The sequence below is a fragment of the Podarcis muralis genome, chromosome 4 (assembly GCF_964188315.1).
Source record: "Podarcis muralis chromosome 4, rPodMur119.hap1.1, whole genome shotgun sequence".
In the NCBI taxonomy this organism is placed as follows: Eukaryota; Metazoa; Chordata; class Lepidosauria; order Squamata; family Lacertidae; genus Podarcis; species Podarcis muralis.
The window spans coordinates 78,437,080-78,559,983 of record NC_135658.1 but is presented as its reverse complement, the minus strand read 5'-3'; the positions used below and the strand labels follow the sequence as shown (position 1 = coordinate 78,559,983).

Genomic DNA, 122,904 nt, shown 5'->3' with positions numbered 1-122,904 from the left:
TGGCTGGGTTTCCCCAGCCACTCTGGGCGACTCCCAACAGAGTATTAAAAACATGATCAAACATCAAACATTTAAAACTTCCCTACACGCAATGATTCTATAGACCTGGTGTAGCATAGTAGTTACTTTCTTGGGCTCCATGATCACTGCAGATGGTGACAGCAGTCACGAAATTAAAAGACGCCTGCTTCTTGGGAGAAAAGCAATGACAAACCTAGACAGCATCTTAAAAAGTAGAGACATCACCTTGCCAACAAAGGTCCGTATAGTAAAAGCTATGGTTTTCCCAGTAGTGATGTATGGAAGTGAGAGCTGGACCATAAAGAAGGCTGATCGCTGAAGAATTTATGCTTTTGAATTATGGTGCTGGAGGAGACTTGAGAGTCCCATGGACTGCAAGAAGATTAAATGTATCCATTCTGAAGGAAATCAGCCCTGAGTACTCACTGGAAGGACAGATCCTGAAGCTGAGACTCCAATACTTTGGCCACCTCATGAGAAGGGAAGACTCCCTGGAAAAGACCCTGATGTTGGGAAAGATGGAGGGCACAAGGAGAAGGGGATGACGGAGGACGATATGGTTGGACAGTGTTCTCGAAGCTACCAGGATGAGTTTGACCAAACTGTGGCAGGCAGTGGAAGACAGGAGTGCCTGGCGTGCTCTGGTCCATGGGGTCACGAAGAGTAGGACACGAATAAACGACTAAACAACAACAGCAGCAGCATAGTAGTTCATAGAATTGTAGAGTTGGAAGGATCATCTAGTCCAATCCTCTGCAATGCAGGATTTGTTTGCCCAACATGGCCCTGACATTAAGAGTTTCATGATCTACTGAATGAGCTATCTCAGCTTAATAGCCTGATGAGTGCAATTCTGTACATGTCTACTCAGAAATAAACTCAGTTGTGGTCGGTGGGACCTGGTCCTGAGTGGGTTTATAAAATCACAGAGATTAACACCGCAATCCTACGCAGTACCTTGGAAGTAAGTCTCATACTAGGGCTTACTTTGGAGGAGGCATGGACATGCTGCAGTTCCATACACAGAGGAACTTATTTCTGAGTAAATAGGCATTGGACAATTCCAGGCTGTGCAAGGGCCAATCCATTATTGTTTAATGAGCAGAGGCCTATTCATGCAAAATTGTATTGGGCTCTGGCACCTTCAATAGTTGTATGGAAGGGGAGATTTTGGTAGCCTCTTCCTGCTAATTTCCCCGTTATACACAACTGTTAAAGGTGCCAGAGTCCTGCAATCTTTTGGATCTGGCTATTAGTTGAACAAATATTGCTGCTCTGTAAAGACTCAGACATTATACTTTCCCTCCTAGTTGCTATTATTATTATTATTATTATTATTATTATTATTATTATTATTATTAGTTTTCCTAGGTGCTGAATAGAGATGAATAGTCTTCCTTTTTTTAAACTTTGATTTTTGTTTACTATTTCGATGTATACTTCTTTATAAGCCACTAAGAGCTTTTATTTACGTTCAGCAGCATACAGTTTTTAAAATTAATTAAACTAACAAACAATTTCCCCAAGCTTTGGGAGGGTCTTCTTTGAAAAATTAAATCTCTCCCATTTGCATTCACAAAAGTAAAAATGCACCATGTGGATTTTGGCGAAAATATGTCAAACAAAAAAATGGGTAGGGAAGAGGAGGCAAACTTTTAGCCCATCTTCAAGAATTTTTAAACAATGGTTTTTAGATTTATCCCAACCACAGCTTCTCGATGTGCAAAGATTAAATGCACCGTCATCTGTAACTAAGCTGCTTTGGAATGATCTGTATCCTCAAATACAAGGTACAAATAATCATAATAAATAATGTTAAATAAAGCAAGGCTGTATCAGATCTGGCATTAAACTGTAGTGTGAACCCAGGCAAAAGAATTCTGCGAGGGAGGGAGCCTATGTCCTATTCCAGTAACTTTTCCTATCCTGTGTTAGGCCCCTAGGTGGTGCAGGTGAGTTTCCACAGAAGGGAAACCCATTATTTTCGCAGTTTTCAGATCTATCAAACTCCAAGGAAAGCCACTCAGGGGAAAGTTGCGGGGAAGTCCTCTGAGACTGCAAAGTAAGTGTAGGACAAGCGAAGCACAGGGTACATGGTGGCCCTTTATGGACAGCAGTAGGTCTTGGAACACCGATGAGATATGGTCCACCTACCTGCCTTGCAGCATCTGATGGTGTGATGCCCATAGGCAACTGCAAAAAGCGCTGCAGTAGCTCGAAACTGGATATTGTCAGCGTTTTAGTGACAGACTGCTTGCTTGGCTGGATTTCGGCTTTGTTCTTTAATTCTGCGCAAGGTAAGATTTCTTTTCCATAAGAAATTTATGTTCGGGGAAGCTAGATACTCTTTGTGGCGGCGATTGGGATGCAGCAGTCAAAATACTGTTTTCAAAATACTTGTCATTTTTAATATTTCGTGAGAAACGCCTCCGCTCATGGGATGTGCTGAAAGCCCTGGATTCCACATTTTTATCCTCCACCCCCATATGTCTTCCAAACAACTGTGGGCACATTCTCCATTGAGGATTCAATCAAAGTGTGATGTTTCGTTGTGTTTCTTTGTAGTGCCCATGTAATACAGCATGGAGCATATATCCAAGAAGTTGGGTTTTTGCTATATGGCTGTTTGTAACAATGGGCAGCAATAAGCTTTGATAGGTGGTTGTTTTTTTGTTTTTGTTTTTTGCATTTTAGAGTTTGTGCTTGGAGATTGTTGCAGCTTCGGTATTTGAGTTGTACAGAATACCAGCAATATGTTTATAACTTATACGCTGACGGGAACAAAGAATATTACTGCAAGGCACCTCAGCACCCGCTGGGATGAGGTTGATTGAATGTGGGGAATTACATACCTGTAAATACAAGTTTAGGAGCATGTACAGTTTTGTTTCCAGGAGAAAGTTTTCTCAATATTGTAGAGCAACAGGGAACCCAAGCGCTATAAAGAAAATGATTGCATTCTGCTAGATCTTTAAGCATGTTGTTTAGCATTTCTGACCAGCAGTGGAAAGGTACACGGAGACATCCGTGAGTTCCAGGGAATGCAGTTTTTACAGCCATACAGACTGAAACATTTAGTGGATCTGTTCCTTGCATAACTATACTGGATCTGCTCCTCAGCTGTCTTAAAATCTGCAATAATCTCTTGAGACCAAAGCTGATTTGCACTGTGCAAGAACGTAAGAGATCTGCAGACCAACAGCCCATCTAATCATCCTTTGGCCAGCAGTGGTCACTACATTCCTGCAAATGGATAGGACAAGAACAGACAGCTGTTTGCTCTCCATTTCCATCGTTTGCTATATGGCATAGGGGCATCTTTAACATGAGGACCAAGGCCTGAAGGCACAGGACATACCTCCCTCCATTGGGTGGAACACAGTCTTTGCTCACCTAAGTTTTGTAAGCACGCCCTGACCGCTTTGTCAGTTACTGATATTCATGTGTTTCATTCCTGCTCAGCTATATAAAATTAGCTTTCCTTGTTTTTCGTGGCAGTGTGATTCCGCAAGGATCAACTCTTCAAACTCCCTTCTCAAAGGCATCAACTAATGTGATTTCCTGCTAAAAAGCAGGGTGGTCCCTGCCTCTGCTCCAACCTGCTGCCCCCATCAATCTATGCAGAGAGAAGAACACACCACATGAAGAGTCAGGTCAAGTGAATAGCTGCTGATACAAGCTAGCCAGCCATGTCCTGAATGCACTAATCCAGGGGTCAGCAAACTTTTTCAGCATGGGGTCGGACTGTATTTTTGGGGGGGAAATGAATGAATTCCTATGCCCCACAAATAACTCAGAGATGCATTTTAAATAAAAGGACACATTCTACTCATGTAAAAACATGCTGATTCTAGGACCATTCATGGGCCGGATTTAGAAGGCCATTGGACCAGATCCGGCCCCTGGGCCTTAGTATGCTTACCCATTCACTAATCCCTCTGGTCACTAACCAGTCTAATAGAGCAGGCAGTTCCTTCCCCATCCCAGTGAGGTTAGACCCTGACCATTAAGAAAACCCTCTGGTCCTTACTAAGTCATCCAGTCAACATCTTGCCTTTGGGCCAATTAATTTTTCTTACTTTTCAATTTTTTTATTTATTTTTTACAAATTAACGTCAAATTTGTTGGTGTGACAGTATCTTACATACTCCCAAGGGTGATGGGGAGCAGCCATTTCATCCATGGGGAAGGAGCCCTGTCTAAATTTTATGGGCTAGATTTTTTCTTCTGTGTTCTCCCGTGCTAATAATTTGATATTTCAGTTCCTGCAGTATACGATACATATTGCAGGGACTAAAATATGAATTATATATGCCCTTAAATTCCCTTCTCAGCCGTTGGATGCTGTGTGAACCCACTGCTGCTGCTGCTGCTAAAACTATCCCAATATTTTATTACCATGCTATGTTTTATTGCTGCTATTATGCATGGCAATAAAACAATATATGTATCTCTGTCAACATCTATGCAATTTATTCTTCCCTCCTTACTTTCATAAGCTGGAGGAGTCTAACTTTCTAGTCTCTCAGTGCAGGCGTGCCAATTCTATGGGGCTGAGGCGTCTACAGCCCCCCGCCCATGTCTGTTTGGACGGGGCTCAGCCCCCTCCTATCTTGAGGGGGCAGAGAAGGCCTGGCGGGATGTTGCCCTGGGTTGCACAGTGTCAGGAGAGATGCGCAGAGCAGTGCGGCCTGGCACACAAATGTTACATCGGGAAGATGCCTGGTCGGCACTCTCCTGATGCAAGACGTCATGCATGTGACATGCGTGACATCATATGCACGAGATGTGCATCGCACGCGTTATGTCAGTCCCCCCTCCCCCCCCAAAAAAAGTTGGCTGCAACTCGGCACCTATGCCTCAGTGTGTGCCACTCTAGTTATTATTAGCTATTGTACTGTGCCAATGAACACGTGGAAGTAAAGACTTGGATTCTATAAATTGTGCAGTGCTAATTTATACAGGGGCATTATGTACCGTATTTTTCAGTGTATAAGATGACCCCATGTACAAGACGCCCCCTATTATGGGGGACTCTGATTTAAGAAAATGGGGGGGGGGAGAGATGTATCTGTGTATAAGATGAGCCCCAATTTTGAACACTATTTTAGAGTAAAAAAACCATAGTTTTATACAAGGAAATGTACATTACTTCTGAGTTTCTGATGCTTTGATTCTGGGATCTGCTCTGGGCAATATGTTATGAGGCTCACTGCTGAAAATTTATTGAGCAAGGGCCACAGGACTGGGCATAACAGGAGCCCCGTGGGGTGTTTCCTGCTGATAGGTGCAGAACTGAGCATTGCCATCATCAGATAAATTCTGAATATGAAGCTGCTGCAGAGTCAGTGAAACTGTACAAGAGCCAAATGAATGCAAGATAATGAAAAAGAGAAAGAAAAGTAGCAATTGGCTCAGGTGGGCAAAAGGAAGTCAGCTAAATGACTCAGATCAGAAGTATTTAATTTAATCTTCCTTGGCTGAGGAATTCTGAAATATTTCATTTAAGAAAGCCACCAAGGAGAAAATAATTATTAAATGTTAATGTTTGTAATTATTCCCCCAAGACATCTTTTTTTTCCATTCTTGAATACACAGGCAAGAAAGGGGAAAAAAACCTAAGCAAAGGAAATAAATTGCCCCTGGCAGCAGCTTTCCTGGCTTCAAACAACATTCCCTGTGCCAAAGTTTGACCTTGCTTAAATTGACACAAATCTGGAGTTATATACTGCTCTTTGATTTCTAGTGAAATCATTTGGAATAGTGATCTATGTAGGAAGCCACAATGCCCCAGAGTTTATGTATCTCACATGGGACCACAGCAAAATGAATGCATGCGCAACCATCACACATGCCATTTGCGCATGCGATGCAGAAGTGCAAATAATATGCAGCCCAAACCTATGCATATCTTTCTCAGAAGTAATTAATGCAGTGCTCAAAGGGACTTGCCCCCTAGTAAGTGGGCACAGAATTGCAGCTTTAGCCCACTGGTTAATTAAACACTGCTACTTATAACTGTAAAATAAATGTGAAGGCAAATATACTGAGGGAGGGCAGAGGTGATGTTAATAGCACTGCTGAAACAGTTTAGAATTATGTCCACTTTGACAAAAAGACATTAAAAATTATTGGAAAGCGTTCAAGAGAAGAGTTATGAGAATTTTTAAGGATTGGAAAACAAGCCTAGCAGCTAGCAACTTAACACGATCAAGCTATTTATCATATCAAAAAGAAGTTGAGGAGGTGAGTTGTCCACAGGGTATAAATACTTTAATGAGGAGAAAGTATTTCATAATAAAATGCTCTCTAACCTAGAAGAGGAAGATAAAATATTAAGAAATGCGCAAAGTTCAAATTAATTCAAAATTGATAGGAAAGAAATTTCTAATGCTGAGAAATAAACCACTAAGAAATATTGCTAGGGAAGTGCAGTTTTGCATCAGCCATCCTGCAAAACAAGCCAAATTGTATTTTAGAATATGGTTTGACCCAATGCAATATGCATGTCATTAAATACTGCATTTTAAAAGAAATTAAGGTCCTATCCTACACTCCCTTTCCTGGGCTTTATTCAGTTGGGCTTACTTTTGAGTAGACATGCAGGATTGCCCTGTAAATTATGGTTTCAGCCAGGATCCCATAAGTAAAAATCATAAAAATGGACTCTGATCTGCTTCAGTCACGCTCTATCTGTGCCAATTCCAAGTATAACCTAATGGTCTGGTTGGGATGTTTATGCAGAGATTAAGACTATGGAGGAGGCCTTTGCACCAATATAAGCTCTTTGTCTGCATTGGAGGGACTGCAAATGCATGGTACCACTAATGTCAAGAATAAAGACTTGAAATGTGCTTCCAAGTGAGTCTTCTACAATGCAGTGAAATGTCAACTTAGACTCCTGCCGACCTGCTTCCTGAGCTTGGAGGCCTACAGTCTCCTTGACCGGTTGTGGGGCAGATAGTCCCACAGCAAATATGCTATTACTGTCAGGCTCAGAGCATGTATAAGTCACTAGGCGTCACAGCAGGAAGGTGTCTAAACAGACCCTGAGGTGTTCACACCAGCCCTGAAGCTTTCCCCTCCCACTTTAAGGCAATCCTCCTACCTATTTCATGTGTTGCAGGACATATATGTACTCACAAGCATTCTCTGCAGGGATGGTTTTGGGACAGGAGAGAGAAGCAGGTCAAGTCAAGCTATAGGTGTGGCCAATGGACCACCAGTTGGCCATGCCCTATTTCGACAAAAAGAAAAATACGAAAAATGAGCCACTGGTGTGTGTTTTTGGATATTTGCCCCCAGGGGTAGCTGCTGCCCATCAGGACTGATGGGGTGGAAGGCCAGGAAGCCAAGAATAGGTGGAGTCAGAGCCAAAGACAGGCAGAGCCAAATAATTCTAGTTTTGCTTCCATCCTCCTCGCTATACAACATGAAATCCTGAGACTAAGGAGGAGAAAGCTGACAGGCAGTGCCATCACTTGGACAGGTGAGGACTGGCAGAGAGCAGACTGGGGTTAGTCTCACATTCACCCAAATGAACCAGCTTTGTACCCCATTTAGCTCTCCTCCTTGTCTAAAGCTTTTAGGCCCGATATAACTGGCCAGCTTGTAAGCAGGGGCCACAGGGTACCTATTTGAAATGATACAGGGAGCCACAAGTCTGAATCATCATGAACAGAAAGATAAAGGATAAAAGCTACTTCAGATGTGGTGGGTGTTGTTGTTGTTGTTAACATCAGTAAAGTGGGCATGGACCTTTTCGGTTTCCCTCATTTTTGTTAGAACTGAATCTACACTGGGTTTGTTGTTGTTTTTTATTGGTCGTAGCTCTTTATCATCAATCTTTCATGCCTGCTCTTTCACATCTGCTGCTACTTAGGAGTAGGAAACTTGCCTCATCTATCATTCTGTAAAGCTGATTGTATAACACCAAAACCAACTGCAGAGCAATGGCCTACTTTCAGCCTGAATGCCAGAGCTCCAGGGGTATGCAGCATAGAGTAGGTTTCGCTCGCCTGCAGTTTGCAGAAGCCCTTCCTTTTACAAAACACACAGGATAAGAGTCCAACACACCATCTACTTCTGCTGTGGGGCATCTCCTTTATCTTCTGCCCCAAGCACTGGGGGGTTGGAGGAGCCTCTAAAGACAATGTCAGTGATTCACAAAGAGAGCAAAGAAACCAAGCATCCCGTTATGCAAAGTAGATATCTGGGTTCATTTTTTTAAGATGTATGTACACATGTGTATCTTCTTTCCAAAACAGGAACCGTTCACACATGTAGATTGGGTATAGCTAAGTGATAAATTGCAGGTGCGAAGGAAAGATTTGCGCACCACACTCATAATTTTCATTTGGCATCAGCTTACCTCAAAAACAACAACATGCCTTTCAATGAGACAGCCCACACATTTGACTAAAAGTCATCAAGAGATGAGTAATCAAGGAACAAGCAATCAAGTTCACATGCAGCATGCTCACAGATACATTAGAAAGGCTTTGACCCATAAGTATTCAATAGCTTAAAGACTTGAGTGTTTTCTTTTTAACCTGGGATGTCATTTTAAAATAAAGTTAAAATGAAGGCAACGGGGGAAAGGAAGAGCACACTTCAAAACACCACAGGATCACTAATTAAGGGGGAAAGGAAACTCATGGATTACAAGCCTTAGTCAGTGTATCGCAGATAGGCCTGTGGGCCAATTAGAGTCAAACTGCCTACAGAGATGCTTCTGAGTCATGAGATAACACTGCCATAGTGTGATTTTCAAAACATACAGATGTGAAGCAAACTGTGTTTACCACAACCTTTTCGCTAAAGGGCCTGAGGCAGATAGAGTGATGGTTAATATCTTCACAGGCGCCTTCTGGCTGCAATTCTCCAAACACGTTTTCTGAAATAGTGCCATTGATCCTGGAGAAAATCCCACCAGCCACGAACAACAGCTTGCTAGGGTTTCAAGAGAGCTTCTGCTTTTGACGCCTGCCTGGGACTGCAAACGGCACAAGCTGATGGTGGTGTCCTGCCAGGTGCTTTTGAAGCGATTTGCAAGATAACACACAAGAGTAATTAGTATTTGACAGTTGACATCTTACGAGGTTTCACATTTGAAGAATGCCAGTGAACGGTGCCAACAAGTCTAAAACATTCAAATCTGAAGGTTCAAAATGCAAATGTGAGTTATGTTTTTGAAATCTCGTGCAAAAATCTGGTGGGCAAAGTTGCGTGAAACCTCAGGTATTTGTTTCAGTTTTATTGTAGACCAAGCTTGCCATGGAATTCTACGGACTTTATTCTTAACTAATTTACAGCAGACAGATGTTGTGCTATCTTATCTCTGGATGGAAAATAAGATGGCAGATGGAACAATTTTCAGGCTCAATTTAAAGTGTTGCTATCATAAAAGGTAAAGGGTAAAGGGACCCCTGACCATTAGGTCCAGTCGTGACCTCTGGTGTTGCGGCGCTCATCTCGCTTTATTGGCTGAGGGAGCCGGCATACAGCTTCCGGGTCATGTGGCTAGCATGACTAAGCTGCTTCTGGCGAACCAGAGCAGCGCACGGGAACGCTGGAGCGGTACCTATTTATCTACTTGCACTTTGACGTGCTTTCAAACTGCTACGTTGGCAGGAGCTGAGATTGAGCAACGGGAGCTCACCCCGTCACAGGGATTCGAACCGTTGACCTTCTGATTGGCAAGTCCTAGGCTCTGTGGTTGCGGGTGGCGCTGTGGGTTAAAGCCTCAGCGCCTAGGACTTGCCGATCGAAAGGTCGGCGGTTCGAATCCCCGCGGCGGGGTGCGCTCCCGTTGCTCGGTCCCAGCGCCTGCCAACCTAGCAGTTCAAAAGCACCCCCGGGTGCAAATAGATAAATAGGGACCGCTTACTAGCGGGAAGGTAAACGGCGTTCCGTGTGCTGCACTGGCTCGCCAGATGCAGCTTGTCACGCTGGCCACGTGACCCGGAAGTGTCTGCGGACAGCGCTGGCTCCCGGCCTATAGAGTGAGATGAGCGCGCAACCCTTGAGTCTGTCAAGACTGGCCCGTACGGGCAGGGGTACCTTTACCTTTACCTTAGGCTCTGTGGTTTAACCCACAGCGCCACCTGTGTCCCGCGTTGCTATGATAGCCCTTGACTATTTGGGAAATTTATTGGAAGGGTTCTTTACACATGCATGGACATTTCTTGGTGTCCAGAAGCTAGAAAAGAACTTTATTATCTCTCTTAAACAAGAGTAGAATGGGAACAACAGAACTTAAATTGGTCTAGGTCACAGCCACACCATATATCTGAAGCACATATAACTTCTTCCCAAGAATCCTGGGAACTATAGTTTATCTCTTGCAGATTTACAGTTCCCAGCACCCTTAACAACATACAGTTCTGGTGCTTCTTTGTGGGAAGCAATGTGCTTTTAATGAATGGTGTGGGTGTGACCCTATTCTCTGATCTGCCACTAAGAAATATCAGGGTATCAAGGACGTGGTCTTCTCTACGGTGGTCCCACATCAGTGGAACTCCCTCCAAAAACATTGCTTGGCCACCCTCTCATGGTGTTTAAATTGATCCTGAAATTACTATTTTTTTCCAGCTTTCACTGCATTATTTACAAAATAAGAAATTGGGATTGCCATATTAAGCTAAATACAGTGGTACCTCGGGTTACATACACTTCAGGTTACAGACTTCACTAACCCAGAAATAGTACCTCAGGTGAAGAACTTTGCTTCAGGAGGAGAACAGAAATCGTGCTCCGGCGGCACGGAGGCAGCTGGAGGCCCCATTAGCTAAAGTGGTGATTCAGATTAAGAACAGTTTCAGGTTAAGAACGGACCTCCAGAACAAATTAAGTTCTTAACCCGAGGTACCACTGTATATATCAAAACTAGCCATTAAGCAACATCAAATTAAAACATGGTGACAACATTTTAATCTGATGTTATATGCTTATATTGCTTTTGGATTAAAACATTAATACAATACATATCAAAACAATTCATACGACGACATCTGAAAAGTAGTGACTATGGATTGTTTTATAAATTGTTTTGACATGTATTGTATTAACGTTTTAATCCTGATTTCTTATATTGTAAACTGTCTTGTGAGGGTTTGGCTCCCAAACGGCAGGATGAAAATGACTTAATGAAAACACTAAATAAACAGGATGGCTGCTCACATCTGTTGCCTGTGAAAACACATCTGATAGGCTTTCTCTACTACTCATGGTATGTAATTCTATACATAACAGAAGTGTTGTTCCATGCAAATACTGCTACTAATTGCCCATGGTATATTATCCTTAAACACTCTAGAAAGAGTTAATAATACAGTGGGATTTCAAGAATGTTACAGCTACTGTGAAAAATAATATACATGAATATCTAATCCTAGATTAGGGCTGCCATACGTCCAGAATTTCCTGGACATAGCTGGGATTCGCCTGTCAAAACTGGCATTCGGGCAGAATTTCCGCTAAGCTATAAAAAAAAAAATAGCTAACAACAACTTTGCCAAAACAAAGAACAAAAAACCCAACAACACTCAACAACTTTTATGTCCGGATTTTCACATTTTCAAATATGGCAATCCTATCCTAGATACTGTAGTAATGATCCTTTCCTTTGAAATAAATTGTTGGCATCCATCTGTCTCAGAAGGCAATGGAATTCACCTCCAATGGTGAAATCAAACTGCTGCAATAGCAGCACCAAAGTGAGCTCCTGGGGTGCAAGCCAAAGCAGTGTGGATCCTAAGCTGCCTAGATGACAAGACACCCCACCCCCTGGCCTTGCTGAAGTGGTCCAAAGGAAAGCAGAGCAAGACATTTGGCACCAGCTTGGTTGCAAGGACTTGCTAGAAGGATACGTACAAGGCACTACCCAACCATCTTAGGGACTCCACTCTGCATTTGTGTAGGATTTACTCCTTAGCCTGTTCTTCTCCAGAATCTATCCCACAAGGCAACAGAGAGTTGGATCAGAGTTTTCCGTCTAGATGGGCTACCTTCCAGGGTGACGAGCCCAATCAGCCCTTCTCTTCCCTCTACAGCACTTGCAGAAACTGCCTTCTTGAACATTGGACCCTCTAGTGGTCCCATCTGCTCAATCAGCTGGAGCCTGTCTTTGCATGCAGGGGATGTCCCTAAGTAACCAAGGGTTTGAGCCCCATTGGCTACTGTCACTTGGTTTAGCCGCTCATTCATTTCCTGGGGTGTGGCTGCTGTCACATGCTGACAGCTTCTAGGAGCCACAGGTGAGAGCTGAGTGCGGGTTGGGGGGAACCAAAGGTGGACAAACTACCCTAGAAGGAGAACGACGTGTTCCCCCAGAGGTAGTACCCTCCCCTAACACCCCACACACCAAAAAAAGGAAGGAGTTAATCATACAGTGGGATTTCAAGAGTGTTATAACTACTGTGAAATTTTGTAATATGCATGAATATCTAATCCTATATTGTAATAATCTTTGCCCTTGAAATAAATAGGATCTGTGTTTTCATAGAATTGCACAAGATTGTATTTTGTTGTGTCTTGTGGCTTTGCACCACCACTTGGCTGCAACATTTGGCATTTAGATGCAAACTACAATCTTTGGGTTACACTGTGGAGAAAAAACATAAGCATCAAGCGAGCTAATAATCATGGCTGTCCTCTGTTGAGTCTATTGGAGGAGACAGTGCTTTTTAAAACCATCCCAGATCCCTGTCCCATTTTGGCATAGATTCCAGACATCTAATCTTTTATACATGTCCAGTGTCCTGGCAGCTCTCAGGAGATTCCCCTCCCCCCATGCTTGCTGGTTTTGATTTATGACGCTTTCCTAGAATAATCCTGTCAATCACCACCATTTGAGTTCCCCTCTCTCCTGCGAGATGATAAACAGATTTATACTTTCCCCCAGCTGCCTTGAAATTGTTAGATCATGTTATATATGCAGAAAGGGACGCAGGTGGCGCTGTGGGTTAAAGCCTCAGCACCTAGGACTTGCTGATCAAAAGGTCAGCGGTTCGAATCCCTGCGGCGGGGTGCGCTCCTGTCGTTCGGTCCCAGCGCCTGCCAACCTAGCAGTTCGAAAGCACCCCAGGTGCAAGTAGATAAATAGGGACCGCTTACTAGCGGGAAGGTAAACGGTGTTTCCGTGTGCGGCTCTGGCTCGCCAGAGCAGCGATGTCAGGCTGGCCACGTGACCCGGAAGTGTCTGCGGACAGCACCGGCTCCCGGCCTATAGAGTGAGATGAGCGCACAACCCTAGAGTCTGGCAAGACTGGCCCGTACAGGCAGGGGTACCTTTTATATATGCAGAAACCTTTTATAAGACTGCCAGTTAGTGGATAATGCCCCTTTTGGATGACCTGGACTGCCATCCTATGGTCCCTGGAATGATAATGATGATAGTGCTGATTAGACTACAGACTGAAAATTACCATTCTGGGGCCTCGTTCTGGAGGGTAATACAAAAAGGGTTGCATCTAATGAAGCTGCCCTGTTAGCATAAGGACTTCGACTCGTACAGCAGAACTTCCTCTTCCTTTCTGCTCCCCAAACCTCTGTGGAGAAACCTCAGAACAGGCATAGGAGGCAGCAGGGGAGAGCAGAACCTGTGTGACTCAAATTGTTTCCTTGTACACATCTAGAGTGGTACCTCGGGTTATAGACGCTTCAGGTTACAGACTCGGCTAACCCAGAAATAGTACCTCAGGTTAAGAGCTTTGCTTCAGGATGAGAACAGAAATCGTACGGCGGCAGTGGAAGGCCCCGTTAGCTAAAGTGGTACCTCAGGTTAAGAACGGACCTCCAGAACGAATTAAGTTCTTAACCCGAGGTACCACTGTACCCATTTATGAGAATTTAGCTTATCCTTAGCATTCTAAGGATTGACTCATATTTCTGTGACTGGGGTAAGTGCCTTAAAAGTTCTTCCAAGTACAAACTGTAAATGAGCAAGTAGTATATATATATATATATATATATATATATGCAGGTTTTGGTGTCCTCGGGTGTCTTCCCGTGTAAAAGTTGGGGTGTCTAGGCGACGTTTCGACGAGGTCTCACTCGTCATCTTCAGGCTGGTGCTTTCGGCTTCTTGTTACTGGAACAGAGCAGGATCTCAGTGTTTGAGTTCCTATAAATACTGTTGAGGGGTGTGGTGTATAGCCTCCAATGTTCTGGGCCGAGAGGAAGTTCCCAGGCTAGTGTGCCTTTTCTTCTTTTGTTCCTTAGTTGCTTGAGGGATATCTTGAGTGATTTCTTGAGTGATATCCTGAGTACCACTTAGGTGGGTCATTAGGTGTGGATTAGTTGCTAAAGCCTTTGTGTCTTGACCTCTTGAACTTTGTGAAGAGTTTTTCTGAGAAGATGGCTGTAGTTCACAAAGTTCAAGAGGTCAAGACACAAAGGCTTTAGCAACTAATCCACACCTAATGACCCACCTAAGTGGTACTCAGGATATCACTCAAGAAATCACTCAAGATATCCCTCAAGCAACTAAGGAACAAAAGAAGAAAAGGCACACTAGCCTGGGAACTTCCTCTCGGCCCAGAACATTGGAGGCTATACACCACACCCCTCAACAGTATTTATAGGAACTCAAACACTGAGATCCTGCTCTGTTCCAGTAACAAGAAGCCGAAAGCACCAGCCTGAAGATGACGAGTGAGACCTCGTCGAAACGTCGCCTAGACACCCCAACTTTTACACGGGAAGACACCCGAGGACACCAAAACCTGCATACCTATACCCGTGAAAATCTACGAAAGCAAATATATATATATATATATATATGCACACCAAAATATTGCGATGTGGAATGCATTTGCTCAGTGTTCCATTCGATTCCCCTGCCCATCAGTTTTTCCATTCTCTCCCACCTCAGCCGTCAGTCAGCATTCCGTGCCTACTGAGCATGCTCAGGACACATCGGCCTGGTTTTATTGGTCCCCTTAGGTTATTGCCTTTCTGCAAACCTCAGGGATTTCCCAAGCATGCTGGTCCCTCCCTCTTGTGAGTGGGTGGCACAGTTTTGGCTACATAAGAACTGGCACTCAAGAGAACCGTGGCCGCTATCATCGATGATGATGGTGGTTATTGTGTCCTTCCAAAACAAGCACTGCCGTACTTTCGTATGTATTCGTGTTGCTATTTTTATCCTGTTTTCACAACATATAATGCAATGCGGGTGTTTCTCTCTCGAACAAATATTTTTCTTGGCTTATCTAGTGAGGGTTAAAAAGACAGCTGTTAAGATGAAAAGCAATATATTTGAGTTGACTGGCTCTTAGATGTGTTGATCATCATGCGCTGTTTGATTCTTATCTTATTCATTCTGGAACACGATTTAAATATTGGAAACCTCAAGGCTCAGAAACAAACCAGCTGCAAGCTAGGCAACTGCTGAAGAACATCATAACCTAGTATTCAGTGCTGGTTGGAGGATTAGAGTTGTACATCTGGAAATGCTGGGGCCTAGAGAAGAGATGGGGAGACTTTGCACTTCCATAAATAGTTGGACTACAACTCCCATCATCCCAGACCATGCTGAGTGGAGCTAACGGGAGCTAACATCATCACCAGGGTCTCAGAATCCCCATACATGATCTCAAGGGCCTCTGAATGAATGAGAATATCCATTAATTCATTGTGCCCTGGTAACAATGCTGTTGCTATCTATCCTAATGTAGCTAGAAGACAACAGGAGATCCAATACACGTCTCTCATGTGCCCGAAGAAACAAGTGGCCAAAGCACTTTATGAGATTATAAGCATTTTGTAGAGGCAAATGGAATTCACATGATGGTGGGAGGGATGGAGATAATTATATTGAAATTACCTGAGTCTGTTACAGTGAGATTAGTAGGATGGACAATAGATCGTGGTTGCAGCTCTCACCTCACAAAAGTCCCCACACCAACCCCCTTTTTAAAAAGAGCTCTAGTTATACAAATATTATGTAGGGTTTAACTTTTTCTTATAAAAAGTGTATTGCAGTGTAGGAGGGTGGTGAGCAGGAACACATGGATCCATGACCTGCAGAAGTGTTCATGTGACTCAGCTGTCAGCTAATTTCCACAGCCCTAAAACAAAGCATGTGTGAACACACTGACAATTAATGGTGCCCGACATGGAGGCTTGTTTTTGCATTTTAAAGACACAAATAGTGTTTTTGTGTGCAATCTTATACGTGCCTATTCAATGGGACCTACTCTCCAGGAAAGAGTATGTATGATTATAGTCTTGCTGTAACATTCAGGTGCAAACCAGATGTGAGGTGCAGAACCTTGATGGGTCTCCTGGTGTGTTGTTGTTGTTGTTGTTGTTAAAAGCAGCTGTGTGAAGGATCCAGTTTGGATCAAGACCACAACACTGGATTCAAAGACAAAGAGTCAAACTAGGTGTGAAGCCATATCTGCCTTTCCCCCATTGAGCTACAGTAATAAGAGCTTCAGGGGGAAAGCTACTGTGAGAATCTCTTCTCTGCAGTTCTTGTTGTTGTGTAAATATTCATTAACAGAGGGTTCATTATGCATATGCTATGCATATTTCCTCAGAAGTACGTCCCACTATGTTTGATAGGGTTTGTTCCCAGGTAAGTGTTGATAGGCTGCCTAAACCCATTAACCTGGGAGTGGACCCCATTGAGGTAAAGTTGGGCTCAAAGGGATTTACTTTTGAGCAGATATGATTAGGGTCCTTATACTCCCCGATGGACTCTAAGGATAATTTACCAACACAATGCACTACAGTAGGGGTGAAGAACCTGGACTTCAACTCCCATCATTCCTGACCATTAGCCATGCTGGCTGGGGTTGATGGAAGCTGAAGTCTCTCAACAGGTGGAGGAGCACAGGTCTCCCATCTCTGGACTGAAGGTTTCACATAATGTAAAGCTGCATCCCATAGCTTTTATCTTTGCTACTCGGGATTTCGTTCCCTATCACCGTGGAGGGGAGCCAAAGGAACGACACTTCTCAAATGAAGAGAGTGTCATTTTGGTTGTAACTGAAATGGAACTAGCTCATTATTCTTTTGTTGTTGATGCTGCCGCTGTTGTTGAAGGATACCTGACTGAAACGCCTAACGATATTTTTGCCCTTCAGGTCATGTTAGCGGAAACTTTGGAGATTAGGTTTTCGGGGTAAAAAACAAAAAAACTTCGTTTTATGAAACAAGATTAAAGCAAAGCAATTAAAGGATAAGGCTCAGATTTAATTTTCTCCCCAAAATGTAATTTTTCATGCAGTGACAACCTCAAACCCTTTTCAAGTTTTATAGCTATTTCACATTTGGCACAAAGAACAGGAAACCATCTGTAGCAGACCAAGATCATCGCAAGGCTATTCACAGATATGGGGAGGGGAAGACCGAGATGAAAAGCAATGAAATGTTAACTTTAAATAAAAGCTTTGAAGGTGTGCAGAGGATGCTGGTTTCTGCCTTGGGCCTTGATCTCTGCAAACAAACAAAACCCTGAAACAATGAATAATTACTCTTATTCTTAGAATAAAAAGTTGAGTATTGTAGGACAAGAAACAAGCCAAAGTACAAGGACTGGGGTACATTCATAGTTTTGCAGCTCAAATCCATGTGTTTACTAGTTAGAAAGTCCCACTGAATTCTATGGTGCTCCCGAGTAATTAGGTTTCTCTGTTCTCCTGAGGTCTCCCCTCTCCCACTTGACCCTGTTCTGGGGGCCTATAGTGTCAACGCTAATTGTGCCACGGGTTTAAACTATGTGTTTTATTATCTTCAAACACGACAAGTTACATGCTGATTAACAATTTAAATAAACGTTTCAAATAAGTAAAACCTATTGAACAGGAGATCCATTGTAAAACTACCTTTTGTTTTTCTCTCACCTTTTCAAGTTCTACTTTTCCTGAGGCTCCCTAACAATGGCCTGGTTTGGATGTAACACTAAGCCATAGCTTAGCATTGATGGAACAAGCCCTTTTAAGATTTGGTGCTTGACCATTCCCCTGCCTGCTATAATAATAATAATAATAATAATAATAATAATAATAATAATAATAATAATTTATTTATTTATTTATTTAATTTTTATACCTCCCTATGCCCGCCAAAGGAGGATACAGGAAGAAGCTACTTCTAGATTTAAACTAACCATGGTTTGTTATTATGCTTGATAAAGAGAAAGAAACTGTGCTTAAACTATGTTTTATTGAAACAAGCCAGGATCAAACTACGGTTTCTGATCCTGGTTTATTAAAAAAAAAAAAAAAACCCCTCAAAAAACCCATATTTTAACCTAACCTCAATTCCTGGTGGAAGCAGTGGAGCTTCTCCTCAAGAAAGTTTACATCAGCATTGGGCTTTTAGCAATTTATGTTTTTTTAAAAAATAAGGGGACAATTATGGGAGCTCTCAGATGGCCTGTTTGCTGAACATTCATCCTGATTTGTTTGCAAAGAGTTTAGGGGATGTTGGGTATTTAATGGACACTTGCTCAGATTTATTTGGTGGGAGATTAGACAAAGTTGGGACGTGGGTGGCGCTGTGGCTTAAAGCCTCAGTGCCTAGGACTTGCCAATCGAAAGGTCGGCGGTTCGAATCCCCGCGGCAGGGTGCGCTCCCATCGTTCGGTCCCAGCGCCTGCCAACCTAGCAGTTCGAAAGCACCCCCGGGTGCAAGTAGATAAATAGGGACCGCTTACTAGCGGGAAGGTAAACGGTGTTTCCGTGTGCGGCTCTGGCTCGCCAGATGCAGCTTGTCACGCTGGCCACGTGACCCGGAAGTATCTGCGGACAGCGCTGGCTCCCGGCCTATAGAGTGAGATGAGCGCACAACCCTAGAGTCTGGCAAGACTGGCCCGTATGGGCAGGGGTACCTTTACCTTTTACCTTTTAGACAAAGTTGCATCAAAGCAAATGTTATCCCACTCTTCCCAGTGCATTTCCCTGCCTCTTTTCTTATTGGAAAAGTCCACTCTTTCGTTGTATGAGATCTCCCAGTTATCTATATTTGCTGGTACATGATTGAATCCCACATGAGAATAGTGACAGTCTGGAAGCACCCTAAGAGACACAAGTTAGAAATTCGGATTCAGAGTGGTGTGGAAGGATTGAACACAGTAACCCAATTCAGAGTATGACCACAACAAGCAATTTACCGTATTTTTCGCCCTATAGGACGCACTTTTTCCCCTCCAAAAATGAAGGGGAAATGTGTGTGTGTCCTATGGGGCGAATGCAGGCTTTTGCTGAAGCCTGGAGAGCGAGAGGGGTCGGTGCGCACCGACCCCTCTCGCTCTCCAGGCTTCAGGAGAGCCCTAGCCCCACAAGGTCGGGGGACAGAGGGAGGCGGAACGCCGCCATCCTGCTGTCTCCTGAAGTGGTTTGGAGGCTGACGGCAGGGAGACCCCGCCGCCAGCCCCGCAAGCTCCGGGGACAGTGGGGAGGCGCAGCGCGTCTCCCCGCTGTCCCCGGACCTGATCTCAAGGCGGGCGGCGGGGAGAAGAGCGCTTCTCCCCCCTGCCTGCCCCGCAAGCTCCGGGGACAGCTGGGAGGCGCAGCGTGTCTCCCCGCTGTCCCCGGACCTGATCTCAAGGCGGGCGGCGGGGAGAAGAGTGCTTCTCCCCGCTGCCGGCTCCACAAGTGCCTGGGGGGGAAAAATAAAAATCTTTTCCTTTATTCCCCCCCCCAAAAAACTTGATGCGTCCTATGGGCCGGTGCGTCCTATGGGGCGAAAAATATGGTAGATCTTAAGAAATACATTGTCATTTGATCTTATGACAACCACCAGCATAGACATTCTTCAAAGAAAGCTAATACTTTTTAATAGGGCCATACCTATCAAAGGCTATATTTGGGGATGAGATTTCCATATTAATAGATAGCAACAACAGCAGGATATCTTGCTTAAAAGCTTCCCTCAGGGCGCCCGGTGACTGATGTATGAGACAGAAGGCTGGACGAGGGCTTTTGCTCGTCTTGAGCAATGCCGTTCTCCATTCTTTTGTTCTCATTATTCACCCCAGGATTATAAACTAAGCTATTATTTGGTTCAGCAAGTTTTAGGACTGGGCCATACATTTTATGATTGTAGCACCTCGGTGCAGAAAATTACCTTCCAGAGAATTACTTTCCACATCTAGATAAGAAGTGCAATTAGTTTTAATTGCTTGCAAATGGCAACCAAACAATATTTTAGATGTGTGCCTTTCTCCTACTTTGAGGGAATCAAGGGTTTTTCCAGGCAGTTCAGAACAAGCATGCCCTAAACAGCATTTGTAGGTAGCAAGCAATACTTTGCAAGTCCCACACCAGCAGGACATCTAGTCCTCCTGTAAAGGGAATGGTTGCCATACTTTGTGCAACAACATAATCAACAGCAAAAGAAAAGTAATAGTAATGCAATAAGAGGTTGTTGAAATGACATTGTGAGGTTGTCAGACAGGAATGGAATTTGTTATCTCTCAGAGTTTTAAATAAAACGTGTCAAGATTACAAAACTGGGGAGCTCACATCCTTCAAGAACTTTTATTTTTATTCTCAAACCCACAACATGGCATGATTTGGGATGGATCTACACCAATTGCAAAAACGCTTTTAAAAAATGTAATAGCAGCTCTCAATGCAGTTTCCCATTGATGATGGATTGCTGTTCTACAGAGGCCTCTGCTGTCACATTTTTATAATGCATTTTAACGTTATAACTGACCAGTGTAGATTTGCCCCTAGTGAAGAGATATGGTGTGTCTTGTATTTGATAAAAATGTTGCATACAGTACTCATACAGTAACTTCTAGGTATTTCTGAAACACATACAGCCAGACTACAAAGATGAAAATACCATGATTTCCTCAGATATAAAATATTGAGTGTTGTTTGGGAATTCTAAGAAAGAAAGAAAATTCAAGGCAGTTTTGAAATAAGTGATTAAAATCAGTGCAGTTTTTAAAGGTTCTGGCTTCTTGATTCAAAATGGCATTCAACTGAATCCAAAAAGATGAAAACCTACTCCTTGATATGAGGAACCACCTTGCAAAATTTTGTTAAAATCAGGGCAGTTTTGAGAGGTTCAACCCACCATCTTGGTTCAAAATGGTGGTGAATCGTAGTCAACATAGACAAAAACCTACTCCTTGAGCTCCCTAACCATCATGCAAAGTTTGGTTACGATGTCTTAAGTGGTGTCCAAATGGATAACCAACAAATGAACAATTTTCCAAAATATATAGTAGAAAGAAAATATATCACATACAGCATTTGGAAAAGGTACTAAGCCTACAATTTGATCCTGACCTGTTTTTAGGAGGTGATTTAATTATTGTTTGATTTTATACCAATGTCATATATTTGATGTTAGACGATATTTAGATGTTAGATATTTGAAGCCGGTTAGACAATAGGACCAGTGCCTAAGCCAATACCACTCAATTCGTGTAATCAATAAAGTTGTGGCCTATTTTCACCCATTAACCTAAAATACTGGTGTCCTGTGTCTTTATTTCCGAGGGGGAGGCAGGAACTCGCCATGCAATTATTATTATTACAATGGAAGAACAAGTGGAGAAGTGCCAGGATAGAACACAACGTTTAGTGCATTAAAAACTAAGGCTGTGCACTGGATTTCTCTGGGGCTGAAATCCTGAGCCAAACTGGGTGTATTCAGAAGGATTTGGACCTCAGGCAGGAAGGAGAGGAAGGTGTGAGTGAGAAGGACAATCTGCAAAATAGGAGGGACCTCCACACAGCTGTGTCTTCACTGGAGAAGGAGGGCAATAGTCTTTCCTTCCACGCCTCTCCTTCTTCCTGCCCCTGAAGCAGCACTCAGCAGGACTTGATGCTCCTTCTTAACAACTGTTGAACAGGAGGATCCAATCCTGTGTGGTCCTGTGTGGTGCTGCTCCTTTGCAATCTGTTCCTGTGTGGTGCAGGCACATCCCCCTCCCAACTATATTTTTAATACGTTCAAATAGGATTTTTAAAAAACCCTTTAAAACTCCTTTGCTACACCCCTGAATTGATTTAGGGATGGATTTGGTGACCCCCCCTCGGCAGAACAGGATGAATTGGTCTGATCTGGTGGCCACAGATCGAGACCACAGGGTGGATTGGGGGGTCCACACCCCCCCCAGTAAAATCTCATTTTGTGGAATGGGCCTGTGCCAGTCTTTCAAACGGGGGGCGGGGGGGGGGGCGTGAGGAAAACAACTATTCAGGGCATCCTGCAGCCAAGATTCAAAGCTGTCATTTGCTAAAATGTTACTTCCCAGCCACTGTGATTGCAGGGAGAGAAGAATCAAAATGTGCCACAGGCTCAGAAGCTCTTAAGACCGATTAAGATAAGCCTAACATTAAGTGTTGTGCAATTTATAATTCCCAAGTACATTTCATGACGGCTGAGGCCCTTGATTTGTGACTTTTCCCATTCGGAGTTAATAATTCTGAAATAAAAATGTCACAGAGGAAGGCCTACATGTCTATTAACTGCGTCTTGGCACCCATTGTGTTAATGAAAAAAGTATGCAGATTTGATGATTAGCTGTAACTAAAATGTACAGCCCTCCAGCCACGATGTGCTTTTCGATGTGCTCTAAAGTTACACCAAATGAGTTGTCTAACCCTGGGTTAGACTCTAAGGCTTTTGAGCTTGGATGGTTTCCTTTTCAAACTGTTTGGCATAGATCAAAAAGTTGATTTATTTCTTTCCGTCTTGCACTCCCTCCCAAGCTGGGAAGCTGCTCCGCCTTCCCAGGATCAGGCGCGAAACCTAGGTAAGGTTTTAGACACGGCAAAAGCTTCAGAGCAGTTTTCCTCTTGTGATGGAAGAGCGAAATGAAGGAAGCAGAACAATGGTAAGAGACGATATTAGAATTATTGCTTTACAGCTCTCTACCAAAATGGATATTTGGCCAGAGTTACCATAGATTTAATCTTTTGTGTGTGTGTTTTGCAATCAAAGATAACTAACCCGAAAATAGTGAGCAAGTCATCGTACTAAAATACAAGTGATAATTAGTACAGTATATATTTCTGGTGGAAATGGATTGTTTTAATGGTGAAAAAACCCTGTTGTGTAATAAGCACCAATGGACAGGTCATTTCAACAGTTTCTTCAAGCGCAATAAGAAATGAAAGGTGCATTTAGAAATAGATTCACACATGCTAAAATGATATTGTTTTTCTGCCTTAAATAAAGTTTCTGGGGCTGCAAGACTGTATTAGATGACCTGGCTATCGTCCTCATTGAAATCCGTGGGATATATTTTTGAATCGACACATATAGAATCATTCTTCTCCCCACCATTTGGGACACATTAAAACACTAAAGAAGAACCTGCATAAAAACCCTAGATTGGTACTGATTTCAGTGACATTTGTACCCTGCCCTTAGTACAGCACTCTGGCTAGTAAGTACAAACTGTGTCAACTCTTACATCTGTGCAATCTCAATTTATTTTAGGAGCATTTTTAAGGGTTTAGAAGGGCTGTTAGGGATGCTGGGGTCTGGTGCCTAGCTATGCTTTTCAATTTAATGAAACAATAAAGAAGAGGTGGATGAGATAGCATGTACAAATAACGCTCGTATAGCTCATTTCTTTACACTCAAATAAAGAGGTGTATTAAGCTTAGTAAGAGCAGGAGAGTCTGTGCTAGTTCAGTGTTTCTCATACTTTTTGAACATGAGTCCCCCTTCTAAATGAACTCGTCTGTTTTTCTCCACCACCCCCTCCAATGACCCAGTAGCAATAATCTGTTTTGTAGGTGAGATGCAGGCAGAGAGAAGGAGACCCTTGCTCACGTGTCACACATAACACAGTCATGTGTGAACAGTTGGTTCTGCATGCAAAGAGCTATGAGTTGGGGTTCCACTCCTATCACCAGCGCTAGCAGAGAAACGGAGCAGAATTTATTTGACACCCCTCTAAAACAATGTACCGGGAAGCATCATAAAAAGAAAACAGCAGGTCTTTCTGAGCAACCTTCTTCACAAGGTTGACACACGGATGATAAGGCAATGAAGGGGCATCTGCTTGGGGACATTCAATCCACCCAGGTTTGGACTTGGGGGATGAGGAGACTTGCCACCTACTTCATGATTCCATCCCTCCCTGAAACCCCATGCTTTCCCTGTAAATCGGGAATGGAGAACTCTGGCTCTCCATATCTTCTTGGCTTCCATTATCCATGGCCATTGCCCATGCAAGTTGGGCCTGATGTGAGCCAGTGTGGTGTAGTGGTTAAGAGCGGTAGACTCCTAATCTGGGGAACCGGGTTCGCGTCTCCGCTCCTCCACATGCAGCTGCTGGGTGACCTTGGGCCAGTCACACTTCTTTGAAGTCTCTCAGCCCCACTCACCTCACAGAGTGCTTGTTGTGGGGGAGGAAGGGAAAGGAGAATGTTAGCCGCTTTGAGACTCCTGAAGGGGAGTGAAAGGCGGGATATCAAATCCAAACTCTCCTCTCTCTCTCTGATGGGGCTTGGGAATCCAATAATATCCAGGAGGCCACAGGTTCCTCACTCCTTCTAAACCACCCCTCATTTGGGCAACCACAGCATAAGAACAGGATTTGTTACATATTCTAATCCTTAAAAAAAATGTTACTGAATTGTTAACGATCCCATCACCTACCTCAATTCTCAGGGTATATAAAACTTGAGGTCATCTAACAAGAATTAGTTATCTTTTAATACAGGTGGATTTGTGATTACAGTACTAGAGCGTTTAAAGGATTTGTTATTTTTCCAGCTTTTCAATGAATCTATATTAATAAATAAGTAATGCTTTGCCTGCACTGGTTGCAAAAATATGGAACCAATGTGGATTCTCAGTATCTCGTGAGTCTGGCCATCCTGGTACAGTTGTAACACTTGTCTTATTTTTGTGTAAACTCATACACTTGGACATAGGAACAGCACAGGATTAAACTCTGTGGAGGCCCCTAGGCAGTTGAAATCTCGGGGGACCCCTTGTGTGCTTGCTCTAGTGGAATAACATTGAACTAAGAAAGCTTGATTGTAATTTTCTTTCAAGATCAAATCAATATTATTTTGATCCGTTATTGCGGGGCCGCTAAAAGGCGTGGGGCCCCTAGGCCTGTGCCTACTCTGTCTATTTGGTAATCCAGCACTGCATAGGAAGAGAAAAGTTGAAAGACTGTGATAATGCATGGTTGCGATTCACTTACTGATTTCAACGTAGCCTTTAAAGGCTTTGGTTTTCATAAAAATGAATGACAAATGTAACATTTTCTTACTTCTGCCGACAGCTTCAGCACGCTTAGAAGCAAAACCTGTTACCTACTAGCAAGTAAATGCAATTAGAAGGAAGGCGGAAAATTGTCAATGTATCATACAGTACATTTAACATGCCACATATGAACGATTTTTAAGATGCAAGTATTTGCTGGCAAATCTAGAGAAAGAAAGGAAACTTCTATGCTTATGCGTGCAGAAGTGTAAGTTTCTCTGGAGGGCATGCTTCCTTATATCAAAATGTCCAGATTCACTGAAGTCGCTGCCAAATGCTCGCTGACTTCCGTGGATTCAGGTTACCCCCTTAAGCCCTACATCTCTGTGCTTTTCAATAAGATATGTATTCCTCCAGCGCCTAAGGGTCAAATTACTCAAGCATTACATCATTGTAGCGGAAGACATGCGCCCTGAAGGGGGAAGCCTCATTGATTATAGAGCAGGAGCACTACCTCAAACAATTCTCTCTGAAGGACCCCGAAGGGCAGATATGCCACCAAATATAATCTCTGGGAAGAGGATCCATGTAGGCGGTGACATGATTATGTATGAAAAGTATATATAATAATTATGAAAGCCATTGAATTTGTATGTCAACTAAACTCCATCGGGAATGTATTCTAAATGCTGTACAGAAACAGGCAGTGGGTCGATCAGGTAGCCCTCAGGGTGATTGCTAAATATCTGAGTCTCCTTTTTATATATATAAAAATGATGGAATCAGGTTTCTAGGGGTTCTTGGGGGGAAAGGTAGACGGCAGATGGCCATCCTACCTGAAGGAGCATCTCCACCTCCATCGTTCTGCTCGGACACTGAGGTCCAGCGCTGAGGGCCTTTTGGCGGTTCTCTCGCTGCGAGAAGCCAAGTTACAGGGAACCAGGCAGAGGACCTTCTCGGTAGTGGCGCCCGCCCTGTGGAACTCCCTCCCACCAGATGTCAAAGAGAAAAACAACTACCAGACTTTTAGAAGACATCTGAAGGCAGCCCGGTTTAGGGAAGCTTTTAATGTTTAATAGGTTATTGTATTTTAGTGTTTTGTTGGAAGCTGCCCAGAGTGGCTGGGGAAACCCAGCCAGATGGGTGGGGTATAAATAATAAATTATTATTATTATTATTATTATTATTATTATTATTATTATTACATCTGTTAAAAACCTCCAATGAAATGGAGTAGATTTCTACTTCTGAGGTTGTCTATTCCACTGTCAAATAGTTCTGGCCATCAGCAAGTTCTTCCTAAAGTTCAATCTCCTTCCTTGTAATTTTAATTCAAGCCAGGGACCCCATCAGGAAGCAGGTTCCTCTGGGAATGTATGTTTGTATAGTTAGTCCCACTGGGGTATGACAAGCCACAGGGATTGAAGAGGCGGTGTGGCCAAACTCGGGAGATCCATGGCATGCTGTGGTGTGGGGCTCCATTCCATTGGGGGCACCAAAGTGCTTCAGGCGCATACTGTATTGGCTTGCCCAGTTGGCCCTGGGACAGCGTGAGAGAGAGACTTTGGATGTAAATTATATACCTGAGCACAGAATCATAGAATTGTAGAGTTGGAAGAGGCCACAAGGGCCATCTAGCTCAATTCCCTGCAATGCAGGAATATTTTGTCCACCGTGGGGCTCAAACCCATAGAAGAAGAAGAAGAGTTTGGATTTGACATCCCTCTTTATCACTACCCTAAGAAGTCTCAAAGCGGCTAACAATCTCCTTTCCCTTCCTCCCCCACAACAATCACTCTGTGAGGTGAATGGGGATGAGAGACTTCAGAGAAGTGTGACTGGCCCAAGGTCACCCAGCAGCTGCAGGTGGAGGAGCGGAGACGCGAACCTGGTTCACCAGATTACGAGTCCACCGCTCTTAACCACTACATCATGTTGGCTCCCACACTCATGCTCTACCAACTGAGCTGTCCCAGGCACGGAAGCACAAATGAGCCCCACATTTGCAATAATAATGATTTAATAATGGAAAAACATTCATTTTCAGTACCACACACAGCAAAGTTGAGTGTCAAAAAGAAAAAAGGGGGGAAGGAAGAAGCAAAAAACTTCTCCCACTACATTTCCTGGCACAAAGTGCAAACAACATACCATACAAGATGTTAACATCAGTTAGAACACCCTTTCCTTAGGACACCAGCATCTCTAACGGAGGTGATTACCTGAGGAGAACAATAGCCTGATTGTCAAAATGCTCAATGCAGATGACAGGAAGAACGTTAGTATTTATGGATGTAATTAAATGTCACTTGCAGTGTGAGTGAGCTGATACCATGTAATGTTATATTTACTTGGCATCAAGGAATAGATTTCTGGGAATGTTTTAAAAAACAGAAGGAAGTCAGCTGAGCACTAAGCTGTAATGTAGCTGCTGTACACAAATGCAGGAAACCTATTCAAGTTTATGGGGTCATGGGACTTATTTTACAGTGTTTGTCAGCATATAAAAGATGTACAGGCAGAAATCCAAGCAGGTGGCAGGGCTTCCAGTTGTTGTTGTTGTTGTTGTTGTTGTTGTGTGTGCTGAGGGTCATATGCACAGCATATTGAGCACAGGATGTGTGTGCAAAAGGTGCTCGACTCTCAGAGGGCTTCCAAATGTTGGATTTCACACCACCACCTCCACAAACACACCTGATCCTTAAGTGATGCTATGGCAGGTAGACACTCACAAACCAGGTGTCAATTTCTTTTCTAGTCCTAATGTATCAGCAAGATTAGAATGAGATGAAGAGCAAGCATTCCTGGGTGGCAGTGATCCCATCCCCCCTACCCCAAGAACCACTTATGAAGGTTACTTCTCTGTTAAATGTTTCTTCTGTGGGATATTTCCTGTTTCATATTCTGGTTCCACACAACAGTCATCAGAGTAATTGAAGTCTGGAAGCACCTCTGGAGAACAAATGCATTCCATGAAGACATTTGACGTATGTCATCTGATATATATATCTGAGAGATCTTCAGGAACATTGTAGAAAAGTCCCACCCCATGCCAGCAGCACCCGTAGTGTTGCATCATGAAAGCACTGGGGATGGAGAGTATCAAAAAGCAATGCAATGCCTTAAAAAAGAATAATCTTTTAGTGATGCTATGATACCTTCCAACATTTCTGGGGATGGGTGGGTCTTGTGGGAAATTGGATACAAGTTCCTTGTGTTATTTGTGGATCCAGGTGCAATGGGGAGTGTGCACAGACAACAATAATGACAGGTGTTGGATTATAATTAGGCCGCAAAATTATTGATTACAGGTTTGGCATAGGCATTGGGCCTATATTTACTGATCCAACTTGCTTGCTGGTTGATATGCTATCAGTCAACAGATGGGGTTGACCGATGTTGGGGTCCCCCACATAGTGAATAGCTTCAGGTAGACTCCGAAATTCCTTTGGCTTCTGTGTGTCACTGACTACATTCTTCAACTGACCCAAATGCTTTGTTGGTTCAGTTTGTTACTTCTACCTGGAATATATGATGTCTCGTATGTAGCTCAGCACCTGAAGGATTCTAGGAAACAGATGGTATCTTTCAGGCTATTGCCATCACGGGATGGTACCTGTAGGCTTGCCAGAAGGGAAAGTTGCATTTTAGACTTTATCTTTCATATGTTGCTCCTATTCATCTTGCTTTTCCAGTGGTTATTCAGGGGAGCCTTTTAGTCACAAGTGACACCCTGGATGGCATGTGCTGAGATGAGTGGAAGCCACAAGAACACTAGATAGGCATGACCACTGTGTGCAGGGTGCAGCTTGATAAGCTGCTCAGGCATACTGTCTCTTCTCTTGCCTTGAGGAAAGAGAGGTGTGGCATTATGCATGGAGAGACTGTTCTCCAAAACGTTATCCTCTAGTAAACTCCATTGTGTACGGTGATACTATTATCGGCTCTAATTTGTGCTTAACCAACTTCAGCGGAGCAGTAAAACATTGCTTGAGGGTAAGGTGTGGTGTACAGAGAAGAGCACCGGTCGGGTCCCTGTGATGAGGTGTTCTGCTAGGAGCGGGAGAGGCATCCCATAGAGACTTCCATCTTCTGCCTTGCTTGGATCAGTGACTCATATCTAACCATCAGGATTCCCATGGCGTTTTGGCAAAAGAGTTTCTGAGTCACTGTGCCACCATCCCCCTTTAGGATGGTTTGCTAAAAACCGAAGTACTGTTTACCTCTCTGCATCCCCGTGGAAGCGGAAAGGTGACCTCTGGGTTTTCGTGCTTCAACAGGAATTCCATTGTTTTCTGCGATTGTTTACTGCAACTGAGGGATCCAGGTCATAAAGTATAAAGGATGATTTCCTTAAGATCTGCTGAGGTCCAACACATTTATTATTATTTTTTCAAGAAGGGAAGAAAACTGCTGTCTTTAGTCTTTAGCATTTCTATGCTGAATGTTGCTAATTGTTTTAAATGTCACCGTTTGTTTCCTTTGATTTATAAACCAGTTTTAAGCGATTAATGTGAACATACCCTGAATGAGAAGGCTGGCAAAATATCTATGTTCTAACTAAGCGTCTTGTTGAGAACATAAGAAGAGTGGAGCAAGTATCTGTTCCATAGTCTGTCTTAGACCTGTGTCATTCATTAGGTTAACCAGAGATGAGGAATCAGTATCGCTTCAGATCTTGTTGGACTCCAACTCCCATCAACCCCATTTAGGATGGTTAAGGGGTGATAAGAGTTGTAGTCCAACAATATCTGGAGAGTCACAGATTCCTTATCCATGATGCAAACCAATTTATCACTCCACCCTCATTCATTACGGTGTGAAATTATTCAAGTACCACTGCAATTCTTAAAGGATCATTTTCAGTAGCTGTTAACTTCACAGCCTTCCACCAAAGGGCCTGTTCAAAATGTAAGCACTAGTTTAAATCCTTGTCGTTTTTCCTGATCAGTGATGAAAGTTCATGTTTGCAACATGGAATGCTCATAGCTTGAGGAACGATCTGTCATCAGAATAAAGTATAGCTGCTCTAGCTGATTGGTTTTTGTCCATAACTATTGGTTGGTTTTCTAATTATTTATTGTTGGCAGTCATTTCAAATCATATCATCAAGGTCATGTCACTCTGAGGTACCTTTTCAAATGTTACTGAGGGGTGTTTCCTGAACCCTAAAGCACAAACATAATTTCACTTTATTTGTTCAAGGAAGGCCTTCAAACTGGTACCTTTGAGTAGTTATCCTCTAACCTCTTCCTTGGGAAAATGCACCACTGAATTCAGTTGGACTTCTGAGTTTACATTTATAGGATTATACTGTTAGTAGAATAATATAGAACTGACAAATGTCAGTGAACAAATATGTATATTTTCAAGTTCCACACCAAATCCAAAAAAAGAGAGAGGGAATGATATAGTTATATACTTGACAACATTGAACTTTTCCTCACAGGTAAAAACGTGGCTGACAGAAATTTGGTAGGTCAACCGGCAGCCGCTTGTGGAGTCCATCTTGTAGAGTGCCAGGCACCATTTCTCAATTAAATAATAAAATATCTAGCTGGCTCTCACTTCATGACAAACAGTTGATCAGGGTGGTCAACGTGGAGAAGAGAACAAGGCAATGTTAGATGAGCAGGAAGTCAGGTTAGATTATGAACTAATGCGCACTCTTTTATCCATTGATACGGGCAAACAACACTACTTGACAATCTAAGCGCAAAAGGTTTTTCTGTTTACTTACATTGCTGATGTATCATCTGATACATAAGAAGTCCTACATTGCCACACTTTTTGTATGTGTTTAACAACCAAGCAAAAAAACTTAATATTAACTCGCCTACTTTATCCTGACATGTAATGGCCTGCCCAGTTTCTGTCAGATATGGTGCTGTTTCCTAATGATTCAAACTGTAGAAAATGTTCTCAGGGAGATGGCTGAAAATCATTGCTCTGGCTTCTAAATATTTCTGGACCATAACATTAGATGTCAATATGCCCAGAGAATTTGGATTGGCATTCAAATCCTTTCAAGTACATTTTTAAAAATGAGCAGAAAGGTTAGTGAGCTCAAAGCTTGCGTGACTAAAAACATTTTCTGAACTTGAAAAAACAGAAATTCGGGTTTGGAGCATTTTGCAGCACTGGATCCAGAGCATAATCATATCAATGGAGAGATTTCAACTTATTCCTGTAATCGATCATTGCATTAAGTTAGGAGTGCTGTGCCTGTCATTGTACAGATGTTGGACTCGATTCCCATCAGCCCCAGCCAGCATGAGCAATGGTCAAGGATGCTGGGAGCTGTTGGCTGGGTCAAAGGGTGGTTGATCAGTGTAATAGACGAGGGTCAAGTATAAGGGACTCATACTGTGCAGCACCAAGTCAAGGCATCAGATCAGCGCAGCATTGCTGTACAGCAATATCTACAACTGCCTGGTGCAGTGTCCTACAACGCTATTGCATTGGGTTGTGTGAAAGGGTATGAAGGAAGCAGAGTTTATTTGGTCAACAATCTAAAAGCATTCTGATGTAATTCCACACAACCAGAATACAGTAGTTGTGCGATGTTACAGTGGACATACCAAATAGAACTGTCTCATTAGCCAAATGTCAGAAGGTCATCCACAAAGTAAGTCACTCTAAAATCCCATTTAAATCAATGGGTTTTAGCACTGGGTTTTTCCTGTACTGTCTTGTGTCCCTTATACATAGATTCAAGAGCTTAGCATCATAGATATTTTACGTCCTTCATTTGCTTACTGTTGCCAGTTTTAAATGTCAACATCTTTCCTAAACCTGTCCAGTCTATTTATTTTGTTTCCTGGAATTGCCATTCCGTATTGCTGAAATGAAAAATCATGTAAGAGACTGTTTTAAAAAACAATTGGGTTTAAATGAAAATGTATGTTCGCTGGGTTGAATCCAGACTGACACTGTTATGTTTTGTTAAATGGGTCTCTTCCAAGCATGACTAAATCTGGGTCAAACCCCTTGAGAAGTCACTCAAATGACTTCAGAACATGTTGTAGCATCCAGAGGTTCCCCTCTAACAGAAGGAGTCCTTCTATCGGAAAAAGCCCCCTTCTGTCAGATTAACCTCTTTCCACCAGAGGAAGGAAATCATTGGAAACCATCAAATCCAGAAAAGATGTCTGTTCATTTGTGCTGTTTGTTTTCTGGATACAAAATTAAGAAGTTGGGTTGAGAAGGGAGTTGATGTGTGAAATTTCTTAGAGCTATCAAATCCCTGCTTTGTGTTCCATGCTTTGTGTTGTCTGCCTGAATTAAGCAGTGTCTGGCCGTTCCATCCTTACATATGGCTGCCAAAATCTGTCATTGTGTTCATGAGAAATCACTGGAAAGTGGCTTTTATATCCGGAGTGCAGTGATGCAGTCCCCTAAACTGGTCCTGGTATGTGATTTCATAAGCAAATCTTCCCTCGGCGTGTTCCTAGGGCTGCTATGTGGGGTATTGCAGAAAAGCAAATGTATACATTCCCGTATATAAAATGAAATAAAATGAGATAGCATGATGGTTTAGACGGTTAAACATCGCTCTCGGTCCTACAGCATCCGTAATTGTAGTCAGGCTTTCTAACAGAGTTGGCTGAATGGGTAATTTCTGCAGCCAAACCCGCTAGATTTCCTTGTAGAACATCTCTCTCTTCTTCCCTCTTTGCTTTTCTGTGACATTTATTTTCCTCTATCTATCCATCTTTACCCCCCAAACCCCTTTTGGGCTCATGACGAGCTGCATTAAGGACTTGCTTTATCTTTTCCTTCCTCCGCTTCTCCCACCCCCCATGTTCCCCCCACACCTTTTCCTAACCTGAAAGCATTATCCATTCCTTGTGCATTTATCTTAGCTTATGTGGTCGTCGTGAGATGAAGAACCTCAAGCAGTCAGTCTGCGGTTGATTTGAAAACAGGCGAGTCTCAACAATGAGCTTAAAGAAAGGTGTCAGGTATAAATCAATTCTTCAAACAACCAGGGTGCATTCCAAACTTCAGAGACACTTCTTTGTGCAAAGTGATTTCTCTCTCCCCCCCCCCACCCGCTCTCCTTTTCTTTTCCCTCTGCCTGGAAGAGGATGAAAGTGGAGGAGTGGGGGCATTCATTTAGTCTAATAACGAGGGTGAAGCTCACAGGCATAATAATTTGGCAGCTGCTTTGCTTCCTGTAACAGTTAAACTTCTATCTAGGTTTCTTTTTTCTCCTTTTTTAAGCTGGGGGCTTCTCAAAAGCAAGTGTGTGTGTGTGCTTTTTGTTGTTGTTGTTGTTAAACTGCTGGTGGTTCACCTTATGCAGGAGCCTTGCAATTAATCTTGTTTGTATTTAAAAAGACAGGTTCCCTCTATAAGCTTTCCTGACCTATAATTAATGAAGATCAAAACTGTTACTAAGATGTTTAAGGAGGTATGGACAGTTCTGTAACAAGCACAGGAAGACTCTGTTCTTCACTCATATTTTTTTCACTCTGGTTTTTTTTTTTAAGCGTTTCATATTCTTCTTTATATTGTTATCTTTGATTAAAGGGATGTGCAAATGATTATGATGGATAAACATTTGGAAGCGCCTAAAGCGCTAGTTCACACACTGCTTCTTTGTTGCAAGCTCTGATCTCTTATGTGGGGTCTTGGTGCCAGTTTGGTGCTATTATCATCCCTGCTCAATTACTCACTGCTGTCAATTTACAATGGAGACAGATCCATGTTTATTTGAAAATGCCTCAACACGCATTGGTACTACGGGTGCATATTACCGAGTACATATTAAACTCACAGGCAACTCCTGTTTTATATGCGACCTATATGTGCCCACAGGGCCAAATCTGGAAGTGACCCGAAAACGTCATAAAAGTTGTCACTAAAAGGGTGGAACAGGGGCAGAGTGGGGTGTTTCAATTCCACATGGTTTCACGTAAGCGTGCAATGACCCAGAACATAATCCCCACGCAAACCGGGGGTTGCCTGTACTGAATTAGTGTTATCCTGCAATCTGAATATAGATTTTACATTCGAAAGATCACAACATATGGATATTTACCACCCATTAGCAGACTGCAAGAAGATCCCATTCTTCAGGAAATCAGCCCTGAGTGCTCACTGGAAGGACAGATCCTGAAGCCGAGGCTCCAATACTTTGGCCACCTCATGAGAAGAGAAGACTCCCTGAAAAAGACCCTGATGTTGGGAAAGATGGAGGGCACAAGGAGAAGGGGACGACAGAGGACGAGATGGTTGGACAGTGTTCTTGAAGCTACCAGCATGAGTTTGACTAAACTGCGGGAGGCAGTGGAAGACAGGAGTGCCTGGTGTGCTCTGGTCCATGGGGTCACGAAGAGTCGGACACAACTAAACGACTAAACAACAACAAAGCAGACAGTGGGGTATACTTCTTCCACTGCCCCCAGCACCATGTTGCCATACCAGCTCTGCCCCTTGATTGTCCAGCACTGAGTGTGATTGTGTCTGCAAGGCAAGCTCGACCCACAAACAGCTGCTTGCTCAGAGAGACCCCATGCAGCCAGGAACCCTGCCCTATTTTGTGTTCTGATCACCTACAGTCCCTAAATATGAGCAGATACTAATGCATGGGGCTTCTTTTGCAGACAACTGCACTCAACTTGTGATAATCAGAGTACAGTGGTACCTCGGGTTAAGTACTTAATTCGTTCCGGAGGTTCGTTCTTAACATGAAACTGTTCTTAACCTGAAGCAAAGTTCTTAACCCGAGGTACTATTTCTGGGATAGCAGAGTCTGTAACCTGAAGCGTATGTAACCTGACGCGTATGTAACCTGAAGCGTATGTAACCCGAGGTACCACTGTATGGCACTGATCTTCCACTCTGGCTTGAAATTGCGAGTGTCCTACACATGGGCAACACTTATATAGGACTCATCTTGCGATAGGAACCATCAAACTATTGCCAACGCAAGGCCATTCATCTGAGTGGTGTCTTCACTGGTGTAATTATTCCTTAACAAACCCTCTCAAAGGGCAACCAACCTATAGCCATTGCAAGATTAATGACCAAGCCCAAGGACAGGTGGGTCAGGAAGTCAGTGTCTGTATTCCCAGAGCTACTAGCCAGGCCCCTTTGATATGCCCTGCGGCGTGAACCAAAGGGAGGTTTCCACTCAGGTTCAATCCCTGGCTCCACCCCCCATCTCTCCCCCAGGAATCAACCAGCACGGCCAATTGGCTCCTTCAGCACTACTGGTTACCCACACAGACTGGTCCTCCCCAGAGGCCTTCTAACATTCCCAGGTACGCACCCATGGCAGGCTCCTAACCCTGCATCCTGCACCCAGTGACACAGATCAGGTCCTGGGTAAACTAGGACCTCTGGCCTCTGCTTGGATTTGAGAAATTGAAGGAAGTGGGCAGCTGCTATTCGTCTTTCCACAGAAGTGCATCAGTCTCATAGTTCCGGCTTTCATCTATTGTGGCTCCTCAGAGAGTCCTGACCCCCAGTCCGAAACCCAAGGCTTTGAATCAGGGATGGGGAACTTGCGGCCCTCCTGATGTTCTTGGACTTCCAACTCCCAACAGGAATGATGTGAATTGTTGTCCAACTCCATTTGTCTGCCTAAGATGCAGCGGCAAATGGTGTTCCTCAAGTCAAAAGCTCACAGTCTGAAAGGTTGGTCAAGTTATTTTGGCACCAGAGGCAGAAAATCCCACAGTACCAACAATAATAATTTGCTACCCTTCACACCACCCTAAATCAGCCGCCTGAGGCTGCCTCTTCACTCTGCCTAACGGCAGGGCCGGCACTGGTCTTGAGGGCTACAGGTTCTCCATCCTTCTTTTTTAAAAAAACAAACCCAAGAGGCCTTCTCTAAAGAGAAGCAGGCCTCTGCCTGCTTCATTGCTATGGAAATGAAACACCTATTTTACAACAGCAGTTTAAAAGGTTAGCATCTGTAAGGTGGTGCCGTAACAGATTGGCTTAAGTGGGAACTGAGATCACCCAGCATCTTATAAGGCTGAAGCCATAAACGGGTTTATTTCAGGCAAATGTATGCATGGGCCAAAACTTCAAAAGGAAATGCAGAGCAGTTTCGTGATTTTACATGTAAATAAATAAATAAGTCCCAAATTGCCTTTGCCACTGGGAATTTGGTAGAGCGGGTTACCTTTCCCCTGCACTGCTTCAAGGAGTTATTGAATTGGCATCATCATAGGGATATTTGATTATAAAGTAACAATTCAGGAACCTACAAACCCCAAACTGCCTCCCAGCTGCACAATCTTCTGCCGGTTGTGTCAGTCCGTGCCTCCATTTTTTATTTTGCGTCACCACAAGAGCATTGGTAACTTTAAAAGAAATCCAAAAGTGGATGTGAAATGAATGAATGAATGAATGATCCATGGCGACTTTGATTGATGATGTGTGTCAGTTCAAAGAACGGCAGGAAGAGATTGATTTTTCTGTGAATCAGCGGAGCAAGATATAGGGCCAGCTGCTTCTCAAGCTCAGAACACATAAAAGGTTTTTATAATGGGTTGGGTTCAGAGTGTGTTATTCTTTTTCTGCTTCATAGGGGAGGGAGAAGGGGGGAAATGGTTCCCTTGATCCTTTAGACTTTGAACCTGCAATATAATTCACAAAAAATAGCTTGCTCCAAAGGCATCCACAGACATCAGTGAGACTACTCTGGTGTAACTGATTTATGGGTTAGAACCATATGGCCTGATCCTATGAAGTTGCTTCCGTTTTATCATTTCAGAGATTGGCTTCTTTTGCCATGGGTAAAGAACCATCCTATATAACTGCAAATGGGGCACAGGTCACATGCTGCGCTCCAATTGCTAAGCAACCCTCCCCTCCAACTGCCCCGTGGTAAATAATAATTTTATATTTGAAAAAAGGGAGGGGAGAGGAAATCTACAGTTTTGCTTTCACTCAGGCTATAGGACACCCAGTGTTGTTCCTGTCTTTTAAAAAATACATTTATATTCTCTCTCCTTCCCTGGAGCTTAGACACCACCACCCAGCACTCTCAGTGACAAGAAACAACAACAACAACAACAACAACAACAACAACAACAACAACAACATTTATACCCTGCACCTTGGAGGAATATCATTCACTAAATGAACAATTTACCCTTACAGCCCATTGTCCTTGTCAATATATTATTATTTTTTTGTTACAATCAAGCATTTTAGTTTCATAAGGGAAAATAACTTTAATTCCACAAAGCTTTCCACAGACCCTCCAAGTGTCCCTGTTTTCCAAGGACAGTCCTGGATTTACAGAAGCCGTCAGGGACTCAGATATACAGCTGCAAATAAAATGTTTTAAGTGCAATATAGAATGCAACACTAGCCTTATGGAAAACTCCGTGTATTTTTAAAAAATGCTTTTTTTTAAAAAAAAAAGCATTTTCAGAACGGTTTTTATATGTGTGTAGATTCCACCCTGGTTTCTAATTTGATCCCAGAATGTCCCGCTTTTCCTTAGGATGTCCCTGTTTTCATTGGAGAAATGTATGCTATTGACACTTACTGGAGGTGAACACATAATACCTGCAAAACAAGGTATTTATTCTTAAAAGAAAAAGAAAGAAGGAACCCATCCATCTTTTCCCCATTCCACTCAACTGTATGAGTTTCTGTCGCCATGAAGTTATTTTAGAATGATTACATACTAAAAAAATAGAAACCCAGCAGGCAAGGAACATCTCTTTACCAACCCACTTCTCAAATGTTATGAGTTACTTTGCCTTATTTTTCTTCTAGAAAATATTCACAGCAGGGATGCCTGGGAACCGATTGCCTCATTTTTGGCACCAGGAAAAGAAAGGAAAACAGACACACAGTGTGATTGATGCCGGCTTACAAGACAATGCTAATTTAAAATGTTAATGCCATGTGGCATTAAGGCTGTTTGCAAGTTCGGTTTCTAAGGCAGTGCCAGAAATCCATCCAAAGGCAAAGCACCAGTTGCTAGGGAAAGCTATATTCCAGGTGAATTCAGGTCAGCCAATTAACACAGTCTGCATACAATGATTTTGAAAGCAGAGATTTGGACATTACCTAGTTGAAAGGGTGGCGCTGTGGGTTAAACCACAGGGTCTAGGACTTGCCGATCAGAAGGTCGGCGGTTCGAATCCCCGCGACGGGGTGAGCTCCTGTTGCTCATTCCCTGCTCCTGCCAACCTAGCAGTTTGAAAGCACGTCAAAGTGCAAGTAGATAAATAGGTACCGCTCTGGCGGGAAGGTAAACGGTGTTTCCGTGCGCTGCTCTGGTTCGCCAGAAGCGGCTTAGTCATGCTGGCCACATGACCCGGAAGCTGTACGCCGGCTCCCTCGGCCAATAAAGCGAGATGAGCGCTGCAACCCCAGAGTCGGTCACGACTGGACCTAATGGTCAGGGGTCCCTTACTTGCATGAGCACCAGTTCCTAGGGGCTGAGGCAGTTTCGGGGGCTCTAAAGTGCTTTATTTGAGGGGGTGGGCCCCCTCGGTGTTCAGTGGGCATTTGGCTCCGCCTCTGTCTCCTCACAATGTTGCACGTGCAATGTCAGGACGTCACATGTTTTGCGTTGGGCCTTCTCAGTCATCTTGAGAAGATGGCGCCTCTATCTATTTGTAATGGCCTTGCACAATAAAAGTGTGCCAGCTCATCTGAATCTGATTAGAACCCTGCTTGTTCAGGGCAAAGGTCCCTCTTGTCCATCATCCTTCTCTTGCAGTGGCCAACCAGATGCCTGTGGGAAGCCCACAAGGATGACCTAAGTGCAACACTGCTCTTTCCACTTGGGTCTCCCAGCATCTGACATCCAGAGACATGCTGTCTTGGATAAAGCAGTGGTAGCTAGTAGACTGTGATTTCCTTGCCCTCCATGAATTTGCCTAATCCTCTCTTAAAGTCATATAAGTTGGCACCCAATTTGTTGAAGTGAATTCTATAGTTTAACTATGTTTTGTGCGAAGAAATACTTTCTTTTTATCTGTCCCGAATCTTCCAACATTCAGCTTATGGATGTCCTTGATGTGTAACATTACAAGAGGGAGAAAGACTTTTCTCTATCCACTTTTTACATGCCATGTCTAATTTTATACATCTCCATAATGTGTCCTCCGACTCACCTTTTCTCTAAACTAAAAAGCTTCTATCTAGAATTGGCAAAGCAATACGAATTTATGTTGGGTGAGGTTGTGGACTAACTGGAACATTGCTCCATATGTGGTGGGACTGTTGCATAGTTAGAGATTCTGGATCCAAACTTTTGATACTATTTCCATCATCACCTTTATTGAGAACTGAATTGACCCATCTTTTTCTTCTCATATGCAACAATTGAATGTGGAACTGTATTTTCAGTCAATTTTTATTCTATTTTTATTTGACATATCCATCATTTTTATTGTATTCTTTATGTGTTTCTGCCAATAAACTTTTAATTTTACACACACACAAACACACACACACACACACACACACTAAAAAGCTACAAATGTTGTAACCATTCCCCGTACAGGAGTTGCTCCACCCCCTTGGTCATTTTAGCTGCCCTTGTCTGATCCTTTCCCAGTTCTACAATATGGTTTTAGGTGAAGTGATCAGAACTGTACACGGTATTCCAAGTGTGGTCTCACCATAAATCTGTATAATAGCATTATGATATTGGCAGTTCTATTTTCAATCGCTTTCTTAATGATCCCTAGCATGGAAGGTGCCTTTTTCACAGCTGCTGCACACTGGGTTGACATCTTCATTGAGCTATGAACTATGACCTAAAAGTCTCTCTGATCACTCGCCACCAATCCCTTTCTAAATCCTCTTTTCCATATTAAATGAACCTTGCAAAACCAGGAAATGCAATTCATTCTTCCTGTTGCTCCCATGAACAGTGCCATAGTGTGGGAGGCTATAGGGGTGGTTGCACCAGGTGCAAAATTGTTAGGGGCGTAAAAATTCTACACCTGGTGCTGCCTCAACAACTTTACATTGCTGGGCTTTGTGGAAAACAGCTTCTCCATGAGAAAGAGGAAGGGACTCTCCACATAATAGAACGACTATTATTTTCTTATCTCTGTGGCTGTGATCTCCCAGGTGACACAGATGCCATTAGGTACTTGAATGCAAATGCGTACTTTGTCCATTTCCCTCCCTCCCACCTACCCCTCTGTGCAGCCCCGGGCACTGGCAACTACGCTACGCCACTGCCCATGAACATACAATGTTTTTACTGAGTCAGGCCATTGGTCAACCTAGTTCAGTTTTACAGTCTCTGTTTTCATTTGCATCGGCTCTTCAGGGCCTCAGGTAGAGAATGTTTCCTTTCTTTGAAAACTTGAACCCATAAGCAATAAATATTTTATGGTAATCTGGAAGTTCAGTCAGGTGCTTCAAACTTCATGATGGTTGATGCACCATAGCTCAAATAACTACACCGTATTGAGTTTATAATTTTCATAAGAAAGGGAATGATAAACTCACTCTTAGTGGCTTAAAGCAGTGCGGAAAAAGTGCTATTTCAAGCCAGAATGATCTATCAGGAATGAGCAACCAGTGATCAGTAAACTTGAGTTCACATTTTATGGACAAATTACTGTGTGTATACAGAGGCCCTTCTTTCTGAGTAATCAAGACACTGAATTATTTTTCAGTTCTGAAAGGTGAAATCTTTGCAGGTTTGTCTGGAACTATAGTATTTTTTTTTTTTTTTTTTTTTGCAAACCAAAGAATTACCTCACTTGGAGAATCAACTTTAGTTAATATTTGCTTCCTCATAGATTAGAATTTGTGTACTTCTGCTTTGTTACATATCAAATCTGGTGAAGGCAACTTGCGGCGTGCCCACAATTGGGACATGCCAGAGGCTCTGTGTTTTGCCATTCTGTCAGGCTTTCGGGATCTATATACAAATTATCACCAGAGAATGGATGTTGGCACATCTGTTATCCTGGCCAAAACTGACACCTTTTTGCTGTTAAGGGGAGGGACAGATGTGATAGTCTGTGCCAGAACCCAAGTGATAAAAGCTCCTGTTCTATGTTTCCTGAGCTATTCATAAATCATCTGATTTCAATGAGGACATATAAATGGGAAACATGTGGTTAGTAGATCCTACAAGGGCCAGACATTTTAAATCTTTCAGAATAGGAGAGGGAAAAGGCCTCCGCCCCCACAAGACAAAGAATAGTACAGTGGTACCTCAAGTTAAGTACTTACAGTGGTGCCTCGCAAGACGAAATTAATTCGTTCCGCAAGTTTTTTCTTGTTGCGAGTTTTTCTTCTTGCGATGCACGGTTTCCCATAGGAATGCATTGAAAATCAATTAATGCGTTCCTAGGGAAACCGACTTCAGACCAGGTCCGGGGACAATCTGTCCCCCGACCTCTTCTGAAGGCTGGGGGGGGGGCGAAAGTCTTTGCTCCCCCCTCCCACGGCAGCATTTTAAAATCGCCCCGGACAGCGGAGGACTTCTCCGCTGTCCGGGGCGATTTAAAAGCCCTCCCGGGAAGGCAGCCAGGGGGGACAAAGATTTTCGCCCCCCGCCAGCCTTCAGAAGAGGTCCAGGACCTCTTCTGAAGGCTGGCGGGGGGCGAAAATCTTTGTCCCCCCTGGCTGCCTGCCTTTAAAAGCCCTCCCGGGAGAGCGGAGAAACGCGCTGCGTTTCTCCGCTCTCCCGGGAGGGCTTTTAAAGGCAGGCAGGCAGGCAGGCAGGCAGGCAGGGGGGACAAAGATTTTCGCCCCCCGCCAGCCTTCAGAAGGCTGGGGGGGCGAAAGTCTTTGCCCCCCCCCACGGCAGCATTTTAAAATCGCCCCGGACGATTTAAAAGCCCTCCCGGGAAGGCAGCCAGGGGGGACAAAGATGTTCGCCCCCCGCCAGCCTTCCCCTCTTTTGAAGCAAGGGGCGGAGGGGAGAAGCAATCTTCTCCCCGTTGCCGCCCCTTGCTTCAAAAGAGGGGACAGAGGGGAAGGCGCGCACCTTTGCCTGCCCCGCAATCTCCGGGGACAGAGGGGAAGGCGCGCGCCTTTCCCTCTGTCCCCTCTTTTGAAGCAAGGGGCGGAGGGGAGAAGATCGCTTCTCCGCGTTGCCGCCCCTTGCTTCAAAAGGGGTCCGGGGAGAGAGAGGAAGGTGCGCGCCTTTCCCTCTGTCCCCTCTTTTGAAGCAAGGGGCGGCAGGAGAAGATCGCTTCTCCCCTTTGCCGCCCCTTGCTTCAAAAGGGGTCCGGGGGGAGAGAGAGGAAGGCGCGCGCCTTTCCCTCTGTCCCCTCTTTTGAAGCAAGGGGCGGCAACGGGCAGAAGATCGCTTCTCCCCTTTGCCGCCCCTTGCTTCAAAAGGGGTCCGGGGGGAGAGAGAGGAAGGCGCGCGCCTTTCCCTCTGTCCCCTCTTTTGAAGCAAGGGGCGGCAACGGGGAGAAGATCGCTTCTCCGTGTTGCCGCCCCTTGCTTCAAAAGAGGTCCGGGGAGAAAGGGGAAGACGCCAGCATTTTAAAAAACCTCGGGACAAAGGAGAAGTCCCCCGCTGTCCCGGGGTTTTTTTTAAATGCTGCTGGGCGGCAGCGCTGCCGCCCAGCAGCATTTTAAAATCGCCCCGGACAGCGGAGAAGTCCTCCGCTGTCCCGGGGTTTTTAAAAACCTCTCCGCCCCCCGCCAGGCTTCGGAGCAGCCTTCCGAAGCCTGGCGGCGGGAGGAGGTCCGAGGACAGTGGGCAAGACGCCCTGTCCCGGAGATTTCCCTATGGGCTTTCGTCTTGCGAAGGAAGCCCATAGGGAAATTCGTTTTGCGAAGCGTCTCCAAAACGGAAAACCCTTTCGTCTAGCGGGTTTTCCGTCTTGCGAGGCGTTCGTCTTGCGGGGTACTACTGTAATTCGTTCCAGAGGTCCGTTCTTAACCTGAAACTGTTCTTAACCTGAAGCACCACTTTAGCTCATGGCAGTGGCGTAGCGTGGGTTGTCAGCACCCGGGGCAAGGCAAGTAATTTGCGCCCCCTAACCCGTGGATTTGCGCCCCCTAACCCGTGGATTTGCGCCCCCTAACCTGTGGATTTGCCCTAACCCCAGATGTTGCGCCCGGTGCGGCTGGCCCCCCCCTGCACCCCCCACGCTACGCCACTGGCTCATGGGGCCTCCTGCTGCTGCCACACCGCTGGAGAACGATTTCTGTTCTCATCCTGAAGCAAAGTTCTTAACCCGAGGTACTATTTCTGGGTTAGCGGAGTCTGTAACCTAAAGCGTATGTAACCTGAGGTACCACTGTAGAAGCAATATCTAGGAACCAGGCAATATCAAAGCTCCGCTCAGCTGTTCCCCTTGTTTTTCCCCGTGGGTGGAGGCATATGATAGACACGATAAGAGTGCAGAGAACTGCATATCACACACTCACTCTCATTCATTTGCTCCAAGCCACACATATGAATGGGCTTCAGATTGTCCAGATGATACTGAATTGTAAATAGGAGCTTTGATAGAGGTGGTGTGTCGCTTGAGCTGCTCATTTCTCTGTAACCTGCATAACTAGTCTCATTCAGCTGAATGGAACCTACTCTCAGAGGGAAGCCTTGTTCTTACCCTCTGCTGTACATTGTAAAGGCTATGCACAAGGATTTTTTTTTTAATGGAATCTACTCCTGAGTAAATGCTTGTAGAACTGCAGCCCATAAAGACAAAACCATACCTGCAGCATATTTTCATTGCGCTGAGTTAGGGTATGTGCTCTGGGGGAGAAACGAGCAATTGTTTCAGGATTTTTCCAAGATACTGTTACGTTAAGCTAATTATAGGTCTCGCAGACTCAAAGAGTACCCTATGCTAACATATATCATGACTGTATAGTGTGTGTGTGTGTGTGTGTGTGTGTGTGTGTGTGTGTGTGTTTCTTTGGGATATTGTTCCCAAAGGCTATAACCCTCAATAAACTAAGTTGGCAAAAATTCTATACCAGAATAAATTTCTCATCCAGAGTCTTTGCTCAGGCCTCATCATCAATTGTATTGCCTGCAGCATGTACTGTATAATTCCTCTGTTGGCAAGGTGCAGGATAAATAATGGAAATAATATACATATATACAGAACGAGTCTTGAACTGGAGGAAGGATTGCGTAAGAAATAAGCCGCGACCGTTGTAAATGTGTGCCCTATGGCAGAGAACCTCAGGTCCTAGGCCCTTCAGTCCTTGCTGTGTGGCCCTCAGAATTCTCCCCAGGCCACATCCCTTACTGGCCCGCTTCACACCCCAAACGGTTTTTAGAAATTGTCCTTGAACTCCGATAATGACTTTTGCTTGCCTGGATAAAAGATAGAGAGAGGTGTGTGAGCGTATGTGGAAACTGCCCTACTGTACAAAGGTAAACTTAACATGTCTTCTCATTCTCTGGGTGCCACACCCTGATGGACCCCATCAATTTCAGCCAGCTCCCTGGCATCTCCAAGCTCCTGCTGCTGCCTCCTACACTCAAATACGTTTCTGAGAGAACTAGAGATGCCCATAACTTTGTGTGTCCTCGCCACACAGTTTGAGTAATTTTTGTGTTTTTGTGTTAACAAGTACTCAGAAGTGGATGCTTCCAATAAAGCATCTGTCTGTCACGTCTGTATTTATTCAAGAGCATTTCTAAGCTGCTTAGTGTTTTAGAAATGGCTACGTGGTGTGCTCTCTGAAAGGTGGGGTGTGAGGAGGGAGGGTTCGCATCTTGCAAGAGCCACTTGGAGACTTTGGGTACACCTCTGCATGCAAAGAGCCATTTCACTCTCCTGTGGGGTTCCTGCCATTGTCAGGGGTCGGCGTGGTGGTAGTGTTGGTGGGGGTGAGCCTTTGCCCTCACTGGAATGTTCTTCCCAAAGTGAACAGCAACCATTCCATTTCTTGGGAGAAAGGGAAGTTTTCAGCTAAGTTTTACTCAGAGAAGACCTATTGAAATAATGAGCATGTCTAAGGCTGTGTACACACTAAGCACTTCAGGCAGCAATGGGGAATCTGTAGCCCTCCAGAAGTTGTTAGACTCTAATTCCTCTCAGTCCCTGAGGCGAGGCATATCTGACCTGTGGGCCCATTTGAGGCAGGCACACCTCCTTCATCGAGCCACATTCCCTTACTTGAACTGGGACCAGTGATGGACGTACATTTCGGGGGCCCAAACTGTCATGAGGGGTCCTTCACAACCAGCAACAAGGTCTGCGTAACCACTGTTATCTTTGTCAATGGGGTTGTTCCATGACAGATCACCAGACCTTTGCAACACCTGTGCTACATTCTTAAAATATACACAACAAAAAATGAATCAATTAAAGTTGTGTGACACAAACTGGATCTACAAGACCCGATTTTTTAAAGCAGTGTGGACCAAAATTGCTTCTGGGGGCCCTCTGGGTTTAGGGGCCTTGAAGCTAAAGCTTCATGTGTTTCATAATAGTTCTGTCCCTGACTGGGACTTGCGTCCTGTTTTGGCTGCCCTGTTCCAGTCCCCTCCCTAAGGAAAGGTGCACGCCTCCCTTGATCTCTTGTAATGGCAATGGCACCCACTTGAGAGGTGCCAGAACTGAGTTCCGGCGCATTTTGGCTGGGGAAAAAAGTATTGGTTTTATTTCTTGTTCTTTGTGTGGGCTCCTTTGGAAGGACAACATATAATAAATTCAATACAGCAAGGAAAGAAGGGCCTCACCTTGTGGAAGGGGGAGGGTGGCAGGTGGTTCCCATTAACGCAGGACAGGCCCCCTCATTGGCAGCAAATGGCACATAAAGAGTCTCTCCCCATTGGGGATCGTGGGGCCTGTCCATGTGCACAACGACCCCTGGCAAGCGTTGACATCATTCGCAGCCAATGAGAGGCCTTTCGGGGCATGTTCCAGGTTGATGGGAATACTCCGCCAAGTGCTATTGCATGGGAATACTCCGCCAAGTGCTATTGCATCTCCAGCTAAGCATCAGGAAAGGGACAACCACATTGGAAGGCCAGGCTCAAACTGAACTCTAAAAAAACCTGTTTAATCTCAGCTGAGGGCAATCAGCGGGCGTCAGCAGCATCCCCAGTCCCTGAAGGCATGGCTCCACTCCATACCCATGGTGTGATTCCTGAAGGATGTGGAAACGGGATAGTGTCATGCACCTATTGCTTTCCAGCCTTCACATCCTTCAGGATTTATGGATACTGACCTCTACTTCAAACCGTGGACTGGGCATGGAAAGTGCTAGCAATTTGTTTTTAATGGCTCATGAGGCACAGATTAAATGCATTTTTCTCAACGTGGCTATATACGTTGCTGTTGTTGGAATCATTCTCGCCGAGGGGCGTATAATGCACTTATCTTGCAAATTGTTATAATGGGGCCATTTTATAGTTGTTAACTCAAGGCACACAATGTTTTTGATTAAACGAATCGTGTCTATTGAAAGCCGTCTCCCTGCTCCAGATGTGAGCATCTGCATGAAGCCACTGTCAGTAAGCAGCTGCCTCGGCTCTTTGAAAGCAACTTAATATTTTCGATTTGCATTTTGCCGGTTACAACTAGGCAACAAGTTCTGTTTGGTTGCTAGAAATGTGCAAAAAAAATATATCGCCTAATGGTTTTGCGAACGTTTTGCACGTTTAAACACAGAAATGCAAACCGCTTCCTATATTTTGGAGGCTGAGGACCACTGCTTACGTAGCTAGAACGCTACCATCGACACACTTCTGTAGGTCTCACTTCTGTTTTTTTAAAGCTCAAGAGCCTCCGGGCCTATTTGTGCCACAGTAGTGTTTCTAAATCATATATTAGACACACTGAAGCATGCTGGAAAGAAGTGTGCAGTCTGCATGCATCAAGTACTCTGTGCTCCTTCATGTGGAGAGGTCCCACTCAGCCCTAATTCCTCCAAGACAGGGAGCAAGGACTTCTTCAAAGGTAGCCTGCTTGGAAGCATCACAATGATCTAAGCTCCACTGTCCCTTGACTCCTAAGTGACTAAGAAAAGGGGAGGGGAGGATATCAGCAATTCCTATATGAACTGATCTATCTGGCAGCTGCCTATCCTTTGTTCTGGGGGTTGTTGGAGAGACTATATATGTATCTTTCTGCATGTTACCTCTCCAATTTTCTTCTGGTGGGTGGATGGGTGGGGGGAACTTTGCCCCAGGTATCAAAACTCTGGGAAGCGTTGCTGTACAGGTAGACACATGAGTCATGGGCAGATGGCCGTTGGCACTACCTGGAGTTTTTTGACTGGGTAATTTGAGGCTGGTTTTCTTATGCATGCCCATCGTGATTTCTTAAGCTTACGTTTGCTCGGCACTTGACGGCTCCTGGCTGAATGCTTGAACTGGATCCAGTGGAAAACATTGCAGCTGAGCTGATGCAAAAGTCCTGCCCGTGGCTGTGTTGTGGCAGATTTTTCTCTCATTTAAAACACCACTAAGATGCATATGCATGAGGGAACCAACCAACCAACCTAGTAAAGGTACCCCTGCCCGTACGGGCCAGTCTTGACAGACTCTAGGGTTGTGCGCTCATCTCACTCAAGAGGCCGGGGGCCAGCGCTGTCCGGAGACACTTCCGGGTCACGTGGCCAGCGTGACGAAGCTGCTCTGGCGAGCCAGAGCTGCACACGGAAACGCCGTTTACCTTCCCGCTAGTAAGCGGTCCCTATTTATCTACTTGCACCCGGGGGTGCTTTCAAACTGCTAGGTTGGTAGGCGCAGGGACCGAGCAATGGGAGCGCACCCCGCCGCGGGGATTCAAACTGCCAACCATGTGATCGGCAAGTCCTAGGGGCTGAGGTTTCACCCACAGCGCCACCCGCGTCCCTCCAACCAACCTAGGTCTATCATTATTTCTTCAAACTCAAGAAGACTGAAAATAAATGAATGCCAAAACTCCCTCACTGTTTACACAGCAAGAAAGTGACCTAAATTAACACAAATAATATTTAGTGATAGAGCTTCAGTAGTCCTAAGCAGTTTTGAGGGGGCCTCCATTGGCATCAACCTGTTTGTACCTTAAGCTGTAGCTTGAAGGCTCTGCCGGAGTGCTCACCTGCAATGGCTATTCGGCCAACAGGCACCCAAAGCAGGGTCATTTTGACACTTAACTTCACGGTAGTGGAATTTTAATTCTGCATGAGCTCAGGCAGGCTCCAGCTTCAATATTTTTAAGAGAGTCTAAATGACCCATCATTTTACATGGCCTCTAGCAGGTAATTATGACCTGAGCTGGAAAAATTGTGCATGTTCTGGTTTTTAAATGCTTATTGACCGCTGGGTTGTTGTTATATTTGTTCTGGCTTTTTAACAGAACTGAAATGTATGTTTTAACTCAGGGGTGCCTAACATTTTGCAGACCAAGGAGTTCACTTTTGACCTGCCCTCTGTGGGGCACATGCCTGCAGAGGGTGTGAACGTAACAAAAGTGAGTGTTGCCAAAATTGGCATGGTCCACCTGCACCCCACTTCTCTCTTCACGTGCTTGCACGAAAACACACAAAAGGAAATATAGCCAGAATTTTCTTTGTACTTTTTACTACAACAGACAAGCTCTCCTACCTCTCTGGAAATTGCTGGTATAGGCCCTCTTAAATGTTACTTAGATTTACAAGTTTACTTCATACACTAGGTGTCTTGGCAACATCCTCCAAAAATTCCTGAAATATTATTCTGAAAGAACTTTGAATCAATTAATACCCTTCTGTCTCTTCATAGAAATTAGACAGCCGGATGGCTTTAAAGAAGTTTTTGACAACACATTTATATCTTGAGTTTCAATAGCAGTAATCCTTACTTTTGAAATTAAGACATTAATAAAAGGATTAACTTTGAATCCCAATAATTCCTGCAGGTTTCTTAGTGTCTATTCTTCTGTAAACAGTATCTGAAATGTTTGCCAACTCATAGCCATGGCAAAATGATGTCACTTGGCTTCACACAGACGTCCTAAAAATCCACAGATAGTTTTGTATTTTCTGGGATTCTTGAGTGAAGAAAGCACTGATAACACTTTTCCTCATGAACCAGTAGAACAGGATATCAGGTCTGACAGAAAAGACTCAAATTTATTCCTTGTTTGATTCATGCTTGAACTCGAATTTTCAGGATGGTTTCTTCATGAGAGGACATCACATGGTTATTTATAACTTCTGAGCATCTCAGTCACTTCTATGATCAATCAAATACCATCTGCTGCTGTGACTTAGTTCAGTGTCCAAGCACGCAGAAATAGAAGCTTCCTTAACCCAAGGGTGGGAAAAGACAGCTTCAAAATTAATGTATAAATTTATTTTACAGACCCCTACTACTTTAAAAATACTTCAGATCCCCAAGCTTTTGCCTAAATATAAAGAAGATACATTAAATATATTGACTGCTGCTACTGAAATACATCACTACTTTATTTTCCAAAATTTCAGGTTGTCAGGGCTAACTTTGTCTATAATGGATTGTCATGGCATGTATTTTCACAGCTTCCCCCCTCCATTATTTGAATGTTCAAGTCATTTGGATAAATTGGTTTGTGCCGCAATGCAAGTTTACCTGGTGTTTGCCAGTGGGATATGCTATTTAAAAATGATTAGCGACAGAAATGAAATAAACACTTTTCTTCCCTGGTTTCCAAGGCCTTCTGGACTTTCACTACCAGACACTCTGTTTGTCAGTGGCACCTGCTATTTAAAAACGATTTGCATTCGGAATGAAATAAACATTACATATGTCGTAAGCCACCCAGACCGACACCACACCAAAAAGCTCTTCCAGCTCAAACACTGCAGTTTGGGCTTCAAGTCAACAATGTAGTGGAAAGAAAGGAAAAGGGGAATACAAAGTCTATCGCCGTCTCTAGGCTTTGGAGAGCCCGTGGACACCACACGCCCTCAGTGGGTCAACCTATTCACTGTCATTGTCACCAGCTACTGCTCCTCTTCCCATTGCTAGTACTTGCTTGCCAAGCAGAGAGCCAATGAGCAAGCAGGAAATTGCACCTACTGCTCCTCCTGTTGTTTGGGCCAAAACCAGAGGTGGGTGTGCAAGCGAGCAGGTTGCAATGCTATAGAGGAGGAGCAGGGTTAGGAGATTCTTGTCAGTGGGGCCCCTGCTGGGGTAGGCTCTTAGTAGATGCCAGACCCTCAAAGTGTCCCTATTTTCCAGGAACAGTCCTGGGTTTACAGAAGCCGTCCCGGTTTCTGTCCTGCTTTTCCTTAGGACAACTCTGTTTTCAACAGAGCCGCAAAAAGATCCCATTGAGCACATGGATTGACAATATGGTCAGACTAGTTACATACGAACGAACTGCGTATCGACACAAATTAAGAATGGATAAATATGAAGAAATCTGGAAGGAATACTTAAGCGACAAGGCGGACAGGGGTGGGAAGTAGGGGGAGGAGAGATGGGGAAATATTGTTTAAAAGGTGTAGGTATAGGTATATCAGTACTCAAATCTGAATTGTCAAATTGTGTTAATAGTGTTATTGTGGTTTTTGTTGTATGTGTTTTTTGCGGTTGTTGTTTGTGTTGAAAAAATGATTAAATAAATTAAAAAACCTCTGCTTTCAACAGAGAAAATTTTAAGGGTGCGGTAGGACGTCCCTATTTTCATAGGAGAAAAGTTGGAGGGTATGGAGTTATCCAACCCCCAAGCCATCTGATGGCAGCCCTTTATATGGAAATGGTTTTTTTTTTTAAAAAAAGAAGTTTGATTTTTTTATTATGTTTTTATGTATGTTGGAAGCTGCACAGAGTGGCTGGGGCAAACCAGTCCACTTTGGAATTCGGGTTTGATGGATTCCTCCCACATCTGCAGTTTTTAGTGTGTGTTTCTGGATGTTGCCCCAGTATATCTCGTTTCAAACCCCGATGGCCAAACTGGCTGTAATGGCCACAGGTCTGTGTGCAGAATGTCGGCTGCCAAATCTGAATGAAGCGTCAGCGTTGTGGCAGATTTAAAGTACAGCATAAGCCAGTCTTCCACTTATCTAGTCAAGGCTGGTAATCAACGGTGTTGATGCACTTGCCTCATGTAGCAAGTGCTAGTATTTGAGGAGAGGAAGCAAAATTCTGGGCTAGGTTGTCCTGCCCTCCTGCCCAAGCTAGCCCATCAGTGTCCTGTTGTCAGTGTTGAACTAACTGTACATGAAATGGGGGGGGGGAGTGGGGAGGCTGGTTCTTGCCCCTTGCTTTAGATAGCAAAATGTCTTTAGTAAGCACTGCTCACATTTTAGTGAGGAAGGGCTGCAACTCAATGATAGCGCATCTGCTTTGCATGCCAAACGTCCTTAGTTCAGTCACTGCTGTCTCCAGGTAGGGTTGGGAAGGGCCACTGTTTGAAACCCAATGCTATTTACTTTCCCCACAATACAAACCTTCACTGGGAGAAAGAAAGAAAACTTCTATAGAAAGACAGGATGTTTTGAACGGATCATGGTGGATGCGAGTGGTTTCGGCTCCCTACCCCATATATTATAGGAGAATGGCAGGATCCAACTGGGCTCGGTAGCTACTGTGCTTCTTTGTACACTAAAGGCATGGCAGATCCAGGAAAACCAGAAGAAGAGGCTGCTACCTCTTTTGCAGCAGTGGTCTTACTCCTCCTCACTAATGTTCAGGTTTAAGAGACACACCCATCTCGCTAATGAGCCAGATTCTTACCATTTACGTTACGGTAAATACATCCCACCAGTTGCAACACGTAAAGCGTTTTAATATTTAGCAAAAAGAGCTATGTTGGGTTTTAAAAACTTATACATGTGTTGTACTGACATTATGTTTCCCACTTTTTATTTAATTATTCTACACAAAATTTGATTGACATACATCTTTAGTTTGCAGACCAAAAAAATAATAATAATATGAAAATCACCGCACTGGAATGCCTTCAAGCAACAACCACCCATGTTGGCAGCCTATTAAATTGCTATTGCAATCTTGACAACCCTCCAGATGAACATCAAACCTTCCTACAGTTCCTCCGGGGCTTGGGAGGGGGGTACCCCCCCCAAGAACGTAATATTAAGAAGAATAAACCTTGAATGCTCCATTACTCCCTCCAGCTTTGTAGCTAATTTAGAATCTATTGATCCTGGTGCCAATACATCAACTCTACTTAGGGATGTTTTTTTTTTGCTATCAAATTATCCTCTATTTCTTGACTAGCAGATGTGGTTATCACAACTCAGCCTGCAAACATTGTTTAGTGTGGTTGTGTTTCTTCAGTGCTGGAGACTGTATTATGTGACACTGAGGTATCGCTTAAAGGCAATGAGTGGGGGCCGAGAGAGACAGGATTCAGAGGACATGGGAGATTTCAGTTTATATTAGCCGGCAAGACAGCATCCACAGCAAACCTTTAAAGCTAGGGTTGCCATATTTCAAGAGCTTTTTTGGATCGATCGTCCAAAGTTGTTGAACTTTTCTTTGGCGGACAGCAGCATGGCGAAGGGGCTTCTGGGATTTCTGGGGGGTTTGTTAAGGGTTGCTGGGAATAATAATTCTGAGGGGGGGAAATGTGTTTAAAAGTTATAGTATGTATGCAGCTCTGTATAGCTTCAAATGCAGAATCTGATTTGGTGGACGTTGTTCCATCTGTGACCCAACTCGCCGTATCTGGGAAGAATTAGGTTCTGGGGATCTGGAAGGAATTAACGAAGCAGACCTTGGACTAGATCTTAAGGGTTATATCCATAATGATGGCATTCAAGAGCCCAGTGTTATGACTATTACTGCTATTAATGGCACATGAGCACCCAGGTGTGTGTCTGCTCTCCACGTTTTTTGTTTACCACGTGTATGGTTGATTTTCTCCTCCTGGTCTGTTCTTCCAATGTTTGCCAGCGCTGATTTACAACCTGTTCAACAGGCAGCTTGCATTCGTGGAGAGGGTATTGCCTGACTTGTGCAATTGGGAGGAGCACGTGACCGTTCTCAGCACAGCCAAGCGCTTGCAAAGCTCACGGCTTGTATGAATTCTGCCTGCAGCCTGTGTGGCTTCAGATTCCTAGCGATCCTGCTCAGGCCTGTGAGTTGGCACAGGAATGGGAGCAAATGCTACAGTCCTTCCTAAGACTCCTTCTTCCTGCTTCTGCTTCTGCTGCAAACCCTGCTGCTCCCACAACCATAACAGGGAGAAAATAGCTTCTGTGCACTTACTGTGGTCAGGGCATGAAGGAGCAAGTCGCACTTGTCCTCAGCATCTTCTTCTGACTGCAGATTTTCAGAGGTCCAGGCACCTGTCATTAGAGATGGTCAAATGCGTCAGTTTCAGTTACTCATTTTCCATATTTCTGTATCCATTTGAGAAACTTGGGTGAGCATTCTGGTGCACATTTCTCCTGATGTACACATTCTTCTATGCAGTTTTGCCTAGCATACACATTTTTGCAAGCAAAACTGTTAATTAAATTTCTATACCGTCTTTCATCCAAAGGTCATAGGGCAGTTAACAATATAAAAGCACGAAAATGCATACCATAATAACAAACAAAACAATAACCTCCACACCAGATTTAAAGACCATAGATTGTTTAATCAGCATATTTTTGCCTGGTGCCGAAAGATATGTAATGAAAGTACCAGGCAAGTCTTGCGAGGGAGAGCATTCCACAAGTGGGGAGCCACGGCAGAAAAGGCTCCGTTCTCATGTTGCCACCCATATGCGGATGACACAGCTTGGCCCTATCCTGTTCCTACAAACAATGATTAGCGAATGGGGACTTCCCCTACCTTGAGCCAAAACCAACCTACAGAAAACTGCCTGTCAGCCCTCCTAAGAACATAAGGAGAGTTCTTCTGGACTGGACCAATGGTCCATCTAGTCCGCCATTTTGTTCGATTCCTATGGAAAGCCAGCAAGCAGGACCTGAGCTCAACAGCACTCTGCCCACTTGTGGTTCCTAGCAATGAGTGCTCAGAGGCACGCAGCACAATTGGTGGAGGGAGAGCCTTGTCCTCCATTCGTTTTTCTAATCCTCTTTTAAAGCAAATTCCGTAACCATGCATGGTGTGAAGAAGTACTTTGTCTGTCTAAAGCTTTCCAATGTTGGTTAGGTAGCCACAGTTCTTATATTATGAAAGAGGGTGAAAAAACCTCTCCTTATCAGCTTTCTCCATGACATGCAAAATCTGATGTTTACTCTAAACTAAAAAGCCCGAAAGGCTGCAACCTTTCTTCATAGGAAAGTTGCTCCAGTCCCTTGATCACTTTGGTTGCCCTTATCTGATCCTCTCCAGCTCTTCCAATGTTTTCCCGGTGGCTTCAAGGAACACTTTAGCCTCAGCCAACCCCCTATCAAGCTTTGAGAGGGAAGGGGAATTTCCAGACAGATACAAGCTCTGTTATACACACATTCTTTTCTTTCCCACTCCCATTCTGTATTGTTGAATGTTTCAAATGTTGTGTCCTTTGTAGTACTTTGCATAGCCTTCTAGGTCTGTATGGCATTACCACCCACCCTTCATCAAGGTCTCTGGGTACGGCTTCAATACGAAACGCATCCCAGAAGCAGCGTGGGGGGGAAAAGTTCCTTTCATGAGACGCGTCAGCAATTGGCATTACAACAAGATAAACCACCCTGTGTGAAATTTAAACGAGGAATCGTAATGCGATGCAGGACCACCCAGGACCGGTGCTGCTTCCTGACAATTTAAATGCATATGCCATAATTGCACCAATTTCCAGTGCAGCAGGCTTAGGCTGATTCGCTTGATTCCACCTTTCCTCATGCACTTCAAGATTGCTAAGAGCAGAAATAATAAAATACAACAAAGGCCAACGGAACAAAAAAATAGAGATCAGCAAATAACCCCCAATCCTAGCCGCAATAAAAAAATACTCTAGGTACAGTAGGATTATATGCCAGTTAGAAGCCAAAAGCTGTGGTCTAACACTGGGTTAAACCACAGAGCCTAGGACTTGCCAATCAGAAGGTCGGTGGTTCGAATCCCCGCGACGGGGTGAGCTCCTGTTGCTCGGTCCCTGCTCCTGCCAACCTAGCAGTTCGAAAGCACGTCAAAGTGCAAGTAGATAAATAGGTACCGCTTCGGCGGGAAGGTAAGCGGCGTTTCCGTGCGCTGCTCTGGTTCACCAAAAGCGTCCTAGTCATGCTGGCCACATGACCCAGAAGCTGTCTGCAGACAAACGCCAGCTCCCTCGGCCTATAGAGCGAGATGAGTGCGCAACCCCCGAGTTTGTCATGACTGGACCTAATGGTAAAGGTCCCTTTACCTTTACCTTAACACTGGGGTAGAAGGCAGGCATCCGATGTGTGGTATGCAGAGAGTTCAGGTCGAGTGGCCCCTCCTCAGTGCGCCCCTGATGTGCAACTAGCTCATGTTTTCCAAAAATCTGTCAGTGCAGCCTCAGAACAGCTGAATGAACCCTTTTGTTCATATTGCACTTTTGATCTGAATGGAAAATAAGGCACCAGAACATACTGGAAACAAAGCAAAATATTGTTACGTGGGTAGGGAGCCATGAGTGCAATCACCAGGTATGGATACGTATCTGGTGATAATTTTGCAGAAAGGGCACAATTAAAATGAATTTCCTGGTGGACGATGAAAAGCGAATGAGAAGGGCAAGGAATAAGGGAGGGCGCTATAGGAAAATGAGGACGAGAGAAAGAAAGAACTAAATTTTATAATATTGTTTTTAAACTTTAAATATTGAGCGATTTAGAGATGGTTTTAAATAAGCAACTGTCTCAAAATGACAGCCTTGACTAGCGAAGAATGTATTAAAAAGGTAAAGGTACCCCTGCCCATATGGGCCAGTCTTGACAGACTCTAGGGTTGTGCGCTCATCTCACTCTAGAGGCCGGGAGCCAGCGCTGTCCGCAGACACTTCCGGGTCACGTGGCCAGCATGACTAAGCCGCTTCTGGCGAACCAGAGCAGCACACGGAAACGCCGTTTACCTTCCCGCTATAAAGCGGTACCTATTTATCTACTTGCATTTGGGGGTGCTTTCAAACTGCTAGGTGGGCAGGAGCTGGGACTGAAAGACGGGAGCTCACCCCGCTGTGGGGATTCGAACCGCCGACCATGCGATTGGCAAATCCTAGGTGCTGAGGTTTTACCCACAGCGCCACCCGCGTCCCTGAAGAATGTATTATTATCGGATAATGCTTTCTTCACTAGGAGGAAGAGTTGTAGCTCAGTGATAAGGTTCCCGCTTGCATGCGTAAGGTCCCAGGCGCGATCCCTAGTTGTTGTTGACATCCGTCTGTCTCGAGCGACAATGGAGTGTGCCTCCATGGGTGAAGTCTGCTGTAGCGGCACCGAAGTGACCTCGTTGGGGCAAAAGCCTGGGCAGTGTGTATGGAGGTCCTGGGCTTCCCAGATGACAAGACCCCCCCCCCTTTGACTTTGTGGATGTGGTCCAAAAGAAAGCAGAGCAAGACGTTTGGCACCAGCTTGGCTGCAGGACTTGCTGGAAAGAGGCGTACAAGGCGCCACCCAACCATCTTAGGGACTCTGCTCTGGATTTGTGTAGCGTTCACTCCTTAGCCTTTCCTTCTCCCAAAGATATCCCACAAGGCAGCAGAGATTTATGTTCCGAGTTTTCCTTCTCCTAGATGGGCCACCTTCCCAGGCTGACAAGCCCCACCTGCCCCTCACTTCCTTCTACAGCATGGGCAGCAACGGCCTTCTTGACTGTTGGACCCACTATTGGTCTCGTCCACTCAATCTGCCAGAGCCTGTCTTCACATGCAGGGAAGTCTCTAACTCACTGAGGGCTTGAGACCCGTCAACTACCCTCACCTGGTTTAGCCAAATCTGTTTAGGGAAGTTTTTAATGTCTGATGTTGTTGTTGTTGTCATTGATTCTGTTGGGATCCACCCAGAGTGGCTCAGGAAACCTGGCCAGATGGGCGGGGTATAAATAATAAATTATTATTATTCTAAACTACAGTTTTCAGGATTCTTTGGAAGGAGCTATTTGCTGTAAATGTTCTTTAAACATATGTTGTGGGTGTGACCTTCAACTCTAAATTAGAACAGAGAAGAGATTGAGGACTTTTACCTTCATCACTTAATTCCTTTGGGTGTCCTAAATTCCATGTTGACGTAGGAGAAACAATCCCATCATCACCACACATGAAAAATACAGACATTTGTTTGGGGGGGGGGGGAGAGGAAAAGGTTAATTTTGAAAAGCCTCTTCTGCACTGATAAACACTTCTTCTCATTTTATGGTTACTTTACCACATCTGCTTCTGATGAAGGTCTTCTTCAGAATCACCTGACTTGCATTGAAAACAGGATACTGGATTAGACTGACAGCTCATTTGAGGCAGGAAAGATGCCGAATGTTTCAACACAAAGAATGGAATAAGGAAAATTGGCCCCCTGTGTAAATTTTTTTACATTACACATGTACATTACAATCCCTTTTTGATGCTTACCTTGTGATAAAACAACACAGAATTGTGAGAATCTTGGCAAGCGTCTTAAGGCTGTTTTAATTCAAAATATTTTTGCCAAAACTGGGGGGCGGGGGGGGGGGGAGAGAAAGAGAGAGCGAAATGTGATGTCTATATTAAAAAAAACAAACAAAAGCAAACAAACAACAACTATGTTTCTGTTATAGACACCAGAATCATGATCCACACATATGATGAGTATACCTTGTGTGTCTGGAATCTGATAATCACTCAGCTTAGAAATTTTTGGCAGTCATCTGCTCCCTAGTGGATAATTTACCTCATGATACTGTTTTTCCTCCTTCTTTCCGTGACACGTTTTGGCACATCAAGCTTTGTCCATAAACACCTTTGGTCAGTTTACCTGATAGCATAATAAACTAGCTTTTACCTTAGAACAAACTTACCAAGGGAGGAATAGAAGAAATCTGGGGGCGGCGGAACAATTAACCTGTTCCTGTAACGAGGCAAGATACTCTGTACAGGGCTTCCCAGTGCATAGCACTCCTAGGAAGAAGTGTTGTTGTCAAAGGTGGGACCAATCACGTAGGGATGAAGAAACCTTGTGTCCCTCCCTGTGTTGTTAGACTACATCATCATCACTATTTGCCATGCTGGCTAGGGCTAATAGAAGTTAAAGTCCAACAACGTCTGGGGAGTCATGTTTTCCCCATTCCTGGATTAAGGGGAAATCTAAAGCTGGTTGAGTTTCCTAAAGCAGTCAGGAGGAGTGAGATGGATGGAATGGAAAGATGGAAAGCAGGGAATGACTTTGGTAAGGGGGCAGAAATTGTTGTGTAACGGGGTTCTGGGTGATCCTCCTTTAATATGCAGGCCGTTTAATAGAGAGCATTTGTTGTTGTTTTAATTAATCTCCATATCACTTCCCTAACCAGAAGTCTGTGCCAAACACAAGCCGTTCTCATGTGGACCTCATGTACCTTAACGTACCTACTTAACAGCCAAGGTGCCTACAAATGAAAAATGGAAATAACAGAGGTTCTGTGAGAGTAAATAAAGAGTAAAACTGTAACACCTTAGGCCAAGAAAAACACTCTGTAAATGATACATTAATGAAAACCAGAGGGAATGGTTTGCCTCTTGCTGACAGCACATGAGACGTGTGGCGAATTTATGGGCCTCCAACCCGCACCAACCCAAGCCTGCATGGCCATAATTTGGGACGGTAGGTCAGCAACACCTCACAGGAGGATCAGAAAAGTGATGAGAATCATAGAATTGTTGAGTTGGAAGGGACCCCAAGGATTTAGTCTGACCCCCGGAATGCAAAAATCTCAGCTAGATCATACATGACAGACGGCCATCCAACTTCTGCTTAAAAACCGCCAAGGAAGGAGAGTCCACCTCCTTCTGAGGGAGTCCGCTCCATTGTCTAACAACTCTTACCATCAGAAAGTTCTTCCTGATGTTTAGTTGGAATATCCTTTCTTGTAACTTGAAGCCATTGGTTTGAGTCCTAGTATCCAGAGCTGGAGAAAACAACCTTGCTCCATCTTCCATGTGACAGCCCTTTAGATCTTTGAAGATGGCTATCTCCTCTCCTCTCTGTCTCTTATCCAGACTAAACATACCCAACTCCCTCAACCAATCCCCATAAGGCTTTGCTGCCAAATCCTTGATCATCCTGGTTGCCCTCCTCCACACATGCTCCAGCTTGCCAATATCTAAATTATGGCACCCAGAACTGGACATTAACGCAGAATGGAGCAGGACTATGGCTTTCCTTCATCGGGACAAATACTTCTATTGATGCAGCCTAGAAGAGCATCAGCGTTTTTGCTGCTGCATCAAACTGTTGACCCGTGTTAGATTTGTCATCAGGCAATGGGACACAATCGCCCACCATATCTGATGGGCACCAAGCTAGCCTAGTGAGCAGGCCTCATGTCCTCCAGCTCCTTGCCACTCCACCTTGTGCCTGCTTGCTCAAGCAGATGGTGCAGTTTGTAGCTAATGAGCAGAACAACACATGCAAGAAATGCCTGCAGGAAAGCAGGATCTGAGCTAGCTGCCTCTCAGCCTGCTGACTACGCCTTTCCCAACCTTCCTGCGGTACACATTGGAAGACGATGACAAGCAAGATAGGCAGCCAAGCAAATGTTGCCACCTCAGCTCATGAGAATGGGAATAGCCAGAGGCACATGGGGGTGGGTGCTCAGTTGCTGCCGTTCCACGGATTCTGTCACCTGAGGCAGCTGCTTCATTCTGCCCAATGGTAGAGGTGACCCTGATCTCCTGTGACTCCAGAGCAGTGTTAGAAACTGAGGTATGAAAGCTAGGAGCTAAATGGCACCTTAAACTTAGGTTATGGGCGCCACAACAGAATGCCTAGGCACGCTTTTTAATAACAAAAATGCAAAGCTGAAAATGAATGAACTGCAGCTAAAGTCTTATATTAATTTTTCACATGCTCTAGTCCTCATCTGCAGACTGCAAAAAACAGAGCCATACTTCCCCTGCCCACCTCCCTAATATTCTTATGAGGGTCCCTTCTCCCATCCTCAGAGAGTGGCTGGAAGTGGGGAGGCAGAAAAAGGTCCTCCTTTCGCTCCACCAATGGCAATTTTAATCTGAAATCTTAGGCACTGCTCCCAGAGCTCAGAAACATTAATGAAATTCCCTGTCGCAAAACATGCCTAGAACAATGGGAGTTTCGAACGCTGCTCCAGAGGGAAGGCTATTTCAGGCTCAAAAAACTGTTTATTAAAGCCGAGACACAGTGAACACAGCAGCTTCCCACCCAGAGCACAGTGGACGTGCTGATGTCCCCGTAGAATTTAGGTTACCCATCACTAACTTGCTCGCTTTTCAGTCAGACAAGCGCGGCTACTTTTTGCTGGAACAGGGCCAACAGGTCTACAGTGACAGTTGCAGAAGCAACCATAACATTATTTATGTGCCAGCTCTCCACACCTGTGCCAGAGTTAGAGAACAGATAAATACAGCACAGGGAGGAGTGTGCTCTTGGATTGCAGCCAGTGCAATGATGCACAGGTAGCTGGAATGTTTGGCCAATCTAAACACACTAACTGTTCACCTAAGGCAGGGGGCCTTTTCCCTTCCACAATGATAGGTATACGGTTCTCTCCTCGAAATGTTTTGTATGGGGAAGAAAGAGAAGAAAATAGTAATTATATTGTTTTCTCTAATGGCTGCATCTAGGTAGGCTTGTTGGGGTTTTTTGCTGCGCAACCCAAAGTTGCACAGTTCAAACCACATCGATTTAATGAGAAACTTCAGCACATGGTTCACTCTCTCCTGTGGAAATCAATAGGACTTTTAAAAAGTGCCTCACGTTGTTTGGATTGTGTTCTAAAGCAATTAGAGAGAGAGAGAGAGAGAGAGAGAGAGAGAGAGAGAGAGAGAGAGAGAATGATCCCTTCCCAGTCCCCATCCCCATACAGTAACTTGTCTCAGCTAGTCTACTTGCTGGAAGGAATATTCAAAGCGAGTTCACTGCTTTTTGGTTAAGAGTTATAATCACTGCTTCAACTATGTCGAATTTAAATGTAAGATACGGGTATGTGATTAAAAAAAAAAAGATATTTTTTTTTGAGATTTAGGGAAAGCTCTTAATTTGACACGGGCTTTTGAAACGAATTTCTAGAAAGGTAGTTAATGTTTTCTGTGAAGACCACACCGCCGTAGCCACACCTCAAAACTTCAGAGATATTTAATTTGTTCAATCCCTGCAGCATATACCATGTTGTAGCAGCAGCAGCAGCAGCATTAATACTGCCCCCCCCACCTCCCCGCTCTCCTACTTCAGAGCAGGATTTTTAACTCTTTCCTCTCCCGATACATTCTAGAGAGAGAGAGAGAGAGAGAGAGAGAGAAGATTAATGAACCTTATCAATTTTCTGTTGTGCCTTAGGTGAGATTCTTAGATGCCAACTTTTTAAATTTTAATATGGGAGACTTAAGGATTTCCCAGAATGTTTTACATATGTTACAACAAAGCCCCCTCCAAAAAAAACACAACAGGCTTGAAAAGGACAAAAAGGAACACATAAGAATAAGGCCACCAACTAGACATGGAAACCTAATATTAAGATGCTAAGGCTGCACTCATTTTCCTGGAAGTAAGCACTTTGAACCCAGTGGAACACGCTCTTCGGGGCAGACTTGGGGCAGACAGCGCTGTATAAGCCAAGCACGATTACAAAAACTGGCTTTTCGAGATGAACATTTTGTCTTTCTGGAAATCAAAATTTTATACACTGGGAACAGGGAATCTTGGGCAAGACCTCCAAAAGCAAGATACATAGAAAGTCATCTTTATTTCTAGTAGAAAAGGGGCAGGGGGGTAGGGCGGGAGGCAGAATGAAATATCAGCCTGTGCGTTGTTCTTCTTCTTCTTCTTCTTCTTCTTCTTCTTCTTCTTCTTCTTCTTCTTCTAATAGTGAGCAATTAACAATATTTTCACATAATTTTATGCTCACTTTTTAATGGAGAACCCAGACTACATTGTTGCCAGCGTGTTGTTTTCTGTCACCTGTCATTTTTCAGATCTGATCTCCCCCTTTAAAAACAATTAAAATGCCATGGACAGGCAGCAACCAAGTAACTACCCAGACTGTTCAGGGCTACTGTGCCTTTAATTAGAAGCTTCCTTCTCTAGAAAGAGCAGCTTCCTCTGCCTCTTATTGCTTCCTGTTCAGCATAGCCTTGGGTTCAATGAACCCTGTAATGAGTTAGATCCTGTTTCCCGTAGGAATGTAGGATGGCTTTAATTACTGGTCTCATCTAATTTTTAGTTTATGCTGACATAGCACTAATTTGTAATAAAAAAGGGGGGAAGGGAAGGGAAAAATGATAACAGTAGTGAAATCATTTCCAGGGAACAGGAATGCACTACTTACAGGATCATTTCATCAGTAATGCTGGGCTTGCTTGCCTATTCAACAGTGTTGTTCAGCTTCACACAGCCTTAGAAACCATTTAATTAATATGTATTTGCTGGTAGAGAGCCACAGAAAATTAGGCAACCATCCTCTGTACTGATAATGATTCATATGCACAGACAGAATTAATTTGCAGCAGTATCACTTCATCCATTTCCTTCTCCTTGCAAACAACATTTTTACAAATTGATATAGGCTTGATTAATTCATGCCTCCAGAAACCATTATTTTAAACCAAATTTAATGCACTAAATTCTTCCACACACATACTCCCACCCACAAAATGAGAGACTTTCAAAGTAAGTTTTATGAAAAGCATTTCTCCATCTGATCTGATGCATGTCTAGCTGGTATAAACACCAACATTTTGTTGATTCCCCTTCACTTTTTCTTCTTGCTCATCAGGTAATCAGTGATTGGTTAAGAAGTCTACTGAACTAAACCAGTTGAACAACCCACTTTTAGAACAAAGGAGGAACAGAGTTTATCAGGGCCTAAGAAGGACCTACTCAGAAGTAAGTCCTATTGAGTTCAGTGGGACTTATTCCTAGGTAATTGTGTTTAGGACTGCAGCATTAGGTCAACATACTTGGGACTAAGTTATATTGAAATCAGCAGAACTTACTTCTAAAGTTGAAGCTACAATCCTAACTACAGCTACTGGAAGGTGGAACTTACTTCAGACTAAACATGAATAGGGATTGTACCGTTAAACGTTTTTCTTGCAATTAACAACTGATGTTTCTTTTTCAGGTAATTTATCAGGATAATATGCTGCACATGGGAGAATGTAAATGGAGTCAAATGTTTCCTTTTATCATGGTAGGTATTTCAAGGACATATGTTTCAGAAAAGTCGCTACAGTTATAAACCCTAGAAAATTAGCAATAAGCATAATTTTAATTTTGTTAACCTGAGCAAACATTATTTAATATCTGCACAGTTGCTTCAGATGAAGTCCTTGTAGACATCATCAGGATTTCTGCCCAAGAAAATATTTTGAAATATAATATGAAATCCAACCACTTTCTTAAAACTGTTGCATCTCAAGGATATCAGCAACAAGAGTACCTTGTATTAGGAAAAACTGCAAACATGCAACCATTAGTCAAAATTGCACACAGAGATGAAGATCATTAAGCGGAAAGCACACAAAAAGGCACAATTTTATGCAGTGTGCTGTTTTTTTTAAAAAAAATTGTGATGTGGAAATTGGAGAAATGAAGACTGGAAAAACGAGAAACCAAAACGGACAGAGTTGTCCATCGCTAGAGAGTGCCAAGGCATGGCAATAGCAGAGAGATTAAAAGTCAGAGTGGTTCACCCTCTGATAGTATTGCTTTTAGGCAAGTGTGATGCATTGACAACTAGGAAACTGGGCAATGGAATTAACCAGTATTTATCCTTTGGTGACAGGCGTCACTTGTTTATTCTGCTAATGCCGAATATTCCAACTGTGGCGAAAATGAGTACTACAACCAGACTACCGGAATGTGCCACGATTGCCCGCAATGTGAGCCAGGAGAAGAACCTTATATGGTGAGTTCTTCACATACTTGCAGTCTTATCCTAGAGGTGGCCATAGGAACATCTGCACTGCACTGTGTTATCCATAGTGGTCCTTACACACTTCTGGAAGTCCAGTGTTGTTGTTTTTAATAACTGCTCAGCCTTCCTCCCTTTTCAATACTACCGAAAGGAGATCGGTACTGCTGAATATAGTCGCAGTCCAACACACCACACGCTCCTGCAAGTGCTGTTATTTCTCATGCTCCATGCTCATTATTCTAAATTCCCCCCGCTGTCAGGAAAATGGTCACCACATGGCAGTTGCGAAGGAAACAGCCACCATGCTTCCAGGAGGAATGTTAAAGCAGTCTGGCACAGGCCAGCAGGGCAGAAACAATCTCTCTCCAAGGCACTTTCAGATAATTACACTGAATCAATAAATTTTATTTGGCCTGTGTTCTGTTGTCCTTGTCGACGTTTGCTTTTTAATGGGGACCATATTTCGAACGGAGAAGGGCTACACAGCACTGGCTCTGCCCTCTCCTGCCCCAGCTGAGGGGCTCTTTAAGGCCCTCCCTGTAGAAGAAGAAGAGTTTGGATTTAATATCCCGCTTTATCACTACCCTAAGGAGTCTTGAAGCGGCTAACAATCTCCTTTTCCCTTCCTCCCCCACAACAAACACTCTGTGAGGTGAGTGGGGCTGAGAGACTTCAGAGAAGTGTGACTGGCCCAAGGTCACCCAGCAGCTGCATGTAGAGGAGCGGGGAAGCGAACCCGGTTCCCCATATTATGAATCTACCGCTCTTAACCACAACACCACACTGGCTCTCACCAGCCACAGAGGTCCTGCCAGAGTCCCGTGCTTTATGTATCTCATCCTCCCCACCTCCTTTGATCAGGGTCTTGGCTCGTGAATGAGAGGAAGCAGTAGAGAGAGCCATAGCCCTTAAGGACTTTGACAGAGACTCTCTGTGGCTAGTGCAACACAGAGAAAGAGAAGGCTTAAGGCACCCTTGAGTGAAAGTCGCTGGGGTGTTGTGCCATGTACATTTCTATGACACCTATGGGGAAAAGGAAAGGAAAAGGAAAAGACCCGCCCCCAAAAGGCAGCTCACAACAGCTAAACTACAAATTTCAAACAAGAAAATAAAATGGCTTTGTTTTAGAGAGGCAGTAAACGTATTTTTAAATTTAATTGTTGTTCCTTTTGCAAATCTACAAAAAAACAAAACCCTGCATGCAAATGTTGCAAAACTGAACATTATTTAGAAATTAAAAGAGAACCAATGAGATCTATAACATCAAAGTTAAAAGCAATCAGCTCTGCTGTCGTTAAGTCATGGGTGGCATTGGGGAGAAGCAAGAATAGAGACGCTTCCCCAGGGAGGGGGGTTCCACTGCCTGGTACTATGTCAGAGAAAGACCTAGATCCCCACCAGACAGCCTGGCTTCAGACTGTGATGGGACACCTATAAAGACTCCATGGAAGGGACTGGGGGGGGGGGTCATCGCAAGAGAATCAGGTGCTATGCTTGGGCATGGCTGGGAAAACATTGAGACTGGTCTTTCAGTTGCTTGCCCATGCTCTGCCCCATCACCCTCAGTCTACTCAGTCAGCCCCACCTGCCTGCCTTCTTTCTTCCAAGCAGCCCAGGAGATGGCCCTGGTTGTCAGCCTCCTCCTCTTTACTCTCAACATTGCCTTTGTCGAACTTGTCGAGAAAGAGGGGCTAAACTAGAATGAGTTGGCGATGTTTGTTGTTGGTCCTGCCCGCCCTTGGCTCTGGCTCCACTCATCTTTGGCCTATCTGCCTTCTGACCTACCAAACGGGCACCAAGCACCACTGCTGTGTCAAAGCTTACTCAAAGCAGCTTCACACGCTGCTGCAAAGAACATCTCGATGTGGCTGCAAAAATCCTTTTATTCACAACTGAGTTTGGAGAACAGCAGACCAGAAAGGTCTCTGGGCTTTCCTCCTCCGTTAATATACAGTGCTATTAGGGGGTCAAGAGGACCACCAACTTTGGCCTCAGACACTGTAGGAAACAGTGTTACTGGGCTGTTAATGTTCTCTTTTATTTTCTTGAAAGTTGGTTTGAAAAGTGGCTCTTTCAATTCAGAGACTCTGTTAACTCCCCCCACAGACGTGTGGCTACGGCACCAGAGACGATGGTTACGGCTGTGTTCCTTGTCCGTTGGAGAAGTTTTCTAAAGGCGGGTACCAGATATGTAGGAGGCACAAGGACTGCGAGGGATTCTTTCGGGCAACAGTTATGACACCTGGAGATCAAGAGAATGATGCAGAATGTGGGCCTTGCCTCCCTGGGTAAGGATTTAATTACGAGCCTTTGGTCTCTTAACAAAAACTCCAGTTATGCTGAGCGACATAAGCATATTTGTTGCATTCCTGCTGCTGGCCACACTACTTTCTGCATCCATTTAAGCGCACAATAATTAACTCTATGTAAATAATACAAGCACTCTAAAAAGCATGTTTTAAATCAAGGAAAGTCACAGATGCTATTAGAGCAAATGAAATATGAAACAAGTGCCTTGTAATAAGAACTAGGAGGAAGAATATTTTTTTTTTTTTGATGTTAAAAGGGGAGGAAGCTTGCCCATATAAGGATGTCAATGTAACTGTGAACTTTAGACCACCAAATTATTGGAATTTTAAGAACAAACAAAATGAAACCAGTGTGTCTTGGTTACTCTAAAGGGGACTGAAGTATCGCTCTGATAAAATGAAAAATCAACATGGTCAGAATATGATCCTTCATCATTTTATATGGAAAAGTTGATTGCATCACTAGATCTTTATAGTGACATTAAATAACACACCAGATCAGTTAAATTTATTTTTCTTTCCCCAGTAAAAGCAAATCACTACTTTTTATTAATAAAGTATTAGGTTCAACGAATCCATATTGATTTTAAGGTCACTTTTTATTATTTTTATGCTTAAAGCACTTTAACATTTATGGCTCCCCCATATATATATATATTGTGGGGACTATAGTTTAAGGGTGCTGGGAGTTGTTAGCCAGTATAACCAATGGTCAAGGGTGTTGAGTCTTGAAATCCAACAACATCTGGAGGGCCACAGGTTTCCCACTCTTAACATGATGCATTGGGTTCCTGACCACATGTCTGGCTGAATGTGCTCAGAGTCCATTCTCACCTTCAGCTGAAGGCATGGAGGCTGAGAGCTGGTATCACATGTTCAGATGGGTTGTCTTTTCAAAGGGAAAGCAGGGTCACATGGAACATAGGGAGATGCCTTCTACAAAGCCAGACCATTGGTTCATCTATCCCAGCACTGTCTCTATAGACTTTCAGTGGCTCTCCAGGGTTTCAGGGAAGAGTCTTTTTTAATCCTTGCTGGAGCTGCCAGCAGCGATTGAACCCAGGCGCCTTCTGCATGTGGCTACATGACCAAACATCCCGAAATGCAAATTAAAAACATGTGATCCTGCTTTTTTTAAGTCAAAGAATTACTAATTACAGTTTGGATGTGTTGCCATTTGCAAATGTACAAGAGGTTCGGGTCTAGTGCTTCCTCACATCTAAAGCAGGGTTCCCCAAACGAGGGTCTCCAGCTGTTTTTGGACTACAATTCCCATCATCCCCGTCCACTGATCCTGCTAGCTAGGGATGGTGGGAGTTGTAGTCCAAAAGAACAGCTGGAGACCTGAGTTTGGGAAACTTCTGATCAAGGTGGAATCTACACATGTTCTGAAAATAAGCATCGAATTTTCTATAAGGCTCACCGCCGCCATCTAGTGCCACACTGTATATTGCACTTACAACACACTTAAAACGTTTTATTTGCAGCTGTATAGCTGAGTCTTTAGAGCCTTGTAGAAGTTTCTGCTCATGATTTACGCAAGCGCATTCCTATATGTCAGAAAGCACACAGGCCACGACAAAGAGCTTCACGTTCTCGCCCTGCTTGACTTCTAAACCTGATGTTGATTAGTAGGTTTTGCATAAGTTGCTTTCTCTCTCAGTCCCCATCTCCCTGCCCAGGAGGATTAGCCTGGAGCTGAATACTCAGCATGCCAGCAAAATCAAAGCAGCTGGTGCTTGTCTGGAACATCACTTCTTGGGGTAGGGGGGGGGAATTATCTTTGCACAGAGGGTCTCATTTCAGAGACATGTCTTGAGCTGCATTGCAAACGCAGTGGACAAATGTCTGTTGATTTAGGCAGTGATACCACCTCATGTCATGTACTCGAATGCTTGATTTAATTGCCTTTATGAGGGCAGCGGAGGAGAGACTGTTTCTAGTCAAGCAGGATAAAAAGTGGATAATGCCATTAAACGAGCAACACAAAAATTTAAAGTTAGTGATTTCATCTTGCAAAGAAAGTGATTTACTTCTCAAGCATATTTGAAGGCTACCAACCCAGTTCTGCTGTGTGGTGTGTGTGTTTTTTTCTGCCTTGTCCTTTCATTGCCTTGTCCTTTCATTGCAGTTACTACATGCTAGAAAACAGACCGCGGAATATCTATGGGATGGTTTGCTACTCCTGCTCCCTGGCACCTCCCAACACAAAAGAGTGTAAGTATTGCCACTCTGATTTCTGTTTAGTTGTATTCTGACTTAAGAGACCTCAAAACGCTGCCGGAAGTTTTCCTGAGCAATATGCCAGTTGACAAATTGAGCCTGCCTTAAAATGGAGCACACTTCAGCAGCACAGAATGGAGGAGGGCACATGAGTCAGAATAACTTAGGGACACCTTCCTGAATCTGGTTCCCTCCAGATGTTTCCAGACTACAACTCCTATAAACCTTGATCATTGGCCATGTTGGCTGCGACTGATGGGAGTTGGAGTACAGCAACATCTGGCAGGTCCCATGGGGAAAGACTGACCTAGAGTTTTCGCATGGCGGTTTTTCATTTTGCTACTATAAAAACCAATAGCTGCAGTGCAGAAGACGCCAGTAGCAAGACAAGCAGATGCACAAAACCAAGGGCAGTATTCAACTAGCAGTTTCCCATCAGCACAAGGATTTCTGTCTTCTTCCCTCCCTTCTCCTGGTGCAAACCTTCCCAAAACCTGCTCCAGATTTAGGGGGGCATGACGGGAAGTAAATTCCCAAGGTGTAAGCAGAAATCCTAGTGCTTTACTAAGCACCACTTTTGATACAACCTCAGACACCAGCTTGACACCAGCTTCCATGGAGCTTTGTATAAGCAAGACCACATCCACAGAGCTGTCCATCCTTCTCCCACCTTCTTCACAAAACTCGCTTCCCAAGGCTTAATATTGGCAATCCGTATAGCTTTTTCAATTTATTGTATCCCACTGTTCCTCCAAGGAGCTCAAGATGGTGAACGTGGTTCTTCCATGCCCCGTTTTATCCTAACCGCAACCCTGTGAGGTAGACTAGGTTGAGAGGCAGTCACTGGCCCAAGGTCACCCAGCGAGCTTTACGGCTGAGCAAGGATTTGAATGCTGGTCCTCATCCAGCACTTTAGCCACTATTCACACTGGCAATCCTTAAGGAAGAGAAACTTCCTTAATGGATCCAAACCATTCTACATATTTCAGTTTGTCGCTTTCCCAACATGAAAGGCCGACACAGGGTTATCTTCTAGCGTGGCAGCTAAAATGCACAAAGCATTTTAAAGCCTTTTAAAAGAATAATCCTATTTACTTTTTGGCATGTGGATCTAAAGGAAGGGACTGTGGTAAATAGAACATGATACACTGGAGAAAAAACTTTTTAAAAGCCAAATTATGATTTCCTAAATAGCAATGGAGTTTAATGGAAAGGCCGACAGACCTTCCGATGTCACACTGCTTGTAGGTTTCTTCACAACATTCCTATTGTATTACGTACAGGTGGTTAAAAGCACACAACCCACATTTGTGTCCTTGAATTTCAGTCATCAGCATTTTGATGCCAAAATGCAGGAATTTCCATGTGTGGCGATTTGTCCTTGAGTTCTCCTGCACAAATCTTTTTAGAGAATGTGTGAGTCATGGCTGCCCAACCTAGCTAAGTGGTCCGGGATGTAAATGATACTTGAACATTCATAGCTGAGAATGGTGAGAAAGGGAGCTTACACTTGGGTTTGTTTCTTGTTATTTACTCCTCTGAAAGCCGGCATGTTGTAGAAGGAGTTTGTTTTAAAAGGTTCTCTGTTTTATTTAGGGCGAGAATAAAAGGGGTGGGGTGGGGGAAAGCTTCATTAGAAAATGCGATCATGCAGCTTGAAAGGCTTGTTTACTGAGTCACACGGATGTTCTGTTGGCTTTTTTTTAAAAAATTCAGAACTAAGGTTTTCAGTTACAATACAAAAATTCAAATTCTTAACAATACCTAAACCACAATCCAGAAAGTCACACCAGTCATGCTATGCCATGCATGCCTACCCCAGCAAAGTTTAGGATTTGGGTAGAAAGAACTGTAAACTTTGATTCTCATTTTTCCAGTCTTTAATTTAGTTCTCTGCATTTCTGCAGCAATTTGTGAAATTTCTTTTTTAAAATCTTCATGAAAATTCCTCAGCACTTCAGTGAATACTCATTGTTACATAACAATACCTGCAAATAATCCAGAATTAAAGCTCTGTAAAGACTGTAAACACCTCTCCAGACTGGCAGGTCTTTGTGGGTATATTCTGCAACATGCCAAATAGCATCCTGAAATCCTCCCTTGAGTACACAGTGGTACCTCGGGTTACGAACTTAATTCGTTCTGGAGGTCAATTCTTAACCTGAGGTACCACTTTAGCTAATGGGGCCTCCCGCTGCTGCCGTGCCGCCACCGCTCGATTTCTGTTCTCATCCTGAGGTAAAGTTCTTAACCCGAGGTACTACTTCCGGGTTAGCGGAGTCTGTAACCCGAAGTGTTTGTAACCCGAGGTACCACTTTAAATCCTAACTGATGAAAGACAGACAAAATGGGAAGAAAGCACACAAGAGCTTTCCTAAGCAAGCCTCCAGTTCATTTGACCGCCTTAATTCACCATCTTCAAATGTCCAGAACTATCAGGCTTATGTCCACCTACTTTAAAGTCAGGAGATATATACTGCATGCCTTACTATTTCACCACTTAAAAATAACTATTTTGGTTTCAAATGAAAATGTCTCTTACAAAAGGCACATACGACATTTAAGAACTAGCCACGCTTGTCAGGTACTTTGCTCTGTTATAGGAAAAACTCATTTGAGATCGCTGAGCTATATGCTTTTCTTGGCCACGTTTCTAGCTTGTATTTTTCTTTGCCATTAGAGCATTTTATATTGTGTAATAGTTCTTCGTTTATTTTGAAAAACGCATCTTTATTTAGAGCATGCACATTTCTTTACTTCATAAGCTGCAAGACGTTTTTCACGCGCTACAAGAGAACTTAATTTCCTGTCACATTTGTCGGATGGAGCTGGGCCAAGAAAATTCTCAACTTCCTAGAACTGCAGAACAGGATCAGTCATTTTTTCATTGGGGCATGAATTTAGCCAAATAAATTCTCCCATCTCGTATGCCCAATGTTGTCTTTGCTAGAGATTCAGTGCCTTAAATGCTGATAATAAAAATCAGTGCCTTTTAAACAATCTTAAAAGCAGGCTGAAAATATATAATAAGTCTAAGGCTGCAAACCTGAAAGTCCAGTTGAAACCATTCATTTCAACGGGAGCTGCTTCTACAAAAACAAAGGAGGGGGGACACCAAGTTTAGGACTGCACTGCTGTGCCTCTTGCGATGGTGTTCAGCTGGCACATCCCTACGTTCAGAAACAAATGTGTGCCAAATGCGTTTTTCACAGCTCGGCACCATAAATCCACATTTAGGTGTTTGACATTTGAATTGTAAGCATTGGCTTTTAAATGGACGGGAAATTCATGCAAGTTAAGTAACTGTGCTGTCAGTTCACAAATGCATCAATTCATGGCTGAGATTTTACAAGCGTCACCAGGAAAATTTATGGCAAATTTGTTTTTTTATTATGATAGGTGCAGGCGTTACCTCTGGTGTGTCAGCCAGTTTCCCAATTACTTCTGGAACAAGTACCCATTCTCCTTTCCAGCATGTGCACAAAGGTAAGAAAAGCAGCCCAGTTCCCCTTTTAGCATTTTCTTGAGTTGGCTTTTGGTATGTACTCCTGGGAGGCTGGAAGACTGAGCAGCCGGGGGAGCAAGGTGCCTTCTTCCCTACAGAGATGTGTGGTTGATGTGCCGTCTCAGAAATCTGAGCTGTTTCCATTTAAACTTTTTTTTTACTCAGCCTATGGGTCTGTCAGGCTTAAAGTATGTATTTTAATTTCATTTCACGGTTTTCTCATAGATGAAGTATCATTAAAAATATTTCTTCAGCAATCAACATGCTTCAGCAGAGATGAGTTTTACAATGAACTTTGCAAATGAGGTGTATTTATTTAGATGAAAAGTTAATTTAGCTCAGGGGTAGGCAAACTAAGGCCCGGGGGCCGGATCCGGCCCAATTGCCTTCTCAATCCGGCCCGCGGACGGTCCGGGAATCAGCGTGTTTTTACATGAGTAGAATGTGTCCTTTTATTTAAAATGCATCTCTGGGTTATTTGTCGGGCATAGGAATTCATTCATCCCCCCCCCCCAAAAAAAATATAGTCTGGCCCCCCACAAGGTCTGAGGGACAGTGGACTGGCCCCCTGCTGAAAAAGTTTGCTGAGCCCTGATTTAGCTCCTTTATCTCATCAAATGAGGTTTATTTGGATTGTGGGGATTTAGTTCCTTTCAGTCATGTGACGATGTGCGCAATTTCTTTTGGTGCTAATACAGTCAGATGTGTCATTATGGGGCACAAAGTCAAGGAAATCAGGTCACCAGAAAATTGGTTGGGGGGGGGGAGTCATCTACTGATCTCGATCCAAAGACTTGGTAATGTGTGTAAGGAATTCACAGTGATCATAACTTTGTTCGCTGCAAACCAAGAGGCACTTTAGCCAACTTTAAACACAATTGCTAAGCAGGGCCAATTACTCTTGAATTGGGAACACATCCATTCAGCAAATCCAGCTCCACAAACAGAACGATTTAAGACACTAATGAATATTGGCAACTGACTGCAGTGTTTCACCTTAGCCCAGTAACTTGTATCAAGAGCGTTATTTCAAACAAGCAAGTAAACTGCAGAAAAACAAAACAAAACCAGATGATTTCGCTTTTAAATAAATGGGTTATTCACAAAAGCTAAAGAAGTACTTTGTTTATTCATTTCAAAGTAACTGGGGAAGAGAATTTTGCAGCAAATCTGTTTCTATTGAAGGTGCGAGCCTTACCTTTTCTGGAGTGTTCTAACTGGAATACTTAGATGGCTGCAAATGGACTTTACTTGCAATTACTCATCAGTGGTGGCTTGTTTTGTTTTGAAAAAAACCCAACACACCACACACTACCACTATGAAAAGGCCTGCATTGGCACATATGAAAAGTGAATTGCTTGTTTGAAAACTTTCATATTCAGTAATTAACGTAACATTTTGAAACACTCACAAACAATTTAGGGAAGGGGAATCTAGTAGTGCAAGCTTGCAAACAGTTAAATGACCATTTCCTGAACAGGCAATTTCACCTGCATGAGTGTGATCTGAGAAAGGTGCTCTGTGCCGGGGGGGGGGGGGGAGGCAGGAATAGAGGCAGTTTCAGTTTGAGTTTGAGGGCAAGGCAACCTATTTATGGCGCGTTTATCCTGATTTCCTTGCACAAAGCTGAAACGGCAGTTAGATGATATTCAGACTTTATCGAGCATTCGTTCTAATTTGTTTACAGGGAGGTTATATAACAATGACCATTCCTCTTGGTTTTGTTCCAGGGCGTTTGCACATTATCATATTAATCATTCCATTAATCCCACACTTTTCACCATCACTTTCTTAACTGCAAAAGATCCGTTGTTGTTTACATGGATACGTTGTGCTAGGGCAACAGAGAGCTTAAATGCATTTTAGCTGTGCAAACCCACATTTGCCAGATGGACTTGAATCCATCCTGCAAAATACTGGCCACTTGGAAGCACAGACACACATGCAATACTGACTCTGAATTACAAAGACTACATCTGGCATTCTACTGCATGTAAAAAACTGCAAGCTAAGTAAATGAAAATACAAGATTAGTGTTCTTCCGAGTCCAGTGGAGTTTATTTGCACATAAATGTGCCTGACATCGTAGCCTTACAGTATAGTCCTGTGCACGCCCTACTCAAAAGTGAGTTCCATGGAGTTCAATGAGACTTACTGCCAGCTTAAGTAGATACGGGACCTCAGCCCTTAATAATGGTAAAAGTGCCCCCCCCCCCCGATTATCGAGGTGGCAGGTATGAAAAGTAAAGGAAGTGTGCTTCCTGTTTCAGAAATATTTTAGAAATATTTGTGCTATCCTGTACAAATGCAATTCATAATTGGTGACTAGAGACAAACTCATATGGTTAATACTTTTAAATGCCTTTAATGGGGTTGCAGCTACAGCTCTAATAATCTGCCTCTGTGTTTTCAGGAGACCTTTCCAGTCAAGGACACCTCGCAACGGCTCTTATCATTGCCATGTCAACTATTTTCATAATGGCAATCGCTATTGTCCTGATCATCATGTTTTACATTGTGAAAACGAAAACTTCGGCTCAAGGTAACTGCCCATCGCTAAAGAGAATTCTGACTTCTGAGATTCTGTGCATAGGCATCTGCCAAGAATGGGTTTTAACAAGAGGCGTGATTTTAAATTCCAGCTTGCTGTACCAGCCATTCCGTGAAGACCGTAGAAGCCCAGGCCAATATGCAGGGAGAAAAAAAAGAAGTACAAGGTTTGAACAGTTTTTTAATTTCTGCTTTTTACACACATCAGATCCCACACGGCTTAATTTGCCCTGAGGCGATGCCCCGTGTTAATTTAAACTTTAAACTGCTCGGACTCAAATTCCATTTAGTAGAAGAATAATTGGGAAGGCCTATATGTAACCTTCTGCCTGCAATCCCTTCCCTGACTAATTTAAGACTCAGCACCACAATTCGGTGATTTGTTCCGAAACACCCATACGCAGGTGCCAGCGAGGGAATTTCGTTCACAACTGTGATCCGTTGACCGTTTCAAACCCTTTCCCTCCTTTTTTTTTAATTTGCAGAAAATGTGGTGATTTTCTCAGAGAAAGATGAGTTTGGAAAATTAACTGCAACTCCAGCGAAGGTTGTCAAGAGGTATGTGACAGAAAAACAAGCATGCTGATAGCAGGGAAGAAGCATGATTATAGTTGACAGGACATGACACTGAACTCCATACCCTCAAAAATTTCGCCAATGCAAATAGGGACGTCCTAAGGAAAAGCAGAAGGGACGCAGGTGGCGCTGTGGGTTAAACCACAGGGTCTAGGACTTGCCGATCAGAAGGTCGGCGGTTCGAATCCCCGCAATGGGGTGAGCTCCCGTTGCTCGGTCCCTGCTCCTGCCAACCTAGCAGTTCAAAAGCACGTCAAAGTTCAAGTAGATAAATAGGTACCGCTCCGGTGGGAAGGTAAACAGCGTTTCCGTGCACTGCTCTGGTTCGCCAGAAGCGGCTTAGTCATGGTGGCCACATGACCCGGAAACTGTACGCCGGCTTCCTCGGCCAATAAAGCGAGATGAGTGCTGCAACCCCAGAGCTGATCACGAGTGGACCTAATGGTCAGGGGTCCCTTTACCTTTAAGGAAAAGCGGGACATTCCAGGGTCAAATCAGAAACTGGGGTGACTTCTGTAAATCTGGGACTGTCACTTGGAGGGTCTTGCCCGGTTTATAAAGGAGTAAAAGCTCAGTGGAAATCAACAGGCAGGTCACCCTGAAGCAGGGAGCTCTCTGGCCTGAGTGCACCAGAGTTTTCCACACCTGGAATAGACAGCTGGTTTGGGGCATGTGACTATAAAAGCCTCTGGAATTAGGAAAAGCATAGAGTAGGCAAACTGAAAGATCTTATTGGTCTTTCATTTCCAGATTAGGATGCAATGGAGGGTATGAGAGAAGAGGGCTCCCCCCGACCCAAGAAGCCCTGTTGCCTCATGAAATCGCATTGCAACACTTTGCAAGAACTAGGCTGAGCCTATTCAGTAAAGACCATGCATATATATTTAAAAGATGCTGGACTCACTTCTGTTATCGTTTAGAAAAGCAACCCTTCTGTTTTTCCTCCCCCCCCCTCCAGTGAAAATGATGCTTCTTCAGAGAATGAGAGGCTTTTAAGTCGTAGTATGGACAGCGACGAAGAAGCTGCGATTGACAAGCAAGGGACGCCGGAATTGTGCTTGTTGTCCCTCGTCCATTTGGCCAGAGATAAATCTTCCACAAACAACAAATCCACTGGCGTAAGTCTCACCTGGAGTTTTAAAAAGGGCATTGGGTCAAGTGCTACTTTCCCCCGTCTGCTTGAGCAGCTAGCTAGCTGCTCTTCCATCAGGCATTGTTGGAAAGAAGAATACATAAAATATCATTAACTGTGCGGCTTAAGTTCTGTGGCACGGCCTCAGCGAGAGCCTCGATTAGATGGTGGAGAAAGACTGTGTCCAGTTTTGAATCTTACAGAGTTATTGGGATTGAAAATGAAATAGCAAACTTTAGTTCTGACTGAGCTCACATATTTCATTCATATTTTGGGTAGCTATTGAAAGGCAACCCCTGCATCTGTCTAGTCTGTCTAGCTCAGTCATCTCTACATGGATTGGTTGTCCAGGATTTCAGACATGGTTCTCTCCCGACCCTACCTGGAGATGCCAGGTATTTGAACCTGAGATCTTCTGCATAAAAAGCAGGTGTTCTGCCAGTGAACTACAGTCCCTTCCACATTGTCTCCATGTCCTGGAATGGTGCAAGCATAGGCAAACTCCAGGTGTTTGGGACTACAATTCCCATCATCCCTAGCTAACAGGACCAATGGCCAGGGATGATGGGAATTGTAGTCCCAAACATCTGGAGGGCAGGAGTTTGCCTGTGCCTGGGTTACAGCCATGTGGCTCAGGTAAAAGAGTAGCACTAAGATAAAGATAAAGGGACCCCTGACCATTAGGTCCAGTCGTGGCCGACTCTGGGGTTGCAGCACTCATCTCGCTTTACTGGCCGAGGGAGCCAGCGTACAGCTTCCGGGTCGTGTGGCCAGCATGACTAAGCCACTTCTGGTGAACCAGAGCAGCGCATGGAAATGCCGTTTACCTTCCCGCCAGAGCTGTACCTATTTATCTACTTGCACTTTGATGTGCTTTCGAACTGCTAAGTTGGCACTAAGGACCCTGCTAATCCCTCTCATATCTATGAGATGTTGCGATCTGTAAGGGGGGACCTTTATGAGAGAAACTGCAGCTGGCTGTGTTGCTGATACAGCAGTACTGTCTAAACAAGTTTGCCAAAAAGCATTTATGAAACCAGTTTTTGCTCCCAGTTCTCCTAACAAGTTTAATGGCAAAGCAGCCTCTTCACGCGACCACTAACTCTCAGATGATATAACCCTCTTTCAGGAGGTGTAGGTAGAACTGCTTGATTCACCACAGATGTTTGTGCCCTACGAATCACATGTTCTCAGGCCATGATATGCAACCGTGATATTTTATGTATTCTTCCTGCAATCTCTGGACAGTGTCTGTTCAAAGAGCAATTAAACACTGGAACATGTAAGCAGAAATGTCCAATTGATCCAAGGTAGAGGATGATCTGGTGTGAGAGTAATGCAAACTCTCCTTAAAGGGACAGTGGACACGAACGGACTCCGCATCTGTTAAGACTTTTAACTCTCCTGTCACTTCAGCAGCATACAGCATGAAAGCCTCTAGTCCGGCCATTAATTTCACAGAACTAGCTTTCCTATGGAAACTTCGCAAATATAATTGAAGACAAAAGGGAGATGTTTCTGTAGTTGGCTCAAGTCAAAGGAGGACACACTAAGACAGGATCGAGACTCAAACTTTGTATGCTTTATTATTTCTTTTTCAACGGCCCCTGCCCTCTTCTAAAAAGTACAGTGGTACCTCTGGTTACATACGCTTCAGGTTACATACGCTTCAGGTTACAGACTCCGCTAACCCAGAAATAGTGCTTCAGGTTAAGAACTTTGCTTCAGGATAAGAACAGAAATTGTGCTCTGGTGGCACGGCGGCAGCAGGAGGCCCCATTAGCTCAAGTGGTGCTTCAGGTTAAGAACAGTTTCAGGTTAAGAACGGACCTCCGGAACGAATTAAGTACTTAACCCAAGGAACCACTGTATGCAGATGTTACAAGCCTCACTAATGAATGCACATGGGGTGTGTGGCAATAGTTGTGAGATTAAGCCTATCGGCCAGGGGTGTACTGCCATTTGCCAGTACCTGGGGCAGATATGCTCCGCATGCGCACCAGCCAGAGGTGGAGTGCACTCATCCAGCACTCACTGCCAACGATGCTGGGCAAGTGCTGGAGGGTGCTCTTTAAGCTCTGCTCCACAGCTCCCATCCCTGCTAGGCAAGCACTCATGCTCCGGGCAGTGGGCAGAGGGTGCGTGATGGGGATCTCTGTAGGTGGTGTCAGTTTCGTGCATGCTCCAGATTGTGTGCCCGGGAAAACGGCCCCCTCTCCCCGACACTACGCCACTGCTACCGGCCTACCAGTGGGATGATCTTTCTTCCCATGGGGGCCACATTATGTGAGCCTTGTGTTCACACACCTTTGGCTCATGTTAAAGATTCAGCAGCCTATTAAACGATTGCAATTATGCTCGTATTAACTTTTTTTAAAACACAAATTTTGCTATCCTGCTTGTAACGTAACTAGGGAAACAGCTACATGGGGTTGGCTATGGAAGGCCCACCCTGAACTACTTGAAGACTGTATTTAGCCACACTTCTGATGTCAGTTTTCACTAGACAATGCCGGGGAAAAATAAGCACGTCTCCACATCTATAAATGCTAAAAGTGGGCTTTACCATTCCTGCAAAGACCCCACCACCGCCACCAATGAAATTCATAGGAATTGGTGTTCCAAATCCCATTCTTTATAGGGAATTGTGGAATACACACACCTCCTCCCCCTCTGCTCATCAAACATCTGAGGATGAAGGTCCACTTTAAAATAAAAATAATCTTTTATTTTCTTTAGATACAAAGCCGGCGGAAAAAGATACTTGATCTGTATGCCAACGTATGCAGCGTTGCAGAAGGTGAGTGAAAAGAAAACACATTAATTTATAGCCACATTATTTGCTACATAGCTACAAGATGGCTAATATGTCACAGGCAATAGATTCAGATAAACCCAACTCTGGAGCTGAGGTAATTTTGGAAGCAATCTGTCTGAACGGCAGAATAAAATATCACCCAGTGCTATAGTTAAGACTAGTGCTTTAGACTGAATTCCTATACACTTTTACCTGCGAGAAATCCCACTCAAGTCAATCAAGCTTTGAAAAGACGTATGTAGGTCCCACTGCATGACAAAAAGCGTTGCTCGATTACTACTTTTTTTCTTTTAAAGCCCACTTTGATTGCAAGATTCTTTAAGAACACAAGCCATAGCAAGATATTTATGGTCTGTGAGAATAAACCTACAGCCACATAAGCATTTTTCTTTCCAGAAGCATTTGCATCTGTTCCACCCCCACCCCTGCCTTTCCTTTTTACCTCAGAAGATTCTCTTGTTTTTGACCTCAGGATAAGATGGGGAGAGTGGTAGGCCTCACCTCACCAGGAATTTCACCCTTTCCTTGAAATATGTGTTGGCCCTGAGGTGACAATAATATATTTTTTTTTAAAAAAAGAGGTTCTCTTTGTTGGGGGTTCCAGTGCTCATCAATGGACACTTTTTGCTTTTAATGAAAACTGGAAGTTTCAACCTCTTCTGTAGGCAGTGCCAGATTTATGTATAAGCTAAACAAGCTATAGCTTAGGGCCCCACTCTCTTGGGGGCCCCACAAAAAATTAAAGGAAAAAACTATTAATTGTATTTCAGTTCAACAATTATTTTGATAAAATACATATTTTGTTATGCGCAAATGGCTTTAGATACCTATTAGATCCATGAATTACCATATAGCATATAGTATTCAACACAAAAAACAGCAACAATTTGTTGTTGACAAACGACAGCTGGACATATAAAGGGACCCATTACCTTCTGTAGCTTAGGGCCTCATCAAACCTAAATCTGGCCCAGCCTGTAGGCATAAGACCTCCCAATAAAATTTTTCAGTCTCACATGAAGGTTGGCTGTCAGCTTATGCCAGGAAGATGGGGAAAGGAAACAGCAGCAAAACAAGGAAGGGGAATGTTCTGGATTAATTGATCTCGACAATTCTATGATCCGATGAAAAGCATTGCGAGTATACGTTAATGCTAATAAAGTAATATTCTGAATATGGAGAAGCTATGGCCCTCTAAATGTTGTTGGGCTACAACTCCCATCATCTCTGACCGTGGGCCAAGCTGGCTGGGGCTGATGGAAGTTGGAGTCCATCACCTTCTGGAAGGCCACAGCTTCCTCAGCCCTGCCCGGAAGCGGCACTACATGTCAAACATGGAGAAGAGAGCTCAGTAAACGTGACCCTCTAAACTTTCTTTTTAGGCCTCAGTCCCACAGAGCTCCCGTTCGACTGTCTGGAGAAGACCAGCAGGATGCTCAGCTCCACGTACAACACCGAAAAAGCCATTGTGAAGACCTGGCGCCACCTCGCCGAGAGCTTTGGACTGAAGCGTGACGAAATAGGTGGCATGACCGACGGCATGCAGCTCTTTGACCGCATCAGCACAGCAGGCTACAGCATTCCAGAACTGCTAACAAAACTAGTGCAGATTGAGAGGCTAGATGCCGTGGAGTCCCTTTGCGCGGATATCTTGGAGTGGGCCCAAGAGATACCTAAACCTGATCCGGTGGTGGCCTCGTGACATGTCTTTCAGTCGCCTTCATTTCAAAACAATTTATGTGGATACGGATTCCAAGAGCAATGGAACTCATTATGAAATGGAATCTGAAAAAGCATGGACGGCCTTCAGATCTCAGTAGCATTTTCCGTTGTTCCAACTATAAAATGAGCCAAGGATTATTACTGGTTCATCATAAAAGAAATGAAAAAAGCACAGGCTGAAGACTTCTTGAATGAGGCTGACTTGGCCTGTGAAGAGGATATTGCTGTTCACTTCAGACTCCTTTTACAAGCAGAGATACAGATCAGCCTGCCAGTATCATTGCAGGCTCTGAAGAAATCTGATGCAATCGCTATGGTTTAATTTTGACTTAGTCTTCCGCAATTAGTAACTACTATCAGATATAGTGTTGCCTGATACAGATAATGCGAATGTCAGTTCTATTTCATCTAGCGTTTAACCAAATGTCAGTTACCTCTCAAATAACATTAAGGATTAACCAATTTATTTATTTATTTTTTAAAAAATCACATGTGTGAGACTTTATTGACGTAAATTAGTTGGATTATGTGTGCTGAAATTAGACCAAGTAGATGGCAATAGTCCAGTTAATTCAAAATTTCAGCGTATGTTGAAGTCTTGGTGCATGTGGTTCACACAGACATTTCAGAAATATTGTCACATATACTAATGGAAATATATGCCAATTATAAAATTAGCAGAATTTATTTATGAATATGCTCATACACATACATTAAGTACAAATATTATTTCAACCATCTTTTATGCTACAGAAGGGAAAAAAAATAGACCTAAGCATAGAAGTATATGGTGACATTTATTCTATCTTCATGATGGGCGTAAAGCCGAATAAACATTTTGATTGATTGATTCTATCTTCAACTAGATCACAACCGAGGTAGGAAATATTAATGCCTCAGTCAATGCTGTTCATTTATTTGTTCAAGTCATCTTTAGATTTAATGAAATTCTTTACCATCGCAACCCGTTTAGAGAGGGTATTTTGAAATGCTACTTCTGTATTGGCTACAACCGTTATGATTTCAAGGCACTGGCTAATCAGATCGATACTGATGGACAGGTTTCTCTGAAAGACCACAGTCTGGTTCATTTTCATGGTTTGTCATTACAAGAATGAGTCTGTGTGAGCCTCATTGCTTCTGCTCCCCCTCCCCTGCCCCAAGGCATGAAGAGACTGAAATCTCTTGCTTTTGAACTAACCACAGTTCATTGTTCTGCCTGAACTCTGGGACTTATTGTTCATTCTAACCTCGATGAATGCAAACCAGAATATCAAACTCTGATTTGGTGCTGGTTTGTTTTAATGACCTGTGTACCTTGAATTCAGATAGATGTAGCAATGAACTTTGGTTACTCTAAAAATAGGTGATTTATCTCTTTCTGCAATTGGAGAAAGGAGAAGAAGATGGAATAGGGAGCACATGATGAGCCACTGTTTGTCATTGAAGTGGGTCAACATGTTTGCTGTTACCAGAATTTCCCAGTATGTGTCAATGTGCAGGGGAATTTTGAACATGTATTTGAGTGTGCCCTCAGTTCATATGGGGCAATGGCGAGATCCAACAGTGTGACCAGTGCTCAACATGAACTAAAAGCATTGGAGAATGTATTTCGGAATCCTTTGGGATTCTATTGCAGATGTCTGAAGCTTCTCAGAAGAGGTCAGTGTGAACCGTATTAATGTGATAATTAAATAACTACTTACAAAAGTTAGGGTGAGGTGTGGTCTCACCATTGAAATTACCCCATTCAATGTAATAGATGTTTAAAATAAGCAATATGGTTTTTTCCTCTCATTTGAAAAGTAGAAAAGAAACAATACATTTCTAAAGATCAATACATTTTAAAAAAAAATGGCTTTATGAAATGATCACAAGAACTACCTAATGTTGCTGGCAGACTGTCCATGAGCAGGTAGTTTGGGCTAGGGCTCAGATGAGGGCTATCTCCTCTCAAGGAAATCCTTACTTTTCTTGGCATGGGGCTCCTCGTGAACTCATAATTACAGAGTCCAGGAGCCAGGGGCAGTTTAATTAGCAAGTTTATTAATTTATCGTTCAGTTCTCCACAAAGTGCTGTGTTGACAGATTTCAGTAAGTTATTATTATTATTAAAGGAAACACCATGTCTTAAAAAGCAATGTTTTTTTAATTACAAGTTGCATGACTGAGCAAAAGCGATATAAAACGATAACTCATATTCTTTAAAATTATAACCACCCCTGCCCCCTGCCTCTTCAGCTGCAAACAAATGGCAGTCGAAAGACTCCACTCTAATGGGTTCAATGTGATGAATATTTAATATTGTCATTTAGTTTTCCCATGTGTGGTACCCAATTTGTTAGCCTGTGAGCTTTGGATTTCTAACTATATTTTACTATCTCCAAAATGTCCTTTTCCCTCTGAATAATGATGAAGAATACCTTGTGTAATTAATTTGCAAATGCATACTTTGATTATAGTTCATTCCTTCCTGCCCAGTGCAGCTCCCTGTAGCTTTTAGACATTCTACCACATAAAGAGAAGCCGCACACACCCACAACTATCAGCTTGAGTCAGTAGCTCTGAAACGATGCAACATGGTCTAGATCAGACATCTGCAATAGAATCCTAAAGGATTCTGAAATACATTCTCCAGTGCTGTCTTAGTTCATGTTGAGCACTGGTCAGACTGTTGGATCTCGCCATTTCCCCATGTTTTTAGACTACAGTTCCCATCATCCCTGACTAGCTAGCTAGAGTCCTGCTAGCTAGGGATGATGGGAGTTCTAGTCCAAAAACAGCTGGGGACCCAAGTTAAGGAAACACTGGTCTGGAGTCTAGTGCACAGGTTTAGCTTTCAATTGTAAAGCTCAGAGGAACGCTATTATTTTACAACTTAGAAAAGTAGTCTTGCTTTGGTTATTCTTCCACCTACTTCACAAAAAAGTACAGTAATTATTTCCCACCTCCCTCAAAGCTTTGGGAACAATAGGGCCTTGTGCAGTCCCAGCGTGAACACAGGCCTGGTTCAGATTATTTCATTTTGCATACAAAAATTGTTTTCTTGTATTAAACCCCTAAATAAAAGAGTTGGGGGGAAACGAAGACAAATTCTGCACTTCTGCCAAAATGTTTCTATTGTAGCAATTTTGTATATATAACTTATTATTGTTGTACATTATGCAAAAAATAAATAAGGTATTAAGATAAAGCAATGCTACATGTGTGGTGATATTTTTTTTTAAAAAAAGGTTATACAGTTTACTTTTTATATTCACATCACTTCTCACCTTCTCCTCCAGGGCTATTAACCAGTTTCAAACTCCTATATTTAAGGACCAGGATCCAAAGTTAATTAAGGCATGCCCAGAGACTGTGCACTAGTCCCATGGGGTGGTGGTTCTTCTTCTTTTTTAACTAACCTAACCTAAACTTTCCCTCTTGAACAGCAAATCCTTCTAAAATCCACCAGAGAAGTGCTCTGAGGGCCTTCCTCTCTGCAGAAATTCACCACCTCAGAGCAGTACTGTATTCTGTTTCCTCCTTTCTTCCATCACTGCAACATGGGCAGTGCTAACATGGGCATATTGTTGCTAACCAATGCTGACAGCCCTTCCCATTTTTAATTTTGTTCATGTTTTTCATGATTCTTAGTGCTGGATCTATTTACCACATGAACATAATAAAACAGGCCGACAATGTTCTGTTGCCCCCGATGTTGCTGCCCTGAATCCTGGATGAAGATTTGTGCTGCCAGTAACAGTATCCAGGCATTGGGTACCAGTTTACTTAAGCAAACTTAAGGGTTTGCTTCTAGGGGGTCGGAAGCACAACAGCAGACCGACAACCTCCACTTATAAACATTTTAAAAGGTAAAGGTACCCCTGCCCGTACAGGCCAGTCTTGACAGAATCTAGGGTTGTACGCCCATCTCACTTAAGAGGCCAGGGGCCAGCGCTGTCCAGAGACACTTCCAGGTCACGTGGCCAGCGTGACAAAGCTGCATCTGGCGAGCCAGCGCAGCACATGGAAACGCTGTTTACCTTCCCACCAGTAAGCGGTCCCTATTTATCTACTTGCACCCGAGGGTGCTTTCGAACTGCTAGGTTGGCAGGCGCTGGGACCGAGCAACGGGAGCGCACCCCGCCGCGGGGATTCGAACCGCCGACCTTTCGATCGGCAAGCCCTAGGCGCTGAGGCTTTTACCCACAGCGCCACCCGCGTCCCCCATAAACATTTTACATGTGCGTAAAACACATCCTGCCGCTTAAGCCATCGCTATTATCAGGCAGGGCTCCCTCCATTCCTTCTGTTCTGCGAAGGAAGCCATTCCAAAAGAATTGAGGAGCTTTGGGCTCATGCAATGTGACTTAGATGCCTCAATAGTTCCTCTAATACCTCCTTATAGTCCTCATTTGTCTAAAAGAAGGGGGAAATGTTCACATATTTGCTGGGCCACACCGAAAGCGAGGTGCACCTCCCTATACAGACAAGAGGTATACTATTCACATCTTACCAGGCACCAGACTTTTCAACAGATTAATCTAATTCTTTGTCATTGTTCTGTTCCTGGGGGGTGTTTTTAAAGGAAAAGCACCAATTAAATAAACTCCCATTCTGCCAGCCGGTAAGTTGCCATGCTTACATCATAAAGAGAGCGGGTTATCTTATTAACGAAATAACCTGTGGGAAAGGTGCCCACTTCCTTTGCGGCTGTCTCCGCTTGAGAGAAGTGGATCTTCCCATTATGTATTTATCTCTAATCACCAAACTCCTGTGAAATGAGGAGGATGTTTAATGAGCCTTCGTTGGCTCGAAACAAACTAACTTTTCTTTGAATATATTCCATACAGCCTTCTAAATCTCTCCTCGGGAACAAAATAGCTACCCACCCCCCTGCTCCCATCCAGTTGATTTTTATCTTAGCCCACACACAGTGGGACTGGGATACATATTTCTGAGACATCGAATTCTAAATGCAGGCACATCTGCTCCTACTGGATTTAACTAAGCCAAAGAAAGTTCCTAAAATGAACATTATTCATGCCTCAGATGTTTCCCCCAAGAATCAGTAGAAGGCATGTGTCTTCTACTAACATAACATGAAGCGTACATGTTAAATGTTTTCTTGAACAATAAATCTACTTTTAATCTGAATAACATGTTATCCAGACATACTTGTACTGAAGCCCTGAAGAAGCTAGTAGAGTGGTACCTTGGTTTAAGAACAGCTTAGTTTATGAACCACTTGGATTAAGAACACTGCTAACCCAGAAGTAGGTGTTTTGGTTTGTGAACTTTGCCTTGGAATAAGAACATGTTTCGCTGCCTGTTGAGTGTGTTCCATTTGTCAATTGAATCCCCTCGCTGCTATGGGAAAGCACGCCTCGGTTTAAGAATGCTTTGGTTTAAGAATGGACTTCCGGAATGGATTAAGTTCGTAAACCAAGGTTTACCAAGACCTCATTTGCCTAAAAGGGGGAAGTATTGAAAGTAGGAAGTATCTCTCAGTGCCCCAAACTATGAACTCTGGCAACTATCAGTTGTCATTTTTGTGCCTTTGACGCCCAGAGCTGCAATCCTAACTCCACATATCTGGAAGTAATCCTACTGAATCCAACAGGACTTACTTATGAGTAGGCATGGTTTGGATAGCACTGTGATGTTTTAATGGGAACTGAAATCAGAGATGAGACACTAAAAGTGTGTTACACGTATTTCCCAGTTCCTGAATTGGCCCTCTTTAGTTTTCTGGGCACAAATCAGGTATTGGTTTGGACCAATAAAGATACAAGGCTGAGATTCAAAGTGTCAGAATTAATGGATATTCCCACAATAAAACTGGCATTCTAAGTACCTCCATTATGGATAGTAGACAAGGAGGGAAACTCTTCTGCATATGATAACAGATTTTTTTTTAGGGGGGCTCACAGGGTAGCCTGTTTCTCCAAGCACAGTTCACTACACAAAGAAAATGAGGTGTTAAGGAAAAGGGCTCTAGCTCAGCTTGCTCCTTAATATACTCACATTCTATGCGTAGAGAACTGATTCATTATGGAAGAGTATTCAGTCCTGTGAGCCCCGCAGCTGTAGCCTGTAATGCTGCTGTCCAGAGAACAGCAAATGGTTCTCTGCCACAAATTTGGAGGAAAAACTATCTGCATGCTCCACGTAACTCACCAAAATGTTAGAAACTACCTGCCCAGGCAGACACTGAATAGAAGATGAAAGGATCTGCATGAGATCGTCAGTTTCCTGAACAAATCAAATCCTAAGGGTGAAAAAGCCTGCTCAGCTTATAAAGGCTACACTTGTGACAGCTATGAATTACTGAGTTTTGCTCACAGCTCTTCTTTAATTTGATCTGATAAATTAAACCATACAGAACAGTGACATCCATTGTGAATGAAAGTTCTAAAAGGGGAGGGGGGTTGCTATCGCCAAGGGCGTTTCTTAAGTTTCAGTTAAATGCATCTGCTAAAACGTTTTCCATTAATTTATTGTTAAAAACACACACACACCACAGAATGCATTTAAGTAAAACTAAAGCATACCTAAAAGAGGAATTGCTATGAAACTATGAAAGGACATATCTGAAGGCTGGTGATTCTTCCTGTACAGGTTCCAGAATGAGCAGTGCTCTCGAGCAAACTCTTCAAATCCCCTGATGACAAAATTTATTGACTATATATATATATATATATTCAAAATTTTCAACATAACATAAATTAAAACTAATTAATTCTGGACTCCCACCCCCACCCAGTTTCCAATGTCTTCCCTTTGTTTCCTTACACAAGATGTGTAAGGAGACAAAATACATTGACATAAATAATATACCTGCAAAATCTGATGGGGGGGGATTGAATTCCGATTTACAAAAAAACAAAACTTTTTTTTAAAAAGTAAACTATTTTACTAAAGGTATATTTTTATACCTACAGTATATATTTTAGAGGATAGCATAACTACAAACACGGATGAAATATCTTTTAACGTAGAAAGTATCTCTCAGTGCCACAACCACCTATTCATAACCTGGAGAGGCCATATTTTGCTGCGACTCAACGCCAGATCCTGTACAGCGCCAGGTTTTCGGAAGGCTTTGGGAAATATTCTCTTGGAAGGAGCCCTTCACATGTGGCCTCCCTCCTCCCTCCTTGTCGTAACTCATTTCATTTCCCAGAGAGAGAAAATCATACAATGGTTTCTGTTTCCCCTCAGTGTCCCTACTTGCTGAGAGCCAGTGTGGTGTAGTGGTTAAGAGCGGTGGACTCGTAATCTGGGGAACCGGGTTCACGTCTCCGCTCCTCCACATGCAGCTGCTGGGTGACCTTGGGCCAGTCACACTTCTCTGAAGTCTCTCAGCCTCACTCACCTCACAGAGTGTTTGTTGTGGGGGAGGAAGGGAAAGGAGAATGTTAGCCGCTTTGAGACTCCTTAGGGTAGTGATAAAGCGGGATATCAAATCCAAACTCCTCCTCTTCTTCTTCTCTTCCTCGCTTGAAGAGAGCAGGTGGCTATGCAGCGACAGCAAGGTGGCCACGAGGCTCCATGAATTGTCACTGGGTTGCATAATGAGGCATGGACCTCAGCCGGTGCCCAATGATGCCAATCTCTGGTGCCCTCATGCTATACCACAGGGTTGTGAAACCTGTGACCCTCCTGATATTACTGGACTACAGCTGGACCATTAAGCCATGCTAGCTGGAACTGAAGGGAGTTGTACACCCACCCTTGATGTAGTTTTAGAAATACTGTTACAGGCTTGCTTAAAAATAAAATAAAAATTCCCATTCATTTGGGAATCAAAGAAACTTCTGTTCAGGACACAACCACAAGTGGTCCTGCAGCAACTTGTTCTGAGCAGGACACCAGTTCCTTCTTATCAGATGCCCTTGCTGCTCCTTTTGAAGCAGTGCCATTAATGATCAGCAAGCACTTTAAAGCATGAAACACAATCCAGAAAACAAGAGCACATAAAAGCCTTTTTGTGTGTGTTTTTTTACATCATCTGCTCTTGTTTTCACCTGCCCCACCGCTCTCAAACAGGAAACGAAATTGCAAGGGACGAAAACTGCGTTTCAAAGACTGCCACCTTACTCTTAAACATTGGCTAATGCCTGCAATGTTAAGCGAAACATGGATGCAATGCTACCGCAATTTATTTCTTATTTCATGGAACTTATATACTTGCCCTGAACCCCTGGCCTACCTGGCGGCGAGTCAGTAAGTCCCAGGGTCAAAGTCCAGGGTCAATCCAAGTAAGCAAAGTCTGAAGTCCGGCAGTCAAGATACAGTTCAGAGTCAAGTCCAAAACACAGTCCCATAGAAGTTCAGGATTATCCAAGCCAAAGTTGCTCAAGATGGGCAGTTGAGCAGACACAGCCCCTCAGCTCTGCTTCCCTTTTGTGCTCTGCATGCTGATTGCAGTATCTGGGCTTAATGAGGTATATGACCATCACCTGTCCTGAGCCTACTTCAGCTGAAGAATCTTCTCCCAGAGCTAGCGAGCCCCACCTGGCCAGCTAAGGAGCTGGGCTGTGGGCTCTTGTCTGCCTCAGCTTCCTAGAGCTCCCCTACCACTCCTCCCTATGCCTCAGAGCCCACTGTTTTTATCAAAACAGGGGTCCCTCTGGCTCTGGGTCCTGCTGCTCTGATTCTTGTGCACTCACTCCCAACTCCCTTGCCATCCTCTGTCACTCTGTACTTCCTTCCCCATCCCGATTGTCCCAGTGTGTCCTGGCTACACCCCTCACTGGGATCCTCTTCCTCCTCTCTATCACCCTGGCAGTTCATGACATCGCTGCTTGATTGCAAGAACAAAACCTCAATGCGGTTTACAAAACGCAGCTGCAGATTTGCCGCATGCTAAGTGTTCATAAACACTTAAACTAAGTGTTGATAACTCTGGGCCTATAAATATTTTTTCCTTTTGTTGCCTGAGCAATATGGCATTACCATAGAGAACACAAACTGGATGTTCTAGGACACGGTGCCACCTTAAAGACCTTTGCCCAGAACAACGTAGTATTGAAATGGGTCAGCAGCAAGAGGACAAGGTTTGAAGGGGAGGAGCTGGAGCCAAGAGAAGTGAAGATGCCAGACAGGACCTCTTACCTCTCAGATCAGCACTCCATCAAACTGAGAGGCAAAGGAACAGAGCTTAAGTCTCTCTCTTTCAACCCCATGTGACAAATTGTCCAGGCACTTGGCTAATTTAGTCATCGTATACATACAAGAGCTATTTCTCCACTTCTCTTGCATTCCATCATACTGGAGACAACAAACTGGAAAAAGTAAAGGATCTACACCAGTGTTTCTCAAACTTGGGTCTCCAGCTGTTTTTGGACTACAATTCCCATCATCCCTGACTACACGTCCTGCTAGCTAGGGATGATGGGAGTTGTAGTCCAACAAACAGCTGGTGACCCAAGTTTGGGAAACCCTGATCTATAGAGCGAATAGAGTTGCCACCCCTTCCCTACAAGTTTACCAAATCCAGTATAGGTGGTCTTCTTTTCGTTTGCGGGAGGTACATTAATGCAAATTACAAAGCTTACAGGCCTGCTTCAATAACTCCCTTTGCCCGCTACTGCTGGCCTCAAGTGTGCTCCCCAACCAGCACTGCTGTGTATTGGGGGGTATTTCTTCCCTGGGCAGAAACAGGGGGGTGGGGAGGGTGAAAGCCAGGGATAAAGAAATGGAAGGAAATGGAAGCAGGGAGTCCGCTACCCCGCTTATCAAATTAACATGTGCTTCTATAAAAGCTAACATTTGGTTCCCTTTCTTCAAATTACAACTTGCCTTTATGTGCACGCAAATAAGAATTGTATGTAATAGGCATGCACAGTAGGCAAAGTCATAAACATGTGGTAAAAAGCCACCCGTGCTACAGCTTTTCAACCAAGTATTATAAACACAAATAGTCAAACTCCAGTCACAGAACTGTGTGGGACTGTTGCTCTTTGTCGCAAGCTGTATGTTTGCAATATAGGAAAATCATGCCTCTGCACCTCTGCTTTAGACCGTGGGTGGCGTAATTAACTTGTGTTCATAATGAAGGCCACCAGTCTCATAAAATGTAAGGGAATGGAAACATTTAGCTGTGAGCACACAAAGTAATTGTTACCCACAAAAGTTACCCACAAGCTCTTAACGTGGAAAACCGAAGCACTTGAATAAGCAAATGCCTCCTTGTTTTCCACCTAAAGGTAACAATCCCATAAAGGCCTCTGCAGAGTGGCTGGACCTATTGAGATGATAGCAAACGTCAACTTTTTTTTGCAATGGGAAGATGGCAGTGATCCAGCCTTGCTTTAGTGACATGCCAGGGTAAAGGTCCTTCCTTGCATTTCTCCAGACCAGTTTGCCAGCTAACAGAACTGTCAAAAGGAGTGAAACCAGCTGACCAGCGACATAAGGGCAGGCAGCAAGCTCTTGGAGAAGGAAAAATATTTACCCATCTGCCACTCACCCTCTTACTGGCATCACCAGCTTGCAAAAGGGGAGTCATCTGGGGTACAGAATCACTAGGAAGCTGTACATGCAGGCTAATCATTGCTAGCCAAGCCAGCATCTTCCCCTGTAATCTCTTCTTTGCCCCAAGGGAGACAAAGGTATACCCACCTTCCTTATAATAATTTGCTTTGAGAAACTAAGGTGCTGGTTTCTACTTCTTCTTTTTTTGTCAAGGCTCCTGGCACAGCCATTGCCAAAGAAACAGGGTATAGAGGGGTGACTTTAATATCTTGTTCCTGGCAGGAATCTTGTTATGAGGTTTCATGGACAATTTAAGCAGGTGCTAAAATATGTATTTCCTTATTTCCAGTTAGGATAGCACGTATATTTTTTTTAAAAAAGGAAAGTGCTCGTGTATGTGAAACCTCTCTCTCTCTCTATGAGATAATGAACAAGTGGGTTGTGTGAGCAGATTAATCAAGAGTTTCATCCTCCCCACTGAATTAAGTAAGACTTACTTCTGTGTAGACATATTTAGCATTGCAGCCTTCATAGTCAAATAAGGTATGAACCCAAAGGGGGAAGTGGGGGGGGGGGGATGGCTTACTTTTAGTATGAAGTAAAACTGAAAAGTAAATTCTTTTTGTTGAACAATTAGGTTCTCGGTGTAGTTTAATTTTGTGGACTTCTTTTTAATATTAAAATACTGAATACAAATAGAGCACTCCAGAATAATAATGTGTCAGTAAGACACAGTAATAGCCAATAAATACATATAAAAGTGACAGGTGACTATGCCTTTGAATGAGTTACCAAACATATAGAAGGCATCAGTCAAAGCGCAAATCAGGGCCAAGCTTGACATCAGTAACTGAAATTCCCCCCAATACAGAAATGAGCAAACCAACATTTTAAAAATTCCTGTACAAAAGGAACTATATTTCTACAAGAGGATAACTCACTGCTGTGACTTTGAGGGTGGGATCAGGGCATTCTCTACTATAGCAGGTGGTGCACAAGTCAGCCATGTCTGAGTTCTGTGTGGTTATGAAGTTCTGTCTTAAGGGTGGGGAACTTGTGGTCCTCCAAATGATGTTGGGACTCCCAACTTCCATCAACCTCCCCATCCCAGTTTACTGAAAGAAGTGTCAGGCAGCTGGAAAGTAGGCCAGAGACCAAAGATGCTTCTTGATTTACCAACACTACTCAAAGGCTCTCTTTCTCTCTACTGGCAACCATCCTCTCTTAATGAGAAGAATCCAAGAGGCCCCTGCAACATCAAAAGATATCTCTGGGGTATCTTCTCACTATGCTGCTGGGATGAGGGTCAGGAGTTGGTGACCCTCACATTTGGCAGCAAGCGTTTTTCAACAGGGGTTGGGAGTGGGGAGGAACAACTTTATGGCCTGGGAGGATTTGACCCCCCCCCCCAGATTAAATAATTTGGCCACTGATGGACGAGGAACTGCTTCCAAAAGGGGCTGCATATCATGAGAGTTAGGGCTGCACACAAAGATCACTGTCAGCTTTGGCAGCACAGATTACCTATTGCAAGGGGGAAAGTGCACATCCCTCTGGATCATGGCCACTGTAAAACTTACAATATTTAAAGGGGGCGGGTAAATCAAGTATTCAATAAAATGGCAAACTGTTCTTGGCCTATTTTGAGGAGCATATTGGCATAAAAGATTATGTCCATTGTGACATTTTTTTCCTTCATTTATTCATTTAGAATCAGAAAATGTCTTAATAAAATGCAATCTGTTACTGGCTCCCATTTAGACTGTTGCTTTTGGGGTTGCTTTTTGTCAGTCCCAAATTGAAGAGAATTGAGTTGAGGTTAATACATAAGAAAGCATGATCTGGATGCGTTGTCCTCTGTAGCTCTTGAATCATCAGGTGAATCGTGAACAGCTCAAACATCTTCTTATTGCCCCTGTAAGATTATTTTCCAAGAATGTTATGCAGGGAAGGAACATCATTTTGATCACTCTGAAGGACGGGAAGAACTGCAATTATATCTGAACATTACAAGTTACAGAGCATCTGAAAAATGTTTGAAGTAAAAATAAATGCCTTTCTTAGTATTAACAGATACTGTAATAGATTTGAGATGTGTTTGGTTTTCGTTATGAAGCTTTGTAAGATAAATGGACTTAACAGCGGCGTAAAGCCGCGGAAAACTTTTTGTTAAAGAAAAAGGTAAAGGTAAAGGTACCCCTACCCGTACGGGCCAGTCTTGCCAGACTCTAGGGTTGTGCGCCCATCTCACTCAAGAGGCCGGGGGCCAGCGCTGTCCGGAGACACTTCCGGGTCACGTGGCCAGCGTGACATCGCTGCTCTGGCGAGCCAGAGCTGCACACGGAAACACCATTTACCTTCCCGCTTGTAAGCGGTCCCTATTTATCTACTTGCACCCAGGGGTGCTTTCGAACTGCTAGGTTGGCAGGCGCTGGGACCGAGCAACGTGAGCTCACCCTGCCGCGGGGATTCGAACTGCCGACCTTTTGATCGGCAAGCCCTAGGCGCTGAGGCTTTTACCCACAGCGCCACCCGCGTCCCCTATTTGTTAAAGAAAGGTGTCTACAAATTATCCCACAATGGCATCTGCCAATAGCAGCCAAATTTGCACATCGTGCTAGATCATGGTTTAGAGTAGGGGTTGAGGAAACTTTAAACGTGAGGCCTGTATTTCCTCACAGCCAAACTTCTGAGGGCCACATGCCCATAGCGAGCAGGGTGAGAGGCAAAAAGTGGGCATGGCCAGAGGCAAATGTGGGTGGAGCAACAGTTGTACAGTAGGCAAAATTCCAGTCACAGAAAGGCTAGAGGTTTATCCTCACACACACCCTCCCATCCACGCAAACAACAGATGTTATCATAGTTCAAAGACACATTGCAGTGAGGGAAAAGCACTTGAGGGCATCAAGGGAAGTGAGGGACGTGGCCTGAGGAGAATCCTAAGGGCCAGACAGAGGGGAATAGAGGACTACATTTGGCCCGTAGGTGCAAGGATTACCAACCACTGGTTTAGCGAAACATGTGCAAACCAAGGCCAGGAAGAGTTTAGAAGCTTTTAGCTCTTTGATCAGTCAGTCTGTGGCCTCGTCTGTGATTAACAGTAATTATGGTTAATACTAACTATGGCTCACTTAAGAAAAGCCAACTTCAGACCATAGTTTCTGAAGGCAGCTTGTTGAAACTAACAAAAATGTTTACCGATTATTATATTTTAACAAAGCGTGAACTGTGGAATTGTGGTTAAGGTAATACTGTCTCAAAAACCATAATTAAAAATATTTCTTTAGCTTAAATAAAGATTTTTAAGGCTTACATTTGAAAGTTTGGGAACTTTCCCCTACCCCACTCACTTTTACCTTCAGTTATTATTTTCAAGTGGAGATCACAATTCATTTGTCATTTCCTCTTAAATATTAGTATGATGCTGAGGGGGAAATAAAGTTAATGTGCCTATTACACAATGCAAGAACCTGACAATGGGTTGAAAAAGATGACAAAGAGAGGATAATAAAACTGGATAATAAGAAAAAGTTGACAAGACTTACTTAATTTTTGAGAGCTTTTGCAGCAGAATACTAAGTTTTTCCAGTATCTGTGTATCTAGCTTAGGGTTTCGAAGCAACAGTGAACAAGTGCGAAAAAAGGTCTCATTACTGCAAGCTTCCAGAAACGGATGCAAAAACCCTGTAGAATAAAGTGACCAATAATTATAATTAGTTGAAAAAGGAAGAAAAGGGTTTTTATAACAAATTAATACAACTAGTCATGTAAAGCATATTGCACAGCTCCCAACTTCAGAAGAATACTCTTAAATTCAGATTCAAGCAGAGGCACCCTGCAGCCCTTAAGTACAGAAAAAGAGAACATCACATATCCTGGCATAGCAGAGGGAGCTGAAAAAATGAACTGATTCAATAATCATTATAGAATCAGTTATAATGTGTGTAGAGAGGTGTAGAATTATTCTACGTCTGTAGTGCCCTTAGTGGCTTCTTCAAAATGTACCATCTCACTAGTTTCTCTGAAAGATTGGTTGATTCAATGGTATCTAGCAGCAAAGATTGCTGGGTAATAGCTGTGAAAATGGGTTTTCTTATTTCTGGAAAGATGCTTGGCATTGTTAAGCTGTACCTCTGGTTGACTATTTTCTTGGTTTGGTTAGGAAACAGCCTGAACAAGTGTCTACATAAGTTCTCCTTTCTCTAGTGCAACAAAGTAAATCTTTCTTAGTTTGAAAGTGTAGGAACTGGATTCTAAATGCTCTTGGCTAGTCTCGTGAATAGGCCAGCACAACTACTCAAGCCTCTTTTGGAAATTATTTTGGCCCAAATGCTTTAATTTTAACACCAGAAGAACAGCCAGTCTACTTTCCAGACTTGTGGCAGGGTATTCTACCATGGAAACCCTGATCTTCAGTTTAGCTGAGATCAGTTGACATCTTGACATGGTTTGAGCCGTCTTCCTCTCTAGAGGGATGGTCTGCTTCAAAGCTTGTTATTGGAACATGTCCTGCTACCATCTTGACGCACCCAGCTCCACCTACAATGCAGCATTTGATGTTCAAATTGCAGTGGCGAAGGGTAAAATTGGCTGTAGCCAGGATAGCTTACTCAAAGGTCAGGGTTTTCATGGTAGAGCAATCTTGGGATAACAAATCTGGGCAAAACAAAAGTCTTGGTGCAAGGAATTTTAGCAGCTGTTGTTGTTTAGTCGTGTCCGACTCTTTGTGACTCCATGGACCAGAGCACACCAGGCACTCCTGTCTTCCACTGCCTCCCGCAGTTTGGTCAAACTCATGTTTGTAGCTTTGAGAACACTATCCAACTATCTCGTCCTCTGTCGTCCCCTTCTCCTTGTGCCCTCCATCTTTCCCAACACCAGGGTCTTTTCCAGGGAGTCTTCTCTTCTCATGAGGTGGCCAAAGCCTTGGAGCCTCGGCTTCAGGATCTGTCCTTCCAGTGAGCACGCAGGGCTGATTTCCTTAAGAATGGAGAGGTTTGATCTTCTTGCAGTCCATGGGACTCTCAAGAGTCTCCTCCAGCACCATAATTCAAAAGCATCAATTCTTTGGTGATCAGCCTTCTTTATGGTCCAGCTCTCACTTCCATACATCACTACTGGGGAAACCATAGCTTTAACTATACGGACCTTTGTTGGCAAGGTGATATCTCTGCTTTTTGAGATGCTGTCTAGGTTTGTCATTGCTTTCTTCCCAAGAAGCAGGCGTTTTTTTAATTTCGTGACTGCTGTCACCATCTGCAGTGATCACGGAGCCCAAGAAAGTAAAATCTCTCACTGCCTCCATTTCTTCCCCTTCTATTTGCCAGGAGGTGATGGGACCAGTGTCCATGATCTTCGTTTTTTTGATGCTATAGGAATGCAAATCCTAATAAAGACAGCAAAATCTAAAGCAGCACAGGAAAGCAGGAAGAAGCAGTATCAGTAATTGAAGGCCATTAACAACAACAACAAAAAGGATGGTAGATACTAAACAGGCTTCTCATGGAAGAGAGATTTTATTCAAATAAAACAGCTCTTTAAGGCTCCAAGACAGATGAAAACCCCCAGCCATGAGTTCAGACAGCTCAGCCTTGCCTTGCACTACACAGAGCAGCAACGCGTTGGCTGAATGCCGAGCTCAGCTTCTAGAAGAGAAAGAGAATCCTAGATGAATAATCGGAAGGAAGACTACAAAGGGAGACAGGATGGGAAAGGAAGGGAATTCTTTAAAGAGATGTTTCACTGCTTATCCCACATAAGCTATAAATTATTTCTTCTGCTCCCGCTTCAAATGTTTCTCTTCAAGATAAATTCGCACCTGCCCTTTAGAAGAGTAAAGGATGCGATGGATTAACCCTTGCAGCTCTTTAGACTCTTGAAACAAAGTTAACACTGTGCAGAAGTTGGTCTAAGCAGAAGCCATCCACCTACAACCTTGGCAAAGTCAAGAATAAAAATGTGACCCTTTTGGAAGAAAAATATCTGGCTAAGAACATGCATGTTTCCACTTTATTGTGCAAACAAAAGTGGTAACTGTTCTTTAAAAATGCCACCTCAATATTCCAGAACGAGCTTGACTAGCACACATGTTCTATGCAGGGAAAGCCACGCTTGGTTCTAGTAGACCATTACACAGATCAGAGCCCTTTATAACCTTTTAACAAGAGTCTGGTGCAAGAGCCATGCCAAATAAAAGGCAGCGGTCAAAATTCCTGTAATGTGCTCAATTGCTCACATGTGCGGCAACTTGAAACAGCTAAAGCCCTGTGCAGGTGCAAGTTTTTAAACAGCCTGAAGCATGAGCCTGGCACTGTGTTCTTCTTGAAGCAGGGGGAGTGTACACAACAAGCCCAAGGCAAAGCATTGCCCTGATTTTCTTGCTATCCTCCACCAAGAACCCCTTTTACTGGGATTTAGAGTACAAAGAAATGCCAACAGGTGGAGTACATCTTTAAAAGCTGAAGAAGCTAATAACTCCGGGCATGAGCAGCTTCAAAACAAGCACACTCCCTCTAGTGGCTCTGGCTGTTGGGAGAACTCTTGATACAAGTATAAGAGTACTGTTCTAAAAAAAAAAGGAGGGTGTTTCGACTGTATGAAAAAGGGATATATTTTAGAGCCTTAAGAAACAACCCGGAAATTCCACACTGCATTACGGGGCTGCAAGTAAAAGGGTGGGGCGAGGGCAGCTGCATTAGCACACAGCAGGTCCAGTAAAGGACTCTTCAAAATAGGTATATAGGTCTTTGCATCTGCTACATTTTAGTTGAAGAGTCTTCCCGGCACAAAACCACCTTCCTGACTATATCCAGGGACCTTGACGGAGGGCACCAAAGGGTCTCAGCTGTTTGTGACCTTTTCGGATCTGGAGCTCTGCGGTGGGAAGGCATTAAGCATTATTATTATTATTTATTAAGTTTATTGGCGTGCTCTGGTCCATGGAGTCACGAAGAGTCGGACACAACTAAACAACAAGTTTGTATACTACCCTATACCCGCAGGTTTCAGGGCGGTTTGCAAGATGAAATCGCAATATAAAAACACAAAATACATAATAAAAATTAAGAAGATGTGATTTAATTTGTAGATGATGCTCTGTAGTTCTATCTAGCTAGGTAAAGGTAAAGGTTAAGGTACCCCTGACCATTAGATCCAGTAATGGCCGACTCTGGGGTTGCGGTGCTCATCTCGCTTTATTGGCCGAGGGAGCCGGTGTACAGCTTCCAGTCATGTGGCCAGCATGACTAAGCTGCTTCTGGCGAACCAGAGCAGTGCACAGAAACACCGTTTACCTTTCCTATTTATCTACTTGCACTTTGATGTGCTTTCGAACTGCTAGGTTGGCAGGAGCAGGGACCGAGCAATGGGAGCTCACCCCATCGCGGGGATTCGAACCGCCGACCTTCTGATTGGCAAGTCCTAGACTCTGTGGTTTAACCCACAGCGCCACTCGCGTCCCTATCTACCTAGGTAGCTCCTTTAAATGTCCTCATTGATGCCCTTCTGCAAGAAATAGCTGCTGAAGAACCCTAATGCTCCACTAGATTGACAGCACAGCACCTTAGGCCTTGCTCTGCCAAGGTCAAGTCCTCTGTTTCTCAGAGCCCCTTGTTATTCCTTGAAGATTCTAGTCTACTGACCCTACATTGTCCTCAGCATCCCATTGGTGGCTTATGGCATTAGAGCACCCTCTGGTTTCCTCTCTTCCAGTGCCATTCGCTGTCTCTCCTGTTCCATCTGCCACTCTCTCACCCAAACAGCAACCATCTACCCTCCATGATTCTTCAAGCTGCTTGGTCCTGGTCTCGTGGCTGTTGCCCCGCTCCCCTTTCATAATTGCTGCAATAGCCTTTCTTCTCTGCCTCTCACACCGCTTGCCCCAGAAGCCATGGTTGGTGGAGTTAATCTTATGTTCCCTAAATTCCGACAGCTCCATCCTCCACAGCCCACCCAGCCTTTCCACTTTCCAATCTAGTTCGCTCTGCATGACTCTGCTCCTCTCTGCAGCTCTCCAAGCTGTTTTCAAGCCATGGGGAACAATAAAAGCTATGGGAGGTTTTTGTTACTGAATGCGTAACACTCACACTTTGCTACAAAATGCAGGGCTAACTCCACACTCATTCACTAATGATCTTTACTTTTGCTATAAGCCACATTCTATGCTTTTGGTGTGGGTGCAAGAGGTTTCGCGTGTGCACTTAAAACTACAAAGTATAAAATCATTTATTTATTTAATTATGCATTAAAACACCAGGACAGCTTGCAATGCATCAGTTCACATTCGACCATCAGAACACTAAATAAACCATTAAAATTCAGTGGCACCTCGGATTACATACGCTTCAGGTTACAGACTCCACTAACCCAGAAATAGTACCTCGGGTTGAGAACTTTGCTTCAGGATGAGTCAGAAATCGTGCTCCGGCGGTGCGGCAGCAGCAGGAGGCCCCATTAGCTAAAGTGGGGCTTCAGGTTAAGAACAGTTTCAGGTTAAGAACGGACCTCCGGAACGAATTAAGTACTTAACCCGAGGTACCACTGTAATGTTCAAAACTGTCAGGGTTAACAACCTCATGCATCATACGGGCACATTCGTTAGAGATGGTGGGGGGAATTCACTTCCGCCCCCTATCAAGTGAACACTCAGTACAAAACCAGGTAATGGGTGATGTCAGAAGTCCTGGTTACCTGCGAGGAGACTTGCTTCTGAGCTATATTTCACTAAAGGTCCTAAGCTGTCACGCTTTCCGGGCATTTTGTGTGATTGAAATAAAAGGAAATATACCCAACAACATAGAATGTGCACAAAAATTGCTCTCCTGACATTAGTTTGTAGGGGGCTGAAGATAAAAAGGAGTAATACCGGTACTTCCTGGTTAAGATAAAACAGCATCATCACCCTAGGCAGAAAGCGTGGGATGAGTCCTAAGCTGTGATTTATCTGAGTGGAAGATCAAGCAGGCTGGTTTGCATAGGAATGCATAAGAGCTCTCCATTTCTTAGCTCAACTCGCTGCAGGTCTTTAATGCAGAAGGATTATTCTATGTGGTTGGAGGCACATCTGGGGATCTGACTTAGTTCTGTGCAAGAGTCTATGCAGGAGCAGGCAGTTCGAGAGACTGAAACGACTGCATTGTAATAGACTCGAGGCAACAGTTTCAAAGTAAGGTGCCACTTAAAACTGAAGGATATCATATAGCCCATTCTTTCAGGTAACAATGTAAATATATCACACATTAAGACACTTATACAGTGGTACCTTGGGTTACATACGCTTCAGGTTACATATGCTTCAGGTTACACACTCCGCTAACCCAGAAATAGTGCTTCAGGTTAAAAACTTTACTTCAGGATAGGAACAGAAATCGTGCTCCGGCGGCGCGGCAGCAGCAGGAGGCCCCATTAGCTAAAGTGGTGCTTCAGGTTAAGAACAGTTTCAGGTTAAGTACGGACCTCCGGAACGAATTAAGTAAACCCAAGGTACCACTGTATGAGATATGCTGTACAAAGTAATCTTGTATACAAAACACTCCTCCATGCAGATATATGCATGTCTAACCTCCTCACATAATGAAGAATTTACAGAATACTCAAGGGTTAAAAGTGTGGCCTTTACTGTACCAACTTCATGGTGAGTACCAACACCATTATTTTCTTTTAGAAAAGCACTGAATAGGGCCGCCCCAGTGGAGACCATGCAATTGGAGACTAGCGCAATGCACGATCACTATGCAAACACGATATCCAACGCATGGTCATGGAAGCATGGTAGTGAAATCTTGATTACTCCTCTCCCTCACGAATTGTTAGAAACACACATAGGGTTTATATCCGGCATCTCAAAGATGTTATTCTGGCCGGTATACACTCCTTTTGTACAGTCACAGATGTTTCAAGAGGAAGAAGATAAAACATTGTATCCTTGCACTAAATTCATGAGTGAATCATTTGCAGTTATTTTTCTAGATTGTTTCCTACGGCAAGTTACTGTGCACGTTGGACAGATGTCTTCTGGGAAAGGAGAAGAATGGGCTTTACCCTACTCATGTCATGTTTTACCAAACAGGCTAAGTAAAAGTCAGGGGATTGTTGCATTTTAAAGAGAAGTCTACTTACTGGTTTCTCCCTCGCTTTGATTTCTCTCTCATGTGAAAAGTAGAAAGCTAAGCATTAAATCTACAGAAAATACCCCCCCCCCTTTTACTAGCTTGCCTGCACCAAACATTAATGAAAGCATTAAAATAAGACACTTTTGGGGGGGGGGCTGTAAAGTCTGTTTTACTTGGAAAAGATTCTTACTTGAAATAAGACGACCAAGCAAATGGCCAATTCAAAGGAAACCTGCAATTTAGAAAAGCTGAGCAAAGCAGTATGAAAACGTTGATCATCACTTAGCACACTTACTGGATTGCGTTGTCATCTGAAGCAAACTGTCAACGGCGTTGGAAAGAACACCTTTACTCGATATTCTTATATGACTCAAGATAATAGGCACAGCTTGGTAGTCCAAAAACAAGGCCTTCCCTTCATCCGTCTTCAGATCCACGCAAAGGGAATCAAAGGCTTGAGCCAGGTAATCAGCTAGAATATGCATTAGAATTTAAAACATAAAACTGCACCACTATTTTGGGTCACTTGTCAAACAAGCTAGGCAAAAGAGGCTGCTATACAATACGCATATAAGGAGATATCAAAAACAAAATGTCTTTATAGTGTGTTGCTTATTTAATGCCTAGCCTCGTTCATTCTTTTTTCTTTACTAGAAGAAAATCATATTTACAACTCATATTTTATTAAATCAAATAACCATAAAATGTTCCATTTTTCACATTTGCTGTCCTTACAATGTTTATTATTATTTTAAATAAATTTTATTAGTTTATAAAAAGAGATTCAAAACTTAATGCCAAATATCTTTTTTAGAATCCAACATTAATCTAAATACAATAAAAACATAGAGAAAAGGGGTGGGGTGGGGGGAATCATTAGAATCAAAAACTTTTGCTCATTCCTGACTATCCCTCTTGACCATTTTAGACACAACCTAGGGCCCAGAGATCTCCATAGACTTGTAACATGTTTGTATTCAGATTTAATTTTAACCAGATTATTTTTTAAAAGAAAAAACATTCTATAAATTTTAAGAATCCAATTAAAAAAACCAAACCACCCCTTGGTTTCAAAAATAAAACCGGTTTCTATCTACTCTGATAGAAAATAATAGCAGCATGTCAGGGAACTGCCATCAGCTCAGAGGCGGGAGGTGGAAGGGCAGTTGGGTTACAGGGAGCCTCCGAAGATCGTGAGAAGCAGCTCGTCCTCCGGGGAGGAGCGAAGCCACGCCTCCAGTGAGGAAGGGATGCAGGGCTCGGAAGATGCAAGAGACAGCCGCAACACCGAGCCTGAGCAAAGTGGGGGGGGGAGGCAGGTCCCCCTTTGCCCATGCCCTCTCTGCGCAGAAGGCTTACGCGCAGAGAGGGGAGGCGTAGGATGGGGGTCAAAAAACTGCTCTGCTGGGGCAAGTTTAAGGACCGCCCACTCCCAGATTCTGCTAGCGACTGAGCAAACATGGAATTGAGTCAATCTGCATTGTGAACGTTTGGGACAGATAATAAAGCCTTGAAAATACCAACGGGGAGCCTTGCCTGATTGCTCTCGAGCAACCACGCTGGCACACATAACACAGCACGTACAGGAAACAATCATTGTCAGTGAAGCCAGAAGGCCCTATAGCACCCATGTTGTGCCCTTTTGGATTTACCTATTTAGATTTATGTAACAGAAGCCGAGTTGTTGTTGTTTATGAAGACAAAGTTCATAAAGCCTTGACCTTGCCTAGCATTCACAGTGCTGAACGCTTCTCACTAGCTTGGAACCTAAACCTACACAAAGAAATGATTTCTCCAAATTTGAAGGTTAAATGCTAACTTTAGTAACATTCAGTTATAAACAAGGTGTTAGTGGCATTAATTTTCTCTGAATATCTGCTGCTGTGCAGCTTTTATTCAACAATTCAAGAAATAGCATTGCTTTGTGCTGGATGGCCCCAAATTTTAGTGAAACAAGAACAAAGATGCATTTACTAACTAGCTATATAAATCCCAATCACTTTTTTTGGTGGGGGGGGTAAATCAATTATTGCATTCATGTTCAAACACTACTAACTGAGTTTAAAAACATTTTAAGCCCCCTTTAATTTCCCAATGATTTGCCTGAGAAAAGGTTTCCTTTGCTATTTTTGGTATGTTGGCATTCTATCAAAAGTAAATATCGGAGATTTCAGGTAATGATAATAAACCACAGTAACACTTATTCTACTGCGTTAAAGGATTATTACATAAACTGAATCATGCCTGAACTTACAAAACCTTAATTAGGATGCCCCCTACTGCATTGTGACTTTAAAGCAAAAAACATTACTTACAAACCATCTAGAATTATGTACCAATCTATGCTAGCATTTTTATATTGTATATTCATTCTTACTTTATCTACAGATTCTACACTAAAATAAGATGGCAGAGAATTGTTCCTGCATATTAAATGTTTTAGGTGTAACTATAACCATCTTAGAAACCAAGTTTTATTTTTGTAGAAAGGTGAAGAGGTGTGGGAAAGTATTCCTTGCCAAAATTTCATTTTGTCCTTGAGCAGGAGTGCAGAATCTGTAGCCCTCCATGTGTTGTTCAACACCCAATCAGTCCCAGCTAGCCATTGGCCAGGGCTTATGGGAGTTGTAGTCCAACACTGCCTGGAAGGCTACAGGTTTGCCATCCCTTGTCTTGAGTATACCTAGGGAGAAATCAATGACCTACAGATCACCGATACGTTATTAGTAATATGTTTGTGACAAATAGTTTTCAGTGGCTTCAGAATGGCAAGCCGAACTGAACAGTATTTACAGATTCTAGGTGTGGGGACTGTTAACTTTCCATGCCCTAAGGATCTAGCACAGGGGGTGGAGAGATGGATCTGGCCCTACCCCACAGGCCAAATTTGAAAGGAGGGCCCTTTCAAGGACCTCTGTGTGGTGCTTTGAAGCACTGCTGATCAGCTGGTTATCGGCGCTTCAAAGAGCTGATCAGTTCTTTGTAAGCCCTTTCACGGACCAGCTGGCTATGGAGTTCCACATGGGGAAACTCAATTGTGTGGTCAATCCCAGGGCACTTAAACTGAGTTCCTATCAGGTAATTGTTGGAAAGGGCAAGTCAACTAGGATTGGACTATCAGTAGATGGTGCATTGGCAGGAGAGGCTTTCTGCCTAATCAGGAATGCACTTTAAGGCAACAGTGCACCGGCAGCTATGTCCCCGTCTGCCCCACACCTGATGTCTGAGGAAAATGGCCTCTCAGGCCAAACTGGGACCTATGCCAGATCTACTTAGACACACAGGCCAGAGCTTCCCCACTCCTGTTCTATTGTTTCCTGGTTATGGAAGTAAGTTCAAACACATGCAGACAGTGACTACCAAAATATTCCAGTATTCATAGGATGAAGCTTCTCCATTCCATACAGAAGCACCACTCACTGAGTGACGCTAACCACATCTCTATGATCACTTGCGCCAACTGCTTATCCCACTATCTTATCCTGATCTCCCTCCCACCCATCATTTGCTTGTTTCTTCCAAAACTTTTTTTAAAAATCCAAATTCTATTAAACACTAATGTAGGTGATCACTGAAATTTAATCATGCCTACATACAGTGGCGCTGTGGGTTAAACCACTGTGCCGCTTGGGCTTGCCGGTCAAAAGGTCAGCGGTTCGAATCCCTATGACGGGGTGAGCTTCTGTTGCTTGGTCCCAGCTCCTACCAACCTAGCAGCTCGAAAGCACACAGTGCAAGTAGATAAATAGGTACCACTCTGGTGGGAAGGTAAACAGCGTTTCCATGCGCTGCTCTGGTTTTGCCAGAAGTGGCTTAGTCATGCTGGCCACATGACCAGGAAAAACTGCCTGCGGAAGCGGACAAACACCGGCTCCCTCGGCCTGTAAAGCAAGATGAGTGCCACAACCCCAGAGTCATTTGCAACTGGACTTAATTGTTAGGGGTCCCTTTACCTTTTACATACAGCACAAACACAGTGGCTTTGACTGCTGCAAGATGTGATGATAACCAATGGCTTTAAAAAATGGGGGATAAAATAAACTCTTGGGAGGACAGATCTAACAATGAATATTTGCCAGAGCTTCCCGGTTCAGAGGCACTATCTTGCTAAATGTCACTTGCTGGGAAACAACAGCTTTTGCTGTTCAAGCTCCGCTTGCAGGTCTTCCAAGAGGCATGTGATGGAAAACCAGATTCTGGACTAACTGACCTTTGGTCTGATCCAGCAGAACTGCCCTTATACTGTATGTTTATGTTTGTGGCCCTCTTGGGCTGCCAAACATGCAAAAATCTAGAAGTTTAACTCTGCAGACAGAACTAGCCATTACCCCTTAAAATGCATATTGAAATACTTTAGCCCCCACTCCATTTTTTAAAATCAAGTTTCTTTAACCTACAGGCTTTTAAAGAATGATGGGTGAAGTGATTTCTGTGTTTTGACACTGCTGGTTAGGCCATATGTTTGTGAGAATGGCTTTGATGTTTTGAACTGCCCTATTCTGACATAAGCGCCCTGTAACCAAGCTGATGGAGGGTGGTACAGAAATATCTTAATAAATAAATCAAATTTACTTCACGGGTCAGTCAGTCGGAACAAGGATCTTTCTGTAGTTTGCTGTTTAAGTGTGGTTGGAGACCCCATATGCTGCATGCAGACCTCAAAAGCATTGGTAGAACTTACCTTGCGTCACTGTTTTGATTATAATTAAGGTTGATACAAGTCTTAAAGGCAAATTGGAGCTTTTAAAGAATGCTGCGGACTTTGGCTTGGGATCGGTAGTATGTTCAGGAGAAATATATTGACATCCCTTCGGCACAACACCTTTAAACAGGTCTTCACCCAGTCTTCTCATTGTTGATGTCATTGTTGCATACTGTTATACAAGCAATAAAACTGTATGAAGTGAACATAGCATTCCACTAGATAAATGCAAACGTCATTTAATTTACTCTGAACAAGTCTCATCAACATTATTCATGTTTTAAATGCTTTATATCTGAGACGTATTGTCCAGGTGGAAAAAGGAATATCAAAGTACACCAAGCAGTATGTGAGCACCATATTATAAGCCACTATGCAGAAGGCTGTCTCTTCCTGACTGACATTCACTTCAGATAGCAAGAGCACCCAGAGAAGAACACTCGCAGATGATCTATAAAGCAGATTCCAACAAAAATTGAAATAGGTGTATAAAAAAGCCTATTATATAAAAGAATAACATGCTATAACTGACTTCAATGGAATGCAGCTTTATCCTGGCCATGAATGCATTCCATTGAAGGTACATTAAAACCCAGAAAAGGTTATGTGGTTAAATCTAGAATTCTAGCTTTCCCTGCAATATCAAGTTCTTGATTTTGGCATCCTATTCACAATAAAATAAGAATCTTCTACCTAGCAGAAGAATTGCGAACGCAAGTACATTAGTGCTGGAAGCAATTCACCCAACATATAAATGATAATAAATAACAACTCCGGGTCAAATTCAGATCAAGTAAAACATTGGACCTTCCACAGAGAAGCAGTGTTAAATGCAAATGAACTACTTTGCATGAATACTTCTTACCTGTGTGCCTCCATCTAACTGCCTGATAGCCCAGTAAATGAATTTAACCACATGCATGTGCAAGTCAGGATTCACAAAGGGCATCCACTGAAACTGTTCAGCAACTAGAGGCAAAAACTGGAAAACACAAATATATCATTACTGTCTTTTTTCTCTTTCCAAAATTTGGGTCCTACCGATAGATCCTATTTGCGAGCTATTTCCAGTGGATATTTTTCCTGTGATGCTTCATAATCTCACATGAAAATTACCTAAGCAAAAGACAAAGCCAGCAACATGGTTGGCTGACTAGCACCATGAATGTTGCTTTACTTCCAAGAGTGTGCCTTGCTTAGTAATTCAGACAAATTCAATGCTATTGTCAATGCTAATATTGCTACCTTTAAATTCTGGAATTCTGAAAAAGACAATACTGTAAAAAATATTTTTTTGCAGAAACTTCCAATTTTTCTACTAGTGGGGAAAACCCCCAATCCTGTCCTCTCTCTATACTCCTTGGAGTGCACAAACAAGGCATGCAAGCAGCAGCTGCTATTTGTCCCCAGCATCTTACATGCCTCTGAACACAGAAGTATCAGTTAGCTATCATTAATATCACAATGTAAGGCTTTTGAGTACATTAGCAATGTAGGGGAAAGCTGCACGGGTTGAAGGAGATGGTGTAGTCAAATGGCATATATAGGCTATTGTGGCAACACACTACCCAATGTGGTTGGAGAGTGCCATCTGGGAGGGGCCCAGTGAGCAACAGAAGCATATAGAAACTCTTGTAGGCAGCATTTATTTACATGGGAGAGCTCAAGGACGGCTCTTATGGCTTCTGTTAGGCACCACCAGCAAGGGCAGCAATTGGGAGCAATTGAGCAACTCTGTTACCTTTGGTGATGTTTCCAAAGCACAACTAGGGAAGAAAAAGCACCGCCAGTTCCAGAGTGTGGGTGCTACTGACTCCAGGTGTTTTCTCCATGCCGAGGTGTGAACAAGGAACAACATGTCAGCCAACAGCTGTTGGAATAGGAGCCTTGTAGGCACCTACCCAAAGCAAGTAGGAACAAGCTCAACAACAGCTACATCAGACAGAATTCTAGGATCACACACTACATCGTAGGTGTATTCATGCCACATCTAATCACTACTTTGCCATGATAAATCTTAACACTTGTGCTTGGATTGCTTTTTAATAGCCCATCGAGGGGATAGTCTAACCTCTAGGTTAGATTACGGCAATGCGTTATATGTGGGGTCACCTCTGAAGACAGTTCAGAAGCTTCAGCCGGTGCAGAAGTCAGTGGCCAGGTTGCTCACCAGGGAAAGACAGTTGAAGTATATAATAATGCCAATTCTGGCCCGACTGCACTGGCTGCCAATTAGTTTCCAGGCCCAATTTCAAAGAGCTGGTTTTGACCTATAAAGCCTTTAACAGTTCAGGAGTGCCTCTCCCCATATGAACCAACCTGGACCATGCAATCATAACCTCCAGGTATAGGGCTGTATACAATAAATAACAACAACAACAACTGGAGGCCCTTCTTTGTGTGCCTCCTCCACAAGGTCCAGAGGATGGCAGCACAAGAGCGGTCCTTTTCTGTGGTGGCTCCCCATATGTGGAATGCTCTCCCCAGAGAGGCTCGACTGGTGCCTTCATTATACACCTTTAGGCGCCAGGCAAAGGCATTCCTCTTCTCCCAGGCCACTGGCTAATTTAAAAGGCCTGTAACCTTTTAAACTGTGTTTGGGGTGGGGTGCTTCTATTTGTTACTATGGGAGGTATTTTTGTGTTTTTACTGTATTTTGTAAACTGCCCTGTGATCCTCAGATGAAGGGTGGTATAGAAATCTAATTAATCTGGGATTATAGGAAGCGATTGATAGAGTAACACTAATGCAGGGAATGGGGATTGTATTCTGGGCAGCAGATCTCTATGCATGCATTTGAACTACTGTATCTGGAACAGATTGCTGGATCAGATGCTAATGTTTATTTAAATGGAGGTTGCAAAAGCCAGTTAATGAAGTATTTATTGCAGTTAAGATTTTTCCAACTACAACGGAAGGACCCAACATTCCACATGCTCACAAATGTGTTCCTCTGACAAACAGTATGTCTGAAGTTGTTCCGACATTAATAGGCTTTAAATAGTTTCTGTATGAAACCTGGTAGATAGAACACATGCCCCACATGTGTACAGAATTAACAGGGGAATCCTACATTAGATGTCAGTCACACTGTGTCCATTAAGGCTAACTCTAGGTAAGTGTTTAGGATTGGAGCTTAAGGATACACAAAATACCTTTGTTTTGTAATTTTATATCACCTTCTACTTGGAAAAAAAAGTATTATATTCAACATTAGCCCCCTGTAAAGGCCCCCTGTAATTAATGTGTGTGACTAAGTACTCTTAGTATGACTAACTTTGGATACAACCTTTATAGGTTTATACAATGATATGAAAGCATTAATCAGAGTGGCCTGGATAGCATCCAAATCAAGATAAGCAACGTTTGTATATATGGAAATGCTGTGATCATACATAAGGTTATATCACAGACTGCACCCTGCGAACCTGAATAGCTCAGGTTTGGAGAGCACATGGCTCAGTATTATGAAAATGAACACGAATTCTGGGGCCTACAGCGTTGTTAGACACACATCCAAATATAATACAAGCCGTTTTACTGTAAAACAAGATGTAGGAAGGAGGAACCCTACCCTGATACACTTCTCCTGTGTGTAGTTTCTGCTGGAAGCAAGCACGCCCGTCAGAAGACATTCAGAAGCTTTCTCTTCCTCTGCTACCAGTTTGCTTAGGTGCTGATCTGAGATCCAGTCCATTAACACCGTTAAAAGGTCATATATGTGTGAATTAATTGGTATCTGCAAACATAAAAGTGAATCTCTTAGGGCACAATTTGAAGAAGTTCTTTACTATGAGATTGCTATCTAAAGCGTGCATTGACTTGTGCCGTCTGCACTGCAACACACATCTGACTTGCATCAAGGGCACTGAGAGCATATGCAAATCTGCCTGGGGATAATGGTGATGTACTGGTTTGAAGAAGGGGAAAGTTACTCCATTTCAGCATCCTATATATGGATGAGAATTCCTGCAGGATTGACACTGGGAGGACAAGTATTTTTTATTACATTTCTAAACACATTTCTGGTACCTTCCTCTGTTGAGGTATGTCATTTTTCTTTTTTTGGGGAGGGGGGATTCTTCTCATTACAAGTTCCTTCTTTTCAGAAATCCATTTTTTGCCTTTTCAGTTTCAATTAACCCCAGCCAGTGTCTTCTCAGAAACTAAATATAACCCAAGCTTATTGGAATGGGAGACATATTTGGAAATAATATTTTCAAGAGTACAGTGGTACCTCGGGTTAAGAACTTAATTTGTTCCGGAGGTCCGTTCTTAACCTGAAACTGTTCTTAACCTGAAGCACCACTTTAGCTAATGGGGCCTACCGCTGCTGCAGTGCCATTAGAGCACAATTTCTGTTCTCATCCTGAAGCAAAGTTCTTAACCTAATTTCTGGGTTAGCGGAGTCTGTAACCTGAAGCGTCTGTAGCCTGAAGCGTATGTAACCTGAGGTACCACTGTACTATTTACCCTACAACTCCCCTCCCAATAAAATATAGCAGTTCCAAACCAACATGTCCTTGTGCATGCAAGAGAAAGAGAAAATGAACTTGTAAAATCTGGAACTGATTACTGAAAAAAATATTGACTTACAGACTTAGAGAAGATAAAATGGTTGGGTGTTGATGAGTGAATTCTATAATTAGATGATGATGATGATGATGATGATGATAATTTATTATTTATACTCCGCACATCTGGCTGGGTTTCCCCAGTCACTCTGGGCGGCTCCCAACAGAACTAAAAGCACTATAAAACATCAAAGGTGCAGGACAGAGAACCAGAAGTCTTTTTATATTTGGTCAGGGCTCAGCCTGACTCCCCTTCCCTTTTTGGATAAGAATTAGTACGAAAGAGGCCTCCCAGCATTCTCACAGGCCCATATAAGATCAGCATACACAGTTGGGCCTGATGAGAATTTACTGTTCCCAACCCAAATCCTGCGGAAAGCCATCTAATTCAGATTTTAATTTAATCCTGACTTGTTTTTAAGAGGTGATTTAATTATTGTTTGATTTTATATCAATGTTTATATTTGATGTTAGCCGCCCTGAGCCCGGTCTTGGCCGGGGAGGGCAGGATACAAATAAAAGTTGTTTATTATTCTTATTATTCTTATTCATTTTTTCTCTTTCTCTCTCCTTTCACTTTTCCTTCCTTCCTTTATTTCCCCTTTTCCTTCTTTCTGCCTCCATTCCTTTATAGATTAAGCATTTCTTTTACTTCAGTGTATTATAAAAAGATACTTTGTATTGAGGATGAACTTTTGTTTCCCTTTGGACAAGTATCAATAAATATAGATAAATATAGATATAGATATCAATATAGATATATAGAATTCCCCTTTCCCCCTATAGTGTACAGCTTACTTTGTAACTTTTTGACGTTACTGTTTTTTCTGGCTTGATAATCTTTCGCTCCTGGGCTGTGTGGAAAGCTTCTTTAGATTTCTGTATGGATAAAAACTCATGCTTCCGCTGCAACGGGACAGGATGAAAAGAAATTACATGAGGCTTTTTTCCCTGCAAAGCTGACAAACAATACAAGGCATATTGAAATATTACCTGCAAATTCTCTAAACGAGCTTGCACTTTTCGAGACTGGCCTTCCAGCTTCTTGTTTTGCTCACTTACGTCATTTAGCTAAAAAAGAAGAAGTGGAAGATGCTGAGCCAAGCCTTATAGATAAAACTTTTCTGTTATGTAGTGGGCGGTTCACAAATAATTCCTCTCTTGCTCATAAAACTGTCTGGGTAAGTCCTCCCCACCCTTCACGGCTTGCAAGAATGAAGAGAACTAGAGTCACCCCTTTGTCCTCCTTTACATATGCAAAGAACAAGCTGCCAGGAGTTTGCAGCTGCAATTCTAAACACATTTATGGAGAAGTCAGTTTTGCTGAAAACCAAGGAACATGCTTTCACGTCATTTTTTTAGTGCCGAGATGAAAGACACACGAGCCACTTCAGGGTGATGGCATCCTTTCTGTGGCGTTTTTGAAAAGCAGTGTCCTGCTCCGTGGTGAGGCGAGGCAAAACTCCAGCTGGGTACAAGGCTCAGGCTGTGCTATCGGAATGCAGAACTTCAGCAACAAACAAAATGAGACTGGGAACTATAGAGTGGCAACAGCTGCCTTTCAATTGTCAGCCCTGCTTGCACTGGAAGGTGCTTAGAGGTTCATCCTGCAGCAGTAGCCTCCTACATGATACCTCTGGATACGAACGGGATCTGTTCCAGAGCCCCGTTCCCATCCAGAAGCAAACGTAACTAGTGACGGCATGTCTGCGCACACGCATGTCGCTTTTCGCTGCTTCTGTGCATGCGCGTGACGTCATTTTGAGCATCTGTGCATGCGCGAATGGCGAAACCAGGAAGTAACGCGCTCCGTTATTTCCGGATTGCTGTGGAGCACAACTCGAACACGCTTAACATGAAGCATATTCAACCCAAGGTATGACTGTACTGCGATAAGAATTGGGGAGCACCTGGTCTCACTGGGTCTCAGAATTTGAGGACAGCAGTGCCACAGGCTCATCTGGTGAAGGATATCTGGGGCTCCTGCCCTTTCTGGTTTGGAGTCCTCGACTTCACGTCGTTAAAAATTCTGGGTGCCTGACAGGCACTAGTACTTTTTTAAGTGTGGCCAATATTTGTAAGAGCCACAATGGACTAAGGCTCCCCCAAACAGACAAAGGCTCCTGGAACGGAACAGATGTAGCCAACCTGCAGTAGAAAGATGGGTACCCCATAGTTTGTTGAAGCTCTAAGAGACCCACAAGCATTGGAATGCACAGCTGACAGAGAGAGAACCACTTGAACTCAAAAGCAAAGCAACTACATTAGGTGCGAATACTCTGGTGCAGCAGCTATGCTTTTAAAATAATTGCAAGACCTCTTCAAGAAGATAGTATTATACTAGACTAGTGTAAGGTAACGTGTGAATTATGCTTAACTATTCTGGTGACTATATTTCTTACCCAGCATCACCCATACACCATAACACTAACAGAAACTGTAATAACCATTTAGTATTGGAACACTTTACAAAAAAAACCCCTTATGTTTATAACATTTAAAATGCCTGATTTGTGTGTATATTATTCTTTATTATTTTTTAATTTATTAAATTTGCTTACCGCCCTTCATCTGTAGATCTCAGGGCGGTTCACAACATAAAAATACAATATAAAAAACACTTGCCTGTTGTCTTAACGCATCATTCAGTTCCTTCAAAGTTTCGAATGATGATTTAAGCCTTTTGTTTTCCTTTGCTTTTTCTTTCAAAGCTTCAGACAACTGCTGAATTTCAGCTTCATGTTGCTAGAAACAAAATGAAGAACTTGTAAAGAAAAGGCTTAGCAGTTTTGTGTTTTTGAAAGCATTTAAAGGGTCCAAAATCACATGGAAATTATGAGTCACCCAGTCAACATTCTTGACATAATGTGAATCCAAGACTCTTAAGATGAGTAAGGTAGAAAAGAAAAGAAAAATCTAAAAGAAGATAAAACTGGAACTTATCTGTCATTGTGCTACTCACATAAGTACCCTGCTCAGTGGTACAGGCCAGACTTATGAGTGCCAAGTGAAATATAAAGAAATCGATCCCCAATTGTATGAAAGTATATATACTGAATGTCCAAATTCTGATATAAGCACTTCAGTTACCTCCTGCCCAGTCCTCTGGATGTCTATGCACCATACTACCAGTGACTAAGCTTTGGCCATACAATCCCTCTCATTCTTCTGTTTTTCTAGTTACCCTCCTCAGAACACCCTCCTAAATATCCAGACATTATGCCTCTTGATCATCCAAAATGCTACTTGTTATGTTTTCCAGTTCTCTTCCTTATGCCTTTTCATAATTAGCTGCTATGGCTACATCTGGATGGTTGTATGAGCTTCCTGACCCCATAACCAGTCACTTTACACAAGAGCTGGGAGGGCTTGTCTCCTGCCTGACAAGAATAAGAGGAGGAAAGTGACTGCTTGTGGGTGCGCAAAGCTTGCTCATATCTTGACTTATCACCCTGTGATACGATTGAATGTGGCTTGTAAGCGATAAAGGAGCGCAATTATTTTAATTTAGATTGTTTCTTTAGTATAAACTTGTATGATCGCACAAATTATCTGGGGGAAATTTTACTTGCGGCACTACAGCATACAGAATATTACAGAGCGGTAACCTAAAAAGGAATATTTTCCTCTGGTGCACTGTTAGTGGCATAGGAGAGCTAAAAAAACCAACAGCACACATCTGGCAACCAATGTGTCCCTTTGGTTTCAGATAGTACATAGGTAGAAAAGTCTGAAAAACCTGGGACACCAATTTTCACACCCACCCCCACCCCCACCCCCCACACACACCCATGGTGGCTCATTTACCCAAAGTAATGTATTTAGCATTAACTCTGGAAGTGTATATTTGATTCTGACCAAACTAAGCCTCCTAAAGCAAAATATACACCAGCCTCTAGAGCAAGGCTCATGTATGTTTTAGTGGAGATTCCTGTGATTGCAGGAAGTTGGACCAGAAGCCCCTTGGGGTCTCTTCCATCTCTACAATTCTACGTATCAAGTAATGAGAGTTGCTTAGCTGAGATGTGAGAATAATTCCCACCCTTGTGAATATTTTAGCCAGAAACATTTCCCCCTGGTAAAGAAGCATTTTTAGAAGTAACCATACCTCTTTCATAATTTGAAACTTTGTGTGAACTTCCTCCTCAACGCTTCTTATCTTGGTCAAAGCAGCTTCATGTCTACAAAGCAGGGTCTCTCGTTCCGCCAAACAGTGCTCACGTCTTTCAAGTTTTAAAGCATATTCCTCCTGGGCTAATTTTTCTTGCTGCATCAGAATAGAAGAGGAGCACAAACTGTGGTACTGTGAGTAAATTTTCACAAAATCCAGCACTTTCTTTTTAAATGTAAGTCATCCCTGCAATTAAGTGTCAGAAGAAATGACTACTCCACAAAAGATGTGCTAGTCTGCCTTCCTTCCTTAACGTACCTTTGGCCTGAAAGGGCAGAGCTGAATCTTTTCCAATCACTGGTAACAATGAAGGTAGTTTTAATAAGCTCGTATATAGCAAAGAAGACTGAAGTAAGCAATTAAAGTAACTCAGTCATAACCACATTAGCTGCATATGGTACTGAAGGTTACTCATTTTTATATGACAGCCTAGATCAAACTTTGGTAAAAAAAAATTGAATTTCCTCAGTTTGAAATAGTATTTTACATACTTTAATATTAAAATTATATACAGATGTAAAATTCAATAATATAAAACTGGAAACGTTGGTTAAAATTGATGTTTATGGCACTGCAACATCTAAACAATCAAATAATTCAGGAAAATTTGTTGATTAGAAAAACAGAAACATGATATTAACAATAAGGTCATGCCACTGCAGGACAGAGAACAGTAAGAAAACATACATGATGTACATTAAATTAAAATTACTATTTTTAATTTTTTTTAAAAAACCTACCGGTAGATCATTATTGATTTTTACCTGCAGCTTTTGATGTATGATAGATAATTCGCGATAGATTTGACTGAAATGAGATGGTATCAAGTTTTTCCCATTTAGTTCTTGGGTTTCAAAAACTCTCACACTCTCTCTTGCTGGTTCACCACCACTATCGTAATCACAAGATGTGGTCACTGTCAAACTAGATGGCAGAGTAATGTCTAATGGGTGAAAACAGACACAGACATGCTCAGAAGCTCAGTGTACCATTCCTCTGTTTAGGGGAACTGTAGTTGGGTGTCACCAATATACTGATAACACTCCCCTCGCAATCCCCAGATGATCACTCTTGTGTTGAAAGGCGTGTGGGCTCCATTGCACAAATGCTCTAGGGGCCAAGCAGCCCCAGGACCTTCTTTTGCAGTCAATTCTCCAGTGTAAGAGCAAAACTACTACTTGCAGAGCCTGCCCAGGATACCATAGCTACTGAATGTTTTGAGAAGTCCAGAAGCAGCAGTGTCGTGATATTCATTGTAATCTCATCCTGAAGGTGTAACGTCTTATTACTTGGCAGACAGATGTCTGGCTACCACTTTAGACTCTGAAAAGCTATCACAGCTACAGTGGTGCCCCGCAAGACGAATGCCTCGCAAGACGGAAAACCCGCTAGACGAAAGGGTTTTCCGTTTTGGAGGTGCTTCGCAAAACGAATTTCCTATGGGCTTGCTTCGCAAGACGAAAATGTCTTGCGAGTTCCTGCAGGTTTTTTCCCCTCCCCCCCTTTTTTCCCAAGCCGCTAAGCCGCTTAACAGCTGATCCGCTAAGCCGCTTAACAGCTGATCGCTAAGCCGCTTATCAGCTGATCCGCTAAGCCGCTTAACAGCTGACCGCTAAGCTGCTTATCAGCTGATCCGCTAAGCCGCTAATAGCGCTAATCCGTTAAGCAGCTAATGGGCTTGCTTCGCAAGACGAAAAAACAGTAAGACGAAGAGACTCGCGGAACGGATTCTTTTCGTCTTGCGAGGCACCACTGTACTATGCAAAGGCATTTTAGACTGCAGTTGATTATTGGAATTGTGGGCTCTATGCTGTTTTTTAGGTTTTTGTTTTGTATTGGTGTAGCTGGATTTGTAGCTGGTTGACTGACCGAACCCAAAGAGTGCTCAGTAATGGTTCCTCTTCATCCTAGAAAAAAGTGACAAGAGGGGTGCCACAAAGTTCTGTCTTGGATGAAGGTATCGAGGGGGTGCTCATCACATTTGCAGATGACACCACACTGGGAGAGGTAGCAAATGTCACTGAAGACAGAAATGGGACTCAAGACGACCTCAACAGATTGGAGAACTGGGCCCAAACTAACAAAATGACTTTAAATAAGGACAAATGTAAGGCTCTACACTTAAGCAGGAACAACCAGCCGCACAAATATAAGGTGGGGAACATCTGGCTTGCCAGCAGTACGTGCAAAAAGTATATTGGGGTCACAGTAGACTATTAACACGAGTCAACAGTGTGATGCAGCAACAAAAAAGCTAATGTTAATCTAGGCTGCATCAACAGATGTATAGTGTCCCAGTCAAGAGAAGTAATAGTCGTGCACTATTCTGCCTTGGTCAGAACAGAAGTCTAAGTGGATCTCCAGTCTAGAGGCATACTTTGGTTCATCTCAAATGGGAATAAAGCTTCATCTCCTTCCTCTGAGAGCAATGCTTACTGTTGTAAATTTTGGACATTAAGAAATGCAGTTAACTAGAAATGCTTCCTGTACATTGCTTTGTTGCATATAAAGAGCCATTATGTAGCTAGCAACACAGGGTTATGTTCCACTGCCCATGTATAGAAGAACACAGGCCAGCCAGGCAAGACACTTCCAATAGTAGAACAAAGGGATACACACTCACCTGTCTGGAATTCGGAAGAGATGCCTCCCCCATTGGCACAGCAATCATTGCCACTGTTGCATCCATGTAATGGGGGGGGGGAGGATAAATTACCCACCATGCTTTCCAACTAATTTAACACAAAACTTCACCTGTGAAGATGTGAATTAAGAGAGGGGGCATAGGCATAGTCTGAACTGTAACTTACTACCTCGTATAAGATGTCACTACCAATCCTGGAGTAAATGTGCTAGAAAAAAATCATGCAGTAAGTCAGCTGAGCTGCCAGTTACATATTTCATTTAATTTCAAGCTGCGAATGGGCTATCAAATGAGATTTCCTTTGAGTTGTATTAGAATTCATAAGAATGTGATTACCTGATTCTGAATACATGTCTCTGGGAAAATCTCCAACGAACTCAGGCTGTATGTCACGCTGACTTGAGCCATATAGAGAATCCAACTCATCACCCTGCCTAATAGACACAAAATGATTGCATTAAGCTGCACACTGTATAAAACAATGTCCGTTCACATTCCTTGTACGGTGGGAAAGATATCCGATAAAACTTTCAGATCTTAAAATATATTATTCCAGAGTACAATGATGAGATTCAGCAGTATGCTTTACAGCAAAAAGAAAAGACTGGCTCAAAGAGTAAAATGGTTTTCTTACCGACTTAAGTTTTTAACATTCTTTGAAGTGTCTGAAAAATGCTTTGTATTTTGCTTTCTTCTATTGCCAGTATATTCTAACTGTGAGGAGCATTTGAGTAACGATGCAATTGTATCATCAAGTGAGCTGTCCATTTTCTCTGCAAGGAAACAATATAGGATTGTGGTAATTAGAAAAACAGAGCCACCCTGCTAATGTACCCAGCACGAGTACCTGAAAACCCTGCTAATACCTTAAAACATGCATCTAACCACAAGAGCCAGTCCCCACAAATCTGGGACTAGGGAGGGCGAACTCTGGATGAAGGAGCAATTCCTAGGAAGTCTTCAGCATTGGCAACTGGTTTAATATGTAGCCATTATAATGATTAGCAACTTGTCCACTCCCCACTTCAAAAAAAGACACTTTGCTGCATTTATAAAGCCAGTGGAAAGGGGGGGGGGGAAACACCCCCAACCTCCACAATTCATAGAGAATTGGAGAGAAGAGTTTTTGTGTTGGGCATGTTGGACAGAAGCACTTGGCTACAGGAAATGCAGCAGAGTGAATGAGTTTGAGAAATACTTATCAGAAGCTCTTATTTTGTATACAGGCGGCGACCATTTTGCAAGCATCCAACTGACGGGCGACCGCCGAAACATGCACCACTTTCAGCCCCGGAAGGGACGTGCGCAATGACTGGGAATGCAAGACTTTGACACAATAGAACAGCTACTCTCTGACTTAAACGTCGAGACCACCTGCTCTTAAAGGTATTCCCAGGTTTGTTAAGAAGCTAGCATAGGAGCACTGGCCCACAATCCTAACCATATCTTCTCAGTGGGACTTACTTCCTGTCTAAAACTCCCAAATTATTAACTTTCTACTGCGCCTAAAACTCCTAGGTTCGGTAGCATGGGTACTTATCTGCAGGCTGCAAACTAAAGACAATACGAATTAGGAAAGAATAAGAGATTAAAAGGCATAGGAAGGTCAGACAGAAAAGGCCAAAGAAAAGAAATGCGTCCTTGTGCTAAGAAACTGTATCCCCGTTCTATTTTCCTAACTTTTTCATATAAAAAATTAAGAATTCTTTTAAACAAATAGATCAAACACCTTTTAAAATGCCATACCTGTAGACATTAGGGACCTTCTACTTTTGCATTTGGCCTGTGCTGCATCCAGAGAATTATTCTAAAAGAAGAATTTTGTTCTATAATTACTAACATCAAAAATATGCTGGCCTGTTACATCTACACAATGTGTGTTTATTTGATTGTTTTGAAGTGACATTTCACCTTTAAACAGGAAAGGGTTTTCCATTAAAACTTTACAAGAAATCAAAAGTGTTTTCCTTAAGCCAGCCCTTAAACAAAATATTTAGCCAACGGTGTGTTTGTGTGTGTACACACATAAAATAGCAAGAGAACACTAAGAAGAAGGGGGAGTAAATACAGAGAGACATTTCAAATACTGGTCTTCATACAAAGGGGCAAGTATCTGTCAGAAAGTTCCACAACTTGTTTTTAGTGGACCAAATGTGACACAAACACACACACTCAGTTTAGAGCTGCCAGTTAGTGCATGTGCACAGAAAAAGGCTAGGAAAGCCTTTGTCAAACAAATAAATCGAATTAAGTCTCACTCTTTGTTTAAGTGTTTTATTATGCTTTGTGCATCTTTTTTTGTTTGTTTGTGTAATGACAGGGGCCCCTCAACAGCTGGAAGTAGCCAGGGCCCCCTTCTGGGCCTGAGCATGCCCCTGGGCATGTGCAGAGTGGCTTCCCAACCCAAGACAAGCAGCAACTCATCGTCGTACATTTAGGTCTGCAGGCTGAAGACTTTTCCGGAGGACGGGAGCCCCCAGCACCTGAAGAACCGAATAGGTGAGCGGCCGGAATTAAAGTGCTACACGAGAAAGGGGGAAAGCCGGCAGCACTCCTGGCCCACCCCGCGTCTCGTGGGAATGGAAGAACACGCATTTGCAGTTTGTCCTCCTGTTCAGGCAGCTGTTCCACACACGCAAGCCCAGCCTCCCTCACGCATTCCCGCCCGCAGGAGCCCCACCTGTCCGGCCAGGTAGCGTCTCCTCCAGCGCTCGACTGAGGGGCTCAGCTCGGCGGAAGCCGCCATTGGAGGAAGGGAAGACAGTCAAGCAGCCCGCGGCCGCCTCCGCCACTCACAGCAACGGCCCGAAAGGGGAGGCCGAAGGGCGCCTGCGCGAAGACGCTCATTACCGCGGTTGCCACGGACAACGAGGAGCGGGAGGCCGCGCGGCCCTGTTTCCAAGGCGGCGCTCGACCTAAGACCCTCCTTTCCTCACCCGCCTCCGCGGGAGGGGAAAACAGCTTATTTCTCTTTGACGCCGCAGGAAAGGGAGTGAACTCCCTGGAGGGTAGTCCCATTTCTATGTAGAAGAGAAGAGCTGCCTGCCTGGGGATTGTATAGTTGGAAGGGATCTCCTGAGGTCATCCATCCCAACCCCCTCCCGCCACGCAGCAGGATTCTCCACTTGGCAGAACTACTTCTCCGCTTTCCCCGCTCCATGACCTGGAAGTTTTTTGAGCATATGTTGCACGGCTATTTGCTTTGCATGCTTTTTGGCTGAGATGGCATTGCAGGGGGTTAGACTAGATGACATGGGGGGAGGGGTCATCTAGCCCAACTCTTTTCAAATAACTTTTACTAAAAAAAACCGGAAGTATTTTAGATAAAGAGATCCCCAAAAAATCTAAGAGAGGTATTCTTGTATGCAACCAAAGCGGCTTGTATACTTGCGGCCAAGGGATGGAAAGATCACGAGGCTCCAAAAATAACAGATTGGCAAATCAAATTGCAGGAATTGGTGGAGACGACTCAACTGACTAGTAAACTCAGAGGGAACTCAAAGCAAAAATTTGCGGGAAAATGGGATGGTTATAGAAGATATGTTCAAAAATACAATAATAGTTTTGACTCCGTGCTAGCATTCGAGTGATAAAGGAACTAAAAGGAGGTGGACAACAATTAAGGATTTATTATGTTTTCAGAGTGTATTGGAAAATTTATATATAAAGGTTTATTGTTTTGTGTACATTTGACTGTAAGATACAATATATGCAAAGGGACTTGACAGGAAGTCAAAGTTGAAGAAAAGATTTTGGAAGATAACAGGGGGGGGGGATATCTACTTTTATTATTATCATTTTGTGTGCAGGTGTGGGTGTTTGCACATATGTGTGTTTTTGTATGGAATGTTTGGAAAATTCTCCATAGCAAGACCAGGTCATGAGGTACCACCACCACAATTAGCAAAGAATGATCACCATGGCAGTATTTACTTATATGCATTTATATCATTTTTAATCCACCTTTTGCTGCCAGGCAATCCTTGGGTTGGTTAGAAAATAAAATGAAATTGTTCAATGTAATTAAGAGACACAAATCGTAATTGCCTCCTGTGTCTTAGGGGTTGCCAATGCTTTTTGGACTGTGTGGCAACACCTAAGACACAGGAGGCAGCTGATGGAATTACGATTTGTGTCTCTTAATTACATTGAACAATTTCATTTTATTTTCTAACCAACCCAAGGATTGCCTGCAAACACGGAGACAAAATTAAGAGTAGCTGCTCCTTGTCCTCCTCCCACAGTATTATTACAGTGGTTCTTCAGGCTCAATTCCACAGAGCATTGGGAGAGTGCCTTATGTTATGGGAACTATCTTGTCTCTAGTGGTATTTAATATCTACATGAAGCCATTGGGAGCGGTCATTAGGCATTTCAGGGTGAGGTGCCATCAGTATGCTGATGACACTCAGCTCTTATTTCTCCTGCTCAAATGAATCCGGAGAGGCCATGCAGTCCCTGCACCATTGTCTGGACAGCGGTGAGATGGATGAGGTAAAACAAGCTGAGCTTGAATCCTGGCAAGATGGAGGCACTATGGGCAAGTAGTTTCAGCGTCCAAGAAATTGACCAGTTACCTACCCAAGATGGAGTTAACCTTCAAGAGGAGCCTTCACGGGGAGTGTAAGTTTGCGTTTCTAAGTCCAGCTCTGTCACTGGTGGCTCAAGTGGCTCTCTTACCAACTCTGGTTGGTTTGACAGCTACAGCTATTTCAGGACCATGAACAGATTACTTCCAAGATAGGATTGGTGCAATGCGCTCTATGTGGGGCTTCCCTTTCACTTGATCCAGGAGGCAGGCCATTTCAGCATATAACATCTGCTCAGAGATCTGCACTGGTTGCTAATTTGCTACTGGGCCAAGTTCAAGTACCAACTTGGGACCAGTTTACCTACGAGATCACTTTACTCCATGTCCATTCAACTGGAAGAATTAACAGACTACCCATTTTGCATTTGTAAGAACTGCATTGTATAGTGTGGCAGTACCTGCACTTTGGAACCCCTTGCCTATTGAGATCAAGTAGGTGTGCCTTCATTGTGCTCTTTTTAGCACCTGCTAATACACTGTTTAGAAGGGACGCGGGTGGCGCTGTGGGTTAAACCACAGAGCCTAGGGCTTGCCGATCAGGTCAGCGGTTTGAATCCCCGTGTCGGGGTGAGCTCCCCTTGCTCAGTCCCTGCTCTTGCCAACCTAGCAGTTCAAAAGCACGTCGAAGTTCAAGTAGATAAATAGGTACCGCTCCGTTTCCGTGCGCTGCTCTGGTTCGCCAGAAGCGGCTTAGTCATGCTGGCCACATGACCCGGAAGCTGTACACCGGCTCCCTCGGCCAATAAAGTGAGATGAGCGCTACAACCCCAGAGTAGGTCACAACTGGACCTAACAGTCAGGGGTCCCTTTACCTTT

The 122,904-nt window shown here is 43.4% G+C and overlaps 2 protein-coding genes across 9 annotated transcripts; one reads left to right on the top strand and one right to left on the bottom strand.

The window, feature by feature from the left end:
* Positions 1-2,041: 2,041 nt before the first annotated feature.
* EDAR (ectodysplasin A receptor) lies at positions 2,042-84,030 on the top strand. Of its 2 annotated transcripts, none has more exons than XM_028728004.2 (12): positions 2,042-2,318; positions 63,203-63,271; positions 63,866-63,988; positions 66,104-66,285; positions 68,438-68,523; positions 71,929-72,015; positions 74,449-74,577; positions 74,678-74,752; positions 75,071-75,143; positions 76,120-76,279; positions 79,033-79,093; positions 80,494-84,030. In XM_028728004.2, the coding sequence occupies exons 2-12, from the start codon at positions 63,221-63,223 to the stop codon at positions 80,811-80,813; spliced, it is 1,347 nt and encodes a 448-aa protein (XP_028583837.1). In that variant the 5' UTR covers positions 2,042-2,318; positions 63,203-63,220; the 3' UTR covers positions 80,814-84,030. The 2 variants fall into 2 exon arrangements, with proteins under 2 accessions (XP_028583837.1, XP_077783763.1); XM_077927637.1 differs by lacking the exon at positions 2,042-2,318 and adding an exon at positions 22,685-22,837.
* A 7,917-nt stretch (positions 84,031-91,947) lies between these two features.
* CCDC138 (coiled-coil domain containing 138) lies at positions 91,948-120,379 on the bottom strand. 7 transcript variants are annotated; one of them, XM_028727995.2, is made up of 15 exons: positions 120,178-120,372; positions 119,244-119,304; positions 118,132-118,270; positions 117,834-117,931; positions 115,618-115,796; positions 114,791-114,985; positions 113,308-113,427; positions 111,676-111,753; positions 111,481-111,588; positions 109,683-109,847; positions 106,974-107,090; positions 106,088-106,280; positions 101,702-101,878; positions 94,843-94,981; positions 91,948-93,212 (listed from the first exon to the last, which is right to left on the bottom strand). In XM_028727995.2, exons 1-15 carry the CDS (start codon positions 120,241-120,243, stop codon positions 93,041-93,043), a joined length of 2,007 nt encoding a protein of 668 aa, XP_028583828.2. In that variant the 5' UTR covers positions 120,244-120,372; the 3' UTR covers positions 91,948-93,040. The 7 variants fall into 7 exon arrangements, with proteins under 7 accessions (XP_028583828.2, XP_028583829.2, XP_028583832.2 ...); XM_028727996.2 differs by having other exon boundaries at positions 114,791-114,949; positions 120,178-120,363; XM_028727999.2 differs by lacking the exon at positions 120,178-120,372 and adding an exon at positions 119,930-120,164.
* Between the last annotated feature and the right edge of the window lie 2,525 nt (positions 120,380-122,904).

Coding starts and splice junctions, on each gene's coding strand:
- CCDC138 (XM_028727995.2), bottom strand. CDS start 120,243: ATGGCGGCTTCCGCCGAGCTGAGCCCCTCAGTCGAGCGCTGGAGGAGA. Junction 111,754..113,307: donor ATGATGCGTTAAGACAACAG/GCAAGTGTTTTT, acceptor CTTCTTTTTTAG/CTAAATGACGTAAGTGAGCA. Junction 93,213..94,842: donor CAAAAGCTCTCAAAAATTAA/GTAAGTCTTGTC, acceptor ATAATCTTACAG/GGGCAATAAGAAGATGTTTG.
- EDAR (XM_077927637.1), top strand. CDS start 22,805: ATGGAAGAGCGAAATGAAGGAAGCAGAACAATG. Junction 68,524..71,928: donor ACCTCCCAACACAAAAGAGT/GTAAGTATTGCC, acceptor TTATTATGATAG/GTGCAGGCGTTACCTCTGGT. Junction 79,094..80,493: donor CGTATGCAGCGTTGCAGAAG/GTGAGTGAAAAG, acceptor CTTTCTTTTTAG/GCCTCAGTCCCACAGAGCTC.